Genomic DNA, 138,226 nt, shown 5'->3' with positions numbered 1-138,226 from the left:
TGTTCACCAACTGTTGATCACAGCGGGTTGCTAGCGATCAATAGCCCCGTTCTTTGCTTCATGGTCTTAGGAACAGCCGAGAGACAAAGTTATAGCAGACGGGGGCCTAACCTTGAATGTTTGATCAGGCGGCTTCTCACAATCTGACTGGTTGTATGTCATGCCTGGCAAAATGAACAGAGCAAGCTATAAAGTGTCCTGAGAAAAAATGCAGGTCCGACAATGGCACAATTGAGGTTGACTTAGTAAATAACAATTGTTGTGGTTAGAAATCTAACAGACTGCCAGCATTGAGCTGATGGATTTTTATTGAAAAGAATATTTGTGTGGCCTTGGGCATTGACCTGAATCATATCAGCAGTAGAAAAATTACAAATCTGCAAGTTCAGGCAGACAAAAGGCATATTGCCACACAGCCACTTGAGGTAATAACTTCTCAAGCATTGCCAAATGATTAGCTTAATGTTCACCTGGTTCTGTGGACAGTGGCCAGAGGATGGATATGAAAGCACCAGAGGCAGTGCAGGGGAGATTCTCTGCAACCTCTGCAAGACATGCCGGATCATCAACACGGATGCCATCATCTCACGTGAGAATACCATCCACCAGGTACACGGCACATACTCTTGCAACTCAGCCAACATTGTCTACCTGATACGCTGCAAGAAAGGATGTCCCGAGGCATGGTACATTGGGGAGACCATGCGGACACTACAACAACGGATGAATGAACACTGCGCGACAATCACCAGGCAAGACTGTTCGCTTCTTGTTGGTGAGCACTTCAGTGGTCATGGGCATTCGGCCTCTGATCTTCAGGTAAACGTTCTCCAAGGTGGCCTTCACGACATACGACAGCGCAGAGTTGCTGAGCAGAAACTGATAGCCAAGTTCCGCACGCATGAGGATGGCCTCAACTGGGATCTTGAGTTCATATTGCACTATCTGAAACCTCCATGACTTACCTGGGCTTGCAACATCTCACTTACTGGCTTGTCTGGGGACAATACACATCTCTTTAACCTATGCTTAACACTATCTCCACTCACATTGCCTGCACCTTTAAGCATTGATTAGCTGTAAAGACTCGCATTCTAATCAGTATTCTGTAAACTGCGTGTGCCTTTATATGCTCTGTTTGAGACCAGAACTCTCCACTCACCTGATAAAGGGGCAAACCCCGAAAGTTTGTGGGTTTACTATCAAACTTGTTGGACTTTAACTTGATGTTGTGACACTTCTTACTGTGTTTATCCCAGTCCAACACTGGCATCTCCACATCGTGTCTCATAGAAGACAGAAGTTGGTGGTGGAAGGAAAATTTTCAGACTGGAGGCCAGTTACCAGCGGTGTACCACAGGGGTCAGTGCTGGGTCCTCTGCTATTTGTGATTTTTATCAATGACTTAGAAGAGGGGGCTGAATGGTGGGTTAGTAAATTTGCTGACGACACTAAGATTGGTGGAGTAATGGATGAGGTGCAGGGCTCTTGCAGGCTGCAAAAAGACATTGATAGGATGCAGACCTGGGCCGAAAAGTGGCAGATGGAGTTTAACCCTGATAAGTGCGAGGTGATTCATTTTGGTAGGACAAACTAGAATGTGGATTACAGGGTCAATGGCAGGGTCCTGAGGAATAGAGAGATCTTGGGGTTCATGTCCACAGGTGTCTGAAGGTTGCCTCTCAAGTGGAAAGGCTTATAGTGTGCTAGCATTTATTAACAGGGAATTTGAGTTTAAGAGCCATGGGGTTATGCTGCAACTATACCGGACCTTGGTGAGACCACATTTGGAATATTGTGTTCAGTTCTGGTCACCTCATTATAAGAAGGACATAGAAGCATTGGAGAGAGTGCAGAGGAGATTTACCACAATGCTGCCTGGTTTGGAGGGTAGGTCTTAGGGAAAGGTTGAGGGAGCTGGGACTTTTCTCTTTAGAGCAGAGGAGGATGAGAGGCAACTTAATAGAGGTTTATAAGATGATGAGGGGGATAGATAGAATGGATGTGCAGAGACTATTTCCTCAGATGGATATAACTGTTACTAGGGGGCATAACTATAAGATTCATGATGGGAGATATAGGAGGGATGTCTAAGGTAGATTCTTTACTCAGAGAGTGATTGGGGTGTGGAATGCACTGCCTGCTGTGATAGGTGAATCAGACACTTTAGGAACTTTCAAGCGGCTATTGGATAGGCACATAGAGCACACCAGAATGATAGGGATTGGGATAGCTTCCTCTTGGGTTTGGACATAGCTCGCACAACATCGAGGGCTGAAGGGCCTGTTACTGTGCTGTACCGTTCTGTGTCTATGTCTAGCAGTAGCACCACCTCACAATCTGAACTCGATGTTATGTATTTTACAAATATCCTCAAGTGCCTTTTCAAACACTGACTGAAGAAGAATTAATGAGACATGGCCTGAGGTGAATTGCTCTTTTTTTTGCACAGTGAGTGAGTGTATAGGGTGATAAATCTCTAAATAAACCTCACTTTCTTCCTGGAGTTTTCCTTATCTGCTTGAAAAACAAGGAAGAACATATCATCAACTCTCACTTTTACAATCTAACCTATTTTTTTTAGTTTTCTTTCTATGCAAATTGTAGCTACAGAAAAATAACAGTCTGCATCCTAGATTCCAGTCCTAGCATTCCCCTTTGTCCAACTCCATCTCAGTCTTTACAGTCTGAGGCTCCAGTGGACCCAAAATTCCCAATAGATTCTGTTGGTCCCCCAACAAAATGCACACCGACAGAATATTTTGGTAAAAGACAGGGTACTAATGGATAACCCTCTCTGCAGACTCCATTGAGATTTCATGTTTTATTTCAAATTTATTCTTTTAAGGATGTGAGTATTATTAGTTAGACCAACATTTATTGCCCATCCTTAATTGCTCTTGAGAAGATGACGATGAGCTGTCTTCTTGAACCACTTCAAGCCGTGTGTCAATGCAGACTGAAATAGTGACCCCTACAAAGGCAATATGTGCGGTTAATGTGGGGAGGGCCTCGGGTTGAGCAAGTGGCCTGGCTGTTTAAGAACTAGGATTTTAAAAATGGAGATTTCCACCCTTATTCACGCTTAAGAGATAATAGTCAGAATTGAGATGGGTAGGAACAGATGAGGCTTGTGCAACTCCTAACACCCACTGGTGTCAGACATTTTGCCTGTTGTGGCACAAATGTGCAGAAATGGCATACATGCTCACAACAATATCCCCCGGAAACTTGTACCAACAGTGGGCAATGTTGGCCATTCCTGGTGAGGTCAGTATTAGTCACTTATCCCTAAGAAGGTGGTGGTGAGCTGCCTTTTTGAACTGCTGCAGTCTATTGGGTACACCCACCATGCTGTTATGGAGGGAGTTCAATGATTTTGACACAGCAACAATGAAGAGATGGCGATATGGTTCCCAGTCGGGATGGAATGTGCTTTGCAGGGGATTTTGCAGGTGGTCAGTTATGTTCTCATACACTTTTTGCTGTTGTCCTATGCGGTAAGGGCCGTAGATTTGGAAGGTGCTGTAAAAAGAACCTTGTTGAGTTGCTGCAGCATCCAGATGGTACACACTGTTTCCACTGTACATCAGTAAGAACAGGCAACAACACCTCCTCCATGATCATCTTCAACACCGGTGCCCCACAAGGCTGTGTGTTCTCAGCCCCTTACTATACATCTTATACACCTATGACTGTGTGGTCAAACTCCCCTCCAATTCGATGTTCAAGTTTGCTGACGACACCACCGTAGTGGGTCAGACCTCAAACAATGATGAGACAGAGTATAGGAATGAGATAGAGAATCTGATGAACTGGTGCAGTGACAATAATCTTTCCCTCAATGTCAACAGAACAAAGGATGTTGTCATCAACTTCAGGAAACATAAAGGAGTACATGCCGCTGTCGACATCAAAAGGGATGAAGTAGAAAGGGTTGAGACCTTCAAGTTTTTAGGTGTCCAGATCACCAACAACCTGTCCTGGTCTCCCTTGCCGACACTATAGTTAAGAAAGCCTGCCAACGCCTCTACTTTCTTAGAAGGGAGTTTGGCACGTCAGCTATGACTCTCACCAACTTTTACAGATGCACCATAGAAAGCTTTCTTTCTGGTTATATCACAGCTTGGTTTGGCTCCAAGATTCCTAGAAACTACATTGTGAATGTAGCCCAATCCATCACGCAAACCAGCCTCCCACTCATTGAGCCTGCCTACACTTCCCATGCCTCGACAAAGCAGCTAGCATAATTAAGGACCCCACGCACCTTGGACATTCCCTCTTCCATCTTCTTCTGTCGGGAAATAGATACAAAGTCTGAGGTTACCAATTGACTCAAGAACAGCTTCTTCTCTGCTGCCGTCAGACCTTTGAATGGACCTACCTTACATTAAGTTGATCTTTCTCAACACCCTGGCTATGACTGTAACTCAACATTCTGCACTCTCTCCTTTCCTTCTCTATGAATGTTATGCTTTATCTGTATAGAGCACAAAAAACCATACTTTTCACTGTATGCTAATACATGTGACAATAATAAATCAAATCAAAATCAAATCAAATTGGTGGTGGAGGGAGTGAATGTTTAAGGTGGTGAATTGGGTGCCAATCAAGTGGACTACTTCATTGTGGATGGTGTCAAACTTCTTGAGTGTTGTTGGAGCTGTACTCATCCTGGCAAGTGAGGAGCATTCCAACACACTCCTGATTTGCGCCTTGTAGATACTGGACAGGCTTTCAGAGTCAGGAGGTGAGTTAATCATTTCAGGATTCCTAGCCTCTGACCTGCTCTTGTTGCCAACGTATCTAAATGAATGGTCCAGTTCAGTTTCTGGTTAATGGTAATAGTGTTAATGATAAGACTGGGGAATTCAGCAATGGGAATACCATTGAATGTCAGGGGAAAATGTTTATGTTCTCTCTTGTTGGAAATTCCCATTGCTGGGTACTTGTGTGTTGTGTATGTAACTTGCCATTTATCATTTGAAGCCCAAGTGTTTTCCAGGTCTTGCTGCGTGCAGGAATGGAATGCTTCAGTACCTGAGCAGTCACAAATGGTGCTGAATATTGTGGAATCCTGAGCAAACACCCACACTTCTGGCCTTATTCTGGAAGGGAGGTCATCAATGAAACAGCTGAAGATGGTTGGGCCCACAACACGACGTTGAAGAACTCCTGCAATGATGTCTGGGAGCTGAGGTGATTGACCTCCAAACACCACAACCCATTTTCTTTTGTGCTTGGTATGACCCCAGCCAGTGGAGTATTTTCCTCTTGATTTCCATTGACTCCAGTTTTGATAGGGCTCCTTGATGCCAGACTTGGTCGAATGCTGCCTTGACATCAAGAACTCACAGTAACATTAGCTCTTTCGTGAAGGTTAGGGAGATTATTGGGGTAAATATGTGGGATTACAGGGATAGGATTGGGGTGGGGTGGGTGGGGGTGGGGTGGGGTGGGCGGTGGGCCTGGGTAAAATACTCTGTTGGAGAGTTGGTGTGGAATTGATGGGCCGAATGGCCTCCTTCTGCACTATTGGGATTCTATGATTTTCATGTTCCTGCTAAGACTGTAATGAGGTCTGGAGCTGAGTAGTCCTGGTGGAACCCAAAGTAAGCATTAGTGAACATGTTATTGCTTCTTGATAGCACTTTTGATGGAGCAATGATTGACCGAGTTGCATTTGCCCTGCCTTTTGTGGACAGAACATACCTTGGAAATTTTCCACATTGCTGGGTAGGTATCAGTGTTATAGCTGTACTAGAGCAGACTGTGTAGGGGCACAACTAGTTCTGTAGTACAAGTCTTCACTACTATTGCTAGAATATTGTCAGGGCCCATTGCCTTAGCAGTGGGCTTTCAGCCAGTTCTTGATACCATGGAAGGTGATGGAAATGGCTGAAGACTGATACTTGAGATGCTGGGGACTTCAGTAGGAGATCTAGATGGATCATCCACTCAGCACTTCTGGCTGGAGATGACTGCAAATGTGTCAGCCTTGTCTTTTGCACTGATGTGCTGGGCTCTTCCATCATTGAGGATGGGGATATTTGTGAAGCCTTCTCATCCTGTTAGTTATTTAATTTTCCACCACCATTCATAACTGGATATGGAAGGACTGACTGCAGAGCTTAGATCTGATCTGTTGGTTAGGGGATTGTTTAGCTCCCTCTGTCACTTGCTGCTTCCGCTGTTTAGTGTGCAATCCTGTGTTGTAGATCATCAAGTTAACACCTGACTTTTAGGTATGCCTGCTGTGGCTCCAAGCGTGCCCTCATTGAAACAGCTAACCCTAACCCTGACCTGATGCTGGTGGGAGAAAGGAGGATATGCTGGGCTGTGAGGTTACAGATTGTGTTTGAGTACAATTCTGCTGTTGATGATGGCCCACAGCACCTCCTAGATGCCTAGTTTTAAATGGCTAGATCTGTTCAAAACCTAACCCACTTACCCCCTGGTAATGCCACACAACACAATGGATAATATCCTCAATGTGAAGATGGAACTTCATCTCGCTAAAAACTGCCTGGTAGCTACTTCTACCAATGTTGTCATGGATAGATGCATCTGTGACAGGTAGTTCAGTGAGGACATGGTTAAGTAGCTTTTGCCTGCCTTGCTGCAAGGCAGCTCCCTATTGACTATATACAATTCTGCCACCATCTCTGGTGGGTCTATCATGTCAGTGAGCGTCTTCCTGGTCATGGAAGATACTCTTTTGGAGAATCAGTGCAGACTTGATGGGCCAAATGATCTCCATCCACACTGTAGGGATTCTATGGATACAGGAAGACTACGTAGTGGTGGATATTAAATTTCCTGCAGCCAGTTAGTGAAGAAGGAGACCAGATGTCAATCTTCACTTGATTTTAGATATATTCACAAAATGAACAATGAACTCTACTACCCACCACCAGTGTCAATAAGAGCCCCTTTTTAAGTGTATCTATATTTTTTTGGGTATCATTTGTACAAATTGTCATATATTTAAAAGGATTGCATGATTGCTTTAAGAGCTGATCACATGATTTGATAGTAATGTCAATAGGGTGTTGCCACGGGCTGTTGTTTTACTTTCAATTTGTACTCTGCAGTGCAGAGAACTTCTCTAAAACCACAGCTTTACTTTTTGTGTAAAGCCACAACCCTTAACTTAGTTAGGACTTTACACAAATAAACTAATGAATGAACAACACCTTAAAGGGGCACCGAAATAAAAAGTCAAAGCTTGAAAGGAAACTTAACAAAATTAATTAAAAATATTTCGGGGTCTGACAATACACTCCAGCCCCTGTAGCTGTGAAATGGCCTCAAGCACCATGTGCTCCTTCTCCAGGGACACTCAGATATGGACATAACCATGTCAGAGAGGCAAGCAATCAGCACAAATGAAGGTGTCTCTTTATACCCTTTTGAGTACATCAGTTAAACAAATTAACTAATTTACAGTCCCTTTAAGGACCATTCTAACAAAAGTTAAATTAAAACAGCAGAAACTTACCAAATTACATTGAAGTGACCCTCTCAAGGCTGATGATGCACTCCAGCTCCTGCAGTGTCCACTGGTCGCAAAAGGCCTCAAGTGTCCCAGTCCAAGGGCAAATGTCCTTTGTTGCACAATCTGCAGCGAAAGACAGAAGGAACTCATACAAAATAATGCTTGTGCCAGGAAATTTACTCATACCCTTCCCGCTTATTCTGCCCACTTTTACACCAAGGCAAACACACATGAGCATATGTCATGCTCAATCTGGTTTAACGACCCAACACTAGGTCTGGCCACACCATATCAAGTGCTATTAGGTCTCAGTTTGCCTGCCAAAAACCATCTATTTCAAAATCGTCCCCAAGATTGAAGGTAAACTCCTTAGCTTCTTTTGCCTAGATTACTGACCATCTCCATCTCCCTGTCCCCTCACCCTTATATTCAGGAAGTGCAAGGAACTGATTTTTTTTTGTTTCTAAAAACTGAAGCTATCTGTGAGCTGTTTATATTGTCTTCCCCTTGCCTACCAAGCTAAACGCAGCTACCTGCCTCCCTAAGACCTGAACTCACAGCTTTCTGCAATTTTCCTCCTGTCTTCCTACATGACCTTTCCGAACTTCACCTCGTGCATGGGACCTACCTCCAGCTCCCTTAATCATATTCCCACTGAACTGCTGACCACATAACTTTGCTTTCTACCCCCATGCGAGTTAATTTAGTAAATGGTTCTCATCCTGAGGTATTCTCCCTCTCTTTGGAACTCCTCTCATTGCCCCTTCCCCAAAAACCTATGGATAAAAGCAAATTATTGCAGATGCTGGAATCTGAAACCAAAAGAGAAAATGCTGGAAAATCTCAACATGTCAGGCAGCATCTGTAAGGAGAAAAAAGAGCTAATGTTTCGAGTCCAGATGACCCTTTGTCAAAACTGCTCCTCAAAAACCTACCTTTGACCACTCTCTCCTATTGCCAATCTCTAACCTTCCTTTCCTCGCCAACGTCCCCCTGACCAAATAAATCATAAACAACATTTTCTATGACTGTGTTTGTGGTGCACTATCCTTCCTCATCCACTTTGATACTTCTGCAGTTTTTCACACAGAAAGATTGCACCACTTGCTTCAGTTCCTCCTTTCTATTGTTCCATTTAATCACAAACTTACCGACCTAATCAGGACATTCCCAACAGTGGCTTGTCTTCCCATGCCTACACCGCCAACTCTGCCACCTCTTCCCACCCCTCAACAATGGCTTCCTCCTCTTCCTCATTAACATGGTGTCCCTTAAAATGGAGTCAGCTTCCATAGTCCAAAGATGTGTGGGTTAGGTTGGTAGGCCATGTTAAATTGACCCAAGTGTCAGAGGATTAGTAAATATGTGAGATTATGGAAATAGGGCCTGGGTGGGATTGTTGTTGGTACAGATTCAATGGGCCAAATGGCCTCCTTCTGCATTGTAGGGATTCTATGATTCTATGACTTTGACAGCCAGTTTTACCTTTCCGACACTTCACTGGACTCCTCCAGTGGCAAGCCATTCAGCTGCCATTCCTTTCCAGACCAGCCTTGATTTTCTGCAATTAAACATTGGAAGGGGCAAAACTGTCATCTCCAGCCTCACCGCAAACTTTACACACTTCATTCCAATGCTAAATCTGGGGTGGCACAGTGGTTTGCACTGCTGACTCATTGCGCCAGAGATCTGGGTTCAATTCTGGCCTTGGGTTACCGTCTGTGTGGAGTTTGCACATTCTCTTCGTGTCTGTATGGGTTTCCTCCGGGTGCTCCAATTACCTCCCTGTAATGTTGTAGCTCTTATGGCATTGTCAAGAGATATTTAAACTGAAGTGCTGACCTCAGGTTAGATCGATTAGCCATGGTATATGTACAGGATTATAGGAATAGGCAGGAGGTGGGCCTGTAAGATGCTCTTTCGGAGAGTTGATGCAGATTTAATGGTCTCCTTCATTATTGTAGAGATTCTATGGCTTCTATGCCTTCCCCTTCCATGTCCATTCTTCCAGTTGAACCAAGTTATTCACAACATCCTTGTTGACTCTGACCTGAGCATCTGACCCAGTATTCAATCAATCACAAAAAATGTACTTCCTCCTTACTCCATATATCACCCATCCTTGCCTGCTTGCCTTATCTCATTTGCTGCTGAAACCTCATCCATTCCTTTGCAGCTGTCAACTGCAGTAGACTGGGGAAACGCCAATACAGGGAGGCCAACCAGTGATGTAAAGATAATGGACTATTACGGAGAATTCCTTTTCGGGTATCCCAATCCTGTCTCAGTCTCTGACCTGGGAAACGGTGAGGCAAATCCAAAGCTTTGGCATCCAATTTAGTTACCTCACAACACAGACAAGCAACTCCAGTAAATCTTCGCCCAAGTTTAATCTACATTATGCAGGGCAGTGAAACAATATTCCTTTAGCTCGTCCCATCCATCCAGCGTCCTCTGCTGGTAACTTTCAGACTGCAATGAATTGCAAACTACATTATAACCTGATGGTGGTGCTGTCCACCTCTGTTATAGCATCCTCTGGCTTATTCCACCATAGTTGAGGAATGTTTACCATCCATATGAAGCAGCAGTATTCTGATAGACAATGACTTAGATCGTAGTTTTAAGGAGGTTAGCTAAAGTGTGGGATAGATCAGGGCGATTTCAAAATAGATTCACTGACTACTTCTTGCATTTCACCCACAGGATAAAACAATAAAAACGGGGAAATCAGAATACTGGTCTGAACTGTACTTCCAAATCTCACAATGGAACAACAGTAAAAATGGAGAAATAAAAATGTTGATCCAAGGTGTTTTTTTTCCTATTAAGAGGCTACAACTTTATGTTCTTCTGAGCAGACAAGGTGGTCACCCACCAGAAACCAGTGGAGTCCATCATAAATGTGCAGATAAAACTCTGACAGCCATCACTGGCACCTGAAAGTCATCTTAACTATGGCTCTGTGAAGAAAAACAACTACTGGTATTCATGTCTTTCCTTGTGGGACACTACTCCAAGCTCCAGCAGGGAAAATTTTGGCTTCTCTTTCTCTTGGCTTATCCCACTACCTCCTTTTTCCAAACCAATTGTGGCAGTCTACTGAAACCCCCTCCCCATGAGTCATCTGGCTGTCAAGGATTGCCCCAACAGCTTTGTCCTGCTGCCCAAAATCGGGAAAATGATAACAAAAATCTGAGTTCACATACCAACCGACTCAAGAACAACTTCTTTGCAGCTGCCATGAGACTTTTGAATGGCCTTATCTCACATTAAGTCCAAAGATGTGCAGGTTAAGTTGATTGACCATAGTAAATTGCCCTTTAGTGCCAGGGGAACTAGTGGGATAAATGCTTGGAGTTTTGGGGATAGGGCCTGAGTGGGATTGTGGGTGGTGCAGATTCAATGGGCCAAATGGCCTCCTTCTGCACTGTAGAGATTCTATAATTCTATTACTAAGTTGATCTTTCTGTCCACCCTAGCTATGACTGTAATATTAAGTTCTGCACCATCTACTTTCCTTACTTTGCACTATATGCTTTGCCTGTATAGCGTGCAAAAAACAATACTTTTCACAGTATGCTAATACATATGACAATAATAAATCAAATCAAATCAAAGTTGCATTCCAGTCTGCCCTCCTTCGAGCTGCCGTATCAGGAAAGAAAATGACCAGAGATCTGCAGGTGAGGCTTGGGTCTGATATCTCGTGCTGCTGTGGCCAGGTTCATTTCCCACCCACCCTGAGGGGCTACTAATTCAGGATAGAAAATGTTCACATTTGATAATAATGAACCAGCGCCTTCACCTTGTGAGAAGGGCCACATGTGTTGGAGGCTGTCGTGAAGGTCTCCAGTGGATCAGAAAAGCGTGACAGAGTGAAGGTGAGGAATTGCGACAAAGTGTGAATGAGTAACATGTGGCATTGAATGATGCCAGAATGAATGTCAGACAGTGACAGTAAGTACATGCAAATCCCTGTTCTTTATTGCCTCAATTGGGTTGATTTAATTGAGCTAACAGCATAATTAGGAAAAGCGTATCCACAAGCATGTGGTAGATGGAGCCGATGGAGGGGGAATGGTAAAGTGGATAATGAGATGATGGTCAGAGTGTTGGGTAGATGGGTAGAAGAATGGGCTAATTGTGGAACTCAGAGATAGTGGAGCAATGAAATCTTAATCCCAATTCTCACGATAAGCCTTCCACAATAATGTACCCGTGAAAAGAATAGCTAATGACTTGTACCAGAGCCATACCAGCACAGTTTTATTCTAAATCTTGCTCTTGTAGCTCTATCCCACAGCTGTAATAATAACCCTAATGTGGAGACAAAACTCTTATCCTGATTCTGACTCCAAACTACAATTTCAATCCTAATGCTAGTGTTACTCTAATTCTTCTCCCACTCCATTCCTATCCATCCATAAACCTAACGCACATGCTAATCCTCTCTCTATCTTCAACTGTAACCCAAACTTTAGCCCTTGTTCTAAAGCCAAGTTTCCCTTGCCATCTTATTTCATCTCCAGAAATCTCTAAGGAAAGCAAGCTCCACCGCCCGGAACAAACTTTCTCTAAAATATTGATTTTAGTCAACTTGGAAGTCAAGGATTATGGGAGTGGGCAGGAGAAGCGGGGCTGGGGGGGAGGTGGGGTGGGGGGGAGGTGGGGTGGGGGGGAGTGTTGGTTGAGGTCACAATCAGATCAGCTGTGATTATGTTGAATGCCAGAGCAGGTTCAAAGGGCCGAATGGCTGCAGCTATGGACAGGCTATGAAATAGCTTCTTGGTCAAACAGGGGGCTCTTCAGCGTAGCCGCTGCTTTCCTGCCCAACTTGGTTGCCATTAACATTAGGCTTACTGAGAGCACAAAGCGTACGTGGGTGCTTTTCAAATTTGACCTTCACTTGTAAATATTTCACATCACATTTGTTTCACTTGTGTGCACATCATCATGATTTGTTGAGACTAACTTAGTCAGAGGGCAAAATCTACTGGCCGCCTCATGGCCGGCATGCATTGATGGTTACAGAGGAGTAAGGGACACTTCTTTATTGTGGAAGAAACAACATTGTGTTTTTTTTTATCCACTCTTTATTGAAAGTTTAGGTTGGTGTCCAGTGTTGTACTCATTACTCTGTGGGCCATAGTTGAATTGCAGGCTCTGCTATGCATCATTGTGCCAGATCATTCTAACATGGATAATTGAAATATTGTCGGTGAACTTAAAGCCTCTACCAGCCAACACCCTGAGACTGGCATACATTTGGGTAGCACTGACCTCACCCTTTAAGTTCCTTATTTTCTTATCTTGAATGACTGGTCCCATCACCCTCCGCGCTCTTGTCCAGAACACTGGGCCCTCTCTACTTCATTCCTTCATGCTCCCAACCCCACCTGCTGTATTCCCTTGGATCACATTGCTATCTTCTATACCCCTGACTCCACCCTACAACCCCCTCACTACTGATCCACCCTTGCTGGCCCTGAGCTTCCATGCAAGTTGCCATTCTCTTGCTCTGCTCTGTTTTGCTGTAGCATTCAAGAAGGGAAATCTACTGACCACACACAAAACTGCACAAAGCCAACTGTTGGAATTCCACATTTAATATAATGAGCATTCATGGTATGTATGTGCAACAAATAGGAACTCAACACAGATCAGCATGAGACCCAGTCCACCACAAACATGTCACTGAATTAGTCCCTAAATTTGAACCAATTGTTGGGAAAATTTCAGCTTCCTCCTAATCAAGTCATCCTGCCCGTAATGTTTCCAGCCCTTGCAAGCCCCGTAAAATCCCTCCACTTTGCTTCATATCCCTTAACTAGCAATAATCCATCAACCTCAGATTAAAAGCACTATTATTATATATTTTATATATCTCAGATATGATGCTACTGTGCCTTTAAGAATTTATCAAAAATCACGTTCTCTGCAGATTGTAAGCTGTTTTTTTCATTGTAACACTGGCTGCCTGCAAGAAGTCCTTTTATTGCTACTTCAATGGTTTGAATGGGGTTTTGTTTATTTTTACTCTGGGCCTCAGGCAGTGTCTGAGATTTTATGACATTTTGAATTGTTAGGGGGAAGATTGATTGACAAGTCAAAGTCAGGTGGTTCCTCCATAGAGGAATCTAAGGATTCACTTCCAGTTTTGATTCAGAGTCAGAAGCTGTCCTAGTTTTCAAGTTGCAGGCAGGTTTTTTTCCTCTCCCCCTGGTATTATAGCTTCTGCTGGTTAGCTGGAAGCAGGTCTTTTTGCCTTCTTTCCGTCTCTTGCAATGGTTGCTGACTAAAGGTTAGAAGTTAGCAGTGGCATTATCCCTACCTCGAGGTTGGCTGGGAGTTACAAGATCTGGAAGTGAGAGTTTTAATTCTCCAGCCAAAAGGACTAAGTTCCAGAGTTTTAAAATGTCTCTACAATCACAAAATGTCTACAGTCATCCACATCCCTGCTTCTAGAAGCTTCTGTCAGTTTTCTTTGCACACCCAGGCTTAACCAGTCAAGCACATTGAGTAAAGACCAGTTAGCCGATTTATAATCAAACACAGTACAATTGATCACTACCTTAATTAATTGATCATCAATCATCATTTCTGCAAAAGACCTCCAAACTTCTGTCACCTTACGTGTGAAGAAATGTTTCCTGATGTTTCTCCTAAATGCCCTTACCTTGATTTTAAGATTTTGTTCATTTGTCCGAGACTTGTCCACCTGTGCAAAAAGCTTTTCTCGATCTACCTTATCAATTCCTTTCAAAATCCCCAGATTCTCAGTCAAATTACCTTCTATGTTCCAAGGAATACAAGTTTAGTTCATCTAAACATTCCTCCCAATCTAATCCTTGGAACTTTGGTTGCCAGTGTGAAGTGAGCTCACAGCTCCTCCTTTGAGAGTAGCCAAAGACTGTTTCATTTTCCTGCTCTCACATTTCACTCATAGATAGCCCCGGGTGTGCTTTGCACTTTTTTTTGCAAAAGTATACTGTATTCACGTAAAATCTAAAAGGCACATTACAAAACATTTGCAATTGTTCTAACAGTAAAGTTCGATGATTGTTACATTTTCTCCAGAGATCAAAATGTACTTTGAGGTGTTTCAGTTCCTTGATGAGAAAATTACATATATTTCAATATTTTATTAAAGAAAAATTCTTTACAAACTATATACACTGGTTATGTTGCACTCTAATGGTGCTTCAGTAAAGTTACACAGTTAGAAATATACAGAGAGTCCAAGAAGTTTTAACCGGTTACTAGCCCTCGGCCTTTCCCCATTGCGCCTTGAACCCAAGCGTGCATGCATCTCTCAGCATGTAGTCCTGGAACCCCCCCTATATTTTATCCAAGTAAAGGAAAAGAATTCAAAGATTTACATGGGCAACATTCCTGAGTACCTCTGATGCAGCCCCTAGTGACATTATGGTCATGGTTTCCAAACTCTGAATGTCCCAGAGACTGTGAGAAAGTCTCAGCTTTTTAAAAAATGCATCTATGGGACATGGGTGTTGCTGGCTGGCCAGCATTTATTGGCTTTGGAGGACAGTTGAGAGTCAACCACTTTGCTGTGGCTCTGAGTTACATGTAGGCCAAACCAGGTAAGAATGGCAGATTTCCTTTCCTAAAAGATATTAGTGACCAGATGGGTTTTTCTAACAATCATCAATGGCTTCATAATCATCAGTAGATTTTTACTTTCAGATTTTTTTTTAAGTTGAATTCAAATGCAGGATTCAAACCCAGGACCCCAGAACATTAGCTGAGCTTCTAGGATTAATAGATGAGCGATAAAACACTCAGCCATTGTTAATTCAGCTCCTGCCTTGCTTTTCCAGTGTCTTGCCTCTGCAGCCTGAAAAGTTGCCTACAGTGCCTCCTGCAGGCAACTTTTCACATCCTGCTTAGTGTTCAAAGAATGAGTGTATAAAAACATTATCTCCAGCTAATTAGTGATTCTGACCTAAGATATGTTTCCTCCTCTGAGCACTCTGGGTCAATCCTGAGTTTATATTCATAGGCGAGAGATAGAGAGAGATGGTTGCCCCCTTTCATTGAGTGGAGAAGATGACAACAACTATTCATTTCAGACAGTGCATCTTTTAAGTGATTTGTCTTCAACCGACTGTCTCCAGTAATTGCATTCCTGTTATGTATCCCATTAATACAGACAAGGTAGCATAGGCATTATGTACTGCACTAATTTGGGTGGCATGGTGGCAAAGCCCAAGATTTATCTTATTGACAGATGATCTACACGTATTTCAGTTGTTACATTCCCTGACACGAGGGGGAAATGCATCTTCTCGCAGTTAGTAATGAGAGTTGTGCTCACAGTGAGGTGTGGATCCTTTCTGTCTAATGGGCAATGCTCAGCAAGCATTGAACAAGGCCTTACACCTGGTCGTTCTAGGTAGCAATTTGGGAGTTCACCAGGAACAAGGCCGCAGATTGAAATTTGCTAAAATCTCATGGCTCAATTGGCCATCCCTCCTCTGCATAATGGAGAACACTTCTTAATCTCTTAAATTTGACCAACTGTGTTCTGTGCTCTTGTTACAGTATCATCTTGCCAATGATATGAAACATCAGTATATTCACAGCTATGAACCAATAAAGTGGGTTTATGTTTTGGACATGCCTGTGTTAATCAGCCTCCCAAACCTAAAGCAAACTAGAGAATAGTTTGGTCCAGATTTACTTGCTTGGGTGAGAGTTGTGCACCAGGAGATTATTGCTAGAATCATGTTGTTGTCTCACTTTCTATTCCTTCCGTAAATTTCAGAGGAGTGCTATTTGCTCTCAGATACCACTTATTTCAGTAGACATGAATTTTTGTTGGTACTGCTATTTTAGGATCCAAGCAATGATAAAGTGACCCTTAGTTTTAAAAGAATGTATTTGTTTTAGAAAGTTAGATATAGGTGGACTGATTAAAAACTCACACAATGGGACTGCAGGCAACCCTGGAGAATAATGGATGCTTTCGCACACAAGTGCTGGAGAGAACTGATGTTGAACTGCTCAAGGATGAGAAGAATCATCATTGAATGTGATATTAAGTCACATTCTGCAACACACTACTCCACACCATTCAAGAACACTTTAGAAAATGAAGCTATGGAACAGGGCAGCACAAATAACCATTAGGCCATAAGATACAGGAGGAAAATTAGGCCATTTGGCCATTGAGTCCGGTCTGCCATTTGATCATGGTTGACGTGATTCTCACACCCATTCGCCTGCCTTTTTCCCAAAACCTTTGATTCACTTACCAATCAAGAACCTAACTATATCTATCTTAACTATACTCAATTATCTGGTCTCCACAGCCTTCTGTAGCAATGAATCCACAGATTCACCCTCTCTAGGCTGAATAAATTTCTCCTCAACTTGATACTAAAGGGTCATCCCTTTACTCTGAGCTATGCCCTTGGATCCTAAGTTCTCCTCCTAATAGAAACATCTTCCCCACGGTCCACTCTATCCAGGCCTGTCAGTATTCTGTAGGTCTCAATGAGATTGGTTCATTAAAGGGAGGTGCGAACAATGTGGCATAGATAGAAACAATGATTCCAGCACAGGTTGTTGGAGTAGACACAATTCTGGGTTCTTGTAGGCAGCGTTCTTGTGCAAATGTTATTACACTCTTCTGTGAAATATGTTGGTGGAATCAGCAGCCTAGGATTGCACAGTTATGGTATGTGTACCTGGCAGAGATAAAAGGGTTATGACAGAAGCGTGAGGGCAATGTGGATATTGAAATTTTGCTCTGCGCACTGCTGGCATAAGCAGTTCTGGACACGAAAGGAGCAAAAAATTAAAGGTGTGACATCCAATTTGTGCTTTGTTTGAGTTTCCCACTAGGGCTGCACAGGGAGTGGGTGGAGGAAGCAGAGTCTTGCATTGGATTTTACATTGTTGGTGGAGAGGTCTTTCCAGTTTGCCATGTCACTGGTGCGAGCAATGTAATTGCTGAGCACCTATAGAGTCTGGAGCACAACACACATCTACAGTTTCTCAGTCACTTGTACACTTTACAAGCTGCCCTGTTGTGTCTTGGACATGTAACAGTAGGAAGCACAAAGATTTAAAACAACGAGTTTTATTTACAGTGTGTGATCTTTTACATGGCTGCTTTTTCTCTCTCTCTGTTTCCCGCGCTAGGTCCTATGACACCACTTCCGGTGAATAAATTAATAAAACAGAATTTCACGGGAGTTAACACAGATACATCTCTATTTTTTCCTCTCTCGAAGTTCCTTTGGATTAACTCTTTTGTTGGTTGGTTTCAATGTAAGTTTTCCTTTTGCATTCATCAAGATATTTTGACAGATCTGGGCAACATCAGGCTATGAATAGAACAAATATTTCCATTGGGAATTCCCATTTCCCTGAGAGAAGTGCAGGATGAAGAGGAATTCTTATAGCCAGGAACAGGGGCAGGTGTGACTGTATTGAGCTCGTGGTTGATTATCTCCTTCCATCCTATTTCCAAGGGCAGAACCTGCAAAACTCATGCTCTGAACTGGTCTTTTTGAAATTATAAAACATTGAAATGTAGAAAATAGAAGCAGGAGTAGACTATTCGGCACTTCAAGCCTGCTCCACCATTCATTTTGATCATGGATGATCATCAAATTCAATATCCTGATCTTGCCTTTCCCCCGATATCCCTTGCTCCCTTTAGCCCCAAGAGCTATATTTGATTTCTTCCTGAAATTACACAACATTATAGAAACAACTCCATATAAACTACTGATTTGCATTGTGTAATAATGTGACTATCTGTTTACAACAAGACCACTTTGCCTAACTGAAGGCTCCAATCACAACATCAATACAAGGGAACAGAGATGAGAGCAGAGCTGCAATTTTGGCCACTGTTATTTCAAATGAACTTCTGTCCCATTCATATCTGAAAATCAGAATGAAAAATCCACTCCAACTCTGATGAAAGAATTACAATAAAACCAGAGAAAGCCAAGTTGGCATAGGAGGGTAAAATTCTCAGAAAAGTGATTGCTATCCATGCTAGGATTTGCAAAAACAAACATACCACCAGGATACGGCATAGTGGTTAGCACTGCTGCATCACAGCACCAGGGACCTGGGTTCAATTCCTGCTTGGGCCACCGACTGTGCGGAGTTTGCATGTTCTCCTCGTGTTGGCATGGGTTTCCTCAGGGTGCTCCAGTTTCCTCCCACAGTCCAAAGATGGGTTAGGTGCATTGGCCATGCTAAATTGAACATAAGAACATAAGAAATAGGAGCAGGAGTAGGCCATCTAGCCCTTCGAGCCTGCCCCGCCATTCAATAAGATCATGGCTGATCTGCCGTGGCTCAGTTCCACATTCCCGCCCTCTCCTCAGAACCCTTAATCCCCTCGCTTATCAAAAACCCATCAACCCGCGTCTTAAAAATATTTAGCGAGGCAGCCTCCACCACTTCAACGGGCAGAGAATTCCAGAGATTCACCACCCTTTGAGTGAAGAAGTTCCTCCTCAACTCCGTTCTAAACCGCCCCCCCTTTATCTTGAGGCTGTGCCCCCTAGTCCTACTGTCTTTTTTGAGCGGGAAGAGTCTCTCCACCTCTATCCTATCCATCCCATTCATCATCTTATACGTCTCAATGAGATCTCCCCTCATTCTTCTAAACTCCAACAAGTACAAGCCTAGTTTATTCAGCCTCTCCTCATAGCTCAATCCCCTCAACTCCGGTATCAGCCTAGTAAACCTCCTCTGCACTCCCTCCAGGGCCAAAATATCCTTGCGCAGGTGCGGCGCCCAAAACTGCACACAGTACTCCAGCTGCGGCCTCACCAATGCCCTATACAGCTGCAGCAAGACCTCCCTACTTTTATACTCAATCCCCCTCGCTATGAAGGCCAGCATCCCATTCGCCTTCCTGACCACCTGCTGCACCTGCAGGCTGGGTTTTTGTGACTCATGCACAAGGACCCCGAGGTCCCTCTGCACCGTCGCCTGCTGCAGTTTTTCGCCACGTAAGTAATAGTCCTTCCTACCATTCTTCCTACCAAAGTGGACCACCTCACACTTGCCAACATTAAATTCCATTTGCCATTTCCTGGCCCATTCGCCCAGCCTATCTAGATCCTTCTGCAGACTCTCCACACCCCCGCACAATTTGCCTTTCCCCCAATCTTGGTGTCATCAGCAAATTTCGACACCCTGCACTCGGCTCCCTCCTCCAGATCATCTATATAAATGGTAAAAAGCTGAGGCCCCAGCACCGACCCCTGGGGCACCCCACTAGTCACCAACCGCCAATCCGAATAGCACCCATTGACCCCCACTCTCTGCCTCCTATTTGACAACCAATCCTCTATCCACGCTAACACCCTACCCCCAACTCCATGTCCCCTGACCTTCTGCAATAACCTCTTGTGAGGTACCTTGTCAAACGCCTTCTGAAAGTCCAGAAAGACCACATCCACCGGCTCTCCTCTATCCATTGCCCTAGACACATCCTCATAGAACTCCAGTAAATTTGTCAGACACGACTTCCCTTTAATGAAACCGTGTTGCGTCTGCCCTATCAAGCAATTCCCTTCAAGATGCCTCGCAATTTCCTCCTTAATGACGGATTCTAACATTTTACCTACCATAGACGTTAAACTAACCGGCCTATAATTCCCTGCCTTTTGCCTGGCACCCTTCTTAAACAACGGCGTAACATTAGCCGTTTTCCAATCTTCCGGCACTTCCCCGGAATCCAGCGACGTCTGGAAAATAACCACCAAGGCATCCACTATAACCTCCGCCATTTCTTTCAGAACCCTCGGATGCATTCCATCCGGTCCTGGGGACTTGTCCACAATCAGCCCCTCCAGTCTGTCGAGCACCACCTCTCTAGTAACAGTAATGTCATTAAGACCCTCCAGTCCTACCACCTTTCCATCGCTAACACCCGGCAAATTATTCACGTCCTCCTCCGTGAAGACAGAAACAAAAAAGTTATTCAAGACCTTAGCCATATCCCCATCCCCTACCACTAGGTCCCCTTTCTCATCCTCTAAAGGACCAACGTTCACCCTAGCCAGCCTCTTCCTTTTTATATATTTATAAAAACTCTTGCTATCCTTTTTTATATTAAGTGCTAGCCCAGCTTCATAGCTTCTCCTACCCTCCTTTATCAACTTCTTTGTCAATCTTTGTTGACATTTAAACCTTTCCCAATCCTCTTCTCGCCCACTGCTCTTAGCTACTCTAAATTCCTCCGCTTTTAATTTAACACTTTTCTTCACCTCCTTCGTTATCCACGGCTTATTACCTCTCCTCCTACTGTCCTTTTTGACCATCGGAATAAATTTCTGCTGAGCACCAAGAAAGATCTCCTTAAAGATCCTCCACTGCTCCTCAGCAGACCTACCTTCCAACGCGCTCCCCCAGTCCACATTCGCCAATTCTTCTCTCATCCTACCATACTCCCCTCTATTCAAACAAAGGACGCGTGTCCGGGAACCCACTTTCTCCTCCTCCATCTGCAACAGAAACTCCACCATGCAATGATCACTCTCTCCAAGAGGATCCTTCACCGCAAGGTCCCTAATTCTACCCGCCTCATTACATAGCACCAGATCCAAGATAGCTCGCTCCCTCGTCGGCTCCAACACACACTGTTCAAGGAAATTATCCCGGCAGCATTCCAAGAACTCCTCCTCGAGCCCACCTCGTCCAACATGGGTCGACCAATCAATATGCAGATTGAAATCTCCCATAACTACTGCCGTCCCATTCCTGCACGCCGCACTTATTTGCGCGTTAACAGCCCGCCCCACCTCCAGATCATTATTTGGGGGCCTATAAACGACACCCACCAGCGTCTTCCTCCCTTTGCTGTTCCTAATCTCCACCCACAACGATTCCACTTTCTGCTCTTTGGCTCCGATATCATCCCTTGCTACCACCTTGATACTATCCTTAATCAGCAGAGCTACGCCACCCCCTCTTTCCTCCTGCCTATCCTTCCTAAACACTTGATAGCCCTGTACATTCATCTCCCAGTCCCTGTCACCTTGCAGCCACGTCTCTGTAATGGCCACCAGATCGTATCCATTTGTGTCGATCTGCGCCACCAGCTCATCCACTTTATTCCGAATGCTTCGTGCATTCAGATAAAGCGCTTTCATCCCAGCCTTCACCTGGACCCTATTTGCCGTAACGCCGCCAATTGGGACATCCTCAGCCTCTTCCCTTACCTGTACCCTATCCTTAACTTTAGACCTCGTAGCGTCACCTACCCTCGCACCCTCCCCCCCGCAATTAGTTTAAAGCCCTGTCTACAGTCCTCTTTACTCGATTCGCCAACACTCTGGTCCCAGCACGGTTCAGACCAACCCCATCCCGCCCGAACAAGTCCCACCTACCCCAATACTGGTGCCAATGCCCCATAAATTCGAACCCATTCCTCCCACACCAATCCCTGAGCCACCCATTCACTTCCTTTATCCTGTCAACCCTACGCCCGTCTGCACTCAGTTCAGGCAGTAGCCCAGAGACGACCACCTTGTCGGTTCTACTTTTTAATTCCATTCCCAGCTTCTCATACTCCCTCCCCAGATCCTCAGTCCGCACTTTGCCTACGTCGCCGGCACCCACATGTACCACAACGACCGGATTCTCACCCTCCCACCCCAGGTTCCTCTGCAGCCCAGCTGCGACATCCTGTACCCGAGCACCAGGCAGACAACACACCCTTCTGTGCACTTTGTCATTGTGACAAAGGACAGTGTCAATACCCTTCACCCCACTATCCCCAATCACTACTACGTTCCTTTTCCCCTTCTCTTTGCCTATGTCCTGCTGCATCACTGTACCGTGTGCAGTTTGCTCACCAACCTCACCTGCCTCGTCCTCTTCCAGACTGGAAGCAAGAACCTCAAACCTGTTATGCAGATTAAGAGGCTGAGGCCTCCGCTCCTCACCCCCCTTCCTCCTCCCAGCAGCCCCCTTTTGTCCCTGACCCTTAGATTTAGCCAGTCTAGGGGGGGTGGATGTCACTTGCACCCCATTGACAATGGCACCCTCTCTCCCCCTGATGAGCCTCAGTGTCTGTAGCTCAGAGGCCAGCTCATCCACCTTGAGCTGGAGCTCCTCCAGCAACCTGCACTTACTACAGACATGGTCACTGGGAAGGACCCTGGGGTCCACCAGTTCCCACATCATACAGAAACCACACATCACATGCCCCTCCATTATTCACTGTAACTTTTTATGGGGAAAAAAATTTTTTTCCTTGTTTCCTGCTGTAGTAGTTTTGAAAAAAATTTTTTTCCTTGTTTTTTCAAACAAACTCACCTGGCCTTTTTCCTTCAAGCCCTTTTTGATATTAAGCCCTATTAACTCACTCTGCTGCCCACTCAGACGCTGCCCGCTGTCTACGCCAGGCCTCCTTTTAAATCTGGCGCTGATTTAAAGCAGGCTGGTCCACAAATGCCTTTTAACCACTCCCTCAGAATTCTTAAAGCAGTAAATACAATAAATAAATGCTTTAAACAGTTCTACAAAGAGTAAAGTGCTTTAAACTTATTTTAAACAGGTTTTTAACAGGTAAAATCTTAGCTCTCTCTCTCTGAAATTGCCCCTTAGTGTCAGGGAGACTAGCTAGGGTAAATGTATGGGGTTACGGGGATAAGGCCTGGGTGGGATTGTGGTTGTTGCAGACTCACTGGGCCAAATGGCCTCCTTCTGCATTGTAGGATTCTATACTTATACCAGCTGAAGAAACCAACGTTAGCTGATAACTGGGGAAAACTATTAACATTTGCCTGGACCCAACAACAAAAAAGATGTGAAAATATCAGTAAGTGGGAGCAATCCGATTGTAAGATCTGCCAGGAGTTAGAGTCATTCTGAATAAAATGATGTGGTGTTGAAGCAGAAAGCTGATGGATAAATCAATGCCAAATTTCTATGTAGCAATTAAATACAGTGGCTGGAATTTTACTGCATGCTGCCATGGGAATTGAAGTGGGTAAGGGCCAGAAGATGGAAAGGTCCACTGATCTCGGGCAGGATTCTATGGTTTCAGGATGAGCGAGATCAAAAAATCCCATTCAGTGCTTTTCCAATATTAGTAATCAAGTGTATTAAAGAAGGTTGTGTTGATATTCTTCCTCCAGTCAGAGCTGGGGGCAGATAGAAGACAGAAAAGACAAAGACAAAATACTACAGGTGCTGGAATCTGAAACAAAATAGAAAATGCTGGAAAATCTCAGCAACTCTGACAGCATCTGAAGAGAGAGAATAGAGGCAACAATTCAGAGCTCTGACAAAGGGTCATCCTGACCTGAAATGTTGGTGCTATTCTCTCTCCACAGCTGCTGTCAGACCTGCTGAGTTTCTCTAGCATTTTCTGTTTTTGTATAAGACAGAAAAGCCTAGCTGAAGTCAAAGACACGCCAAAATATGAAAGGTTGAGACTAATCTCTGGAGGTCACATCCTGAGGATGTCTATAAAGTCGATAAGGATTACAGTGGTACTCAAGCCATTGGGCCTGTTAAATGAAGTTGATTTCAGACCTTCCCTCAGGCGATCACTGTTTGAGTACCAAACAGAAGAACATTGGGCTTTAATAAGATACACCAATTCTTAGAAAAGAAAACCTGGGTTGAATATGAAAAATGATGACTATTTTAATTTAGTCACAGTTCTGGTTTTGTTTTGGTACAAATTCCTTTAAAACTTGTCATACTTTTCAACTGAGAGTTCTCAGGGATAATAATCATTATTTTTTATTTAATTAAACATGATGTTCTTCCACGTGAAACCTTCCAAGTTTCCACTTATCAAATTTAATTAGCAGCTGTGTAGGTAAACAGTTTTTTAAAGTTTATTTATTAGTGCTACAAGTAAGCTTACATTAACACTGCAATGAAATTATTGTGAAAATCCCCTAGTCGCCACACTCTGGCGCCTGTCTGGGTACATTGAGGGAGAATTTAGCATGGCCAACGCACCTAACCTGCGCATCCTTTGGACTGTAGGAGGAAATCGGAGCACCCAGAACAAACCCACGCAGACACAGGGAGAACGTGCAGACTCCACATAGACAGTGACCCAAGCTGGGAATTGAACCCAGGTCCCTGGCGCTGTGAGGCAGCAGTACTAACCACTGTGCCACCCAAATGTCTGGAGACTGGTAAGAACTATGGCATAGCACTGCCTGAGTATCTATCCAATACAATAAATCCCATTGAGCAAAAGACGCTGAGGTTTTTGCTCTGGTATACCTGAATGTGTTGTTTCCAGTTTACATCTGTTTTCCTGCAAGTATCTTATGAATGCATCACAGATCCTCTCTCAAATATTTCTTTTCGAGGCTGAGGATTTCTAATTTATCATGATGATTCCCAAAGTTCTTCCAGCAGACAATTATGATTGGTGTTGCTGGGGTCACTATTCAAAAATGAGTCGCTCATTTGAGTTAGAAATGAAGAAAAATCATTGCGGTCCAATCCTGTTTCAAAATTTTGAAAAGGAACTCTAGCAGCATGGTGGCATAGTGGTTAGCACTGCTGCCTCAGTGCGAGGGACCTGGGTTCAATTCCAGCCTTGGGTGACTGTCCATGTGGAGTTTGCACATCCTTCCCTTGTGTCTCCTCCCACATTCCAAAGATGTGCGAGTTAGGTGGATTATCCATGCTAAATTGCCCCTTAATGTCAGAGGATTATTAGGGTTAATACAGGGATAGGGCCTGGGTGGGATTGTTGTTGATGCAGGCTTGATGGGCCAAATGGCCTTCTTTGATTCTATCCTGCACTCTATCATTCATAATCAATCGCTTCAGTTGTGAAAATGAACCTTATTAAACCTGAGTTCCTCAACTGCCTCCTTGTAAAGTTTCTCATATTCACCACCAAATGTGTGAGATAATTTAATTAAATCTTTACTCCCCCTCTTCCAACATTGAGTTCATCCCCAAGTTATAGAGTTTCTGATTGAGTTAAGAATTTTTTTCATCCAGTTTTCTTATTTTTCTTGAAAACATCTTAGTCTTCCTTAAGCAGTTTTTCCTGCTGTAATAGTCCCCAGCATCCAGGTAGATTAGAGACCTAAATTCCTGTTATCTGTCTGATTGCCTTTCACTGCATCCTGTACATGGACAGACTGCTATCATTGTAATATGATGAACACGATCAATCCAAGACTTATGCTTGGCTGTACCAGGTAAGATTCTGTTTAACTTTTCTGATGATGTTTCAAGAACACTTGTACCCAGAGGGTCCTGCTGTATTTATTCTGCTGTGGATGATAATGGCCCAGATCTTCTGGTCTCTGGGTGGTTAGAGATGTTTGAGCCTCCCGGTTGCAGTTCAGTAAAAGAGACAGATTTTCTGTTTCTTCATAAATTACCTTTATTTCTTTGATCCAACTCCACATACAATTCTCCACCAACACCCCGTGCCACCTGTAGCCCCTTTGTATATCAGTGACTTCTATTGAAAAATTGACATCAAATTAGGACTTAATTGGGAGGTCTGTTAACCCATTCCGAAGTCTCCCCTTCCTTGGAGAAAAAAATATTTTGATGAATATCATTTCCAAAGAGAAACAGAAAACACAAAACACTATTTTCCCTTCCTCTTTTTGTTTTAAAAATACATTTCTTGAAGAGAAAAACATACATTCATAGAAAGATATGCCCTTCCTTAGTAATGCCCAAAAGTTTCTTCAAACCAGCCCCACTCCTAGTTACTATCGACCCATTTAATTTTTGATATTTCCTCTTAGCCAGCTTAAACCAAATGCTGGACAATGTCAATCCTCAACCTTTTCTTGTTTACATTTTTTGTGGAGTGCACATGTTCCCAAAGGGATTTACTGTTGATGTGACACTCAATGACTATTTTACCCAAATCCCTTAACCCCAGAATTTCTGTTAATATCTGGGGTATGTAAAAGGCCATACCCACTGCCTCTACAAGATTAGTGTCTCAGCAGCCAACGTGCTTTGGACAACTCACCTTATTTTCTTTGTATCCCACACCATTGGCAACATTTTCCCCGCAAATGGAATATTATAAAACCTCCCTTGCTTGAAAACATCACTCAAATTAGCATAGAATGAGTCACTATAAACTATGAGTTTCAGGTGCCCAAGATCACCTAAAAAATGGGAACCTCGAAACACTCCTGCATTTTTAGTTTGGTCAACATTTTTGCTTGTAATACATATAAACCATTTGGAGGAGAATTGTAGGTAGCCTGATTAGTAAGTTTGCAGCTCACCTGAGAAGGAGCTTTGAAAGCTTATGCTACCAATTAAACCTGTTGGCCTTTAACCTGGTGTTGTGAAACTACTTACTGTGTCTACCCCAGTCCAATGTTGGCAACTCCACATCATGACACAAAGATTGGGGGAACCTGTGGGTAGTGAGGAGGATTGACAGAGATACAGCAGGATATAGATAGGCTGGAGACTTGGGCAGACAAATTGCAGATGGAGTTTAATCTGGACAAATGCAAGGTGATGCATTTTGGAGGGTCTAATGCAAGAGGGAAGTATACAGTAAATGGCAGAACCCTTAGAAGCATTAACATACAGAGGGATCTAGACATTTGGTCCAGAGCTCCCTGAAAGTGGCAACACAAGTGGATAAGGTAGTCAAGAATGTATATGGCATGCCTGCCTTCATTGGTTAGGGGAAAGAGTATAAAAATTGGCAAGCTATGTTGCAGCTGTATAGAGCTTAAGTTAGGCCACATTTGGAATATTGCGTATAGTTCTGGTTGCCATGACTACCAGAAGAATATGGAGGCTTTGGAGAGGGTAAAGGAAAGGTTTACCAGGATATTGCCTGGTTTGAAAGGTATTAGCTATGAGAAAAGATTGGACGAAGTTGGTTTGTTTTCACTTGAATGTCAGAGGCTGAGGGGTAACCTGACAGAAGTTTACAAAATTATGAGAGGCAATGGATAGAATTGATAGAATCTTTTTCCCAGGGTAGAAATGTCAATTACTAAGGGACATAGGTTTAAGGCAAAAGGGGGAAGTTTAGAGGAGATGTGAGAGGTAGGCTTTTTTCCACAGACGGTGGTAAGCGCCTGGAATGTGCTGCTAGAGGAGGTGGTAGAAGCAAGTACAATAGCAACATTTAAGGGGCATCTTGACAGATACATTAATAGGCAGGGAATAGAGGAATATGAATTGCATAGAGCAAAAGATCTTTAGTTTAGAAAGGCATTATGTGTTGGTGTAGGCTTGGTGGGCCAAAGAGCCTGTTCCTGTGCTGTACTTTTTTTTGTCCCTTTGTAATCCATTCAAGAATTCCCATAAAACATTTAGCTTTCCTCAGTGAGGTGTAATTTGTTTTTTAACAGCAATCTGAATACTACTTCTGAGCCACCCACCTGGACCTGAAAATATAATTTTATATTCCACTGGGAATTCCTATTAAACAATGCTCCACTCAATTGAACATCAAGAGTGTTGTTCAGACCACAGAGATCACTGGATCCTTATGGGCAACTTTCTTGATGTCAGCAATGAGAATGTTCTTGCCTCACCATTAATCAGCAAAGCCAGGCCAATGTTCATGGGATCTCCTCATCCACAGGCCCACTATATCCCCAAGCTTCAGTATTTTTGACACTTTCATTGTCCTGTGTTGCACAGAGTAAAGTGTTAACATCAGGAATACCTGACACTGATGTAACTACTGGTGTGATGCCACATAGCTAAGAGACTGAGATCTGGTGGAAAGCTGAAGTATAAACTTGTTTAGAATACTGAGATATACCTTCATGTTTAAATGAACAAAAATAAAGGTTTTTATAAATAATGGTCTATGATTGCGTACTGGAGTGTGGCGACTGAGGGATTTTCACAGAAGCTTCATTGCGGTGTTAATATCAGCCTACTTGTGACAATAACAAATAATTAATAAATAAATAATATGAAGTGGCAAAAATTGAGCGCATCCATGGATTCATTCATAAATGACCTGTCGTGACTCACAGAGAATTGTGTCATGGAATGAATTAGTAAGTAATCATATAGTGGTTAGGGGTCTTAGTAATAGACTATCAGATCTTTTGCAAATGAAGGAAGATTTAGCTTTCACAACAAGTGTGTCAGACAGAACTTAGAAAGCAGGACATATCAGTTCTTCATGGGGATAGTGATATTTTCCATTCACTACTTTAGTCATCTGTTCCCGCTGCTACAATCGACATCTTCTCTCCTTTTAGTCCAAGAAAAGTGGACTTCGATATGTATGACGCACATTTGGTTCAGTTATTCATTATGGTTTCCTGGCAAAACCGTTCACTATTCCAGGAACATCCTGGAATACAAAAATAACTTGGTTTATTTTCTCTACTACCAGCAAGCTCCTTAAATCCCTCCCCCTCGCTCCTTCTGCCCTCATCTCTAACAATAAATATGAGGACTTCTGAAATTTCCTCCCTATTCTCTCCGCATCCCCATCTCTTTCTGTCTCCCTTCAGACCTCCTTAAAAGCTGCTCCTTATTCCAAGTTTTAAGTTACCTGTATTAATTTCTCTCCTTGGTTCAGCGTAATTTATTTGTTTGAATATCCTCCTGTGTAAAACCTTGAGAAATTATTTGCTATATTAGAAACTCTATAAATGCAAGTTGTTGGCACCTTTGAGAATCTTATATTATTAGTGCCCAGTGATTGAGATTGTGTGTATTAGTATTCAGTAATGAACATGTGTATATTGCTATTACTGTCCTATGATGAGACGGCATACATTATCTGTGCCTACCGATGTGAATATTGTTATATTAGTTTCAATGCCCAGTGATAACAGTGTGCATGCTATCAGTGTTCAGTGAGGAGAATTTATGTTTTATTATTAGTAAACAAATAATACAACTGTTTACTATCAGTTTTCTGAGATTCTGTACGTTATTATGAGCATTCCATGTCAGATGCTGAAATCTTTACGTTCTGTCTGCATCAGTTCTGGCAGTTTTTTGTGATGTTGTCACCAATGATGTTTTCCATTGAAAATTTGCATGGTTTCATGTTGATACAATACGGGCATCAACAAGTTAACTTAGCGTAAGTTCAGAGTGGCACGGTGGCACAATGGTTAGCACTGCTGCCCCACAAGTTGAAGGACTAGGGTTCAAATCCAACATTAAATGATTGTCTGTATGGAGTTTGCACATTCTCCCTATGTCTGCATGGGTTTCTTCTGGGTGCTCCAGTTTCTTTCCACACTCAAAGATGTGTAGGTTAGGTAGGTTAGCCATTGTAAATATGTGGGACTATAGCGCAGGGGAAAGGGCCCGAGTAAAATACTGAGTCAGAGCAGACTTGATGGGCCAAGTGGCCTCTTCTGCACTGTAGGGATTCTATGATTTTTACGTTGTGCCTCACGTTGCTGGAGGGCATAATTCTTGAGGAGCATCTTTTGTCTTGAGTTTGATATCTAGATGCGGTTTCTTCAGGACTTGTCTGTTACCCAGAGAATACTATTCATATATTTGTAAAAAATGTTATTTATGGATCTATGTGCATCATAGCTCTCTGCACAAAGCTGTGCTTCTGCTTCCCACCAGATCTCAGTCTCTTAGTCATAGTCACATCAGTATCAATGCTCTTGATGTTAACTTTTTATTCTCCATGAGTCTTTATCCTAATTATTTATATCCTTCTACATCTCTCCCCAAAGTCTCTGTGGTGCCTTGACCAATCTCCCAGATCTGGTCCTGATTTCATTTCAGAGTTGAATATAAGCTGCGCTTTCTTGTCTCTTAATATGAATGTCTTCCACTTGACTGCTTGTACAGTTTCTGGTCTTTAATCTTCATCCGATTTAAATACTGTGTCCAAGGTTTGTTGATTTCTTTCCCAATTATATCAAGGTTCTTTGGTTCCTTCTGAAATTTCCCTGATCTCGCTTGGTTATGGAGCTATATGAAGACATATTACTCATGTCTCTTCATGTTGGAGTTAGATCCGTAATCTCTCCCAGGGCAGTAGCGCTTTCAGCCTCGTGCTGTGTGCCAGAAATTAAAATTAGGAACTTGTTTGTCTCTTTATAAAAACAGAAAAGTCTGGATAAATCAGCAAGTCTGGCAGCATCTGTAGAGAGGGAAACAAAGTTAACTTTATTGAAATGTAAAGAATATATTTGGGGGTGAGAGAACTGAATAGAAAATCATAAAAGTCAGCGTCATGGACACAAGACAAAGCAACTGTTGATAGTGCCATTAGAGACTAAAGAGCATTAATGGTGGCAAATGTAAATGTGTCAATAGGAGAACAAAAGTTAGTACTCACTGAAAGCAAAACGGAACAACAGAAAATGGTAACCATTTGGAGGAAAAGTGCGGTGGTGTTCAGACAAACCAAATAACAGAAAACAAAAAGATGGAGGAGGAAGTTCACAGTCTAAAGTTTTGAACTCAATGTTGAATCCAGAAGGCTGTAACATGGCTAATCAGAAGATGAAGTGTTGTTCTTCTCATTTGCCTTGGGCATCATTGGACATTTCAGCAGGCCAAGGATGGACATGTGGCATGGGAGCAGGGTGCTGAGTTGAAATGGCAAGAAAGGTTGGGGTTATGCTTGTATGAATGGAGCGAAGGCGTTCAGCGGTCTCCTGCAACTTGCATTTAATCTTTCCAATGTAGAGGAGACCTCATTGGGAGCGGTATTCCAATTTGGAGGAGGTGCAAGTGAAATGCTGCATCACTTGGAAGGAGTGGTTGGGCCTTTGGATGTTAAGAAGGGATGAAGTAATGGGGCAGGTGTTTCACCTTCTATGATTGCATGGAAGGTGCTAATGAAAGGTGATAAAGGACTAGAGGCGAAGGAGGAGTGGACCAAGGTGCCACAGAGCGGCACCTGTGGAATGCTGATGGGGTCTTGCAGGAAAGATATGTTTCATGGTGGAGTTAGAGGAAAAGGTGGAGGATGATCCTTTAAATGTGGAGGCTGATGGGAGTGAAAAATGAGGAGAAGAAGAAGGACCCTCTCATGGTATTGGAAGGGAGGGGAACGGGTGAGGACAGAGGTGCAGGAGATGGATTGGACACAGCTTGTCAATCACAGTGGGAGAGCAACTTTGGTTGAGGAATAAGGCAGGTGTGCCCGAAGTGTTGTTTTCAAATGTGGCTTCATTGGAACAGACGCGACAGAGGGAGAGAAACTGGAAGAATGGAATGAGTTCCTCAGTGAGCAGGGTTGGAGGAGCTGTATCGAGGTAGCTGTGGAAGTAGGTGGGTTTGTGATGAATCTTGGTGGTCAGTCTATGACTAGAAATTGAGACAAGAAAGGCCAAGAAAGGAAAGGGATTTGCCCTGGAGGTCATTTGAAGATGGAAATTGGAAGGAACATTGATATATTATTCCAGTGTATCTAGCATTTTCTGTTTTTATTTCAGATTTCCAGCATCTGCAGTATTTTGCTTTTAGTTGACTGCCTCTTTATTGATCCTCACGCTTCCTAACTTTCCCAAGGTCAGCTGAAGTAATGTTAGGCTGTGGTTTGCTGTAGAGCTGGGAGTTGGATTCACAGCCATCTTCCCATCAGCGCTGATGGTGGGAACTTATTTTTTTTCAGAGATGATGTTGTCTGGGCAAGTTAATATTTTTGTTCTTTGTCGTTAATTCTTTGATTGTTTGAACTTTCTGCTTCCTATTGGACTGTGGACACCTAAGTAAATTAGATGAAGCCATATCCCTGTACAAAGTTGTAGAGCAGCTCATTAACAAAGTGAGGACCCTGATCTGACACCACAACAGTCAGGATGCCATGTGTTGTGAAGATACTTCTTGCTGATCTAATAACTGCCTTAGCAACGTACTATGCAGCCTATTCATTTTAAACTCTCTGGAGAAGCAGTCAATGATGATGAAAACTTTGCCTTTGAATGTAAATACAATCCCAGACACTACGCACTGGCAGCATGGTGGCACAGAGGTTAGCACTGCTGTCTCACAATGCCAGGGACCCGGGTTCATTTCCTGGCTTGATTCATTGTCTGTGTGGAGTTTTCACATTCTCCCCATGTCTGCATGGGTTTCCTCTGAGTGCTCCGGTTTCCTCCCACACATCAAAGATGTGCGGCTTAGGTTGTTTGGCCATGCTAGTGGCAGGGAGACTAGCTAGGGTAAATGCATGGGGTTATGGGGATAGGGTCTGAGTGGGAATGTGGTCAGTGCAGACTCGATGGGCCAAATGGTCTCCTTCTGCACTTTAGGGATTCTATGATTCTATGATTATCATGGTCTCAAATGAAAAGTGGAGCATGCCAATGGTTTACTTTGCTTTTGGTTATTCACTGCACATATAAGATAATTCACATTGTTGCCCGGGCAGCAAACAGTCTGCAGGGCTCTATTTATTTATTTACTATTGTCACAAGTAGGCTTACATTAAAACTGCAATGTAATCACTCTGAAAATCCCCAAGTTGCCACACTCCAGTGCCTGTTGGGGTGCACTGAAGGGAAATTTAGCATGGCCAGTGCACCAAATCAGCACATCTTTCAGAACGTGGGAGGAAAATGGAGCACCTGGTGGAAACCCACGCAAACATGGGGAGAGCATGCATATTCCGCACAGACAGTGACCCAAGTCGGGAATCAAACCCAGATCCCTGGCACTGTGAGGCAGCAGTGAAAACCAGTGTACCATCATGTCAACTTTGCTCAGCATTTTGCTATTTCTAACTGATCTTGATGGATTTTCTAGAGAATGTTGAGTTCAAGTATTTTAGGGACAATTAGTCAGTCACTAAATCTAAGAGCTCATTCATACTTGTGAGATGTTTTCTCTGTTCAAAGAATTAGTGAAATATTAGGTTGCTCAGTGAATACTGCACCCATCCATTCTCACAATACTCTTATTTTGATGCACTCATCACCCTGCTATTGTTCTTGCTTAATCATTTTAAAGTTCTTTTCCCTTACTCGTAACTTTTTGGTAATGAGCAAAGTAAACACTTCTATTTCCTCAATAACATTTAAATGTTCCAGTTTAACACATTGCACTGACTGACATTTGCTGTCATCTGGTCTTCCCTTGAATATACTCAGTAATTGAATCATATCTCACAAATTTCATCTAAAGTGTTGACATAAAGGTGGCATTTTTTGCAATTTCCTTTATCATAGAATCCCTACCATGAAGAAGGGGATAATTCAGTACATTGAGTCTGCACTGACTACCCAGCAGAGCATATTATCCAGGCCCCATCCCGGTGACATCACATATTTACCCTGCTAATCCTGCTAGCAAACATATCTTGGGACACTAAGGGCAACTTAGCATGGCTAATCCACCTAACCTGAACATCTCTGGACTTTAGATTAAGAAGAATAATCAAAGGTGAGTGGATGGTTTCAAGTTTAAACCTTAATGCCATGATTTAGTCATAAACTGACAGACCCATATGGCTGGTAATATTTCTTTTTTGTGTCCAGAAGCAAAATAAACTTGTATTCTTTGTTCATCTTTTTGAGCTAACAACACTGCACCCAGGCCTACAGATGCTGTTTCTGCACTGACAATACAATTGCTGGCAACTTTGGATCATAGTGCATTAGAATTCTAGTGGAATTAGGAGAGTTTTAATCTTGTCAAAAACATTTTACTGCTTCATATTCAAACAGAACTGTTGACCTTGTCTCAATAGCTGATATCTGCCAAGTTCAGTAGGAGTTGTCTAGTTGGTTGACCATCCCAGAAAATCTTAGTAATTCTGTGATATTTAAGGCTGTGAGCAACCCACATAAACACATACAAGCACGCAATGTTTATACAGTAGGCATTTACATTCCTAGCCAAATTAACAATTGTGGCTGGTACAGTGGCACAGTGGCCAGCTCTGCTGCCTCACAGTGCCAGGGACTTGGGTTCAATTCCCAGCCTAGGTCACTGCCTGTGTGGAGTTTGCATGCACTCCCTGTGCCTGCATAGGTTTCCTTTGGGTGCTCCGGTTTCCTCTCACATCCAAAAGATGTGCTGGTTACGTGCATTAGCCATGCTAAATTCTCCCTCAGTGTACCCAATCAGGTGCCGGAGTGTGGCGACTAAGGGATTTTCATAATAACTTCATTGCATGTTAATGTAAGCCTACTTGTGACACTAATAAATAAATTTAAACTTAAAGTTCCATGCTAAAGTGTAAAACAAGTGCAAGCTCACTATGTATCAGTTCTTTGCTGGTATCTGTTGCTGTGGCAGACTTTTCTCCATGGTGGGTTTGAGATTTCAGGAGTTGAAGCACCCATAAAACTGCAAATGCAGGAGAAAATTTATTTTTTAAAAACATTATCATCTTTTCCTGTAGTTGATGATATTTACACATGAGGAATGCTCTGATGAAAAATTCTCTATCTCTGTGCAGGATTTAAAACTGTATCACAGATTGGTTTTTAACTTGAAAGAAAAGAGAGGGAAACTGTTTTCCTCTCTTTGTTATTACTGCTTCATTGTTACATTTTCGGGACTACTGTTTTAGCTGCTTGTGTGCTATATTAAAACGGATTTCAAAAATGGTCTTACAGTCACATGACTTCCCTCACCACAATAGTTTCAGAAGAAATTTGCCCAGCTGATACCTGCATTGACCATGGCCATTGTTCCAAGGCCTATAATGTCCCAGCCATCAGCTTCCAAATGATTCATTATCCATCTTGATGAGATTAAAAAAAACACATTTCCATGTGGCTAATAACTTAGTATAGCTTCTGTGGCTGCTTGAGATTTAGCTTCTATGGCTGTCCCAAAGCACATTGGAGTCTGAATCATTAAGTGGTTTTAAGAAGGAAATAGATATATTTCCAATAGAAAAGGATTAAAGCGAAATGGAGAACAACTAGGGAAGTGGACTTAAGACCAGGAAGAGATCAGCCATGATCTGATTGAACGGCAGTGCAAGCTCAAACGGCTGAATTGCCTACTGCTCCTCCTAATTCTTATATTCCTTATAAAAATGTAAATATGAAGTGCAGTTTCCAGTAAATCCTTTTGAAATAGTTTGTGACATCAGCAGGTGTGGCATTTCATAGAAGGATATTGTGGCATGTCTGAATTGAAATTCACATTGCAGCTTTCCAGAAACTAGTCAACTTGTGACATCAGATTTCAGGTGACTCGTGGCAGCCATCTTAAGTCAAGGTATTTTCTTGTTTTTAAAATGTCCTTATAAACAATGCAAGATATGTATGATCAGATGATGCAATTAGAGATTAATACCACTCATGCACAAGTCACATAATCATGAAAAAAACCCCGGTTATATCACATCTGGAGTACCGTGAGCAAAGAACAAAGAACAAAAAAAACTACAGCACAGGAGCAAGCCTTCACCGACCATGCTGCCTGACTTAACTAAAACTGTCCATGCTTCTGGGGGTCATATCCCTCTATTCCCATCTCATTCATGTACTTAACAAGATGCCCCTTAAAAGCCACTACCGTATCCGCTTTTACTACCTCCCCCGGCAACGAGTTCCAGGCACCCACCAGTTTCTACCAGCAGTTTTGGCATTACACCTTAGGGAGGATATGTTGGCTTTGGAGAGAGAACCAGAATGATACTTGGACTCCAAGAGTTAAGTTACAGGGGCAGATTACACAAACTCAAATTATATTCCCTGAAATTAGAAATTTAATGGTGATTTAATTAAATTTTTGATGATATTAAGAGGAACAAATAAGATAGATACAAGAAAATAATTTTCATTGGTTGGGGAGTCCAGGATTAGTGGATACAACAAATAATAAAAAGAAACAAATTAGTGCCAGGCATTTCAAGGATAAATCAGGAAACCACTTTTGCAGCAAAGGATGGTAAAAATTTGGAATTTTTTTGTGCAAACAACAACTGGTGCTTAATCAATTGTTAATTTCAAATATAGGATTGATAGATTTTTGTTTCCCAAAGGTATGAAGGGAAATCGGAGCAAAGGCAGAATTTTAGTATTAGGTCACAGATCAGTCATAATCTCATTGGATGGTGGAACAGGCTAAATGTCCTGTTGCTGTTCCTATATTCTGGTAAGCAACCAGGATGGGAGAGAGTTAGACTTTTAGTGGAGACAAGGATATCATAGTAGGAACTGAACTGATCAATAACATCCTGAATTATGTTATTCATGCTCTCATGACTGGGTGAAAATAATAAACATACCCATCACAGGACATTGTCAATATACCTTTTCATAATTGTTAAGGACCAGGTCAGAAACTCCAAGGTATATTTTAAAATTAGCTTAAACCCCAATTTTTATATTTGATTTTGAAATTAGGGTGAGCATAAGGTGTTTCCCTAAGGTATTGTTCAAGTAACCCACTAGGAAGCTTTTATCAAAACAAACTTTATTTAAGAATACAGTTAGAATATAACAAAAAGAATTAGCACAACTTTTACCACTTAAAAAACTTAAACATGACAAAATATAATGCTTAACAGCTAGCAATCTCTATTGTTCCAATTTAGCAGTATCCCCTTATAGACATAAATCCCTCTTTAGAATCAGTTAGTACAGAAATCAAAGATGTTTACATGGATACTAGATTTCTTGCCTTTTAACACCTCTGGAGAGTGTTCCAGACAGATACTTGTCTGCTAATTCTCAAGAGGAAACTTCCAGAGAAAGCTTCACCCCAATAGTTGAATCTCAGAGGAAAGGGCTTATTTCTTGTCAGATTCCAGTCTCCATTTCAGACAGAGCAAGACATATAGAGCAAGTGGCCTTTCTCTAAAGATCTCAAAATACAGACTACTTTTGAGTTCTCTGTCAAAGCCTAGCTCCACCCAGTCACCCAATTTTATCTGTCAATCAATCTAATCAAGCCCTACTGTGCATTATCAGAGGAGAAAACACAAAAAATCCCTGCATTAGTTCAGATTAATGCAAACATTGTAACAATTAAGGTCAATTATGCTATTGCAGCATTAATACTGTGCTGCTGGATCCAAATAAAATGGTTGAGTACACAGAGCAGATCCTGCACACAAAACATGATTAAAATACATTTCTTAAAGGCATGGTATTGTCACATAAATGAAGAGTGAATAATATCCATACATACTGATACTCAAAACTCCAGCACTGGACACTGCTGATAAATAACCAATAGTACTTGTAGCATAATTTGTCCATTGTACAGGTAGTGCTGAGGTGCTTGGCCCTGTTGCATACAGTTGGATGTAGATTTTCACTTTGTGACAAAGTGCAAATTGTATGTTAGCGAATCGGCAGTCCTTTTCTCCCCACCCCTCTCTCTCGAAAAGAAGAAAGATGTGAAACAGGCTGTTGTTTCACAGTATGGAAGCCAAAACCCATCCCATTTCTGATACCAACACAATCTGTAAATCTGGGACATGGACATCCTAGATCCATCAGCAACAGGAATAGAGACTCCAGGGTAATTCCCTTCTGAAATGGTGGCAGTGGGGAATCTAGAATGTTTTGGCAGAACTGATAAACTCGTCCCCCTAGAAATTTACTCAGGAAACACTTCTGCAGTGAAGGAGAGCAGTAGTTTGGAATACTTCTGTGCGAACAGCAACTGATGCTTAATTAATTGTTAATTCCAAATCTGAGGTTGATAAATAAAGGTACAGAGGGATATGGGGCAAAGGCAGGCTTTTGGCATCAGGTCACAGATCAGGGGATTTTCAGTAACTTCATTGCAGTGTTAATGCAAACCTACTTGTGACGCTAATAAATAAACTTTAAAAGTCACAATCTCACTGGATGGAACAGGTTAAAAAGCCTGGTGCTGTCTTATATTCTGATGAATGTCCAGGGTTTTGACTTTTTATTTTGATTTATTATTGTCACATGCATTAACATACAGTGAAAAGTATTGTTTCTTGCATGCTATACATACAAAGCATACCCTTCATAGAGAATGAAACCAGAGAGTGCAGAATGTAGTGTTACAGTCATAGCTAGGGTGTAGAGAAAGATCAACTTCATGCGAGGCAGGTCCATTCAAAAGTTTGATGGCAGCAGGGAAGAAGCTGTTCTTGAGTCGGTTGGTATGTGTCCTCAGACTTTTGTATCTTGATGAAAAAAGGTGGAAGAGAAAATGTCCAGGGTGTGTGGGGTCCTTAATAATGTTGGCTGTTTTGCTGAGGCAGCGGGAAGTATAGACAGAGTCAATGGATGGGAGGCTGGTTTGTGTGATGGATTGGGCTACATTCAGGACCTTTTATAGTTTCTTGTGGTCTTGGGCAGAGCAGGAATCACACCAAGCTGGGGTGGGGAGAGTTAGTGTTTTGGTGGAGACAAGGGTATCATTAGATGGGGTTAATTGCTTGACTGAACAGATCAATAGTGTCCCAAATAACGTTATTCACACTCTCACAACTGGGTGAAAATGAAAAGTACATCAGTCGAGGGGCTTTCTCTCAGAGGGATCACCCGCATTTTCTAATCCTGAGTCGCTTGCACTGTAAACTGTAACATTTTCTATCCTGAGGCTGCAGTTACAGGTCTGGACTATGAAGAATTCCTGAACACCGTTGGGAACTGTCCTGACTTCAGGAAGCGGGAAGGTCACGCCAATGGGAATTAGTACATCTTACATATAATGTAAGAAATACTCGAATTGATTGTGTGCCTGTGTTTAAAGCTCTCAAACCCTAAGCAAGAAATAATGTATCGAAGGGGGTGGGGGGTGCCCTTACTTGAGCTCCTCCTGCTGGAACTCCCAAAGCCAGAACTGTTCCCTCTCTCCCTCCTTCTCTGTCTCTCTCTCTCCCTCCCTCTCTCTCGACTGCCTGCTCGCTGCTGCCAAGTTCTCTACCCAGGACACAACCGAGGGAGAGAGAGAGAAAAAAAGTAGACAAGTCCTTCCAACTCTGGGAGTGTGTGAAAATAATTTACTGCGAGAGAATGAAGGAGCGACCTCGGAGCAAGGTTACTGGCAGCCCCGGGGAAACTGGGGCAGGAGAGTAACTCAAAGAAACAAGGAGAAAATCAGTCATAACGGGATTGGAGTTGGAAAAGTTTTTTTGTTATAAAAAAGAACATTTTCAAGAATGGGTGAATATGTGCGAGTGGAAAGGGTGGTGTTTTGAAGATCACAGCTTTCCCAATCCCTGATATACATTCACTGGATGTGGATTTTTGACCTTTTTGTTCCTCTTGATTTGGGATTGAAGTTTTGGAGGATGCTCCCACAGTCTGCACTCTGCCGGATGACAAGGGGCTGAGCCCCGGGATCTGCTGAGACTGGATTGATTGGATGGCTTGAAGGCTGCTTCGCTCTGGAAGATGCCAAGGCGGGCTGTCTGCACAATGGATCCGAGCTTGGGCTGCTGCTTCTGGGCTGCTCTGCTGGCTCTGGCGGCTCTGAACCGAGGCCAGGAGCTCAGTCCTAGCGGCAGGAATGTGTGCAAGACGCAGGGGTAAGGAATTGGGAATTGGCGTGGAGGGAGGGGGTAGTTGAAGTGGGGAATCCTGAGACCCTCCCAAGTCCCCCCTGTGTGGATGCAGGCGGATATAATGGGACATCTTCAGCTGAAAATGTCACCTGGAGACCTGTGACCTGTCAGTCCCAACTCCTAAAATAAGCGATTTGCTTCAGTGCTTAATTTCTGCCTAGTATAAAGTGCCCCCCCCATACCCTGAACTCAAAATAAACATTTGCTTCCTTCTAAAAAAAACACATTTAGAGATGGAAGTTTCCAACAGTTTCTGTGCCTCTCGCCTAAATAATTTGTTCTACATTTTCATCGTTCAATCATTGCCTCAAACAGCAATTGTAAAAATGTCCTGGCAGAATCAGAGCGGGGAATGGGATCAGGAGTCGGCTCCCTCTCTATGCCACCACCCCCGCTCCCCATTCCCTCCAGTCTGAATCTCCTAATGTTATTTCAGACAGAAAGCAATTATTATTGCAATGACTGGAAACCACTGGGAATGGGGTGTGGTCTGTAAACTGCTAAAAGAACTGGGCAAGTTCTAAAACTTATGGGAAAGAAGTTTTAATGTTCTGTTTAATTCAGCTTTGTTGAGTCGGAGCACTTTAACAGAGAAAATAAAGATTTATTCTGACACGCGCGCGCAAGTACTATCCATAGATACAATGATCAGACTTTTTACATCTCATTTTTCTCTCTCCCAGGAGCTCTCCTGAAGTTGGGTGTTGCCCTGGGTGGAAACAGCAAGGCAATGAATGCCCAATTGGTCAGTAATGGTAGTCACCTCTTACTCCGATTATTAATAATTTCATGTGCCTTATGCCAGCCTGATCTCCTCCCCGTTTCTCTCTCTCTCTTTCTCCCCTTGCAGCTCTCTGTCAGGGAAACTTCACCTGCAAGGCAAATGAAATCTGTGTCAGACCCAACGAATGCCGCTGTAGGCATGGATACTTCGGAGCCAACTGTGAGACTAGTGAGTACAATCTTACGTATCAGCAAAATGGTAACTTCCTAGAGTTATTCTTACGTACCCTGCTCAATAAACATCTTGTACAGCTAAGCAGTCAGGTGACGCTTATGGTAAAACCGGTTGAATTAGCATCACTGGCTAGTTGTCAAATGGGAAATTAGGCCCCTGCTGAATAAGCAACCACTCCATACAACTACACACTGAGCGACCCTTACCCTGTTGACTAAACCATAATTTTGTGCAGTTATATTTTGAGTGAACCTTAACCCTCTGAATAAATAAACACTGCATACGTTACAGTGAGTGATCCTTACCATGTTGAATGAATTGTAATTTAGTTACACAGATACCCTGAATCAATGGTGATTTTGTACAACATTCTTACCTTTCTGAATCAATAAAATCTTTGTATAATTTTGTGTGCAGCTCAGAGATCTGTACATGAGTTTACTGCTCCTTTGATTGATGTGATCTAGGTACAAATTTCGTTAGCTTGCTTCCCTTTCTATTTATTTAATTATCTACATGAATGTTTTAGCAATCTCAATGTACCAATTTTCAATTTGTGGGTTGTACTCTGAAATATTAATGACATTCTGGAGTATTAAAATCAATTTACTGGAATGCAGGGAACATTTTTAAAAAAATTCTCACTCTGTATTTTAACATGCTACGTTCAGAAGGTGAGGTGAGTGGTTCGTTTTCAGTCACCTCTGATACTAATCTCCACAAACTTGTGAAGATGCTTGAAACTGTACCCTGTTTATGGTGAGACAGCGATTCTTTACAAGCACGGTGGCACATTGGTAGCACTGCTGCCTCAGAGTGCCAGAGACCTGGGTTCAATTCCCAGCTTGGGTTACTGTCTGTGTGGAGTTTGCACGTTCTCTCCGTATCTGCATGGGTTTCCTCCAGGTGCTCCGGTTTCCTCCCACAATCTGAAAGATGAGTTGGTTAGGTGCATTGGCCATGCTAAGTTTCCCCTCAGTGTACCCGAACAAGTGCTGGAATGCAGCGACTAGGGGATTTTCAAAGTCACTTCATTGCAGTATTAATGTAAGCCTACTTGTGACATTAATAAATATTTCAAAAAAATAGTAGCTTGGCTGAAGACGGGAGCATACCTCACGTCTAAAATGAGAGTCTGCTATTTCCCAGACAGGTGTGGTTCAGCTTCAATATCTATATCCTCACCGCAAGTCGAGGCATCAGACACTACAATAGAGTATAACACTTAAGTGGAAGAGCCCAATAAACTGAATAGTGATTTGACAGCAGCATAACGTCAGGCTCCATCATGTTTTCTCAGGAATTTTACTTTCCATTTATAATTAACCCCACAGACTCCGTTTTGTACCCAGTGTGTTTTCAGTTGCTATCATCTCATCCGCAGCTAACCCATTCATCTCAATTATCCAGCTGTGCATACGGCTGACTTTCCACCAGTGCCAATCTGTTGGTCCACATGGTTAAATTCACCCTGAGGAGCAGTTTAACCATGCCACGTTCGCACTGCGAAATGACCAGCTTCTACACTGAACTCACTGTGCTACATGAATGTCTTGTGGGAGGAGCAGCAGTTTGGATCGCAGAGGAGGCATCTGTGTACTTACCATACCTGTAATTTTGTACAGTTGCACAGTGAGTTAGCCTGGCCCCACTGAAAAAACAGTAATTTTGTATTGTTACACCATGGGTGATCCTTGCCTGCTGCTAGCAATTTACTGTTATTTTCACAGAGCACTGAAACAAGTAGCATAGCTGGGAAGGAGGGTACAGCCAATAGTTTTCAGGAGGATTTATATCCAACATGGGATTGGGTAGATAAATTGCAGTCGTATTTAATAGCTATAAAAGTAATGTATTATACACTGGAAATGAAAAACAGAAATTGTCTAATGAAGGCCTTGAGTAGAGAAAGACTGGAAAAAACATCACTTTTAAAAAAATGAGCAGGAGTGGGGTGATTTTCCAGGCCCGCTGCATTGAGTAGCACAGCGAGCCGGGAATTGTCATTGGGTGGACGAGAACAGGAATCGCGACCGGCTGGGCTTTTTTTTTCCCATGTAATCAGCCTCATGTAGGGAAACAACGCAAGGTTGATTACAAGATGGAAATACTTATTTGCATCTCTTAAGTGAGCCCAGGGCGCAATGGTTTCTGATCCTGCCGGTGGAGGTCCATATCAGCGAGGATCATGTGTGGTCCCCAGCAACAGAGACCAGGCTTGATGGTGTCATTTGTGGTAGTAGAGGTCAGTAAGGCCCCTCCAGGAGGTTGTGTGCAAGAGGGAAGTGCCTCTTGGGCACTACTAGCCTGGCACCCTGGTAGTGTCCAGTGAGCACCAGGCAGGGCCAAGGGGTGGGGCCTGAGGGGGTGGGGTCAGATAGGGCAGAGCCAGACTAGGTAGGGTGGGGTTGGGAGGAAGTAGGATTGGAGGGAAGGATGCACTTTGCATGGGGGTCTGGGGCAGGTGAGTAGTGATGGGGCCAGCAATCGGAAGCTGGATCTGGCCATCAGGAGGCTGGCCATAGGAGGGGGTTAGATGGAAGAAGAGGTCAGGACCAATCAGTGATTGGGGAGGGAAGGGTTTGGGACTGGCGTTCAAGGTGTGGTTCAGGACCAGCAATTTTCCTATTTCGGCTTCCCTAATTCGGCTTGCCCCATCACTCCCACTCATTTATCCCACTACCCTCCTCCACCCCCACCCTGGAGGGTAGTGTGGTATGGTTCAGGGCCAGTGATGTCATGGGGGAGTGGTGTGGGGAGCAGCCTTGGCCAACAATCTGAAGGCCAGTGATGTCCAGGCAGGGAGGTGTGTGTTTACCAATCCCCCAGTATATTGGGAGATCGGCGCATGTGCACTGATCTCCGCAACCCCCCCAAAACATAAATCCTCTGTGTTGCACAGAGTGCAGGAAATTCATTCTATTAAGTTTGTCCAAAAAACAGGCGGGAAAACAAAAGTTTTGTTTTCCTGTCAGTTGGGCATTTTAGTCGTTTTTTTTTAGGAAAATTGACCCGCAAAGTACAAAATGGAAATTTAGGGAACAATAAGAAATATAAGAATAGAACTAGAAACTGGAGTAGGCCATAGGGTCTCTCGTACCTGGTCTGCTGTTAACTAAGATTATGGCTGAAATTCTATGTCAGCTTCCTTATCTGCCCTATCTTCATATGACTCTCTGAGGTGGAGAATTCATAAAGTTACAAGTGAAGAAATTTTCCCTCATCTCAGCTGTAAATGTCCCACCTCTTTAGCTTGAGACTATGATCTTTGGTTCTAAACTCTCCAGCCAGGAAAAACATCTTCCAACATTTATCCTTGTCAAGCCCACTGGGCATTTATACAATTGACTGAGAACACCTCTCATTCTTCTAAACTCAGGAAAATATAGGTCCACTCTATTAAGTTGCCTTTCATAGGATAATCCTCTCGTTTGATATGTTGCACCCACACTTTTTTTATACATTTGTGGGAATGGGCATTCCTAATTGCCTGAGGGCAGTTGACTGTCAACCACATTGCTGTGTCTCTGGAGTCACATGTCGGCCAGACCAGATAAGGATGGTAGGTTTCCTTCCCTAAAAGACATTAGTGAACCAGATGTGTTTTTCTGACAATTGACAATAGTTTCATGGTCATCAGTGGATTCTTAATTCCCATTATTTTTTATTAAATTCAAATTCCATCATTGGCCTGGGAGGATTTGAATCCAGATATCCAGAACATTAGCTGAATTTTTGTATTAATAATCTAGTGATAATATCACTCAGCCATCACCTCCCCTGTATATTTATCCTTCAGTGTGGAAACAAAAACATGGTATCACTGGTGCAGTCTCATCAAAACCCCATATATTCAGTGCAAAACATTCTTATTCTTATACTCCAACTCAGTTGCACCAAAGGCTAACATAACATTTGCCTTCCTTATTGTTTGCTGTCCATTCATGTTAACTTTCTATGTTTTGTGGATGTGCAGGTCACTCTGAATACAAATATTTGCTGTTGTCTTCCAACTTGCAAAAAAATCTTGCTTTTCTATTCTTTCTATCAAAGTGGATAATTTAGCACTTTCCCACATTATACATATTTCCCACCATTTTGCACCACCATTTAACCAGGCTATATCCCTTTGCAACCTCTTTGTGTCCTCCTCACAGCCTACTTTGCTACTTATCTCTACAACAGTAAATTGCTAGCAGCAGGCAAGAACCACCCATTGTGTATCAATGCAAACTTACTGTTTATTTAGTGGGGCCAGGCTAACTCACTGTGCAACTGTACAAAATAACAGGTATGGTAAACGTATACTGTTTATTATAATAGCAAAATTGTACGCAATGTTCCAAGTGCGACCCTGCCGGTGCATTACAAAACCTTAGCACAATAGATCAGTTAGAAACTTGGGTGGAGAGATGGCAGATGGAGTTTAATCTGGACAAATGTGAGGTAATACATTTTGGAAGTTTTAATACAGATAGGAAATAAAAAGTAAATGGCACAACCCTTAAGGGTATTGATAGGCAAAAGGATCTGGGTCAACAGGTACACAGGTCACTGAAAGTGACAATGCAGGTGGAGAAAGTAGTCAAGAAGGCATACGGCATGCTTGTCTTCATCGGCTGGAGTATTGAGTTTAAAAATTGGCAAGTCATGTTGCAGCTTCATAGAACCTTAGTTAGGTCGCACTTGGAATATAGTGTTCAATTCTGGTCTCCACACTGCCAGAAAGATGTGGAGGTTTTGGAGAGGGTACAGAAAAGATTTACCAGGATGTTGCCTGGAATGGAGGGCATTAGTTATGAGGAGAAATTTTGTTTGTTCTCACTGGAACAAAGGAGGTTGAAGGGAGATCTGATAGAAGTCTACAAGATTATGAGAGGCATGGACAGAGTGGATAGTCAGAAGCTTTTTCTCAGGGTGGAAGAGGCAATTACTAGAGGCCACAGGTTTAAGGTGCGAGGGGCAAGGTTTAAAGGAGATGTACGGGGCAGATTTTTTACACAGGAGGTGGTGGGTGCATGGAACCCGTTGCTGGGAGAGGTAGTGGAAACTGATACAGTTGTGGCTTTTAAGGGGCGCCTTGACAAATATATGAGGAGGATAGGAATTGAGGGACATGGTCCCTGGAAGGGTAGGGGGTTTTAGTTAAGGCAGACAGCATGGTCGGTGCAGGCTTTGAGGGCCAAAGGGCCTGTTCCTGTGCTGTAGCTTTCTTTGCTCTTTGTTTTTAAATTAAGCACAAGCAGACCTAACCTTAACATGCTTATTTGGCTACTTGGCAAGGCTATTTGGGAACAGAATGAGGAAACACTTTATTGCAGGAAGGGTTGTAGAAATCTTGAACTCACATCCCAAAAGCCTGCGGATGTTAAGATAATTGCAGCACTTGGGACAGAGTTTGATAAGATTATGATTCGGTCATACAGGCATAGGTAATAGATTTGAGACGCAGTACAGTCATGATCTAACTGAAAGGTGGGACAGGCTCAAAAGGCTGAATGGTTTATTATTCTTCTTCATATTTCTATAGTTAGCAGATTTCAAAAAGTATATACATGTATTAAAAGCAACACAGAGGCGAGCAGCAAAATTAAATCTCAAGTACAATGGGAAATGTGATTGAGGAACAGTAGGGAGCTGGCTCAGCACAATCAGGAGTTCTCTTATATCAGGAACTAATTGGCCTGGGAAAGGTGAACTTAGATTCTTGCCATTAGCAGATGATTCAGACCTGTAGGAGTAGGAAACATTATTTAAATTAAAAAAAACTAAAATCACATCATGGTGGATATTTCTTTACCGAAGTATAATAAACATTTAGATTAATGGAACATCTACCAACAATTTATGTTATAATGGTTTCTTTAATGGTGGTTGTTGGCTCTTAAATGCCCTCAGTTCAAGGACATTTAAGGATGGACAATGAATGCTGACCCACATTCCAGAAATGAATGTTTAAAAAATGCAGTGAAAAATGCATTTACAGGCAGGAGTATTATCAAATTAAATCTGACATGAACCACTTAAAGGCTATTTTAGAACAAATGACTAAATCCTTCATCAAAGACAATGATTTAGCAAATGCCTGAAAGGAGCAGAGTGAGGTAGAGAAGGCAGAGAGGGAGTCCTGGAGCTTCCATTGCTGAAAGCATGGCCAAAACTGAATTAAAATAGAGGATGTGTGAGAGGCTAGAATTGCAGGAGTATGCACATCTTGTAGGATTTTAGGTTACAGAAGTAGGGAGGGCTGAAGCCAGGGAGGGATTTAAAAATGTGGGTAAGAATTTTAAAATCAAGGTAATGGAGTGGAAAAGGTTTTCAAAATCCAGTTAGATGTCATCATGGGAGAATTTGAGTAGCAAAACATGAGCTTTAATTTGCTAAATGGCCTCTTTGTGCCCTCAATTTTTCTTTGCGTTTGTACAGTGAGTGTCAAACTGCAGCTGCTTGTAAAACAACATGCAGATAAACACTGAGCACAGCTGGGAAGTTATTCCTTAAGAGCTGCCTAAGCAGTGATCTTTTCTCTTTTCAGAATGTCCTGAACGGTTCTGGGGCCCGGACTGCAAGGAGATGTGTCTGTGCCACCCGAACGGGCGCTGCGCCGATGCGACTGGCAAGTGTACCTGTAACCCGAACCGCTGGGGGCCAAGATGCAACAGACTTTGCCCGTGCCAATACGGCAAATGTGACCAGGATACCGGGAAGTGTAAATGTGAACCGCGCCGGTGGGGTACCACCTGTTCAAACATCTGTTACTGCAGCTCGAACTCTCAGTGCGACCCCAAAACGGGCAAGTGCATCTGCCAGGCCGGCTGGTGGGGGCGTAGCTGCCACAATCAGTGCTCCTGTAACGGCTCGCCGTGTGACCAGCTGACTGGGAGGTGTCAATGTAAGGAGAAATTCTGGGGGCCGAGATGTGAGCGCTGTCTGTGTTTGCACGGGAAATGTAACCCTGCGGACGGATCATGCTCATGTTATTCTGGATACCGAGGAAGGTACTGCAGAGAGACGTGTCCAGCTGGATACTTTGGCATTGGATGTAAAAAGAGGTAAGCTTTTCAGAATTATCCATTAATTTGGCCAATTAACACCTTGAAGCTAATTATTATGGTTAAGAGTCTCACATGAGAGAGCCAAGAAGTTTTATTGGCTTCTTATGGAGTGTCTGTACATACACGGAGGGCCCCACTTCAATTACCAAAGCAGAGAGAAGTTAGGCACAGGTTATCATTGGACAAAGCTCAAGTTTTCCTAAGTGCGTGTTTGGGTAAGGTTGGAGTTAACCAACAGCGATAACTTAAATTATATTTATACAGCACCGTTAAGAGGGTGGCATGATGGTGCACAGTGGTTAGCACTGCTGCATCACACTGCCAGGGACCTGGGTTTGATTCCCACTTGGGTCACTGTGTGGAGTCTGCACGTTCTCCCTGTGCCTGTGTGGGTTTCCTCCTGGTGATCAGATTTCTTCCCACAGTCTGAAAGACGTACTGGTTAGGTGCATTGGCTATGCTAAATTCACCCTCAGTGTACCCAAACAGGTGCCAGAGTGTAGCAACCTGGGGATTTTCACAGTAACTTCATTGCAGCGTTAATGTAAGCCTACAAAATGAAATAAAACTGTAAAGGTAATAAAACATCTTCCTAGTGCTTCAGAGTGTTAGGGTACCAGATCAGAAACTCCAAGGTATTTTATGAAACCAGGCTAGACCCCAACAATTTTCTATTTTGGCATTAGTGTGAGGATAGGCTGTTTCACTCCAGAATTGATTGCACTGACAAACCAGGGAGCTTTTATCAAAACAAAGTTATTTAACAATACGGTGAAGCTACAACAAATACATTACTTTAACATTTAACAATTGAACAGTACTTGACAAGATACAAGTCTTATCTGCTAACTTATCACAAATTCAAGTAATAAAGCACCCTTTTTAAAATTAGTCAGCAAAACACAGGAATATTTGCTGTGACTTAGGTTACCAGTCCTGGTGTCCTCAAAAACGTCTTATCAGAGAGAGAGAGAGAGAATGACACTACTTACCTCTGGCAGTCCAGGCGGCAACTATCTGTATTTTAAAATGAAACTGAAACTAGTCTGTTCCCGCAAGCATAGTGCCTTCCATTAAGCACATGACTCTGTCCCTGTCAATCAACTTAATCAAAGCTCACATGACTGCATACCTAGTCTAAAATCCCAGGAGAACCTAAATAAAAGAAAGGTCCATTAACTCCACAAAGTAACACATTCCGTAACTAAAATCAGTTATTATCCTACATTCTTAGCATCTGCTGCAGGTTTATCAGACAAATCAACTCTTGTAACAAAACATTGCCTTTTAAAGCAGCACTAAAATATTTCAAAATAGCACAGTATCATCACAACAGGAGCATTGTAAAGCAAATTATGACACCAAGTCATATAAGGTGTTGAGGCTGATGATTCAAAGCTTTCTGAAAGAGGTAGGGTTTCAGCAGTGTCTTAAAGAAGGTGGATAGATGATATAGGAGTGTTAGCGATGGAAAGATGGTAGGACAGGAGGGTCTCAATGACATTATTGTTACTAGAGAGGCGGTGCTCTACAGACTGGAGGGACTGATTGTGGACAAGTCCCCAGGACTGGATGGAATGCATCCAAGGGTTCTGAAAGAAATGGCGGAGGTGATAGTGGATGCCTTGGTGGTTATTTTCCAAACGTCGCTGGATTCCGGGGAAGTGCCGGAAGATTGGAAAATGGCTAATGTTACGCCATTGTTTAAGAAGGGTGGCAGGCAAAAGGCGGGGAATTATAGGCCGGTTAGTTTAACGTCTGTTGTAGGTAAGATGTTAGAATCCGTCATCAGGGAGGAAATAGCGAGGCATCTTGAGGGGAATTGCTTGATAGAGCAGACGCAGCATGGTTTTGTTAAGGGGAAGTCGTGTCTGACAAATTTATTGGAGTTCTATGAGGATGTGTCTAGGGCGGTGGGTAGAGGAGAGCCGGTGGATGTGGTCTTCCTTGATTTTCAGAAGGCATTTGACAAGGTACCTCACAAGAGGCTATTGCAGAAGGTAAGGGGGCATGGAGTTGGGGGTAGGGTGTTAGCGTGGATAGAGGATTGGCTGTCAAATAGGAGGCAGAGAGTGGGGGTCAATGGGTGCTATTCGGATTGGCGGTTGGTGACTAGTGGAGTGCCCCAGGGGTCGGTGCTGGGGCCTCAGCTATTTACCATTTATATAGATGACCTGGAGGAGGGAACCGAGTGTATGGTGTCGAAATTTGCTGATGACACCAAGATTGGTGGATCGGCAAATTGTGCGGAGGGTATGGAGAGTCTGCAGAAGGATCTAGATAGGCTGGGCGAATGGGCCAGGAAATGGCAAATGGAATTTAATGTTGGCAAGTACAAGGTGGTCCGCTTTGGTAGGAATAATGGTAGAAGGACTATTACTTACGTGGCGAAAAACTGCAGCAGGCGACGGTGCAGAGGGACCGCGGGGTCCTTGTGCATGAGTCGCAAAAACCCAGCCTGCAGGTGCAGCAGGTGGTCAGGAAGGTGAATGGGATGCTGGCCTTCATAGCGAGGGGGATTGAATATAAAAGTAGGGAGGTCTTGCTGCAGCTGTATCGGGCACTGGTGAGGCCGCAGCTGGAGTACTGTGTGCAGTTTTGGTCGCCACACTTACGCAAGGATATTTTGGCCTTGGAGGGAGTGCAGAGGAGGTTTACTAGGCTGATGCCGGAGTTGAGGGAGTTGAGCTATGAGGAGAGGCTGAATAAACTAGGCTTGTACTCGTTAGAGTTTAGAAGAATGAGGGGAGATCTCATTGAGACGTATAAGATGATGAATGGGATGGATAGGATAGAGGTGGAGAGACTCTTCCCGTTCAGAAAGGACAGTAGGACTAGGGGGCACAGCCTCAAGATAAAGGGGGGGGCGGGTTAGAACGGAGTTGAGGAGGAACTTCTTCACTCAAAGGGTGGTGAATCTCTGGAATTCTCTGCCCGTTGAAGTGGTGGAGGCTGCCTCGCTAAATATTTTTAAGACGCGGGTTGATGGGTTTTTGATAAGAGAGGGGATTAAGGGTTATGGGGAGAGGGCGGGAAAGTGGAACTGAGCCACGACAGATCAGCCATGATCTTATTGAATGGCGGGGCAGGCTTGAAGGGCTAGATGGCCTACTCCTGCTCCTATTTCTTATGTTCTTATGTTCTTATGTTCTTAATTCCAAATGTGAGGCCGAGGCAACTGAAGGCATGCCCCCCATCAATGGTGCAGTGATTTAAATCGGGAATGCACAAAAGGCTAGAACTGGAGGAGCATAGATAGAAGAACATAAGAACAAAATAACTAGGGCAGGAGTAGGCCACCTAGCCCTTCAAGCCTCCTCCGCCATTCAATAAGATCATGGCTGATCTTTTTTGTGGACTTAGCTCCACTTAACCGTCTGCTCACCATAACTCTTAATTCCTTTACTGTTCAAAAATCTACCTGTCCTTGCCTTAAAAACATGCAATGAGGTAGTCTTAACTACTTCACTGAGCAGGGAGTTCCACAGATTCACAACCCTTTGGATGAACAAGTTCCTCGGAGACTTGTAAAGCTGGAAGAAATTACTGAGGTGGGGAGATGCAAATTCATGGGGGGATTTGAAAATGAATTTTAAAATCAAGATGTTGCATGACCAGCAGGCAATGTCGGTCAGTGAGAACCGCAGCGATGGGGGGGAAGGGACTTGGTGAGAGTTATCGCATGGGCAGCAGAGTTTTGGATGACCTCAAGTTTATGTAGAGTGGAATTTGGAGACCAGCCAGACATGTTTTGGACTAGTCAAGTCTGGAGGTAATGCCAACATAAATTAAGGTTTCAGCAGTAGCTGAGACAAGAGGAGGGTGAAGTAGCATGATATTACTGAGGCAGTCTGAGTAATGGCTTAAATATGAAGTCAGAAGCTCATCACATAAGAACATAAGAACATAAGAAATAGGAGCAGGAGTAGGCCATCCAGCCCTTCGAGCCTGCCCCGCCATTCAATAAGGTCATGGCTGATCTGTCGCTGCTCAGTTCCACTTTCCCGCTTTCTCCCCATAACCCTTAATCCCCTCTCTTATCAAAAACCCATCAACCCGCGTCTTAAAAATATTTAGCGAGGCAGCCTCCACCACTTCAACGGGCAGAGAATTCCAGAGATTCACCACCCTTTGAGTGAAGAAGTTCCTCCTCAACTCCGTTCTAAACCGCCCCCCTTTTATCTTGAGGCTGTGCCCCCTAGTCCTACTGTCTTTTTTGAGCGGGAAGAGTCTCTCCACCTCTATCCTATCCATCCCATTCATCATCTTATAAGTCTCAATGAGATCTCCCCTCATTCTTCTAAACTCTAACGAGTACAAGCCCAGTTTATTCAGCCTGTCCTCATAGCTCAACCCCCTCAACTCCGGTATCAGCCTAGCAAACCTCCTCTGCACTCCCTCCAAGGCCAAAATATTTTTGCGCAGGTGCGGCGCCCAAAACTGCACACAGTACTCCAGCTGCGGCCTCACCAATGCCCTATTCAGCTGCAGCAAGACCTCCCTACTTTTATATTCAATCCCCCTCGCTATGAAGGCCATGTTTGAAAGTGTCGCCAAAGTTGCTGCAGACTGGTTTAATCTGAATTGGCAGGGGGTTGGAACAAGGGTCACAGTAGGATCAATAGAATCATAGAATCCTACAGTGCAGAAGGAGGCCATTCGGCCCATCAAGTCTGCACCAACCACAATCTCACCCTAGCCCTATCCCCATAACTCCATGCATTTACTCTAGTTAGTTCCCCTGACCTAGGAGGCAACTTTTCATGGCCAATCCACCTAACCTATCTTTGGCCTGTGGGAGGAAACCTGAGCACCTAGAAGAAACCCACATAGACATGAGGAGAATATGCAAATTCCAGACAGACAGTGATCCAAGCCGCGAATCGAACCCAGTCCTTGGTGCTGTGAGGTAGCAGTGTTAACTGCTATGCCACCATGAATAGCGTCAATCTTCCCAATACTTAATTGAAGGAAATCTCTGCTCATCCAGAACTGGATATCAGATAGCAGTTTGTTAATTTACCAATAATAGAGTGTTTTTTTTTATCTATTCCTTCCTGGAATGTTACGTCTGTATTGTTGTCATCTCTAATTTCCCTTGAACTGAGTGGCTTGCTGGATCATTTTAGGGGGCAATTAAGAGTCAACCACATTGCTGTGAGCCTGGAGTCATCTAGGCCAGACCAGGTAAGAATAGTAGATTTCCTTCCCTAAAGGACATTGGTAAACTAAATGGATATTTGTGATAATCAGTGATTTAGCTTTGTGGTCACTATTACTGAGTAGGTAGTCTCACAATACCAGGTTAAAGTCCAACAATACAGTGCCTCACTTAATGAAGAAGGAGCACTCTGAAAGCTTGTGCTATCAAATAAATCTGTTGGGCTTTAACCTGGTGCAGTGAGACTACTTACTGTGCCTATCCCAGTCCAACGCCAGCAACTCCACATCATGACTATTACTCAGGCAAGCTTTATATTCCACATTTTATGAATTGAATTTAAATTCCACATGGTAGGATTTGAACCCCTGCTATGGTAGGATTTGAATGCCTGTCCCTGAAGAATTAGTGTGGGCCTAAATAGGTAAGAATAGAACTAGCTGGCTGCGGTAGAAATCCGATGGACATCAGGGGATTGGCATTGGTTACATGTTGGGTGTAATCAATGATGTTGAAGGCTACATAGGTTGAGGAGATGGGAAGAGAAGGTTTACCTTTAGCAGAGTCACATAGGCAAGGTTTGCATTGCATGTCTAAGTCGTGCTGATCATCTACCTATGTCAACACGACTTTCCTGCACTATCCCTTTACCCCTTGATGCCACTGAATACCGAATACCTGAGATTCCACAGCCACACGACCATAGAACTCCACAGTACAGTAGGAGGCCACTCAGCCCATCAATGCTGCACCAACTCTCCGGAAGAATATCTTAGCCCAGCCCAGTACCATCTGTCCCCCCATCCCCCATCCCTGTAAATCACACATTTACCATGGCTAATCCATCTACTCTACACATCTTTTGGACACTAAGGGGCAATGTAGCAGAAGCCAATCGACCTAACCTGCACATCTTTGGATTGTGGGATGAAACCATAGCACCCGGAGGAAACCCACGCAGGTGCAGAGAGAATGTGCAAACTCCACATAGATAGTTACCCAAGGCAGGAATGTAACCTGGGTCCCTGGTGCTATGAGGCAGCAGTACTAACTAGTGTGCTACTGTGGAGCCATATGAAGTAGATAGTTTCAAAGATTCACCTTCTTCTGAGTAAAGAAATTCCTCCTCATCTCAATCCTAAATGGTTTGCCTCTTATTCTGAGAGTGTGTCTCCTGGTTCTGGACTCAGCAGTTAGGTTGAGTTCTCTCCACATCTACTCTGCCACACCCTATATGGGTTTTGTAAGTTTCAATAAGATCACCTTTCAGTTTTCGAAACTGGAGAATATAAGCCTATTTTCATTAATCGCCTCATTATACAAACCCACCATCCTAGGATGGAAGGCTTGTGAACCACCATTACGGTATTTCCAGAGCAAGCATATCCTTCTTTAGATAAGGAGACCAAAACTATGCTAATACCTCAGGCGCCATCTCACCGAAGCTCCATATAATTGTAGCAAGACTTCCTCACTGTTGTACTCAAATCCCTATGTGATGAAGGCCAATATATCATTTGCCTTCCTAATTTCTTCCTGCACCAGTCTGCTAGCTTTTAGTGATTCATTAACAAGGACACCCAAGTCTTTTTGGACATCAATACTTCTCAATCTCTCTTCATTTGAGAAACATTCTGCCTTTTTAGTTTTCTCGTCAAAGCTGATAACTTTAACTTATTCACATTATTTTCCATCTGCCATGTCCTTGCCTGTTTACCTAGCCTGTCCAAATTCCTTGCATCCTCTTCACAATTCATATGTCCTAGTTTTGTTATCAGCAAATTAGGGAACATTCGATTTAGTCTCCAAATCCAAATCATTTATATAGATTGTGAACATCTAGGACCCAATCACTGATCCTTGAGGTACCCAGTGAGTCACAGCTAGTCATCTTGAGAATGATCCATTTATTCCTACTCTTTGCTTTCTGTCTGTGAACAAATTTTAAATCCATGTCAGTACATTACCCCCAATCCCATGTGTTCTAATTTTGTTATCTAACTTCCTGTGTAAGACCCTATCAAAAGACTTCTGAAAATCTAAATACACTACATCCACAGGTTGTCCTTTATCTGTACCAGAATAACTTCCACAAAAAGCTCAAACAGAGTTTGGAAAATATAATGCCCCTTTCATAAATCCATGTTGACTTTGCCAATCATATTATTTTCCAAGTGTCTAGTTATCACAACCTTTATAATAAATTCTAATATTTTCCCAATATTGATGACAAACTAGCAGGTCCATAGTTGTCTGTTTTCTTTCGCCCACCCTTCTTAAATAGTGGGGTTACAGTTGCTACTTTCCGTCTGTAGGAACCTTTCCAGAATCTTTAGAATTTTGAAAGATAACCACTGGTGGTTGCCTTTGCTTCATGGTGGCACAGCGTTACAGTGTTAGTACTGCTGTCGCACAGCACAGGGGACCCGGGTTCAATTTCTGCCTGAGTCATTGTGCGGAGTCCATAGGTTCTCCCTGTGTCTGCGTGGGTTTCCTCCAGGTGCTCCAGTTTCCTCCCACAGTCCGAAAGATATGCTGGTTAGGTACATTGGCCATGCTAAATTTTCCCTCAGTGTATCTGAACAGGTACCGGAGTGTGGCGACTAGGGGATTTTCACAATAACTTCATTGCAGTGTTAATGTAAGCTTACTTGTGACACTAATAAACTTTATCTTATTTATTTAATTTTGCTTACTAGTTTCTGTTACTAGTTTTGCTTTCCTCCAATCAAGCTCCCACTTACTCTCCATGCTCCTGTCAATCCAGTTAAACCCACCCCAACAACACCAGCAAGTCTCTCTGTGATAATGTTAGTCTCAGTCCTGCTAAAATGCAACCCACTTGCTCCAGAACGAGCCTCAATGCCTCAGAAATCTGATGCCCTCCCTCCTACAGCAGGTCTCCAGCCATGTATTCAGTTGTTCGATCCTCCTTTTCTTATTCGTGGCACTCTGAATAATCTCAGGTTTACTGACTTTGCGGTCCTGTTATTTAATTTCTTTCCTAACTCCATGATTTTAGGATCTCATCACTCTTCCCACCTATGTCATTTGTATCAATATGTACCGTGACCTCTGGCTGTTTACAGTCCCTTAGAAGATTGTCTGGCAGCCTGGCATCAGGGAGATAACATTTGATCTTGGAGTCATGTCAATGGCAACTTCCTTTAACTAATGAATCCACTATCACCATTGCTCATCCACTCATCTTTGTCCCCTTCTACATAGCTGAACCACCTGAGCTGCCATAGATTTGACTCTAGCTCCTCTAAGGAACCATCACTCTCAACAGTATCCAAAATGGACAACTGGTTAAGAAGCACAAACAATTAAGAGGATTACTGGACTACCTGCCTGGTTCTCTTAGATTGCCTGGCACTTATACGTTCCCCTTCTGCGAGCATGTTCCTAAACTGCAGTAAGACTACCTCCCTTAATGTGCTATCCACATAATTCTCTGCCTTGCGGTTACACCATAGTGATTCCAGACACTGCTTGAATTTCGAAGCCCAACTATCAAGCTTCATGCAGCTACCGCGACTTCTAGCAGATGTGTTTGCCTAGAGCACATTGTGGGTAGGACTTCACGGTGTCACACATCTCCAGACCATAAAATCCTGCCCCCGATTCCTTTGGCGGGCGGGGTGGTAAAATTCTGACCTGTGCATCCATGAATTCCCACATGCAACAGGACACACATTCAGTTCAGCTAAGCTGTCCTGCCGTGCCTTCCGTTTTAGAAATTACTCAGCCATCAACATTACTCACCAATAATGGCCCAGGCAGTAAATTAACAAGCCAGCAAGGAAGATAAGTCAGTCCTAATCTCTTTTCATTGCGAAATCATCTTGAGCCAACCCGAACCAAGGAGGCCTGTTTCCCAGCATTCCTTGCCCATCTAACCACTAGAAAAATCCAAACTTAGCTTTTTTATTTTGTGAAATGGATAGCAGATACAGAAACTCCTGAGAAGCATGGAGAGCAACACAGCTCATCATCAAAGAAGTGCAGATATGCACAACAGCTCCCATATATTTGTAGTCACAGACACATAATATTATGTATTATTAATTTTGGGTGATGTAAAGTAGGTGTTACAGAATTGGTTCCCCACCATTCCCTATCCAGACATCTTTTCCATTGAAGTTACAGGCAGGGAAATTCCTACGAGGCTTATGTTGATCCATCAATTTGATATTTCCCATTCTACATCAGTGTCCAAGTTTCAAATGACCCCTATTACAGGAGAGACAGTCAGGCTCACTTACACAGACTGGCCAACATCCCTTCTTTCCCCAACCAAAATCTGTCACTCATGAGTAAAGTTTTATCACAACTCCCACTAATTGACAATGAGTGATAACAGCAAGTCTGTGTGTTGAAATTGCAGCTCACGAGCAATGTGTAGTGGAAAATAAAGTCAGTAGCGCACCCCGTTTAAAAAAAAATGCAGTGCAATTCTGGTAGAACACATGCTGACTGCAGTGTACATCTGCAAAATGAACTATCCTCTTGAATGAATAGCATTGTCCTCTCTTGTGTCAGGTCTGAGAACCCACTTGGCTGAAGTGTTTCTGCTAAAACCATCAATAGCAAGCAGTTTTTGTTTTGGTCATGTAGGTTTAATGGAGATATTTGTCTGTGAATCATATCATAGGAGTTTAAACAAAGATAATGGGGCAATTGTCTCTTGTTTGGAAATGGGGTTCAGAACCTGCGACCCATTCCAGCTAATGTACAGGTCACCAGATGCAAGCTTCATTATCTCAGAATCCTATGTTGTCAGTAAGATGTTAATGACATTTTAAGTACTGATGGATGGTGTGTACTTTGGGTTTAGTCCCACCCACTGGGTGTCGAGTGGCCTGACCTGTATCCTGAAAGGGACTGCTGAAGACAGGGCCAAAACAATACTTTAAAAAATAGTTTTAGAATCATTTTTGTCAAGTTAATTTGTGCATTAATGCTCCACCACTCCCCACCAAAAATACGGTTCCGAACATCTTGGGAAGTTGATGATTACGTTAAAAATGAGTGATTATGTAATGGCACTCAGAAAATCACGGGACAGATGCAGATGGGGAATGGCATTCCCCTCATCCTCCCCTACCCCATTCATCTGGAACCAGTCCCACTCTATCACAGCACACTGTTAAATTATTCCACTGCTTTCAAAAAAAAAAATCTCCTTTACCCGAAACTCTATTCCATCTGTATAAATAGGCTCTTTCTGGTTTCAATGTTAATTGAATCTTTTGCCAGTTTGACCCATATCCTTTTGACCGTACTGTCATGATTTAACTTGAAGCAGTGTTCTAGATAAAATGTAGGTGACAGTATACTAATTTGTTACACATTATACATGTGTCTATATGATTGTATATGAAAATATATAATCATTCCTATGTAAAAAGTTAAGCTCTGGTGGCTTAGCTAAAAGCGCAACCACACTGTGGATGAAATTCTCCCATCTGACACTGCAGTTGGCAAGAGAGAAAATTTCACGGACTATCTGTTGAACTGGGATGGGACTTTCCGATCTTGGAATGTGCGTAGCCAGAGAATCCTGTCCGTAGTGTCATTATGAAGCAGTTCCGCTCGGAGAGTGGACCCAAAGTGAGGCTCTCACATTAGTGAAGTAGAGGGCCGCACAGTGGCACAGTGTTAATACTGTTGCCTCACAGCGCCAGGGACCTGGGTTGAATCCCGGCTTTGGGTGACTGCATGTGTGGAGTTTGCACATTCTCCCCGTCTTCGCGTGGGTTTCGTCAGAGTGCTCCGGTTTCCCTCCACGCTCCAAAGATGTGCGAGTTAGGTTGATTGGCCATGCTAAATTGACCCTTAATATAAGGGAGGTTAGGAAGGTAAATAACTAGGGTTGTGGGGATGGAGACTGGATGAGATTGTTGTTGGTGCAGGCTCGATGGGCCGAATGGTCTCCATCTGTACTGTGGAGTAAATCTCCTGGTTGGTTGAGTAACAAATTGGACCGAACACTCCTGCTCTTCTGTGAAGTAATCTTTATGTGACCGTTCACACTCATCCGAGAGGGCAGACTGTGTTTTGATATAATGTCTCATCTGAACAATCTGACAATGCAGCGTTTCCCCAATACTGCACTTGGGCATACCATCCTGCTCATCTCTGGAGTGGGGTTGATTAACTCATCATGTTATGGGGTAAATTTTCCAGTCCCGCCCACCGTGGGAATCGTCACGAGCTGAACAGAAGATTTGACAGACCATTTAAAGGACAATTAAGAACATAAGAACATAAGAAATAGGAGCAGGAGTAGGCCATCTAGCCCTTCGAGCCTGCCCCGCCATTCAATAAGATCATGGCTGATCTGAAGTGGCTCAGTTCCACTTTCCCACTTTCTCCCCATAACCCTTAATCCCCTTGCCTACCAAAAACCTACCTACCCGCATCTTAAATATATTTAGTGAGGTAGCCTCCACCACTTCAACGGGCAGAGAATTCCAGAGATTCACCACCCTTTGAGTGAAGAAGTTCCTCCTCAACTCTGTTCTAAACCGCCCCCCCTTATCTTGAGGCTGTGCCCTCTAGTCCTGCTGTCCTTTCTGAGCGGGAAGAACCTCTCCACCTCTACCTTATCCATCCCTTTCATCATCTTATACGTCTCAATGAGATCCCCCCTCATCCTTCTAAACTCTAACGAGTACAAGCCCAGTCTATTCAGCCTCTCCTCATAGCTCAACCCCCTCAACTCCGGTATCAGCCTAGTGAACCTCCTCTGCACTCCCTCCAAGGCCAAAATATCCTTACGCAAGTGCGGCGACCAAAACTGCACACAGTACTCCAGCTGCGGCCTCACCAGTGCCCTGTACAGTTGCAGCAAGACCTCCCTACTGTTATATTCAATCCCCCTCACTATGAAGGCCAGCATCCCATTTGCCTTCCTGACCACCTGTTGCACCTGCAGGCTGGGTTTTTGCGACTCATGCACAAGGACCCCGAGGTCCCTCTGCACCGTAGCATGCTGCAGCTTTTTGCCCGGTAATTAGTAGTCCTTCCTACTATTATTCCTACCAAAATTGATGGTCTTAGGACAGATGTGACTAGAAAATTCTGCTCAATGAGCCAGAGCTGGTTTGATTTGATTTATTATTGTCGCTTGTATTAGAATATAGTGAAATTGTTTCTTGCATTTGTACAGACAAGGCATACCATTCATAGAGAAGGAAAGGAGAGAGTGCAGAATATAGTGTTACAGTCATAGCTAGGGTGTAGAGAAGGTTCAACTTAGTGCAACGCAGGTCCATTCAAAAGCCTGATGGCAACAGGAAAGAAATTGTTCTTGAGACGGTTGGTACGTGACCTCAGACTTCTGTATTTTTTTCCCAACAGAAGAAGTTGGAAGAGGGGATGTCTCGGGTGTGTGGGGTCCTTGATTATGCTGGCTTCTTTTCTGAGGCAGCAGTAACTGTAGACAGAGTCCATGGATGGGAGGTTGGTTTGCGTGATGGACTGGGCTTCATTTATGACCCTTTGTCATAAGAATGAGATTGCTCCCAACTGAACCACAGTAACTGATGCCTGAAGGATTGCCTGAAAGGGGCAGATGGAGAAAAATTGAATAAGAGAATTGTTCACCAGTACATTTCCTGTCAGGCATACACATATACATATATATATATAAATAAAACCTGAAGAATATACACTCTTTAGTGCCTCATTGCTGAAATGGTCAGGGGAATACTGCAAAAATGCTGGTTAAATGAAAGGAATGTGGGCTGCTGCTGGTTGTCGGGATTCTGTTACTGAAATAAGAAGGTGGGGTTCAACTCCCTGCGCAGGTTCACAAAAATATAACATGATTCAGTGAGCTTCAGTACCGTTCTCCTTATTCCATTTTCTGTTGGCATTGCTGGTCAGCTGAAGTCTAAAAATCCCACTAATTCGATGGAATGAGAAACCTCCTGAACACAATGTGGAGCCATAGCGTAAATAGGGTTTGTTAAGATTGCTTTTGGTATTTCTGAGTGAAACTATAAACACATTCCTTTGGAGTATGTTTACAATGTCATCTCCGTGGGAACTGAGGCCCTTTATTGCAGTGGTGGGCTGTTTCTCAATAAGATGCACTGAAAGGTATAAGTGAGGGTTATTTATTCTCTTTGTTATTCTCTGCTTGTCTGTCACACATGTAGTGTCAGGCATCCTTCAGAACAGGTAAAGGGAAGACGCAGTGTGAAGTTGGGGGGCGGAGGGGGAGAGAGTCAGGATCGGTACGCAATGTGGGAAGCAAGTTATGTTAGTCGGAGTGTGGGCGTTTTTCTGGCTTGCAGACGGAGGAGATGAGAGGATGCAAAGTTACTGCCAAGATTGTGCACTTGAAATGTGACAAGCATATCTCGCTAGCTCTGGATACAGGCATTTATAATGGATAATGTTATCAAAAGAAGTGAGAACAGTGGGTAAGGTTTAGCTGCTAGGAAATATACACATAGGAATTTTAACATTTTACAGATTTTTTTCAGTTAGGCGATGGTTTAAAGATGCACTAATTACCACGGACATCCTCTGAGATGTGGAGCTTACCCCAGCACCATGTCACATTCTAACAGAAGTGAGTTGCTGCTCTCTGTAATGGCCACTGGAACTGGGACATTTCCAGAAGAGGAGAGAAATTCAGAGATGGGCTAAACTTTGGTGCTGTCTTCATGGGTTGATGGAGATACAGGAATGGTCCCATATCCCCATCATTCAAATGGAGATTAAAACATGACACTGGGAGCAAACAACTAACTTAAAGTGATGAGAAAATACAAGCAGCCAAATCTGATAGTCCAGCATGGAAGTGTGCATCGCTCTGTACTACACTGGCTAAAAAGGTTCTGGGTTCGAACCTCGCCTCTGCTAGATTAGCTGAATCTGGCTGTTTTGGCGATTGGGGACACATGTAATTGGCTTCATCACCCTGAACTAAGGTAGGGAATGTGGGCCCGGATTTGTGCTTCCACGCCACTGTGACTTCCTGGCGGAAAGTGCGTTAGTGTGGACATAGAATCATAGAATCCTCTCAGTGCAGAAAGAGGTCATTGGGCTCATCGAGTCTGCATCGACAACAATCTCTCCCAGGCCCTATCCCCATAACCCCTCCATGTACTTACCCTGCTTAAGTCCCTGTAAGGGGTAAGTTGGCATGGTCAATCAACCTAGCCCGCACATCTTTGGACTGTGGGAGGAAAACAGGACACTCTGAGGAAACCCAAGCAGACACGAGGAGAGCATTCAGATTCCACACAGAGAATCACCCAAGACCAAAATTGAACCCAGTCCCCAATGCCATGAAGCAGCAGCACTGACCATCGTGCCGTCCAACAACAGGGTTAAAAATTAGGCTTAATTGTAATGCCCTCCACTGTTGAATAGCAGTGTTTCAAAGTCACATGTGAAGGTAGAAGTGGGCTGCTGCCACCAGGGCTACAGAAAGGATAGTCTCCCTTCAGGAAAGGATAGAAGAAAATTGCGAAAGAAAACAATACCATTAAGTTAGCTTAGTTTATATGAACCATTAGTACTAGGGGTAAGAGTTCATCTTTGGATTGTTTTGGTTATGGGTTCAGACAGTCACATAAAAGACTCAAACTTGAATGATCCTGCACAATTTCCAAAAAAAAAAGGTTGACAGAGTTCCCGGGGTGAGAGTAGGAGCAGGCTGAGGCCACACGGCCATGAAAATACATATAAAAATAACATGTGGAACTTCTCAAACAGGATCCCGGAATAAGGCAGAGAAAGATGTAAAACAATCTGGAACACAGTCTAGACAACAGGAAGGCCAGATCAAAACACGCAGCAAGCAGCAGTTTGTGGGCAGGCGGACAGAATATTAATCAGAGGAGGCAAGGCTTTGTATACTCTCTCTCTCCCTCTCCCACACTCCCAGCCACACTTTGTAGACACTGCTACCACAGGTAGGCAGCTTGGGAATCGTTATGGGACAATGCAAGGTAACTGATTCTGATCGCTGTGAAACGCTGGGGGGAGCTCAATATAACATGCAGAAATTTAATGCCACTTGCCTGATTCCCACTAGATTAACTCACATTCCAAAGTGTGCGTGTGTTACACACAATCATGCCCCTTTCGTTATTTTTTTTGCCTGCACGTGCTGGATGGAATTGTCAAGAGATAAACATGATCTACAGCTATTAACTCAGGGATCCAAGTTATGAGGAACAGCTCGAGGGTCTTGTTGATATTATAAAATAGAAAACTTAACTTCTCGGTTCTGAGAGGAACAAGTGATGTAGGTGAAAGTGAGGAAATGATTTTGAACAGCAAGCCCAGTGAAGAAGGTTTTTGGCATGCTGGCCTTCAGTTAGGGTATTGAGTATGGAAGTTGGGAAGTTATGTTGCAGTTGTACAGGACGTTGATGAGGCCATTAATAACTTGAGGAAGCAGGCTGGAAGTTTAAAACACAATGACCAATGCTGAAAGCTTTTTTTTTCTTGAGCTTTATTTATTTATGGGATGTAGGCTGGCTAGAACACTAGTTCATAGAATCATAGAATCATAGGATCTACAGCATAGAGACAGGCCCATTGACCCAAACTGGTCTATGCTGAGCAAAATGCCCATCTAAGCTAATCCTGTTTGCCTGCATTTGGCCCATATCCCTCTCAAACTTTCCTATCAATGTACCTGTCCAAATGCCTTTTAAATGTTGACAATGTCCCTGCCTCAATCACTTCCTCTGGCAGCTCATTCCACATACGTACAACCCTCTGTGTAAAAAAGTTGCTCCTTGGATTCCTGATAATTCTTTCCCCTCTTAACTTAAACCTAGGTGCTCTATTTCTCGATTCCCCAACTCTGGGAAAAAGACTGAGTACGTTCACCTTATCCATGCCTCTCATGGTCTTATACACCTCTTTGAGATCACCCCCCAGTCTCATACACTCCAAAGAAAAAGTCCTAGCCTGTCCAATCTCTCCCTATAACTCAGTCTCTTGAGTCCTGCCAATATCCATGTCAATCTCTTTTCCATTCTCTCTATTTAATAACACATTTTCTATAGCAAGGTGACCAAAACTGAACACAATACTCCAGGTGTAGCCTCGCCAACATCCTGTACAGCTGCAACATAATTTCCCAACTTCTATACTCAGTGCCCTGACAGATGAACGTCAGCATGCCAAAAGCCTTCTTCACTGCCCTATCTATCTGAACTCCAAGGACCTCAATGTGTTTTGTCATCCAGGGCTGCCTACTCCCACCAGCCTTGTCCTTCGCCCAAACAGGAACAGATAGACCATATAGATTCTAGCTATTTCACTTTTAAAGGCCTTCCACTTGCCAAAGGTTGCTTTGCCCACAAACAAGCTACTCCAATTAACCCTAGCAAGCTCCTGTCTAACTCCATCAAAATTCGCCTTGACCCAATTTAGAACTTGCACCTGTGGGCAGTTCTGTCCCTTTCCATAACGGTTTTAAGATTAATAGAACTGTGTTCATTGGTCCCAAAGCGGCCCCCCACTGTCACCTCAGTCACTTGCTCTGTCCTATTTCCTAAGAGTAGGTCAAGTTTTGCCCTTTCCCGAGTAGGAACCTTCACATACTGCCTGAGGAAGCTTTACTGAACACACTTAACAATTCCACTCCATCTAAACCCTTAACACTATGGCAGTCCCAGTCTATGTTAGGAAAATTAAAATCTCCTACTATAACAACCCTATTAGCCTTGCAAGTCTCCCATCTTTCTACACATTTGTTCTTCTAATTCCCATTGGCTATTTGGGGGCCTTTAGTACAACTCAACTGGGCCACCATCCCCGTCTTAATTCTTAGTTCCACCCATAAAGCCTTGCTGGATGATCCTTCAGTTATTTAATCTCTGACTACTGCTATGATGCTCCACTTAATCAAGAATGCAACTCCCCCTCCTCTCTTTCCTCCGCCTTTGTCCTACCTAAAGTACCTGTATCCTGGAACTTTAAGCTGTCAGTCCTGTCCCTCCCTTAGCCATGCTTTACTTATGGCCATAATATCCCAGTGCCACATATCTATCCATGCCCTGAGTTCATCAGTCTTACTTTTAGCCCGCTTGCATTGAAATAGATGCAATTTAATCCAGCAGGTTTTCCCCACTCCCTGTCATGCTCTTGCCCATCATGTCTATTCAGCTTGCCAATGGTGAGTTATGCATCTCCTTTCAGTCTCTCATTTGCTTCCCTGCTGCTGAGGATCCCACCCCCCGCCAATCTGGTTTAAACTCTCCCTTGTCGCACTAGCAAATCTGCTCTGGAGTATATTGGCGCACCCCCCCCACCCCCCCACCCCCTCCAGTTCAGATGCAACCCATCCCTCTTAAACAGATCTCCTGTGCCCCAGAAAAGACCCCAATGATCTAAGAATCTGAATCCCTGCCCCCTTCACCAATTCTTTAGCCATGCAGCAGAATAACACAATGTCACAAAATAACATGAAGTTATTGCCCATCCATAATTGCCATTGAGAAGGTAGTTGTGAACTGCCTTCTTGAGTCCATGTGGTGGAGGCACACCCATAGTGCTGTTAAGGAGGAGTTCCAGAACTTTGATGCAGTGACAGTGAAGGAACAACGATATGTTTCCAAGTCTGGATGCTGATTAGCTTGTAGGAGAACTTCCAGGTGATGGTGTTCCCATGTGTCTGCTGTCCTTCTCCTTCTGGATGGTAGTGGTCGTGGGTTTGGAAGGTGCTGTCTAAGAAGCCTTGGTGAGTTCCTGCAGTGCATCTTGCAGATGTACACACTGCTGCCGCAATTCATTGGTAGTGGAGGGGCTGAATGTTTGGGATGGAGTGCCAATCGAGCAGGCTGCTTTCTCCTGGAAAATGTCAAGCTTTTTGAGTGTTGCGGGATTCCTAACCTCTGACCTGCTCTTGTAGACGCAAGACACATTATATGGCTAACCCAGTAAAGTTTTTGGTCAATGGTAACCCCCAGATTTTAATAGTAGGGGATTCAGTGATGGTAATGCTCCTGAAGGTCAAGGGGCGATGGTTAGATTATCTCTTGTTGGAGATGGTCATTGCCTGGCACTTGTGTTGTGGGAATATTACTTGCCACTTTAACTTAAGTTTATTTATTAGTCACAAGTAGGCTTACATTTACACTGCAATTAAGTTATAGTGAAAATCCCCTGATCACCACACTCCGGTGTCTGTTCGGGTACACTGAGGGAGAATTAGCATGGCTGACATACCTAACCAGCATGCCTTTCAAATGGGAGCACCTGGAGGAAACCCACGCAGACACAGGGAGAATGTGGGGACTCCATACAGACCACAACCCAAGCCAGAAATCGAGCCCGGGTCCCTGGCGCTGTGAGGTAGCAGTGCTATCCACTGTGCCACCGTGTCACCCCTGTCAGCCCAAGGCTGGATATTGTCCAGGCCTTGCTGCATTTGGACATGGATTGCTTCAGTGTCTGAGGAGCTGTGAATGATGCTAAGCAATCATCAATAATCATATATACTTCTGACCTAATGATGGAGGGAAGGTCATTGATGAAACAGCTGAAGATAGTTGGGCTGAGGATATTATCCTGAGGAACTCCTGAAACAACTTCCTGGAACTGAGACCTCCAACAATCACAACCATCTTCTCTTATGCGAGGTATGACTCTACCCAGTGGTGAATTTTCCCCTTGATTCCCTTTGACTCTAGTTTTACTGGGTCTCTTTGATATCGTTCTTGGTTAAATGTTGCTGTGACTTTCAACTCTCCACTGGCATTCAGTTCTTTTGTCGATGTTTGGACCAAGGCTGTAACGAGGTCAGGAGTTGACTGATCCTAGTGGAATCCATACAGAGCATCGGGGGATTATTGTTAGTTGGATTAGCCATGGTAAATACTTAAGGATAGCAGGGTAGTGTGGTTAAGGTGCTTTTTTTGGAGAGTCATTGCAGAATCTATGAACCAAATGGCCTCCTTGTGCACTGTTGGGATTGTATGTGCCACTTGATAACACTGTTGATGACCCCTTCCATCAGTTTATTGATGATCGAGAATAGACTGACAGGATGGAAATTAGCTGTTTTGGATTTGTCCTGCTTTTTGTGCGCAGAACATTCCTGAGATTCCACATTGTTGGGCAGATGCCAGCATTGTAGATGTACTGGAACTGCTTAGCTGGAAGTGTAGTAAGTCCTGGAGCAAAAGTCTTCATTACTATTGTCAAGCTTATAGATGTTGTGGTATCCAGGGCCTTCTTGATATCATTTGGATTGATATATATATAATGAAGTGAATCATCAAGGTTTCTCTGATAGAATCATAGAATTCCTGCAGTCAGAAGGAAGTCATTTGGCTCATTGAGTCTGTACCAATCACAATCTCACCCAGGCCCTATCTTCATGACCCCATGCATTTACCCTAGCTAGACCTACTGATGCAAAGTGGCAATTTAGCATGGCCAATCCACCTAACCCACACATTTTTGGACTGTAGGAGGAAACTGGAGCACCCAGAGGAAACCCATGCAGGCACAGGGAGAATGTGCAACCTCCACACAGGCAAACACCCAAGCAAGGAATCAAACGTGGGTCCCCAGCATTGTGAGGCAGCAGTGCTAACCACTGTGCCACCGTGATAGCCCCTCACAAAAGGGGACAACGAAGGAAGTCCAGTGGAATATGACCAATCTCCTTTACTCATTTCAGCTCTGTATAAGAAAGGGCCTGTTTAAAGTGCATGATCAAGTAAGTGGGAGCACAAGCAGTGAGAGAGAGCACATTATGAGTGAGATACAATCCTAGTGAATATATTTGGGAATTTGGATCAAAATAGCAATTTAACTGATTTTAAGTAACTGAGTAATAAAGATAGCTGACTGAGTGACAGGTGACTGTCAATCACCTGAAACCTGAAATTTAAACTGAGTCCCTGGCGCTGTGAGGCAGCAGTGTCAACCACTGTGCCACCATGCTGCCCAGTCCCCTGAGCTTGATAGATTGCATTCAAGGATATTAAAAGAAGCAGCTATAGAGATAATAGATGCATTGGTAGTAATCTTCCATGAATCCTTAACTTCTGGAAAAGTCCCAGAGGACTGAAAAACTCCCATGTAATACTTTTAGTTAAAAAGGGAGGGAGACAAAAACAGGCAATTATAGGCCGGTTAGCGTAACATCTGTCATTGGGAAAATGTTGGATGTAATAGCAGAACATTTATAAATAATATAATTAGAGTTAGCATGACTTCATGAAGGGGAAATCACCCCTGACAAATTTACTATAATTATTTGAGTTGGGAATGAGCAGGATAGATGATGGGAAACAGTAGATGTAATATACTTGAATTTCCAAAAAGCGTTCGATAAGGCACGGTTAACCAATAAAATAAAAAAAGTTTTAAAGTTCATTTATTAGTCACAAGTAGTCTTACATTAACACTGCAGTGAAGTCACTGTGAAAATCCCCTAGTTGCCACACTCTGGTGTCTGTTCAGCTACATTGAGGGAGAATTTGACATGGCCAATTCACCTAACCTGCACATCTTTGGAGTGTAAGAGGAAACTGGAGCACAGTAAAAAATCCACACAGACACTGGGAGAATGTGCAAACTCCACACCAACAGTGACGCAAGCCAGGAATCAAACCCAAGTCCCTAGCACTGTGAGGTAGCAGTGCTAACTGTTCTGATGAACAGTCAACTGGACTCGAAATGTTGGCTATGTTCTCTCCTCACAGATGCTGACAGACCTGCTAAGATTTTCCAGCATTTTCTGTTTTGTACACAAGACAATAGTTAGACTATATCTGGAATGTTGTGAATAGTTTTGATCCTTTATCTAAGTAAAGATATTACTGGCATTGGAGGCAATTCAGAGAAGGTTCACTTGGTTGATCTGAGGTATGAAGGGATTTTCTTATGAGGAGACACTGAATGTATTTGGCCTGTACTCATTGGATTTTAGATGAATGAGAGGCATATAGGATTCTCAGGGGTTTGACAGGGTAGATGCTGAGAGGTTGTGTCCCTTTGCATGACATGTGTAGGACCAGAGGGCACAATCGTAGGGTAAGGGATCACCCACTTATGACCAAGATGAGGAGGAATTTCTTCTCAGAGAGGATAATAAATCTTTACAACAAAGAACAAAGAACAAAATCAGCCCGGGAAACAGGCCCTTCGGCCCAACGAGCCCACGCCGCCATCTCAACACCACCAGTCCCCCTCTCCACCCACGACCCCTGTCTAATGTTTTATGGCCATCCAGATCGAGGGAAACCGATTTAGGGACAATTTATTCCTGCCAATCAGCCTAACAGCACATCTTTGGGGTGTGGGAGGAAACTGGAGCACCCGGAGAAAACCCACGCAAACACGGGGACAATGCGCAAACTCCCACAGACATCGGCCCAAATCCATGTGTCTGCACAGCAATCAGCGATAGTCACTGAGCTGTCGTCTTGCCCAGTATCTTGTCCAGTTTAGGCACACTAACGACATGAAGCACTAGGCCAATCTCGAACAACCAAGAGCAGCCCCAGTACGACCCATCGCGTGTACGTCCCTCGTTGGACACAAGGTGGACCGACTTAAAACCTGTGAATGAAAAGAGAAAAAAAACTGTAGAGGACTATAAAGGCTGGGTCGTTCAGTGTGTTCAAGGCTGAAATAGACAGATTTTTAATTTGTAAGGGAATTAACAATTATGGGGAGAAGTCAGGAAAGCGAAATTGAGGATTATCACATCCCATCAGTCATTTTACCTTTGAATGGCAGAGTAGACTTGATGGGCTAAATGGCCTACTCCTATGTCATATGGAATTAAGTTCCTTGGGTAGGAGGTGGCCTCTCTGTGGGAGGTGGCATCTCTGTGGGAAGTGGCATTTCTTCGAGAGGTGGTGTCAGAGATGGTGTTGCTCTAGATGTTGGTGTGGCCACCATTGACAATCATGCCCTTATGGTTTCTGTGGGAATGCTTATGGAGTGCTGGTAATTTTGGCTTGAATTGGCATTGCTATGGATGCTGGGGCTGATCCTGATGCTTGATGCCAGTATTCCTCTTAATGTTGGAACCATTATTCAGTGTTTGTAGAATCACAGAACCATATGACACAGAAGGCAACCATGTGTCTCTATGTGCCTTTGTCAGCTCCTTTAAACCTCCAATTACTCCAGCTCCCCTGCTCTTTCTCCATATGCTCTGGTCATTTCTGCTTTTCAAGTATTTATCCTATTTCCTTTAGAGGAATCTGCTTTTCCCACACTTTCAAGTCCAGCATTCCAGATCAGAAGAACCTACTACATAAATTAGTTCTTCTCATCCACCGCACCCCACTGAGTGCACCCATTGAGTTTTTTTTCCCAATCATCTTAAATCTGTGCCCTTCGGTTCCTGACCTTCCTGCCAGTGCTAGTATCAAACCTTTAAGACATTTATCAAATCCCAGCCAACCCCACCCCATCTCCCAAACTCCCTTTAATCTTCTTGACTGTGTGGGGAACAATCCTAATTTCTCCAGCCCAAACAATTGATGCCCCCCACGTCTCTGCCCCCTACATATCCTAGTTGGCCACTTCTGCACCCTCTGCAAGGCCTTGACATCCTCTCTAAAAAGTCAGGCTCCCAGAATTGGATACAATATTCTAGTTAACAGTTAGGTCACAAATGATCTCATTGAATGGCTGAACAGGCTCAAGGGGCTAAATGGGCGACTGTTGTTTTTATACGGCCTTAATTTTTCACCCATTAGGCATGTGCGCCCTGCAGATCCAGAAGCTAGTGCAAAGCAGGTTTCTGGTCGCAGTTGGTTAGGGGACGTGATTTTGTTCTGGCTGCCCAGTTAACTGGCAGTCGGTGTGAAACATGCGCTGGGAAAGGCTCAGTGGTGCCAGGGAGGACAGGAAGAGGATGGGTACTGCGACAAAGGAGGGTGTGGGCTGACGCTACTCAAGGGCACCCTCAGGGGGACGGTGACAGCTGAGTGGGATGATCACTAGAATATTAATCCGGAAACTCAGCTAATATTTTGGGGACCAGTGTTCGAACCCACTGTGGCAGATGGTGGAATTTGAATTCAATAAAAAATATCTGGAATTAGTAGTTTACTGGTGACCATGAAACCATTGTCAATTGTCGGAAAAACCCATCTGGTTCACTAATGTCCTTTAGGGAAGAAAATCTTCCTTACTTGATCTAGCCTACATGTGATTCCAGAACCACAGCAATGTGGTTGACTCTCAACTACCTTTCAAGGGCAACTAGGGATGGGCAATAAATGCTGGCCAACTAGCGACGCCCATGTCCTATGAATGAATAAAGTCACTGCAAAGCATCTTAAGGAGCTGCAAACTATCCAAAACGAATCCTGATGGAAAAGAAAAATGTGTCTCGGCAACATATTCAAACACAACTTCAGTTCCCAGACACCTTTTTAAATTTGATTTTAGCCCTGACCGTTCATCCTGGATCAAGGTTGCAGCGAGAATGTAAAAGCCATTAAAATAGATAAGCCAATTAGGTAATTGCTTTCAATTAGCCCCTTAACTGGCTAAATTGCCAGGCTGATTGTTGGCAGGCGCGCATCCAACTCTCATGCTAACCGAAATGTCATGTGAGTGTGTGATGACGTCAGGCTAAGCACACAACGTCTTCTTGTGTGATTTCACAAGCTTCCAGGTTGGCCGCGTGCCTGCCCGATCAACGTAAATTCGAAGCCTGTGGGGAGAATTTTCCAGTTGCGCCCAGCCTGAGACTGCAAGTTTCCATCCAAGGTCAACAGACCTTTAAATGGTCCATCAAATTCTCGTCCCGCCCACCGCTGGAATTGTCATGAGTGACTCCGGAAAATTTCCCCCTTGCTTCTAACTTCAAAAGTAAGGATGTTATGCTTCAGTTAGACAGGACATTGGAGAGACCACATCTCGAATACTGAGCGGGATTTTCCGCGCAACCAGCCGCAATGGAAATGGTCCACCATTGACAGGTGGCGGGACCTTCTGACCTCACCATTGTCGATGGGGTTTCCCATTGAATGCGCCCCTCACCGCTGTGAAACCTGTGGCAGGAGTGTGCCATTGGCGGGACTGGAAGATTCTGTCAGAGTGAAGCACTGTAAAGTTCCAGCAATTGCACACAATTCAGGCTTCCTTTTGATTTGGTTTGAGTTATTATTGTCACATGTATTGGAATACAGTGAAAAGTATTGTTTCTTGCGTGCTATACAGACAAAGGATACCATTCATAGGGTACATAGGGGAGAGGGAAAGGAGAAGGTGCAGAATGTAGTGTTACAATCATAGCTAGGGTGCGGAGAAAGATCATCTTAATAAAGGGTAGGTCCATTCAATAATCTGGTGGCAGCAGGGAAGAAGCTGTTCTTGAGTCAGACTTCTGTATCTTTTTCCCGACAGAAGAAGATGGAAGAGAGTATGCCTGGAGTGCGTGGGATCCTTGATTTTGCTGGCTGCTTTTCCGAAGCAGCAGGAAGTGTAGTTGGAATCAATGGTTGGGATGCTGGTTGCGTGATGGATGGACCATGGTGTAAATGCATTAGAGGAGGTTTATTTGATTTATAGTTGGAATGAGTGGGTTGTTTTATGAGGAAAGTTTGGACAGACTGGGCTTGTTTTAGCATTTAGTGAGGGGTGAAGTATGTAAGATCCTGAACAATGTTGACAAGGTGGACATTAGGATGTTTCCTCTTGTGGGTGAGTCCAGAGCAAAGGGGCGCTGTTTTAAAATTAGGGCTCGCCCTTTAAGGACAAGAGATGAGGAGAATTTTTTCTGAGGTTATCTGACTTTGGAACTCTCTGCCTCAGAAGGTAGTGGAGGCGGGGTCACTGAATATTTTTAAGGCGTAGATGGATAGACTCTTGTTAGGCAAGGGAATCGAAGGTTAATGGGGCTAGGTGACAATGTGGATTTCAAAGCACAAGGAGACCAGCCATGATCTACTGAATGGTGGAGCAGGTTTGAGGGACTAAGTGGCTGACTCCTGCTTCTTTGTATGTCCTCACACCCCTGTGTCCTCCTCATTTTGGGTGATTTCTATTTGCTTTCACCTCAGTTGATCACATGAAAGGAATACATTGACAGAATAAACATCAGAATTTGTAAATTCTCACCCACTTTTAGTTTCTGAATGTGTTTGGCCTGATTCTATTACTGACCTGCATTCTCATCAGTGTGAATTGTGACAGAAAGATTGCAGTGATTGAACAGAAAACAGTGTAAAATTCAGGCTATGAAATCAGCAGAAAATTAATACTTTGGAGCTGGGAAATAGTTCAGGATGTCCCTGTCTGTCCGTCTTCACACATTCCTGCTTCCATTCAATCCACCCACTCTTCAATATCCTCATCCCCCACCAAGCTGACAAAGGAGCAGGGAAGGGCTTACTTTTCGATGATTGTGTTACACAGTGTGATGGTGAGCTGGTCCTGATCAGCAGTATGCATGTGTAGACACGTAGGCTCCGGATGATCATCATGTGGAGAGGCTTGGCAGAAATCGAAATCTCAGTCCGACCTGGAACTCCTTTCTACAGAGCTGTCCAGATTCAACATCAATGTGGTCAATTCAGCATGTGCTAAAATATTCTGAAAGGTTCGTTGTCAGGCTATAATGCATCAAGTGAATTGAGACATCTGCTGTATTATGTTCTAAAGTATTGCATGTTTTGAAAGAAAGACGTGCATTTATATAATGTCTTTCATGCCCAGCAGATGTCTCAAAACACCTTCCAGACAATGAAGAAACTTCTGAACTGTAGTCATCATTGCAACATAGGAAATATGGCAGCCAATTTACACACAGCAAGCTCCTACTAACAGCACAGTGACGAGAATGAAATCATCTGTTTTTGTGATGTTGGTTGAGGGATAAACATTGATCAGGTCACCAGGGATTAGGTCTCTGCCCTTTGAGATTGTGCACTGGGATCTTTTACGTCAATGTGTGAGAGCAATCGGGATCCTGGTTTAACATCTTGTCTGAAAGGTGGCACCTCTGACAGTATAGCACTCTCTCAATACTTAGTACTTATGCACCAGTCCGAGAGTGGGTCTGGAGCACGCAACCTACTAAGTCAAGAGACGAGCGTGCTACCAATCTAGCTGTTTCTTACATTTATGTGCCTGGATATGTTGGTCTGTATTCTACCATAGGTTTTGGGGCACTGGTATCAGGATGGTGTGAGTCCCGAGTCTACCTGGAAGGTTGGAGAGCTTCTGATGCTCCCAGTCCAGTCAGTTGTTCAGCAGCCCTGAAACCACAGTAGTGCTACCAGAAGAGGGAGTGAGGAGGAGGCTGCGCTGCTGAGGCAGTTCAGAGGCATTGGAGACATAGATGGACAAACAGGAAGACCCCATCGATCTCAGGGCAAACCACACTAGTGTTGGGGCTGCACTGGTGTGGGGAAGGTGGGATTGGATGGTGCCACCATGGGATAAATTCAGTCAGCTCAGTAAAATGGCCTCCTTAGGATTTGCAATTATGCAAATTGGCTTGTACTTCTCGGGAGTGGGCGGCTGATCCGCCTCGTAGCCTGCCTCTGCGAAACATTCCGAGTGGGGGCACTGTATCGGAGATCCAATGGACTGCATCTTAAAATGGGTCCTTGCCATTTAACAGGCTCCCCCACCCACTCCCACACCTGTTCCTACCACTTGGGGACCATCATTCTGTTCAATAATACTTGGTAATTCTGGGATATGTAACATTGGAACCTGGTAAATCTCTATATATTGCTCTCTCTCTCTTTCTATATTGCTGTGTTATATATAGAAAAGAGCAATATATAGAGGTATTGCTCTATGTATGTAGGATAGAAGGTATCCTAGTATGGATGCTTCTGGTGAATTTGAGGCACTGTGTCAATGGAATGTCTTTAGCTGAGCCGCAAAACCTGACTCCATTAGCAACATCGCAGCTGATGTTACAGAAGCCAGAGAAGCTGAACTTGGTGGCCAGAATGCTTCCGAAAACCTCTATGGCAGTCTGTAAGGTACAGGGTGACTGACATGGTGCAAACACAGACAGATCATGTGTGTGATAGAAGAATTCAGAGCGGGCAGTCTCTTCAGTTGATTTGATGCACGTTCAGACAGGCCCAGTTAACACCCTCTCCTATTCACTCATAAATGAACATGTGCCCCACCCCACCACTCCCCTCCCTGTTCCACCTCAATTACACTATTTAAAGATCAGGTCAGACATCTAACTGGCAGGTGAGTTGCTTTTGGTTTACTTATGTCCTGACAAAGTTTGTGGAAGTGTTGTGTCCTCGCAGGAACATCGGTGAATTTGGTGTCAGTAATGTTGTTGCACCCTGACAGAGAAGTCAGTGTTGTTTACTGCCTATTACAGAAAGTCTGTTTAAGTTATGTGGCTTTTGATTGCAGTCCCTCTTGGGATTGCAACACGACAGGGACATCGAGGCTAGGCTGCAGAGGGGGAGGGATGTATGTGGGATCAGAAAGGGAAGGATTCTCAAGGCAATACGCACCTACCAAGGGTTATCAGGATGTACTTCCTCTACCTTTGCCTTGGCCAGATATAATGTGGTAAAGGTAATTGTAATACCTACAATTCACCAAGGAGGTGACTGAACTGTGCCGCCACCATCAATAGAACCTGCAGGTGTACAGCAGAACAAGGATGGTGCTTTCATTCTCATAAAGGCTACTGTTGCTCTCAACAAGCTGAGAGAGTGACCACTAGATGCTGAATCAGCTAGTTCCACACAAGCACTCATAACATTGGCCGTCCAGGCAGCATCCGAGTTTGGCCTGCACAAAGCCCTGCACCATGTTGGAAGCAAACTCCTTCATGCTCCTTGACAGTGGCAAGAATCTGTCGGGCAATCTCATCAGCGTTCTCCTGTATAATGCCTATCAGAGTGTGCATCTGAGCTCCCTGCATCAGTGACCTTGTGCCCTAGGGGAACGGACACAAACTGCCTTTTCACTCCCTAACCTAACTGCACCCAACCAACAAGCAGATCCCCACTCTCCATTAGCCTTTATGATTTGCATAGAACCAGTATCCGAGATGAGTGTCAGGTCAAGTGATGGTGCAGAGATCTGCAGTACTTGTCTTTCATCCTCATGAGTTTACAGTGGTTAGTCAGGTAGCCGCTCCTGGATCAGGAGTTGGGTCAAGAAAAGCCAGTGTGGGGTGGAAAGCAAGAGGTCACACCACCTGGAGCTTGCAGATGGTTAGCAGGATGAGAGGTGAGCTGGGATTTGGAAAGGGCTTTATAGCAGGAATATGCTATCACCCTGAATGCAATCGGCGGCCTGCATGATACTGAGCACCTCCTTCAGCAGGCTCAGGTGAAGCAGACGTGTCTGCCCTCACTCGTCCTGCTCTGTTCCCTCCTGTTATGCACCACTTGTTCTACAAAAGAGAGGAAAGAATATTAAGTTTAAAGTTTGTTATTTATTAGTCACAAGTAGACTTACAGTAACACTGCAATGAAGTTACTGTGAAAATCCCCTAGCCGCCACACTCCAGCACCTGTTTGGGTACACTGAGGGAGAAGTTAGCACAGGCAATGCATCTAACCAGCATGTCTTTCAGACTGTGGAAGGAAACCAGAGCACCTGGAGGAAACCCACGCAGACACGGGGAGAACATGCAAACTCCACACAAACAGTGATCCAAACCGGGAATTGAACTCAGGACCCTGGCACTGTGACGCAACAGTGCTAACCACTGTGCCACCATGCCACCCATTAGCAAGTATGTTGCAATGTGTCTGGGTGATAAACCCTCAGTGGCTGAATAGCTGCAGATACGTGGAAGCTACAAGTCATCAGTATGAGGTTGGCGACATTGGTGTATGTGTAAGAGTGAGGTGAAATCCTGCTAAGCCGTGCAGCTATGCGAAAACAAAATGAAAGCGGTGGCGTACTTGAACAAATCACCCATGCACTCCAAATAAAAATGTTGGAGGAACTTCTGAATATTAGGGATAGTGCTGATGGATGTATGATGCGTTGAGTGGTGTGACAGGTTGGTGGTGCGGTGGATAGGAGGTAACCTGTGAAAATGCATCCACTGACCTTGACCACTTGTGTGAGGCCATTGAGTGTTTTGCGCCCCAGGGTAGGTGTTTGGAAATCAAAGTCCCTGGTCACCTGCTTCCATTCCCCTCTCAGGGTTTGCCTTGAGGACCTCCCAGTGCCTTATTGCCTCCTTCCCCGCTTTGCACCTGCTGTACCGATGCCTCCAGCCAGCACCACGTTGGGAATCCTCTCTCTAATCTGCTGCCTTAGCTGCTGTGCTTCTGTCCAGACACCTGTGCCTGAAAACAGGAACGATCCATTTTTCGGAGTATTGAATGTTTGTTGTATTTGAGGTATTGATGTATCGTTTCAGTATATTATTACACTGGTTCTCTCTGTGTTGAATTCGCCTTGTCATTAATTCCCAAGAGTAGCAGTTCCAGTGTGTTTCTAATTTGAGGCTAAATGCTGTGTTTTGTGCATTTGACAGAGGGGGAGCGGAGAAAAGATGATGCCAAGTTTCAATTATTACTTATGGGAAAATGTGTTTTTTTCCGTTCCCAAGTGCACCCAATTCCAGACAACTACATGGGTGGGTTTCCCAGTCTGAATGGGTGACTAGCTTCGATGCTGCGGTCGAGAATTAGGGATGTATGCTTAGCACAATCCCCAATGCCAAGAAATCCAACATAAATAGCAGTTAGCCGAAGCCTCTTCCATAAGTATGCTTGCTTTCCCTTTCCCTATGTCTCCAATCTGTTGAAAACAAAATATTTTTCACGGAATAGAATCACAGAATCCCTACAGTGCATTCGAGTCTGCACCAACAACAATCCCACCCAGGCCTTACCCACATATTTACCCTGCTAATCCCTCGAATATACACACCCCAGGATACTGAGGAGCATGATCAAACCATCTAACCTGCGCGTCTTAGGACTATGGGGGGAAACAGGAGCACCCAGAGGAAACCCACGCAGACACGGGGAGAGCATACAAACTCCGCACAGACAGTGACCTAAACTGGGAATCAAACCCAGGTCTCTGGAGCTGTGAGGCAGCAGTGCTAACCACTGTGCCACTGTGTCACCCAATGCTTTCTCTCATTCTTCTTTGAAGTTCCTTATTTCTCTAAGTCATTCCTGTATCCTATAATCTACAAACTTTGAAATCTTGACCTGTTGTCACCTTATCTCTCTATTCCTTGATCAACCTTATCTTTTTTTTTCCTGTGTTGATCTTTATGATGTTTTGCACTATGAACATTGACCCTTCACTAAAGGCATTCAAACCAAAAAGATGTCTCAGGCTCTGACTTGTATTTGACTGGTAGGATTAGCTGACCATAATAAGATCATAAAAGATAGGAACAGGAGAAGGCTATTCGGCGCCTTGAGCCTGCTGCACTATAGGATCATGGCTGATTCAACATCTACTTTCCAGCTCCTTCCCCATAACCCATTCCCTTATTGATCAATAATCTCAGCCTCAAATGTACACAAGGGCTCTGGCTCTAGAAATGTCTGGAGCAAGGAGTTCCAAAGACTCACAACCTTCTGATAGAAGAATTTCTTCCTTATTTTAGTCTTAAATTGATGCTCCTTTAACCTGAGACACTGTCCTCTGGCCTAAGACTCTTCCATGAGAGGAAACATCCTTTCATCATTTACTCTGTTGAGCCCCTTAAGAATCATATATGTTTCAATTAAATCACCTTTCAGTCCTTTAAATTCCAATGAGTAGAGCCCAACCTGTTTAAACTTTCCTCATAAGACAACCCCTTCAAACTGGGGATCATCCTAGTGAACCTTCTCTAAACTGCCTCCAATGAAATAATATTATTTTTTAAATAAGGGAACCAAACAGTATTCCAAATGTTGTCTCACCATTTGCGGGAGGAAAAATGGTTTTGTGAAGGGGAGGTCGTGCCTCACTAACTTGATCAAGTTTTTCGAGGAAGTGACAAAGATGATTGATGAGGGTAAGACAGTGGATGTTATCTACATGGACCTTTGACAAGGTCCCTCAATGCAGACTGGTGCAGACAGTGAAGTTGCTTTGAATCAAAGGTGAGCTGGCAAGGTGGATATAGAACTGGCTCGATATTAGAAGACTGATCAAAGCCATTGATCCGGATCTTCAGAGTACCCTCTGTGCCCTCATCCTACATGCTCCCCGCATTGGAAATCTCTACTGCCTCCGAAAGATACAAAAGGCAAACTCACCTAGCCATCCCATCATATCGGGCAATGGGACCCTGTGCGAGAACCTCTCCGGCTACGTTGAGGGCATCCGAAAACCCATTGTAAAAAGAACTTCCAGCTTTTGTCATGACACCATGGACTTCCTACAGAAACTCAGAACACATGGAGCAGTCGAACCAGGAGCATTCCTAGTCACAATGGATGTCTCGGCACTCTACACCAGCATCATCCACGACAATTGCATTGCTGCAACTGCCTCAGTACTCAACACCGACAACTGCCAGTCTCCAGATGCAATTTTACAACAATCCGCTATATCCTGGACCACAATGTCTTCACCCTCAACAACTAGATCTTCATCCAGACACATAGAACAGCCATGGGGACCAAATTCGCACTTCAGTACGCCAACATCTTCATGCACAGGTTTGAACAAGACCTCTTCACCGCACAGGACCTTCAACTGATGCTGTACACTAGATACATCGATGACATTTTCTTCCTTTGGACTCATGGAGAACAATCACTGAAACAAATGTATGATGACATCGACAAGTTCTATCCCACCATCAGACTCACCATGGACTACTCTCTGGAATTGGTTGCATTCTTGGACACACACATCTCCATTAAGGATGGTCACCTCAGTACTTCACTATACCGCAAGTCCACGGATAACCTCACAATGTTCCAGTTCTCCAGCTTCCGCCCTAAACACGTTAAAGAAGCCATCCCCGATGGACAAGCCTTCCGTATACACAGGATCTGCCCTGATGAGAAGGATCGCAACAGACACCTCTAGATGCTGGAAGATGCCATCATTAGAACAGGATATGGCGCTCGACTCATCAATCAACAGTTCCGATGGGCCACAACGAAAAACCGCACTGACCTCCTCAGAAGACAAACACCGGACACAGTGGACAAAATACCCTTCATCGACCAGTACTTCCCCGGAGTGGAGAAGCTATGACACCTTCTCTGGAGCGTTCAACATGTCATTGGTGAAGATGAACATCTCGCCAAGGCCATCCCCACACCCCCACTTCTTGCCTTCAAACAACCACACAACCTCAAACAGACCATTGTCCTCAGCAAACTACCCAGCCTTCAGGAGAACAGTGACCACGACACCACACAACCTTGCCACAGCAACCTCTGCAAGACATGCCGGATCATCGACACGGATGCCATCATCTCACTTGAGAACACCATTCACCAGGTACACGGTACATACTCTTGAAACTCGGCCAACGTTGTCTACCTGATACGCTGCAGGAAAGGATGTCCCGAGGCATGGTACATTGGGAAGACCATGCAGACGCTATGACAATGGATGAATGAACATCGCTCGACAATCACCAGGCAAGACTGTTAAGATTGTTCTGTTCCTGGTTGGGGAACACTTCAGCAGTCACGGGCATTCGGCCTCTGATCTTTGGGTAAGCCTTCTCCAAGGCGGCCTTCACGACACATGACAATGCAAAGTCGCTAAGCAGAGACTTGATAGCTAAGTTCCGCACACATGAGGACGGCCTCAATCGGAATCTTGGGACCATGTCACACTATCTGTAACCCTCACGATGCTCATGACTTGCCTGGGCTTACAAAATCTCACTAGCTGTCCTGGCTGGAGACAATACACACCTCTTTAACCTGTGCTTAACCCTCTCTCCACTCACATTGTCTGTACCTTCAAGACTTGATTACCTATTAATTCTCGCATTCCAACCATTACTTTGTAAATTGAGTTTGTGTCTTTATGTTTGTGAACAGAAGTCCTACTTACCCGACAAAGGAGCAGCGCTTCAAAAGCTGGTGGCTTTTGCTACCAAATTAATCTGTTGGACTTTAACCTGGTGTTGTGAGACTTCTTACTCAATCATAAAAGACAGAGGGTAGCAGTGGAAGGGTGCATTTCTGAATGGAGGGCTATGACAAGTGCTGTTCCTCAGGGATCAGTGCTGCGACCTTTGCTGTTTGTGATATATGTAAATGATTTGGAGGAAAATGTCACTAGTTTGATAATTAAGTTTGCAGACAACACTAAGGTTGGTGGATTTGCAGATAGTGATGAGGACCATCACAGGATACAGCAGGACATAGATCAGTTGGAGACTTGGACGGAAAGATGGCAGATGGAGTTTAATCCGGACAAGTGTGAGGCAATGCATTTTGGAAGGTCTAATACAGATAGGAAATATATAGTAAATAGCAGAATCCTTAAGAGTATTGATAGGCAAAGGGATTTGGGTGTACAGGTATTTAGGTCACTGGAAGTGGCAACGCAGTTGAAGAAGGTAGTCAAGAAGGCACGCAGCATGCTTGTCTTCATTGGCTGGGGCACTGAGTTTAAAAATTGTCATGTCATGTTGCAGTTTTATAGAACTTTAGTTAGGCCACACTTGGAATATAGTGTTCAATTCTGGTCACCACACTAGCAGAAGGATGTGGAGGCTTTGGAGAGGGTACAGAAAAGATTGACCAGGATGTTGCCTGGTTTGGAGGGCATTAGCTATGAAGAAAGATTGGAGAAACTTGGTTTGTTCTCACTGGAACGGTAGAGGTTGAGGGGTAACCTGATAGAAGTCTACAAGATTATGAGAGGACTGGACAGAATGGATATTCAAGAGCTTTTTCCCTGAGTGGAACAGTCAATTACGAGAGGGCACAGGTTTAAGGTGCGAGGGGCAAGGTTTAAAGGAGATGTACAAGGCCACTTTTTTACATAGAGAGTGGCGGGTGCCTGGAAGTCGCTGCCAGAGGAGATACGATATTGACAAATACATGAGTAGGATGGAAATAGAGGGATATGGTCCCCGCAGGGGAGGGGATTTTAATTCAGTCGGGCAGCATGTTCGATGTAGGCTTGGAGGGCCGAAAGGCTTATTTCTGTGCTGTAATTTTCTTTGCTCTTTGTTCTTACCTTGTGCAGTTGCTGCAAGACTTTCCAACTCTTATACTCTAAGCTCCTTGAAATAAGGGCCAACATTCCATCAGCCGTCCTGATTACCTGCTGCACCAGTGTGCTAGCTTCCTGTGTTTTGTGCACAAACATTCCCAAGTCCCTTTGAGCTGCAGCTTTCTGCAATTTTTCTCCATTAAGACAACACTCTGTTCTTTTGTTCTCCCTTCCAAAATTAACAACTTCACATTTTCCCACATGATTCTCCATTTGCCAACTTTTTGCCCACTTAACCTATCAATATCTCTTTGTAAACTGTCTGTTTCCCTCTTGCAATTTGCCTTCCCACTTGTTTTGGTGTCATCTGCAAATTTGGCTGCAGTACATTCGATTCCTCTCTCGAGAATCTGATCACTTTTTTTTCATTGCGGTGGAGAACGCACCCTCGCATAGAGTTGGCGAAACTCATCCAGTCTGTAGTTCCATGTGGCTTTGGACTAGCCTGAGTCCAGCTGGAAAAGATTTGTAGTTACACAGAAAATGTGTTCATCAACAATATTCCATTGTTGGGTGGTGTATTGGGAGCTTTATCCTGAATCTATTTCTCTGTGTGCTTTACCGGAAAGTGTGCAGTGAAACCATGTAGATGGTGCTTCTTTTTGTATCTAACATCATCCATACCTTGTATGAGAGGATTTCATGTTAACATGCAAAGGCAAATTGATTCTATATTTAACTTATTTTATAACTGACTCATGATAGAGGTTTTGGCTGTGGGGACGGTATATGTGTATGACAAATTCCTATATTCATGGGATCATAAAGAAAAAGCTTTACTGTGTATCTAGCCCATGGTGCAAGTGTGTGATGATCGTCATACAAGGGTGTTTCACCTGCATCGAAATTTGCTGTGCCTAACCATTGGTTACAAGATGTGTCCATGCTGTCGTCGGAGAGTTTTACACAACGTATTCACATATTTGATGTTGAGTTGAGATGCTCACTGTTCAGGAAGGAAGAGATCTGAGAGCTTGAGAGCTTAATTGTACAGCTACTGATTAGCTTCCTTTGGGGAGAGGTAAGTGGGGTCTCTTTAGGGTTGAATTGTCACAGGGATGCAGGACGGATTCAAACTCAATACTCTACTGAAGACTTGGTAACCAATACTTAGAGTCAAGTGGGTCCATGGTATTCCAAGATGCAATCTGTTTGTCTCATTGGGATCTAAAAGTGTAGACATTTTATTTACTTATTAGTGTCACAAGTAGGCTGATGTTAACACTGTGAAGCTACTGTGAGAATGCCCTAGATGCCACACTCTGGTGCCTGTTTGGGTACACTGAGGAAAAATTTAGCATGTCCAATGCACGTAACCAGCACAGTCTTTCAGACTTGGGTTCTTCTTAGTTAGTTCCAGATAACCCTGCAATCCAGTGATGTAACAGGTAGCGATGGAACAACCACTGGAGTGTGGTATCAGAGACTGCCCAGTGGCAACATGGTTAAAATTAATTGATGGGATTTAATTACAATATTAATATTGATGATTTTAAACTCTGGTGCAAAGCAGATACACAAATTTTAAAACGAATTGGAGCAGAAGTAATAAAACAACATTGTGTAAGAGAGACTGGAAATTGAAAATACTGGCTCCAGGGTATAGTCCTCCTTACTTATGTTAACAGGAAAGAGTGACAGATTTCCTACATGGAAGGAAAAAGGGGTTGAAAATAGACGCATGGAAAAGACTATTTTAGAAAATGCTTTAACCCCCTTAAAATAAGCTGTCTGCTGTCTATATTAAAATAGCATATGCCTAAAGATCATTAAGCACTCATCCATTCATGACACTAAGACATTTTTAGGCTATGTAGATTTTAAACAACCTTGTTTTATTTAATAAATCTAAATGTATCCTTATTCTGTGACATTAGGTGTGGCCAGTGCAAGAATCTTCAACCCTGTATGATCGCTGATGGTCGATGTTTAGCCTGCGAGCCTGGATGGAATGGAACCAGATGCGATAAAACATGCTCTGCTGGTTTCTACGGGGAAGGGTGCGGAGATCAATGTCCGCGTTGCAAAGATGGACACACTTGTAACCACATCGATGGGAGATGCCTGCACTGCAATCCAGGATGGCTAGGAGCTCAGTAAGGGCTTGCTTTGACTATTGATTGTTATCGTGCTGAGGGTAGTGAGGGAATATCTTGTCATCTTTACATCCCACCAGTTTTCTCTGCCATTTCGTTTCTCTGGAGGGAAGTGACTAATTGCTAGAGTATGGTTCCATCTGATCACCGCATCGTTAACCATTCATCAGGATTGAGTTAAAACAGCCATGTGTTCCCATGCTATTCGAGGATAGGTCATTCAAAACATCTATTTATATAGAGACCACTGGAGTTTGATTATAAATCAGGAGCCCTCAGTAAATTTCCCCTCTCTAAACCAAGTGCATGGAATTCAATCATAGCATACCATGAACAGAACTCAACTTAAATGTAGACGGCGTACAAAATCTAGAAACCCTGTTGGCTTATGGATGAATTCTATGAGCTAATGGGAAGCTAGCTTTCATGAGATATCACTTCAACAGATACAGAAGACTCTAGCATACTCTAAAACAAGTGGAAGGATGCTTGAAGCTAATTTATCTCATTGAAAATCTCTACATTCTGACTCTCAATTTATCCAAAATCCTGCTGCTCATTTTTTATTGCACACTGACATCTGCTCATTTATTCGAAAGTCTATGTCCCTTAGCCCAAAGTATCATTTTCAAAATCCTCTTCCTTGTTCACAAATTCCTCTGTGCCCTCAGGTCATTCACTTCAATGGTCTCCTCCAACTCTACAGTCATCCTACACTGTGCACTCTTCTGATCTTAGCTAGAACCTGTCCTGGCTCCCCTTCAATCCAGCACTGGCAGCAGAATCTTCAGCCCTTCTGCCCTTGAAATCTGAAATTCTTTTCCAAAAATCATTCCATTGCACCCTATTTCTCATGTTCAAAAACTTCTTTGAAGCCTATTGCTTTGACGGTGTCTGAAGATGCCTCCCATTACTCTACTCTGCATTACCACTTAGTGCTACTCTTCTTTAGCTTAGTTTATTTATAAATGTCACAAGTAGGCTCACGCTAACACTGCAATAAAGTTACTGTGAAAACCTCCTAGTTGCCAAACTCCAGCGTTTGTTCGGGTACACTGAGGGAGAATTTAGCATGGCCAATGCATTTAATGCACCAATGCATCTAACCAGCAAGTCTTTCAGACTGTGGGAGGAAACCAGAGCACCCAGAGGAAACCTGCACAGCCATGGAGAGAATGTGCAGACTCCACGCAGACAGTGACCCAAACCAGGAATCGAACTTTGGTCCCTGGTGCTGTGAGGCAGCAGTGCTAACCACTGTGCCATGTGTTGCCCCATTATCTCCCCTTTCCCAAAGTAAAATGCCTTAAGATGTTTTACAGTGATAAAGGTACCATAGAATCACAGGTTGTGCCCCCAGAACTGTAGGCTTACCTAAAATGTAAGTTTGCATTACCTACTGTCATATTGTAGCACCTTTGCAGGATTACATATATATTGAAATCAAGTCACTAGATGTAATACAAATCAGATAGTAATTAAAAGAATTATTTGTTGGTAATGGTGTATATTTTGGTGGCTAATGCTGTCTACCATAACTAATCGATCATTAACAGAGTACTTTGCGTACCAATTATTGCAGTTTCTTGTTTCAATAATGTTTTCTTTCCTTTTGTAATAGGTGTGACTTAAAATGCCAAAATGGTACCTATGGTGAGAATTGTAACTCGGTCTGCACAGATTGCATCAATGGGTTCTGTCATTTTGCCACCGGGGAATGTGTCTGCAACAAAGGATTTCATGGCCCCTTGTAAGTATTGGAGAACAGACGGCTGTATTCCATAATGATGCATTGTGAGCTCGATGATGTTTAACCACATAAATTATAAACAGGTGGTCCATACAAACATTTGAATTCTTGGCATTCCTCCATGAGATGCTAACACCTGAATGTTCAATGCTGTTTTAGAGAACATGTTAACGGATTGTACATTAATCCATTGGTGTCCCAGGACTTGAACTGCAGATGAGCAAAATCATAGGCTGGAATTTTTAAAGCTCAGTAGATCAGTTAGCCTCTGTGGGGAGAAAAACAGCGTTAACATTTCATTAATGAAGAAGCATATTGGACTTGAAACGTTAACTCGAAGGAGCAGTGCAGAGCACCGAGAGAGCGACATGGAGGGTTGAGTGTGCACTGTGGATTGTCAAGGGAGCAGTGGGGAGGCTCAAGGAAGCAGTGTGGAGGATCGAGGGAGTAGTGCGGAGGATCGAGGGAGTAGTGCGGAGATGTGAGGAAGCAATGCGGAGTATCAGGGGAATAGCGCGAAGTGTTGGGTATAATGCAGGACGTCGAGGGAGCAGTGAGAGCGTCGACGGAGCAGTGCAGAAATTCAAGGGAGCAATACAGAGCCCTGAGACAGCAGTGCAGAGCATGGAGGAAACAGTTTGGAGAGTGGGAGAGGGTGCAGTGCAGAGAGTGGGGAAGATCACTGTGCAGAGAGTGGGGAAGATCACTGTGCAGAGAGTGGGGAAGATCACTGTGCAGAGAGTGGGGAAGATCACTGTGCAGAGAGTGGGGAAGATCACTGTGCAGAGAGTGGGGGACAGCGCAGTGCGGAGAGTGGGGGAGGGCACAGTACGGAGAGTGGAGAGGCGCAGTTAGGAGACTGGTGGAGGTTAGCAACTCTAGTGAGAAGGAGGAATGTTACCACTCTAGTCGTCAGAGGCCTGCAGTAGTGAAATGCGGCCAGTTACCCTCCAGGCATTGGAAACAATTTAACCCAATACCGTCAAGAGAGAATGAAGAGAAATATTGCATTTAATTTAAGCTGAAATGAAAGTTGTGAGATTGATGTGCCATGGCTGTAAGATTGTGGCTGCCCTGTGCCTTAACGTGACAATAAACACTAAATTTGGTCAGTGAGTAGATCGCAGATTTGCAGATATTTGAGACAACCGGACAAGAATTGTCCACACTGAATAATATTAGCTTTCAAGACACTTGGGTACACATGCTATAGATGACTGGGTTGGGAGTAAAGTACTTCCAGATGTTAGCCTGCTGGTTGCAGAAATGAAAGGTTTAATTCAGCTTTCACTGAGGACTAGTAGTTGAAACAGCAGCAAGTCAAAAATCAACAACCATTTAAATAACTTCAGAATATGAGGCCAGATGGCGTTTTTCAGATATGACTCCAATTGTTTTTTTTAGATCTTGACTGTTCTTTCTATGTATCTTTGCATCATTGGTTACTGTACTTTTTCTTGGCTTGTGCAACCTTTTCTGGGTCCTGCATTCATTTTCAAGCATGCCTTATCTCCACCAATGCCTTGACAGTCCAGAGGAAATGTTTGTGTAGCCCAGTGAAAGCTGCTCCTCCGTCTAGAGTTCAGACATCCCTGTATCTCTCAAAGGTATCAATAGTTGGACCAGGTCTCCAAATGGCTGATGGGACCCACCTTGGGACTTCAGGCTCCTTAATTCCCAAAGAGAGGGTTTCATTAAAAAAAATCACGTAGGAAACATGTTGGCACTGTGGTTAGCACTGCTGCCTCATAGCACCGGGGGGGCTGGGTTCAATTCCGGACTCGGGTCACTGACTGTGACTGTGTAGAGCTTGTATACTCTCCCCGTGTCTGCGTGGGTTTCCTCCCACAGTCCAAAGATGTGTAGGTAAGGTTGAATGGCCATGCTAAATTGCCCCTTAGTGTCAGTGGAACCAGCAAGGTAAATACATGGGGTTACAGGGATTGGGCCCAGATGGGATTGTTGTCGGTGCAGGTGTGATGGGCCGAATGGCCTCCTTCTGCAGTGTATTGACTCTATGATTTATGTGGGAAGTGGTGCTGGTGTTTCTAAGGAGGGATCCATCTTACCAATTTTTTCCTTATTCAGAAGTCTTTAGTTAGACTTGCCAGCAAATACAGCATGCCGCACACCCTCGCATTGCAGGTAGCTACCATGGAAATGAACATTAAGGAGCTTCCTTCTGGCCCTAGTTCACCAGCATGAACACCAAAGACCCCTGGGGGTAATTGTACAGTGCTGTCAGACTTGTGGCCTGTGTCACTGAGATATGGAAAAATTAAAAGTGCACAAAGAGGCAGTGCAGTGATGCAGAATGGAAGCTTTGAAACCATAGCTCCAAGTGAAACCCACTCTCAATTCAGTACACGGTTCAGAAACCTTTCTCGCACAATAACTCCTTCTGTCTCTTTCCTGGATAGCAAGAAACCTAAGCAGAAGCCGTCTTGTTCATTAGATCCATCTGTGTGGTTACGACTTGTAGGTCACTTCAGAGCTACAGGAAGAGCCTGCATGCAATAGGCTGCGTGAACAGTGAGTCTTTCCTGGGATATTGGCAGGACGTGCTCGCTTCCTGTAGTAAATGCGGATCTTATTTAATGGCTGCTGTGTACAATCACAGAATGACAATATGTTTTATATAGCTTCAGGTTAGCTCAGAGATCCAGTGTGTTGGAGCTAAGGAAGTGACTGCCGATCATTTCCTGACCATGAGCCTCTGGGATAGATGTGTGCAGGGTTCATGGGGGTCAGAGTGGGCTGATATTTAAAGCAGTGTGATTTTGTTTGCTCTCTGTCTCGCTCTTTGGCAGGAAGTGCAGCTGGAGTTTCTCCACTGCCAATATTTCCCCTCCAGATCCCTAATCCCCCCCCACCCCCTTAATCTGGCCCCAACGTTTACACAGACAATGGACTAAACCAAGGTCCATTGTGAAGTATCGTGGAGATGACTAAGGCAGGCCTATTTCTCGGAAATGTCCCTGCTTTTCTCCCCAGTATGTTCACTACTGCAGGGGTGTGGTTACACAGGTGGCAGCCACCCTCTGGCACCTCATTTAGGCAGTACCAGTCTTCTTGAGAACACTGACAATGAAGTTCTTTTGCTTATTCAGAAATGAAGGCTATCACAACCAACCTTGATGTCCAGTCGGCACGGTGACACAATGGTTAGCAGTGCCAGGTGACCTGGGTTTGATTCCTGGCTTGGGACACTGTCTGTGCAGAATTCTACCCATGTCTGCAAGAGTTTCCTCCAGACACTGGGGTTTCCTCTCACAATCCGAAAGACGTGCTGGTTAGGTGCACTGGCCATGCTAAACTCTCCCTCGGTGTACCCGAACAGGTGTCAGCGTGTGGTGACTGGGGTATTTTCACTGCAATGTCAGTGTAAGCCTACTTGTGACACTAATGAATAAACAAACTTATCATCTCAGGTCCACACTGTGCTTCCTCATAGGCTTCACGGGATAGTCATCGGGAGAGGAACCTTTTTGGCTAATTTCACCCCCACCCCGCCCCCATTGCCCTCCAGCCCATGCATGACACCATTGACTCATTGCACCACACCAACTGCTACTCACACTGAGATTGGGATTTATCAAGGCTGGAGCCTGGGATTTTCTAGATCATTATGGCTCATCTATTCACTGGAAAAAGTGGCTGCAATATCAAGGGATCCTGCTGAGATTTTAATGACAGTTTTTCTTTTATATTGAGGAGATTAATGGAAAACCACATGTGAATGTTTCTGTGACCATTCCTTTCACTGAGTCAGATCCAGTTTGGGTTTACTGTGTTGGAACAGCCGATGAGATCTTCCCATGATTATTTTGTTGGATTAAGATCCATTTCTCTCAAGAACTGCCATGTCTTACTTCCTCCTGCAAAGTCCACTCCAGAATCATGTTGAAGAATAAAAGCAATCCTAGACTATTTATTTTCTCATGGCCAACCGAACCTTGTATTCCTCTATCTCAGCCGTCCTTCCTAAATACTACATCCATGGAGCACATGGACTTCCTCATCTTTAGGATGAAGGTCATCTGTACAGTTGCCTCAGCTGCTTCCTCCCATCCCAACATCTCTTCAACACCCATGCACTCTAGTTCTGACTTTCTCGTTCTACTTTCCTTCCACCTGCCCTTATTAAGCTTAACTTGTCCATAGGACATACATTCAAATAACCCCAATGTTCCAGTGAAAACCAACAAAACTGAAGGAACAGCACCTTAGTTTCTGATTAAGCGCTTTACAGCGTCCTGGACTTAACATTTAGTTCAACAATTTCAGAGCATCAGTTCACCCCCTCCAGTTGCACTCCACTTCCATTTCTTTTTTTAATTTATTTTTTTCCTTACGAATCCATAATTATTATTTGTTATTACTTTATATTATTATTACTTTTCATTTCTTCCATCATTTTGTTTATCCAATTCTTAACGTCTCACTTTCTATCTTGTTTCCCCACCCTGCTAGGACCATCTGCCACATGTCTCAGGTTGTCCCACATCTTTGTTCTGCCAGTTACACATTTCGATCTCTTAATGGACATTAATAGCACCATCCTTAGTCTTTATTACCAAATCCCTTTTTGTCTATGACACCTTTGTCAATTACACCTCCTCCCACCCACCCCCATTCACTTTTTCAGTATAAATCTTGTCCTATATTCTTTGTTTTGACTTCTGACAAAGGGCCATCTAGACGTGAAAATTTAGCACTATTTGCTCTCCAGAGGCGCTGTCCGACCTGCTGAGATTTTCCAGCATTTGTGTTCTCTCCCCATCTCATGTGACCTCTGATCACTCGATTTCCATTCTGGCAGTCTGTTAGCTGATATTTAAAGCCACTCCCTCATCCACTGCTTCACAAAATAAAGAAAATTCAACCTATCTTTTTCATTCATTCTTGGGCATGGCCAACATTTACTGCCCAGCACTGATTGACGTCAAGCATGTAGTAGTGAGCTATCTACGACTGAGTGGTTTGCTGGGTCATTTAAGAGAGCTGTTAAGAGTCAACCACATTGCTATGGGACTGGAGTCATGTGTAGGCCAGCTGATTTTCTCACCAGAAGAACATCAGTGAACCAGATGGGATTTTGGACATTGTGGTAGGTTATTAATCAGACTGCCATTTTATCCCAGATTTGTTTAATTAATTGAATTTACATTCTCCCAGATGCCATGATAAGATTTGAACTCGTGTCTCCAGACCTTTCATCCAGGGTCTTGGATTACTAGTCCAGTAACATTATCACTTTGCCACAATCGACAATCTGTCTTCTCCAATGACTGCTTATCTTTAACTTCCCTTATCTCACGAAGGTCCCTGAATGTGTCATCCCTTATCAGAGCTTGTCCATCTGTTCTACAATAATACTCTAATCACAGTTCAACACTCCTCAAAGCACCAAGATAATCCTCACCAATGTGTTAATTTTGTGATACATTATCTATCAACATCCTTCTCCAATTTTCCACACCTTCCCTTGGCCAAATCATTGACTTCCCTGTGATATTGAGCTGTGTGGCATTGTGTGGATTCACTGTTACCTTTCCAAATGCACTGAATGCATCACAAGTAATGGCTTATCTCCTCTCCCGTGCACAGTGACCTCCAAGGTCCCAGGAGAGTTTAACCTTGGCTCTTTTTCATTGTGACATTGTCAATGGACAGTTGGTTAACTTCGCCTTGTGCACTGACATTCTGATCTACTGTTCCACTATTTCTATTGGATCTTTGATTACCTTTGCTTTGTCAGATTCACAACTTTCCACAGCTCCATCTCAGGAAGACTGAAGCGTTATCTCTTCTCCTACTGAGCTTTGATATTAATTTTTCTCCCTGCGCGGCTGGATATCCTAAAATTCAAAAAGGCCATTTGCAATGTTGGTATATTGAGCTTTAAATCTCACATCTTGCTCATCACCAAGACTACTTGCTTACATAATTCACATCATGCATACATACAATTCCCACAGTGCAGAGGAAGGCCATTCCACCCATCAGGACTGCACAACTCTTCAACATAAGGCTCTTTGACAGAAGTTTAAGTTAATTTTAAGTGTCACAAGTAGGCTTACATTAACACCACAATGAAGTTACTGTGAAAATCCCCTAGTCACCACACTCTGGCGCCTGTTTGGGTACACTGAAGGAGAATTTAGCATGGCCAATGCACTTATCCAGCACATCTTTTGGACAGTGGGAGGAAACCGGAGGAAACCCATGCAGACACGGGGAGAATGTGCAGACTCCGCACAGACAGTGAGTGACCCAAGCCGGGAGTCAAACCTGGATTCCTAGCGCTGTGTGGTGGCAGTGCTAACCACTGCGCCGCCGGAGTTGTTGTGACAGAAACTATTGACTCCTCACCCTATCCCCGTTATCATTCTTATCGATCTAATCTGCACATCCTGGGACACTAAGGGACAATTTAGCATAGCCTATCCACCTAACCTCAACATCTCTGGACAATATGTCCTACCTCTATTCATACCTCAGCACCTCCAATGCTGAAATCGTTGGCACGTGTTTATCAGCTCTATTCATTGCTGACCTCCCACCTTGGCACAATACATTAAAAATCCTTCAACCAAGTTTCAAGTCATCCCTCATTAATAATCTTCCTATTTCTGCCTCCATGTCTACTTGTGAACTGCCTCAGACCATTTCACAAACGTTAACTGCCTTCTGAGAAATGCCGCGCTGTTGGATGGGCAGTCAGGAGTTAACCGGCAAGAATAAAATAAAGCTTGCATTTCTCCATCGGCTCAGCACATTTCTCAAATTCTCAAAGTGCTTCCTCCACAGAGGGAAAAGAGAAAGGAAAAGATGGCAAATGCTGGAAATCTAAAACAAATGAAAAGTAGGAGCAGCTAGACTAAGACCAAACTAAGAAACAGTCTGGTTGTCTTAAAAATCCAACAGGTTCACTATTGTCCTTTACAGACGGAAACCTACTCCTCATATCTGGTCCAACCTTTAAGTGACTCCAGACCCACACCAATATAGTTTACTCTTAAATACCCTCCGCTTCGGCCTAGCAAGCTACTTTGTTGCATCAAGAGGAAGGAAATCAAGAGGAAGACCTACTATTACTTTCTCAGGGTAGTAAGGATTTAGCAATTAATACATTCTTGACGGCGAGAATTGATTGAAATAAGAGTCCACTTCCAAAGTCTTCAGTCCAAAGATGCGCATGTTAGGTGGATTGGCCATACTAAATTGCCCCTTGGTGTCAGGGGGATTAGCTAGGGTAAATACATGGAGTTATGGGGATAGGGCCTGGGTAGGATTGTGTTCAGTGCAAATTCGATGGGACGAAAGGCCTCCTTTTGCATTGTAGGAGACTGTGAGAAGACTGAATATTTTGAACACTGCTGAAGGAGGATTATATGTCAACCTCTATTCTACATTTCTCATTGTTGAGTCTGACTGACATGCTGGAAATTTTTAACTTTTTTTCTTAAACATTTAAGGGATTCAATTTGCCCAAGACTGGAGTGACATCTGCCACTTACCCAGTTGCTGATAGAATACCAGCAGTGAGAAGGTGTCAGTCAGCCAGTCACCTCATTCTCCCTGCCATTCCAGCTAATCCCTTCTGCCTCCCAGCCCGCTCCTGAGATCCAGTCTGACTTGCTGAGTATTCTTTTTACACTATTTCAAATAGAGACTCAATAAGCTGCCAACATTTACCCAGCCCAAAGCCATACAGAAGCTTGACATTTATAAAGTGTTGCCAGCACACATAAAAATTCACATATGCACAAACCATTATTGCTAGCAGAGCAGTCAAAAAGCAAATCTTTGTTTTCAATTTTCAGTCATTAAAAATAGTTAACAGCCATCCCTGATGGTGGAGTGTAGTTCTCAAAATCTGACAGGCAGTCATTTTTCTCCTTGGCTTGTGTGCGGTTTAAAGTTTATTTGTTAGTTCACAAGTAGGCTTACGTTAACACTGCAGTGAAGTTACTGTGAAAATCCCCTACTCGCCACACTCCGGCACCTCTTCGGGTGCACTGAAGGAGAATTTCACGTGGCCAATGCACCTAACCATCACGTCTTTCGGACTGTGGGAGGAAACTCACGCTGATCAGGGAGAACATGCAGACACCTCGCAGACAGTGACCCAAGCCAGGAATCAAACCCGGGTCCCTTTGATGAGTTTGTATGTGAATATATATTTTTTTTTGAGAGAAGGAGCGGGGGATGTTCCTGCCGTACTTTAAGTCATTAGGTACCCATTGATGCTGGGCAGCCAGATAATTTTCATTAAATCTAATTTTGCCCAACTCAGCACGACATGAACATTGTGGACATAAGCAAATGGTCCAGAACTATACAAAGTTTCAGTGAAGCCTTTGCCACTCTCACCTACAATAGACCCCTGCACGGGGCTGATGGACTACTCCGTGGGTGATGGACATGTTGCTATCTGCACCATACACGCATCTGTCTGTGAGTTAACAACAGCGTAGTAAGTGGCTGCACTGTACCATCGCTGAACAGTCAGCTTAGATTATGTGTTGAAATCCTTAAATGGGAGTGAGCCCATGACCTTCTGTCACAGAGGGGAGAGTATTATCAGTGAACTAAGCTGACACTTAACCTTGTCAGAATGCAGGCCTGAATGCATCAGTGTGACATAGTTCCTTCTCCAACACCCGCATCGCTCCAAGTGAGACTGACAATTTATTGCTGAATGAGACATAGTTGAATGTTGCTGAATTGTGGTGTTTCATGTGGTTTCGCTTAACATTGGAGCCACAAACAGTGCCTGCTATGTTAGAACTGGCTCGCTCTCAGGTCTGTAGGTATATGTTAGAAAGTGCTGTACTGTGGAGTTGCTGTGCCAGCATATTAGTCAACTCCAAGTCTCTTGTGGAGGGAGGGCGGAGGGAAGGAAGGAATGGGGGCAGGGTAAACGCTGTGCTCATGTGTCTAATTTAGCTTTGGCATGAGAGACCTGTCTGAGCCTTCAAAGAGATGTCGGCCGGATGTTGCGCTATACAATCCAGCTGGAACATTGCCTGAATCTGGCCACTTCCTGCTCTGCTCCTGCATTCTGAGCAATGATTTTCTTTTGTGGGAGTTGGGGTGGTGGGGGTGGGGGGGGGGGGGGGGGGGGGGAGGGGGGGGGGTGTTTGGCGGGGACGGGGGGGATGGTGGAGGAGATAGTGGTGGGGTGGAGTGTGCTGGATGGAGAGGGTTGGGGTGGGGGGGAGTGGAGGAGAGGGGGGAGTGCTTTGGAGAAAGGATTCTGTGTTTAACAGCCACAGACTGAAACACAAATTCCATCGCAGGGCCTTGTGGTCAGGGGCCAGTTATGTGGGGATTTGCGAAATGCAAAATGGAAACATTTTCTAAACTCCCGAGGAAAGAAAATCCCTCTTGACAGGAATTTGTTTTGACATTTTTAACATTATAAGGATCTGCAGGCTTGGAACGCAAATTCTACTCCCCCCCACCTCCCCCCAGTAACCCCTCGCCATCTCTCCCTTTTTAGCCACATCCTCGAGGTTTCTGCACTCCACGGCTTCTGAGGAAATTAGGCTGTCAGCCCGGTGAACGGAATGATCCCACAGCAGCCCTTCATATAACAATTGGCTACAAAGAACGATTGTGAGGCGTTCACAGTTAGCAGCTGCTGTTGGGCACAGAGCAGAGAGTTATTTGGAGAATTCCTCGGAAAGTGTCCAGGTTTCCTTCTGACTTTGCCAAAGAGTGTCCAGGTACAGCCAAATACACAGGGACCCTATAAAACCGCTGCCGCTTGGGAAGTTCATTTTGCAGTGGCAGAAGGTTCTGCAGGACGTTTGTGGGAGTGAAGGTTGGGAATGGGGTGACTGGCAGGACCGGCCATTAGAGAGGCCTATGTTCAGACTGTGTCGGGGTACATCAGAATTACCAGGCCAAAGTGAGAGAGACAAAAGTGGGAGAGAGGGCGGCTGAGTTTACAATACCAATCTGAGAGCTACTTCCTGTAAACGAGTAGTTTAAGTTTATTTATTAGTGTCACAAGTAGGCTTACATTAACACTGCAATGAAGTTACTGTGAAAATCCCCAAGTTGCCACACTCCGGCGCCTGTTTGGGTACACTGAGGGTGAATTTAGCATGGCCAATGCACCTAACCAGCACTTCTTTCATACTGTAGGAGAAAACCAGAGCACCCGGAGGAAACCCACGCAGACACAGGGAGAATGTCAAAACTCCACACAGACAGTGACCCAAGGCCAGGAGCTGAACCCTGGTCCCTGGCGCTGTGAGGCAGCAGTGTTAACCACTGTGCCACCCCAAGTTAGGGTTTATTTTAGATTTGGGGGGAGGGTGATTCTTGACTTTGTGGGATGGTGTAAAAATGGCTGCTCACTCATTTGCAACCAAGTTAACTTTCCATGGAAATAAACATGGCGAGAGATGTAACATTGCTGTCAAGTCATTATTATAATAACTTCAAAAGCGACTTTTGGCTTCAAGTTATAAAGGGTTGATTACCAATATACAGACAAACAGGGTCTGACAGAATTGAACAAACATCTACTCTCCACTCTTCCCGCTGAGGTTTCTCACCAACCCAGGACACACGCTGTTGTACCAATTGGCTTGACTTCCTGCTCTGCCTCTCCATTGGATCTGGCCCGATCACTTGGACCATCAAGGCCCCTTAAAGGGGTCACGCTACCAGACTGCTTCCCCCCTAACTCCTGAGTTTCACTATGTGGGAAACAAAAACAAAAGGCTCGAAGGGCTAGATGGCCTACTCCTGCTCCTATTTTCTTATGTTCTTATGTTCTTATGTAATATCATTAAACAATAGCATGTTTGTTACAGCAAGACATCAGCAAAACTCCAGGAATATCTCAACACAAGTTCAGCCAGTCAGGAGACTTCCAGGCCCTGGAAGAATGTTTCTGTTCTGTGCTATACTCTTCTGGAAGTGATGAATCTGGGCAGATGTTTGCATGTTGATGTCAAGATCCTCCTCAGTAGCTACTGTCTCCTCAGCTACAGAAACTGCTGGATGTTCTGGATTCATATTTACAACAAGGGTCTCTGTATCAGCAACTAATGAACCCAACTCTACTGCAGGGGTCCCGTATCAGGCCCAGCTTTCTTCCTCAAATGATCCGCATGTCTTTTTACACAATAATCCTGTATTTCTACAGCAGAGGAGGCCAGTCCTGATCTTTCCAATTTTTCTAGTCCCCCCTATTGGGTCTGCTGCAAAATTTCCAGCCAGAACTAAATCCGTGACTTGGAAAACTCTTGTCTTTTTTCCCTCGAGTCATGATTTTCTTTCTGGGAGGCTTGTCTAGCTTCCACTCTCTCCACCAAATCTGGGAATATCATATCCAACTGTGTCCGTAAGTGACATCCCATTAGTAGCTTGCCTTGCGCGACCCCGTCGTCACATTTGGTGTGGCATCATATGACAGCGAGAAACTTGACAGATGTAAAGCCAGTCAACTTATTTCTTCATTGAAGATTTGAACGTTTGTACAGCTCATTCTATTAATCCGTTGGAGGTGGCTGATAAGGTGCTGACCTGACATGGCGAGTACCATTTGATTTGGTAAATTCCGAAACTCCTCCGCTATAAATGATGTGCCAATGGCTGACACTAAAATCTGTAGGATGCCATGGATGGCAAAAATCTGCCTCAATTTGTCAATGGTAGCACTGGCCTTTGTAGACTTCATCAATTGGACATCCATTTAGAATGCACATCAACTAAGATGAGAAATATATGCCCCATATAAAAGTAGGGAGGTCTTGCTGCAGCTGTATAGGGCATTGGTGAGGCCGCAGCTGGAGTACTGTGTGCAGTTTCGGGCGCCGCACCTGCGCAAGGATATTTTGGCCCTGGAGGGAGTGCAGAGGAGGTTTACTAGGCTGATACCGGAGTTGAGGGGATTGAGCTATGAGGAGAGGCTGAATAAACTAGGCTTGTACTCGTTAGAGTTTAGAAGAATGAGGGGAGATCTCATTGAGACGTATAAGATGATGAATGGGATGGATAGGGTAGAGGTGGAGAGACTCTTCCCGCTCAAAAAAGACAGTAGGACTAGGGGGCACAGCCTCAAGATAAAGGGGAGGCGGTTTAGAACGGAGTTGAGGAGGAACTTCTTCACTCAAAGGGTGGTGAATCTCTGGAATTCTCTGCCCGTTGAAGTGGTGGAGGCTGCCTCGCTAAATATTTTTAAGAAGCGGGTTGACGGGTTCTTGATAAGAGAGGGGATTAAGGGTTATGGGGAGAGGGCGGGAAAGTGGAACTGAGCCACGACAGATCAGCCATGATCTTATTGAATGGCGGGGCAGGCTCGAAGGGCTAGATGGCCTACTCCTGCTCCTATTTCTTATGTTCTTATGTTCTTATGAACAGCCCTGCAAAATCTATTCTTGCCTGTGGCCTAAGGGTGCATATTCATCGGTGGTCGCAATGCCTGTTGGGCTTTACAATGAGGACAATGGCTGACCATTCTTACAAATTTTTAATCAATGTCCAATCACCAAACATAACTTTGGGAAGATGCTTTCATCCTGCTTTGCCCTGGATGTGCGCCTGTAATTCCTGTAATAAAAAGTCATCGTATTTGGGGTGGCACTATCACACAAACTCTCGACAATAACACACTGTCCTCACCATTATCTCTATTCTTCTCTTCTGGTAAGGTTTAAGTAGCTCTGACTTATCACATTGTCATCCTTGCATCACCCTCTTAACTTGTGATGGCACTAGGTCTCTTTTGGTCCAAGTTATTATGTGTTTAGCTGAGACTGGTAAAGTTTGTATCAGGTGCAGTGCCAGCACTATTTCTTGTGGTACCACTGATGAACATACTGTCTGTGGCAGAGGGAGTGCATCTGAGTGCATCTGCATTTGATACTTGAGTCCCTGAGCAAGGCTGGAATGAATAACTGTACACTGCTAGCAATAGAGTCCATCTCTGTACCTTGCCAGAGGCAACTGGTGACACTGGTTTATCCTCTTGCAATAAACCCAACGACAATCTCTGATCTGATACCATTGTGAAATGTCTTCCATAGATGAAACTCTTCACTGCATAAATTATCATTAAACTTTCTTTGTTAGTCTGGGAATACGTTTTTCCCACATTTGATAATGTTCTCGACACAAAGGCAATTGGCCTCTCTACTCCATCAGGCATCCTGATAGGATAAAACTGTCCTCACTCCGTATGGGGATGCATCACAGAGTAACTACGAATGGTTTGCTTGGATCAAAATTTTCAAGCAATGCCAATGATTGCGGGGTCTGCTTTACTTCGGTAAAGGCTTCTTTTTGTCCATCTCCAATCTCTAAAACTGATGCTTTTTCAAAAGCTGGTGAAATGGGGCTAAAATTATAGAAACATTTTGTAAGAATCAACCATTAAAAAAAATCACCATTCTTAGGAATGATTTTAAATTTGATACATTTTTTGGCTGTGAAATATCCTTAATGGCTTTAGCTACATCCTCCAAAGGATGTAAGCCTTTAGTGTCTAACCTGAAACCTGAATATGAAACTCCACCTGCCTGGAAAGTGCATTTCTCTCATTCCAAATGGATACCCACTTTTTTAATAGAAGCAAATTACTGCGGATGCTGGAATCTGAAACCAAAAGAGAAAACGCTGGAAAATCTCAGCAGGTCTGGCAGCATCTGTGAGGAAAGAAAAGAGCTGATGTTTCGAGTCCAGATGGATCAGTACAGTTCATCTTGATGATCGGGACAATGGTGCAGCCCATTCAGAAAATTGTACAGGCTTCATAACACCTAAATCTTTCAATCTCCTGAAGTTGACTTCAACCTTATGATGAAGTGCATAGGACTTTGGGCAGCCCTGAAAACAACATTGGTGTTGCATCGGGATTCAGATAAATTTTGGCTTTCACTCTCCTCTATTCACCCTAGCTACTTTTGGAAAATCTCGGAATATTTACATAGCAACTCCTGAAAATCTCCATCCTGTAGGTTTAATATTTCAAACCAATTTAATTTTATCTGCTTTACTCAATCTTGACCGATTAGACAAGGTCTGTGACCTCCAATTACTAGAACAGATGGATGCACTGTTTGGTTCGTGTAGAATATTGTAACTGTTGCTCTTCAATGTCTCTCTCTCTCTCTCTATATATATATATATATATATATGAACAATATGGCTCCTGACTCTCTCAATCTCAATGGTTGGAGACCTTTTTGAAGGTAACAAAATGCTTGCTCCGCTAATACTGTGGTTATGGCTCCTGTGGTGGCAGTCTATTTTAAATGGCCTGCTGTTTACCATCAAGGCTTCCTCTATAGGGAATTCTCAGTGCTGTGTTAACCCTCTCAGTCTGGCCACAACACCAGAAAGCGTCTCCTCAGGCTCCAGTACTGCTGAATGAAAGTTATACCTCAATAAAATGACCGAGGGGTCGGGGTTAAATTATTTTTGACCAATTCAACTATCTGATTTGTGTTTGCGTGGGGCAGTGTTAGACTTCTCACTAGGTTGTAAGCTTGTGAATCACAGACTACAATGGTGTCATATTTTATTTTTCCTCTGATGTGATCTCATTAGCTACAAAGAAATAACACAGCCTTTCTATGTATTATTCCCAGTTTTCACTTTTGGGTCAAACGGTTCAATTTTTCCAATTAAAGACATTTTTATGAGTGCATGCACCTTGTTCCTTCAGTTTGGATGCTTGCTCCCCTTCCCCTCTAGCTGCACACTGCGATCCCCTTGTAACTAATGGAAGCTTATCTTCATCACCAGTGTCATAACTTTGAAGGTTTCACATTATAAAGCATTTACTGCCAACAATATTTATGTATATATACAAATAAGGATTTCATAGAAATGTAGTACACATTTACTCTCCTCCTCCCTGGCTCCAGCTGAGGTCCCTCCCTGATCAAGGATATGTGCCCATTCAGCCAACTGGTATAGCTTCCCGCTCTGCCTCTCCATTGGGCCTGGCCTGATCATGTGGCCCTCAGTGATCGCCTCCTTAAAGATATCACGCTACCAGTTATCACCTGTAACTAGACAAGATTTACTCCCACAGTATGTCTGACAGCATGTTCCAAGAGCCATTCGATACCATCCAGCTTTTTGGCTGTCAACCTAAGGGCATTGAAACAACCCAGCAAGTTCACCTTCTCCTCTCCATCCTGTGGTCAGTCGGTTCTAATTGTAGCATTTGGGATAAGAAGTTAACTTTCTTATAGAACAAAATAACCTATTGAATTTGCAGATATTAGGACAGCAATGTGGAAAAACCCATCCATTTGGGGAGAGTGAAGTAAATGTGGCACTGGTTCTGCAGAAACACAGACAGAAAGGAAAGTGATTCTTTTAAGTGTGGTCGACCCTATGCTCTTGCTGAGAGGTTGCAGCTTAAAGATTTTAACAATTCTCCTGTTTCTCAAACCCATTTTCCCCTTTCTTTTTGCAGCTGCAACATGAGCTGTCCCTCGGGACACTACGGAGCCAACTGTGCCCACCCCTGCCCCTGTATCGAGGCGGACTGTGACCCTGTCCATGGCACCTGCATTCTGGGTAAGTGAATGCAGCCTCAGTGAGTTTCATCAAGATGTTAGGAGGAAATAGTTTGTTTTTCAGCAAAGCCACAGCAATGCTGCACGTCTCCTGCACGGGGAGAGGGACTGCAGCATCTGTGAAGCATTCTAATTGCTAACTCATTCAAACTTGAGATCAGATATTTTATCCTGGCTTGAAGAATTTCAGAGCTATTGCTTCAATTGTAAAAAATCGTTTCTGTAAGGAGTTACAAATGTCAGTATTTTGTCTTTATATCGCAATCAAATTGGTGTTTAATATCAACACCTCGAACAAGATTTCAGCCATTTGCGAGACAAAGTCAGTTTGCTCATCGGTAGCATGTACTATGGAACAAACTGGAAATAAAAATATATTTTGCATCCCACTGACACAGTTAATACACAGTCACTACTCCTGATATAGTCAGTACACAGTCACTCAGACACTGCTGTTCCTGCTACAATCAGCACACAGTCACTCAGACACTGCTGTTCCTGATACAGTCAGCGCACAGTCACTCAGACACCGCTGTTCCTGATACAATCAGTACACAGTCACTCAGACCCCGCTCCTCCAGCACACAGTCACTCACTGTCTGCTCCTCTTGATATAGTCAATGGACAGTCAGTCAGACTCTGGCCCTTCAGTACACAATAATTCAGTGTCTGTTCCTCCTGATACAGTCTGTACACAGTCGCTCAGACCTGGCCTTCCAGGACACAAGTCACTCAGTGTCTATTCCTCCTGATACAGTGCCTTGATTTTTTCCCTTGCCTTTTCCTCTGCATTTTCGTAAGCTGTAGCTTCTTAACAGTCTTACCAGGTTGAAATGATCTAATTCAACATTGGGAATATTCCTGGTCTGTATAACTTGACAACTGACTGACCTCTGCTGAGCGGGTCTTCTATTAATTTCAGGACACAGTCAGACAGAAGAGACAAGGGGCGCCTTCGAAAGCTTATGTTGTGCCAGAAATGACTGGACAAAGTTCTCACGATTATAGCTGGGTTAAACTGAACCGAGTGCTACTGTATTGCGTGCCAGTCACAAACTGAATTGAATGCGGCACAGTGGTTAGCACTGCTGCCTCACAGCGCCAGGGACCCGGGTGTGATTCCCGGCTTGGGTCACTGTCTGTGTGGAGCCTGCACGTTCTCCCTGTGTCTGTGTGGGTTTCCTCCAGATGCTCCAGTTATCCTCCACACTCCAAAGATGTGTAGGTTAGGTTGATTGGCCATGGTAAATTGCCCCTTAGTGTCAGGAGAATAGCAGGGTAAATGCATGGGGTTATGGGGATAAGGCCTGGATGGGATTGTGGTCGGTGCAGACTTGATGGGCTGAATGGCCTCCTTCTACATTGTAGGATTCTATGACTCTACATGCCTATCTCCCAGAACAAAACTGTGGCAGATAAATAAGCATCCGGATCTTTCGATTCTCAATTCTTCCAACATGGAAATTCTACTGTGAACTGGTTAAGAGGCAAGTGGGCTGTCCCATTATTGGAGGAATTGTGAATGAAGCTGAATACTGGAGTGTTATCAGCACACAGTCCCACCCTTGATCAAGTGATAGAGGGAGAGTCATTGTTGAAAATGGCTGGGCTGAGGTTGCTGTCCTAAGGAATCATGCCATCACAACAGATTTTGTGAATGAAGCTTTTGTCTGAGGTTTTAACCCAGTTTGGATACAGTGGGATCTGTGTCTTAGACACATGAGAGTCCTGCCAGATTCTATATTTATCTGACCAGATGACCAAGTGGAATAACTCACTGATAACAAGACTGCGAGTCTCTTCTGATTCTGAGCAGATTGTTGGATAAGTATTGCTCTGTCCTGACACATGGACCCATAACTTCCTGAGTCCCCCAGTGATGCACAAGGGGAACTCTCTTTGAAGTCCCAGGTTACCCAGGAATTGTCCTGAAATGCTAACTTCCCAATTGCGCTGGACTGGATACCATATGACAGAAGCAACTTAAATCGCTAACTTCAGATAGTTCTGCCAGTTTCACCTTGATAGTTAATCTGAAAGAATTGGAAGGAGAAAAAAAATGACTTCTAAATCCAGCGTAACTATTTAAACACCCAGATGCAACCTTTTTCAGGACACTCCCCACACACATGACACCCCCCCCACCCCCCCGCCAACCCCCCACACCCCAGTGGAGCAGCAGATCCCCCACACCACCACAACATCTCCCGGCCTGACCCAAACTCCCCCTTCCCCTCCTTCCTCCCACCACCACAACCAAACTCCCAGTCCAGTCCAACCCATTCCCCTCCCTCCCAGTCCGACCTGACCTGACTTCCACCTCCCAGCTCTGCAGCCCCCTCCCCAGGCCATGGTATTTTGCACTGAGATTTCTTGGAAAGACCGTAGCATTTTCATCTTTCATCGGACCCTAACACTCAATGTCAGGAGTTCATTCTCAGTCTTCACTCAGATGGGGCTGGCCCACTAAATATTCATGGATGCAAGATCTTCAGGGAAGGAAAGAAAATGGGAATGGTGGCAATATTAATTGAGGAGGATATTGCAGTGCTGGAAAGAGAGGATGTCTCAGAGGGGTCAAGGATAGGATCTAGCTGGTTAGCCCTAAGAAACAATAGAGGTATCATTACACTACTGGGTGTATTCTATAGGCTAACAACTTGTGGAAAGATATAAAGGAAGACATTTTCAAGGGATTCACAGAGGTGCTGAGGACTAATAATGGGGGACTTTAACTATCTCAGTAGAGACTAGACTAGTAATAGTGTAAAAGGTAGAGAGTTTATGAATATGTTTAGAAGAGTGGGTGGCACAGTGATTAGCATAGCACCAGGGATCTGGGCTCGATTCCGGGCTTGTGTCACTGTGCGGAGTCTGCACGTTCTCCCTGTGTCTGCATGGATTTCCTTTGGGTGCTCCTGTTTATAGAACATAGAACACTACAGCACAAACAGGCCCTTCGGCCCACGAGTTGCGCCGATCACATCAACACCTATCTATAACCCCCAATCCCATAAAACCCCATATACTCATCCAGAAGTCTTTTAAAAGACCCCAGCAAGTTCGCCTCCACCACCACTGACGGCAGCCGATTCCATTCACTCACCACCCTCTGAGTGAAAAACTTACCCCTAACATCACTTCTGTACTTGCCTCCCCGCACCTTCAATCTGTGTCCTCTCGTAGCGACCATTTCAACCCGGGGAAATAGCCTCTGAGAATCCACCCTATCTATTCCTCTCAACATTTTATAAACCTCTATCAGGTCGCCTCTCAACCTACGTCTCTCCAGGGAAAAGAGACCCAGTTCCCTCAACCTAACTTCATAAGGCATGCCTCCCAGTCCAGGCAACATCCTTGTAAATCTCCTCTGTACCCTTTCAATAGCTTCCACGTCTTTCCTATAGTGAGGCGACCAGAACTGCGCACAATACTCCAAATGAGGCCTGACAAGGGTCTTATAAAGTTGCAGCATTACCTCCCGACTCCTAAACTCAATCCCTCGATTAATGAAGGCCAGTACACCATACGCCTTCTTGACCACCTCTTCCACCTGCGAGGCCAATTTAAGAGTCCTGTGGACCCGGACCCCAAGATCCTTCTGCTCCTCAACACTACCAAGACTCCTGCCCTTGATAGTGTACTCGTTCATCCCGTTGGTTCTGCCAAAATGGACGACTACGCATTTATCCGCGTTGAAGTCCATCTGCCACTTCTCCGCCCAGTCCTGCATCCTATTTATGTCCTGCTGCAACTTTTGCCATCCTTCCAGACCATCCACAACACCACCGACCTTCGTGTCATCAGCGAACTTACTTACCCATCCTTCCACTTCCTCATCCAGGTCATTTATGAAAATGACAAACAGCAAGGGTCCTAGAACAGATCCCTGGGGCACTCCACTGGTGACTGACCTCCATTCAGAAAAAGACCCATCCACAACCACTCTCTGCCTTCTGCAGGCAAGCCAGTTCTGGATCCACAAGGCCAAAGGCCCTTGGATCCCATGCCCTCTCACCTTCTCAAGAAGTCTTGCATGGGGGACCTTATCAAACGCCTTGCTGAAGTCCATGTACACCACGTCCACGGCACTTCCTTCGTCAATGCGTTCAGTCACATTATCAAAGTCACATTATTAATGTTCAGTCACATTATTTCCTCAAACAGTCTGAAAGATATACTGGTTAGGTGAATTGGCCATGCTAAAGTTTCCCTCAGTGTACCCAAATAGACACTGGAGCGATGGCCACCAGGGGATTTTCATAGTGACTTCATTGCAGTGTTAATGTAAGCCTACTTGCGACTAATAACTAAACTTTAGTTCTTTCCATCAGCATGTTTCTAGCCCAGTGAACAAAGGGTAACTGCTCAATCTGGATCCAGGGAAGGGGGACAATGAAAATAGTGTTCTGAAGTTTGGTTCAGCTGTGGAAAAGAGCAATAAAAAGAAACAGTGAACTGTGATGACAAGTCCAGTGGGGTTAGAATCGACCTGGCTCAATGTAATAACTCCGGTTCAGCAGCTAGGCAAATAACAATTGTAACGTTTGTTTACATACGAGTGTAACAGAGGTTTTGCAGCCAAGTGCTGCCACTCAGCTTCCAGAATCAAATCTGTGAGGCAAGCTCAGACTTACTAGAGTGACCTCTCACCCTGGACCTTGACCTGGGTCATGTGACCCTCTCTGCAGTAGGGCCCTTAAAGGGGACAAATACCACATCCCTCCCGCTCCCCCCCCCCAAGTCTTTTATACAATTAAAATAAGTAATTAATTAGCCCCCAACAATTAGAAAATTTAACATATGAATCAGTCATCATGACTCTTCCAGGTGGTTTCCGATTTCTAATGGAGCAGTGTAATTCCCCTGTCGGGGATGCTCCCACTGGGGTATTTTCTGCAGTAACTTCTATACCAGGTATTTCCTCATTACTGGTATCTCAACTTCATTGGTTTCCATGGGAATGACGGACTTGCCTGTCACAGATTGACTTAGTACTTCAGTCAACACCAATTCCTGTTGGCAATATGGTTTCAGCTGGCAGCACTGGTTGCTGGGACAACTCGCGTGCTCGTAAATGGTCTACACGTTTCCGGATGATTCTTCTTTGTACGTTCACTTCATAAGACAAAGATCCTGCTTTTGATAAAACAACTTCTGGAACCCAATTCGAGCTGCTTCCAAAATTTCTGGCATTCACAGTTTCATCCACTGAAAAACCACCCGACTGATTTGCCTGAATCATAACTTTTCTTATGATTGTACTAACCGACTTCTACCCTCCCTGGCAAATTTGGAAACAATAGGCTTAATCTGATCCTAAGACACTGGCCCATCAATAATGCTGCTGGAAGCACTCTTGTAGTAGAGTGTGGAATGGTTCTATAGAGATTCTGGTCTCTGGGGTCACCTCTGACTGCTTCTTAAAGCTCACCTTGAAGATTTGGATTGCTTATTTAGCCAGGCCATTGAATGCTGGGTGATAAGGTGCAGTCCTGATTTTTTTAATCTTTCATGTGGCCATCACTGGCTGGGCCAGCATTTATTGCCCTTCCTTGAGGGCATTTAAGAGTCAACCACATTGCTGTGGATATGGAGTCGCATATAGGCCAGAGCAGGTAAGGATGGCAGATTTCCTTCCCTAAAGGGCATTAGTGAACCAGATGGGTTTTTTACGTCAATTGACAATGGTTTCTTGGTTATCATTAGACTTTTAATTCCAGATTTCTATTGAATCGAAATTTCACCATCTGCCACAGTAGGTTTCGAACCCAGGTCCCCAGGTCTCTGGATTACTCCCGTACAGTGACAATGCCACTGTCTCCTGTTAAGGAACAGATCAGAAACTCAAAGATATATTCTGAAGTTAGACAAGACCTCAACTATTTGTTATTTTTGGCATTAATGTGAGGATAAGATGTTTCACTCTAGGTGTGATTCTGTTGACAAACTATGAAGCTTTTATTAAAACAAACTTTATTTAACAATGCAGTTTAACTATAACAAATGAATTGGTTTAACATTTAAACAATACTTAAACATGTAAAAATACATTTCTTAACTGTTAATCTATCTCTATTCGTCCCAATTCAAGCAATACTCCTCTTACAGATGTAAAACCCCTCTTCAAAAACAGCAAACAATGCAGGAGTATGTATTCTTAACAATCCTAGAGCTTTTTGAACACCTCTAGAGAGAGAGAGATCTTTTCAGAGAGAGCCACCTCTTTTAAACAGCTCCAGTTAGCTCCTGATTTTTAAAAAAATGAAACCAAAACACAGTCTTTTCTGCAAGCCTAACTCTGCCCATTAATCATATGACTCTGTCAATCAACCTAATCAAAGTCCTTCTCAAGAGAAAACTAAGTAAACAAAAATGCATTAACACTGTTTAGACAACATTAGCTAAATTCAGTCATAATCTTACATTCACAACTTTAGAGCTACCTGCTGACCAGGCAAAATGGTGCCATATAAAACCGCTGAAATTCAAATATACCCTTACAAGAAACAGATAAAAATACAGTTCTTAAAGGCACCGTATCATTGCGCTCCCTACATTCCATTCATGGAGATGAAATTTTGAAATTCAGCAAATGTGAGGGCCAATGGCAGCGCAGGCTCGTTGGGCCGAAGGGCCTGTTTCCCAGGCTGTTTTGTTCTTTGTTCTTTGTTCATACCATTTTCCAACATGGGTTGAAAAACACTGATGCAATTTCTCAACTGTAGCATGTAATGTCAAAGACGTAATTTCAACAACTTCCACCAATTTGAATGGACATCGACCTGGAACAAAAACATTGTGCCCAAAAGTGGCCCAACATAATCAACATGGACTCATACCCATAGCTGGCCAGGCCGTTTCCACAGCTGCAGTGGGGTCATGGCAGGCAACCTTTGTTGCAATTGGCACTGTTCACAATGCTTCACTAGATTCTCAATGTTAGTGTTAATGCCAGGCCACCAAATATAATTCCCAACGAGCATCTTCGTCTTGGATATACCTGGATGGAACTATGTAATTCAGCCAAAAGCAATTCCCTTCCTGGCACAGGAACGACTACTCTTGCTCCCCCAAGCATGACGCAATCTTCCCAACTTAATTCATCCCTTCATATATAATATGATTTCATCTCTTCAGAAGCTGGCTCTTTGGCCCAACCTGTTTGTATCTTGTGCCTTACTTTGGCCACCAGCAGATCCCTGCTAGTCTAATACTTGTTTTGCTGCACTGAAACTGGCAACATGTTTCAGAAATTCAATGCCAAAATAATTTCATGTGGCCAATAATATCGACAAATTCGATAAAAACTGCCCACAATATCTCACCATTCCTAAGAATGCCTTGAGTTGAAATGTATTTCTGAGGACTGGCACCTCTTTTATTTTCTGACATAATTTTCCAAGGGGTATAATCCTTGTGCATCTACACAGTATCCTCAGTTGCCTACATTAGTGGCTTGAAAAGTATATTTCTCCTTGCGGTGAACCTCTTGAGTACCTCTTCTAAGTTAGCTAAGTGCTCAGCTTCTGTCGATCCAGTTATCAAAACATTACCAGATATGCTACAACATGTGGAAGCACTTGCAACAAACTCTCCATTGTTCTCTGGAAAACAGCGCATGCCGATGGCATACCAAAGAGTCAGCATATATACTGAAACAAAGCCTTTTATGTGTTAATCCCAACATAACCTCAGGAAGCATTGCCTAACTCAAGTTGCTAATAGGCGTGGCTCACATCCAACTTTGTATAGGATTGACTTCAGGCCAGCTTTGCATACAAGTCTTCAGAATTGGCTACTTAGCTAACTTGGCAGCCTGATTAATTATTAAATTGTAGTCCCTGTACAGATGCGGACGATCTTGTCAGGCTTTACCGTGGGGACTATGGGTGCTGCCCACTTCATGAATTAAACTGGCTGAATGGTACCTAGTTGTTCCAGTCTTTTCAATTCTAAGTCCAGCTCTTCTCACAAGGCATATGGATTTGCCATGAGAAAATGAGGGTTGCCTCTGGATCTGCATCGATCTTTGCCTGGACCCCCTTTATTTTACGCAAATCATGACAAAAGTCACTCTCACACCTCTTCAGTTACTCAGACAGTCCCCCTTCCCACACTTGGAACATCTCCATCCAATTTAACTTGATTTCCTTGAGCCAATCACAACTCAGAAGATTTGATCCCTGGCCTCACGCAATGATTTCTGGGAGCTGGGCTGGATGCAGCTGATAGCTCACGGGTACTGTGGTAGTACACCTATCATGATGGTTTCTCCTGTGTACGTTGTCAGTTTTGCTGCTATACCCTTAAAACCCAATGGCTGGGCTCCCTAATGCAAGTAGTAAAATGTGTGTTCTCCTATCGTTGTGATAAAGAGGAGACATTATAAAGGCTGGCTCTATCTTCTATCTTTAAGGGATTACCGTTTACCAAAAGCATCACAATTAGTGTCCAAAGATGTGCAGGTTAGGTAGATTGGCCATGCTAAATTGTCCCATTGTGTGAGGGGATTAGCATGGTATTTGGCCTGGATTGGATTGTTGTCAGTGCAGGCTCGATGGACCAAATGGCCTCCTTCTGCACTGTAGGAATTCCATTCTATTCTATTATGGAGGTCAGGTCGGAGGGAAAGCAGATTGGGTCAGGCCGGGTTGGGGTCGTGCTTGAGCAGTGAAGGGGCCGGGTTGGTGGGGGGAGGGGGAAACGACAACTAGGGTGAAGTGCAGCCGGGTTGGGTCAGAAGCAGTTTGGTATGGGGTCAGATCGGGATATTGGAGGTTAGGATTTGGTCGGGTTGGGGTCGATAGCAGGTCAGGGGAAATGAGGCCTAGTTGGGGGTATGAGGGGCGGGTCAAGATGGGATTGTGGGGTTTAGGTTGGGTTGGAGATGTGGAGTTCAGTAAGATAGTCAGGTTGAGTCGGAGGTGGGAGTTGGGTGAGGTTCAGAGGGGTTGGGTCAGGAGCAGATTAGGGTCAGTTTGAGGTGTTGCAGGATGGGTTGCTGGGGGGGTGTGGGCGAGGGGCATGTTAGGTCTGGTTGAAGGGGGTTGGTGTCCATCAGATTGAGTTAGGGTTGGGGATTTGGGTGGATTAGTCAGGGGATGGGGCCACATCTTGTCAGGGGTGGGGAGGGGAGTCAGACTGGAATAATACTGCAGGGGGGAGGTGTTTAGCGGTCGTGGGTGGGGTGGGGGGAGGACGACATGGATGTGGGAGTCCCCTGTAGGGTCAGGAGTGTCAGGGGAGTTTTGTGTGGGCTTCGATCTAGTTATTTAAAATAGTAACGGTGAAATTAGAAGTGGTTTTATTTCTTCTAATTCTTCCAGAGTGACTATCAGTGTAACACTGGCAGAACCAACCAAAGTTAACAATTAAAATTGCTTTGTCAGATGGTTTCTAGTGCAGTGTAATTCCAGGGGATGTTAACGCTTCTGGATAATTACTATGCAAATGCTTATGTGGGAGCTTCAAGGAGAGATTTCCACGTGCATCTTTGGATATCCTCCCAAATCTGATGCTGGACTGACAGGACATTACAGACCAGTGTGTGTCATAGGTTTCAGGTTAATAATGCAATTGAGCACAAGGCTGAATTGAGAAAGTTCAGAAGAATAATGAAAAAATAACTCAAAGAAGCAAAGAAGAAAGTGTGAGAAGGGACTGGCAGATAACATGAAAGGAAATCCAAAGGTTTCCTATAGTCATATAAATGGTAAATAGTTTGTAAAAGGAGTGGGGATAGAGATCTAAAAGGGGACTTACACAGAGGTAGAGGGCTGATGTTCTAACTGACTATTTGGCATCTGTCTTTACTAAGGGAAAAACTGTTGTGAAAGACATAAAGAGGAAGTAATTGAGATACTAGTTGGGCAAAAATTTGATAAAGAGGAGACATTATAAAGGCTGGCTCTACTTAACAGTTGATAAGCCACCAGGACTTGACAAAAACATCCAAGATACTGGCGGAAGTAAGGGTGGATATTTATGGAACTGGTCATAAATATTCAATCCTCTTTAGAAACTGGGGTAGTGCCAGAAGGCTCTAGAATTGCAAATGTTTTAGCCTAGTTCAAAAAAGAGTGCAAGGATAATCCCAGCAACTACAGGTCAACCTCTGTAATGGGAACATTTATCGAATAGATAATTCAGGGCAATATTAACAGTTACGAAGACAGATGTGATTAATTGAGCAAAACCAACATGGTTTGTTAAAGGCAGATCATGTTTAACTACATTAATTGAGTTTTTTGACTTGGAACAAAAAGGACAGTGGCAGTGTAGATAACAATTTGGCTGAATGACAGGAAACAGAATGACAGCATCTAATGGTGAACAGTTGTTTTTTTTTGAACTACAGGAAGGTATGTTTTGGGATTCCCCAGAGCTCAGTATTGGGGCCACCACTTCCTTTGATCTGTATAAAAGCCCGAGACTTTGGTGTGGAGGTCACAATTTCAAAATTTGCAGATCGCTGTGAAACTCTGATACACGTTATCATCTGATATTATAGAAACTCAGTGGGACCTTCTGATCCCCTCACATCCTTCGGTGTAACATGAGGATACACCCCATGTTCCTCATTGTAACACTTCCAAAATGTTCCTGATCGTAACATTTCAATAGGGTGACACGGTGACACAGTGGTTAGCACTGCTGCCTCACGGTGCCAAGGACCTGGATTCAATTCCAGCCTCGGGTGACAGTGTGGAGTTTGCAAATTCTCCCTGTGTCTGCGTGGGTTTCCCCTGGGGCTTCAGTTTCCTCCCACATTCCAAAGATGTACGGGTTAGGTTGATTGGCCATGTTAAATTGACCCTTAGTGTTAGGGGGATTAGGAGGGTAAATATGTGGGGTTATGGGGATAGGACAGTACCTGGTGGGATTGTTGTTGATGGGCCAAATGGCCTCCTTCTTCACTATAGATTCTATGAACCTCAGTGGAACCTTCTGATCTACTGACATCCTACATTGTAACATGGGGATACACCCCATATTCCTCATTGTAACACTTGATTGTAACATTTCAATATATCCCTTATTGTAAAACTCCTAATATACCTCACATTCCTTTCCATAACACTCCAATATACCCAGCACTAACACAATGATATACCCGTTATTATGCATTATTATGCATTATACCTGTTCAGTAACACTCCCAATATAGCTCACATCCCTCACTGTAATGTTCAGATAAACCTTTTGCTGCCACACTCCAATATACTTTGCACTCCTCTCTGTAACACTTCGATAATCCCCCTCATAGCTGTATTATGATATCTCCTACTCATCTGACTCAATGGGATTATGGTATGTGGGATTATGTTGGTTGCGGGCTGCTAACCTTTGCTTCCTCTTTATATACAGGCTCCAATGGGAGAGTAGGTGTCATCGCGGCTGGAGCTCTGGTTTTGTTTCTTGTGCTCCTGCTTCTGCTGTTCTTGTGTTGTTACTGCCTCTGTCATAAGAAGAATCGGCAGAATGAGTGAGTATTCCACCACATGGAGTTTTAGTCTCAACCAATCATACCTGGAACAACTGAAAGCTCTGAACTAATTGCAATAAACATTTTTCAAAAGGACATTGGGAAATTGGGTTGGCATGGTGGCACAGTGATTAGCACCGCTATCTCATGGAGCCAGGGACCTAGGTTCGATTCCTGGCTTGGGTCACTTTCTGTGTGGAGTTTGCACATTTTCCCTGGGTCTGCATGGGTTTCCTCTGGGTGCTCTGATTCCCTCCAAAAGTGTGCCATTGGCCATACTAAATTGGCCCTAGTGTCAGGGGGATTAGCAGGGTAAATGTGTGGGGTTTTGGGAATAGGGCCTGGGTGGGATGGACTCGATGGGCTGATTGCCTCCTATATTGTAGGGATTCTATGATTCTATGAAATGCAAAGAATCAGTTTGTTTTGACTTAACACCTCTGTACTGGGGATGGAACCCAATGCAGATTAAAGAGATAGATGTCATCTTTGTCTGTTGCCTCACAAGGTCCAATGAGAAATCTCCATATTGTCAGTTCTTGTTTGTTGCAATGAAGGTGAACTGTCCTTTCTCACAGTGCTCCAGGGTCACTCACTCTGAAACACTCTTGGTCACATGTACTGAAGGCTGAGTCATGTCACATCATATTGGTTCCTTTCATACTTGTAAATAGGAGTGTATGAAGTGGTAACCAACTACTCCCTGTAGGTGTAACTGTGTTAACTTAATTAACGCTGTCTCTTGTGAATGTATGCAGATTGATTGAATCAGTGTTGTTCCTTGTTAACTGGGTTAACCTATTCAGTACAGCCTCTGTGGGTATGGCTAGTGGAGAGTTTAACTCATTTGCATTGTCCTGTTCAGGTTCACCAATTCCTCCTGCTGTATATTGGTATGAGTGAAGAAACAGATTTGTCCCCCAAAAGATTGAAGGTTAAAACACCTGATAGAGTCAGTACATGCCTCCTGTATGTGTGAGCAGGTTAACACTCAGGTTAACACATATGTTTCCTGTGGGTATGGGTAGTTAACTCACTTGGTACATTGCCCCCTTGGAGGGAGTGGGTTAACTCAGCACAGTGCCCTCTGTGAGGGAGTGGGTTAACTCAGCACACTGCCCTCTGTGAGGGAGTGGGTTAACTCAGCACAGTGCCCCCTTGGAGGGAGTGGGTTAATTCAGCACAGTGCCCTCTGTGAGGGAGTGGGTTAACTCAGCACAGTGCTCTCTGTGAGGGAGTGGGTTAACTCAGCACAGTGCCCTCTGTGAGGGAGTGGGTTAACTTAGCACAGTGCTCTCTGTGAGGGAGTGGGTTAACTTAGCACAGTGCTCTCTGTGAGGGAGTGGGTTAACTCAGCACAGTGCCCTCTGTGAGGGAGTGGGTTAACTCAGCACAGTGCTCTCTGTGAGGGAGTGGGTTAACTCAGCACAGTGCCCTCTGTGAGGGAGTGGGTTAACTTAGCACAGTGCTCTCTGTGAGGGAGTGGGTTAACTTAGCACAGTGCTCTCTGTGAGGGAGTGGGTTAACTCAGCACAGTGCCCTCTGTGAGGGAGTGGGTTAACTCAGCACACTGCCCTCTGTGAGGGAGTGGGTTAACTCAGCACAGTGCTCTCTGTGAGGGAGTGGGTTAACTCAGCACAGTGCCCTCTGTGAGGGAGTGGCTTAACTCAGCACATTGCCCTCTGTGAGGGAGTGGGTTAACTCAGCACAGTGCCCTCTGTGAGGGAGTGGGTTAACTCAGCACAGTGCCCTCTGTGAGGGAGTGGGTTAACTCAGCACACTGCCCTCTGTGAGGGAGTGGGTTAACTCAGCACACTGCCCTCTGTGAGGGAGTGGGTTAACTCAGCACAGTGCTCTCTGTGAGGGAGTGGGTTAACTCAGCACACTGCCCTCTGTGAGGGAGTGGGTTAACTCAGCACAGTGCCCTCTGTGAGGGAGTGGGTTAACTCAGCACAGTGCCCTCTGTGAGGGAGTGGGTTAACTCAGCACAGTGCCCTCTGTGAGGGAGTGGGTTAACTCAGCACAGTGCCCTCTGTGAGGGAGTGGGTTAACTCAGCACAGTGCTCTCTGTGAGGGAGTGGGTTAACTCAGCACAGTGCCCTCTGTGAGGGAGTGGGTTTACTCAGCACACTGCCCTCTGTGAGGGAGTGGGTTAACTCAGCACAGTGCTCTCTGTGAGGGAGTGGGTTAACTCAGCACAGTGCCCTCTGTGAGGGAGTGGGTTAACTCAGCACAGTGCCCTCTGTGAGGGAGTGGGTTAACTCAGCACAGTGCTCTCTGTGAGGGAGTGGGTTAACTCAGCACAGTGCCCTCTGTGAGGGAGTGGGTTAACTCAGCACAGTGCCCTCTGTGAGGGAGTGGGTTAACTCAGCACACTGCCCTCTGTGAGGGAGTGGGTTAACTCAGCACAGTGCCCTCTGTGAGGGAGTGGGTTAACTCAGCACAGTGCCCTCTGTGAGGGAGTGGGTTAACTCAGCACACTGCCCTCTGTGAGGGAGTGGGTTAACTCAGCACAGTGCCCTCTGTGAGGGAGTGGGTTAACTCAGCACACTGCCCTCTGTGAGGGAGTGGGTTAACTTAGCACAGTGCTCTCTGTGAGGGAGTGGGTTAACTCAGCACAGTGCCCTCTGTGAGGGAGTGGGTTAACTCAGCACATTGCCCTCTGTGAGGGATAGGTTAATTCACTCAAAATTGTGCAGTGTAGGTGAAAGTGGGTTATCTCAGCACTAACACTGAGTAAAGGAAGTAATTTGGCCTAACTTAGCTCACCTTTCCAATAAGTTTCACAGTTGACCAAACTGTGGCCTGCAAACCACATGTGGGCATTTAGACATAAGAGTGCACTCCCACTGATTTCCACCCCTGCTGAATTTAAAATCCTGCCTGATGTTTTTTTGTGGGTGCAGTGAAGCTTCAAAATGACCATGGGAAATAGCTGGCTTCATGGAACAGCAGGCAGCAGCACTGTGGAGCTTCCTGCTGGTCTGACAAAGGGCTGTATGGGTCAAGCGATCAACACCATTTTTGAGCAGGTCCTCTGGTTACCCAAATTGAACCTCTTTTTGCTAAGATATAACTGGACTGGGATGAGAAAAAACTGAGACTGGGAACAACAGCTACTGGAAAGTCTCATCTGAAAGTAGAGAACACACACGCTCATAGTGGCTAACATGGTTAGGTCAAAGTGAGGCAAAAGGTACTCTTGATCTGCCTCAATTGTGTTTGCCACCATGTGGATTGTGTGGAAAGGAAGCCTGGAAGGCAAGAAGGCAAAAAGCTAAGGTTTTTTTTGAAAAAACCATATATACACACGAACAGCTGCAAATTTGTCACAGGTTAACACCAATAAACCCTTCAAACTTTGTGAATGACACTGGCAAAATCAAGTTGTGAGAAACGGAAGGATGAAGAAAACTAACATTTGAAACAAAATGAAGGAAGATTTTATATTCACTGTTAAAGGTGGGAAATTTTGGTTTCTCACTCACAACAAAGCTAGAAGCGTCAATGTGAAATGAAACACAGAAATCTTTCTTTGGAATATCCCCCCAAGTCAGAACTGTGGAGAAATGAGCTAACCAGGTTAAGATCTTGCCTAAATAGTCAGCAGATTCTACTTTCAGCCAGGAGGCTGCCTCAAAACTGAACATAGCAACATTAGTGTTGCTGTGTCGTGGAATATCATAGGTACTAAGCCTTCATTCTTTGATGGGGAATTTGTAAGTAAGAATGTTGCTGCAATTTTAGATCTAAAAAACACAAAACTTGAGTGACTAATAACAAGTACTCTAATTTCGCGCTACACTGCAGACAAGTGTATTTCCCAGATCAGTGGTGATGTCAATGATTGCACATTGGCAGAATGCAGAAATAAATTGCAAGGACTATGGTGCAAGTTTGATGACTTGATTGAGATCCTGCTTTACTTTTCTTGTGAACCCATTCACGTTTGACAGGATCAACAATTGGCTGTCAATGCTCTAACCCTTAGTTACAGAAACAGGAGGGTCAGGGTTTAAAGATGCTGCATTAATCCAAATCTACAATGGAGTTCCAAAAGTTTGTACTGGAAGTCAAGAATCCTCAACTCAAGAAGACTAATGTGTGACTTCTTTCAATTTTTGATCCAACATACTGCCATGAATCACTGCATTCTGTGACCTTGTTCCTTATAATTCAATACCTGACAAGCTCCTTCAGACTATCTTGGCAACATATTTCAGCCAGATTTTCAAAGATTTGTATCCAGGATGGAGAATCGTGAGGCCTCTACCCCTAGCAGTGATTAGCTTTGTCAACCAGTAGGACCTTACTGAAGACCTAATAAAAATGTGTGTCTTAAGTTTGCCTGTGTCTCACGGCTCTTGAATGTCTGAAGTCAGGTGGCTCTAAGATTCAGAACGTTTGGCCAGCCCTGCAATAAGCTCGTCTTCCCCCATCATCCACAGCAGATTTCCACACTCTGGGTCTGACCACAAATGTCACATTGGTTCTTCTGGTCTTGTAGTATCCAATGCTGTCAGACCTATCCCATACAATGAACTGTCTCCATGTTGATGTGATGTAACTAAATAAGTCCTCCTCCCTTGGCTCCCTAACACCTATCTCACTGTGGAATTTTATTTAGACACTTTGAAGTTGAAGCATTGCTAATGGTCAATGCTGAGTTGTTCACATCCCGAGGAGAAACTTGGAACAACGATCCTCAACTGTGTTTACAATTTGTATGGTATGAGGAGAGGTATTGATCTAGAAAATAATGTTCCCGACTTTTTGTGATGATTTTAATAAAATTGTTAATTTTGTTAACAAAATTTCTTTTGTTAAGAAATAGAAGGAAAAAACAGTAAAGTAAACTAGAAGGACACTTCGCTAACTTTATTCAATATTCCTACTTTAAACAATTCCAAACAGTCTAAACTACCTTCAGAATGGACTCTCTGTAATCTGTTCCATAACGTTGTATAGATTTTAAGATCTATAAAAATCCAGTAACTTTTACCACAAAATGCTTTTACATTTCTTGGTGTTGCTTCTGAGGTAAACCAGCAGTTAGCTTTTCAAATAAGGCTTCCTTTACACACACTGCTTGCTGGGAGGTAAACAGCTCTTGGCTGAGATCTTAAAAAAAAACTCCCTTGCACGGATTTCAGTAAATCCTTACATACATTTTCCCTCATCTGACCTCATTTCTTTAGAACTGCACTCTCCCAGTCTTAATTAGCATAATCTCTCTGTTTTCACTTTCAGAGTTTAAAAGAAAAGTAAATTCCCTTCACCCACCTTTCCTATAACACCTTCACACATTGCATCTCTTCCTTTGAATCCTAAAGAACCTGTTCAAACCTGTCAGATTACAGAGAGTCTGCTCTGAAGGTAGTTTAGACTGTTTGAAACTGTTTAGAGTACAGAAACTGTGTAACGTTAGTTAAATGTACTTCTGGTTTACTTTATTAATTTTTTCTTCTCTTAATAAAATTTACTTTATTAAGATCATCACAAAGAGTTGGGGACATCATGCTGTCAGACTTATCTCATGATGTGGAGATGCCAGCGTTGGACTGAGGTAAACACAGTAAGAAGTCTCACAACACCAGGTTAAAGTCCAACAGGTTTATTTGGTAGTAAACGCCACGAGCTTTTGGAGCGCTGCTTCATCAGGTGAACTCACCTGACGAAGCAGCAGTGCTCCGAAAGCTCGTGGCGTTTATTACTAAATAAACCAGTTGGACTTTAACCTGGTGTTGTGAGATTTCTTACCAGACTTATCTCGTACAGTGAACTGCCTTCATGTTGATCTGATATAACTAAGTAAGTCCTCCTCTCTTGGCTCCCCACCACAACAATCTATATCCATTCCTTCTAAATTGCCTTGGGTAAACATCTGTCTGCAATATTTCTAGGCTTATTTAAATATCAAATGCCCCAGTTCTAGTTACACAGTCACTCTGTACCTGCCTGAATTATCTTCCTCACATGTTCCCACAGTTTACAATATATAATCAGAACATTACCAGCAGAAAATACTCCAATTTCTTGCACTTCATAGAATCAGAGAACCCTACACTGCAGAAAGAGGCCCTTCAGCCCATCAAGTCTGCAGCGAACACAATCCCACCCAGGCCCTACCCCCATATTCCTACATATTCTACCCTCTAACCTACGCATCCCTAGACACTAAGGGGCAATTTCTTAGCGTAGCCAATCAACCTAACCCGCACATCTTTGGACTTCCTTGATATTTTTTCATGACAAAGTGATATATTAGAACATAGAACATAGAACATTACAGCGCAGAACAGGCCCTTCGGCCCACGATGTTGCGCCGACCAGTTAAAAAACAATGACCCTCTAACCTAAACCAAACCCTTGCCATCCATATTAGAATGCAAATTTGTCTAACTTTGTGGAATCTTCTTTAGTGAGTGAGGCCATAGGTCCATGCAAGATGTGATCATGCCCAATTTACAGAGTAGCATTTGTGATCATTCTACTTGGAACTGTCAAAATGCTGTTAGTGCCCATCACAATTTTTAGCTACTTAAAACCATTCAGCTCATATTAAATGTACTGTTCCATGTTGGAAATGTACTTTGGTACGGAGTCAACAATCAAACACATTCATACAACAGGAAGGTTTAAGGCGAGAAGGCAAGAACAGGCTTTTCATTAAACTTATTGAACTGTCTGGTTGTCAAATGTTAACTTAACACATGCAGCATTTAATCAGCCACCGTACGAATTTGGCCTATCTCACATTCGAGAGACACCCTGCACATTATTTTTCCCTATCACTAACATGCAGCATTGTCTCAGTGGATAATCTGTGCTAACGGTATAAGGGCCGCATGGTGACACAGTGGTTAGTACTGCTGCCTCACAGCACCAAAGATCTGCTTCCCAGCTTGCATCACTGTCTGTGCAGAGTCTGCACGCTCTCCCCGTGTCTGCATGAGTTTCCTCTGGGTGCTCCAGTTTCTTCCCACATTCTGAAAGACGTGCTGATTAGGTGCATTGACTGTGCTAAAAACTTCCTCAGTGTACCAGAACAGGCGCCGAAGTGTGATGACTAGGGGATTATCACAATAACTTTATTGCAGTGTTAACGTAAGCCTACTTGTAACACTAACAAATAAACTTTGAACTTTACCCCTTTCATTATTAAAGATAAGTGAATTTGACTGGGTTCTCACACAAATAAACAGAAAGCATTATGTCAAACTGACCTACTTACTGAGTTTCAGAGTTTGGTAAGACCCATTGAAGATGCAGCAACTGTTTGGAATGCTCAACAACACAAAGACCGTGTGGACAAATGCAAAAGAGTTGAGAAATTAACACCAAAACTGATCCTAGGTGACACCAACCAAAGCACCTCAGATACATGCAAATTACAGAATATGTGTTTCCTTGTTGGAAGCTGGAAAAAGCTCACTTTGGATTCTGCTTGAAGACTCTTTAAACCCAGCTCCCATTGCCATCATCACTTGCTGCAATCACACAAAAGTAAATGTGCGGTGGAACCAGGGAGAATAACATCATTCCACACATAAGATATAGAATGAATAGCCGATGAGATATCTTATGAAATGATTGCAAATTCAATGAACTCAGCCTGACAACATATGATCCATGGACAAGATGCCGAGTGTAATAGAGTTTTTATTTCAATTCCATAAATTAAAGATAACTGCATTTTGCAACATGCTGTACTTGTGCACTGAAATGATCATGATTATGCAATCCTTTTTATTATTTTATATTTTACTTGAATGATTGCATGTAATGATGGCATGAATGATGGTTACTTGTTTTATCTGTATTGTCATCACAATTCAAGGCTTGCCACCATGATGAATTCTCAATAAACCAATTATCTATCTGTCTGCCTACCTCTATCTATTTATCTATCAAGTTACGCTCACTAATGAATTTACACCGTGTTGTAAATTTTGACTTTGAGCAATAGAATGAAGTGGGCACTTGCAGATCCTCCAACCTATTTTCCACCTGTCCTGAATTTTATTACCATTAACTTCCTGCCTTTGTCTCTCCACTACCGCACGTACATGGTGACCCAGTAGTCGCAATATACCACTAAAGAAGATCCATGAATTCTTAAAGGTTCATCGTCTTCATTAATATCATTAGCAACAGCAGATTCATACAATAAGCGGTGTCATAATTTGAGACGTAACTTTGAGACTTCTGTCACTGTAGGATCCTCTCTGAGGTTAGCAGCAATGAGGCACCGTCCACCTAACATTCCTCATTTTACCTTACACCAGTTCCAATCAAGCCATCGCGGTCAGAGGAAAGCAGGCAAGGAGACGTTTGCGTGGCACCTTCAGCCAGATCAGCACCAAGTTACCCAGAATTCCTATCAAACGCCAGAAATTCCCAAAGGTCGTGGGTGAGTACCAATTCTTCCTCAACTTTGAAAAATGTTAAATTTACGCAAATTGATATTTTGTAAGAGAAGAAAAAAGAAATTCTGGAAAGCGTAAGTAAAAACAAAAGAATCTTAGGAGGGCATAGAATAATTAGCATTTGAATGAGAACGGATGGATTAATGTGAAATAGATGGACATTTCTTGGAGGCTTGATTAAGGATCCGTGTCTGTAATGTTCAGCTCTTCTGCCTTTTTCAAATGCTGACCAACTAACCGAACATTCAATGTTTTCTGAAAACAATGAAGAGGATTGGGTGGCATGGTGGCACAGTGGTTAGCACTGCTGCCTAGCAGGGCCAGGGATCAGGTTTGATTCCAGCCTTGGGTGCTTGTGTGAAGTTTGCACGTTCTCCCCACGTCTGCATGGGTTTCCTCCGGGTGCTCCGTTTCCTCACACAGTCCATGGTGCAGGTTAGGTGGATTGCTCATGCCAAATTACCCCATAGTGTCACAAGATGTTCAGGTTAGTGGGGGTTAGCGGGCTGAACACTCAGAGTTCCGGGGCTAGGGCCTGGGTAAGATGCTCTGTCGGAGAGTCGGTGCAGACTCAATGGGCCGAATGGCCTCCTTCTGCACTGTAGGGATTCCGGTGTGGTGTCCTTTGAATAACATTTATAAAGAGCAGGCTTGCACATGAGGAATTAATCTCTCTTTGTTATTTCAGTGAAGAAACTTCTCAGGAAAGTGAGATTTTTTTCTTAACAGAATTAATTTGCCTCTTGCTTCTTTCCAGAGGCTCTTATATCACTCCAAAGGAATGTTTTAATCCCGAAGCATTTTTATTTTGGCTAGTTTCTGTGCTCCACGTGTTCTGATTGTGTTGTCTAAACCTCTACACCTGCATAGTTATTCCCATCTCCACACTTTATTCCCACTGCAATCAATTTACCTCATGATATTGCATTCAGACCAGGAGCTGCCCATCTAATGGAAAAAGCAAAGATCGGCTCGACATCCAGTACATTTTTCAGACCTGGTTCCAGGTCTAAGCAGCCTGTTTCCTGTTACACAGCACAAGATTATTCTATTGGAGGCTGCCATGTAAAATATTTAAACCTTAAACCCTCCTAGGAATTGAATTGAAATAAAATATTCTTATGGCTTTCTCTAAACATTTGAAACTGCATATTATGCAAATCAGAATGTGGTAACAGTAGACATTGTCCCAACCTAGGTGTTGACCCTGCATGTGGATTCTCTTTATATTAGCCACAATCCTCCTCAACAACAGTGACATGCAGATTAATAGTGCCTTTGATGTTGCAAGTCTTTATTTCTCAGTGGGTATTCATTGGCCACCATAGTTCAGTATGATTTAAATGGTGCCAGGTGCATAAATTTCATCATGGGCCCTTGTGCCCATGCAACCAGGGCACATGGACTTGTCTCCAGGCAGACTTTGTCTGAGGTCTCATGTCCCTCAACATTCGAATAAAAGTCAAGTACTGTGGATGTTGGAATCTAGAACAATGCTGGAAAAACTCAGCAGATCTGGCAGCATTTGTGGAGAAAAAATAGAGTTAACATTTGCGTCCGTCTGACTGTTAACTCATACAGGCTCAAAATATTAACTCCATTTTCTTTCCCACAGATGATGTCAAACCTGCTGAGTATTTTTCCAGCATTTTCAGTTTAAGTCCCTCCACACTACTCCCTTTGCCTTGAATTAAAGGAGACAGTTTAAAACATAACCATCTTATAAGGCCTCATGTTTGTGACAATATTTAGTTTTACAACGTGCCTTTGCATCTGGAGAGGTTACTTTAATTAGTCTCCTCATCATACCATGAATGGATACACTTAGCAGGAACTCCTGTGCTTATTCAGTCAACCTTGGGGCATGGCCAGTTTTGTGAGTGGAACTGGCTTTATTTGAGCCTTTTATGGAGATTTTGCCAATTGTGGGCAAATTACAACCTGCGTAAAGTAGTGAAAATACCCGGCATTGTATTTAAAGATGTTATATGGCAGTAAGTTGTTTGTTTTAATATTAGTATAAAAACTTGTCTACATCGTGACTTAGGCTAGAACTGCCAAACTGATCTTTTTAATAACAAATGGATGAGTGAAAAGAAACAATGGGCAGGGTGTAATCAACCTAATGTGGGGTTTCACCCATCGGTTGGTGAATCATTAGGAAATCCCTGTCAGTGGTAAGGGGAAAGCCCAACCATATTAAGTGAATTTCAGACACAGAAGTGACATTGTCTGGGCCTTCTCCAAGATACGGGGGCCTGAAGGCATATGTCCTGCCTACCAATCAGAGGCCGGCAGCTCCTCTTTGCACCGGGAGTATTGGCAGTGCAATGCATCCACTAGAGGCCAAGGAATGTCACACCAAAGGCCAGTGGGGGCAAGACCGTGGGGCAGGGCTTATGGATAGTACGGTGGCACAGTGGTTAGCGTAGCACGAGGGACCAGGGTTGGATTCTACCCTTGGGTGACTGTCTGTGTGGAGCATGCATGTTCTCCCCATGTCTGCGTGGGTTTCCTCCAGGTATTCCAGTTCCCTCTCACAGTCCAAAGAGGTCCAGGTTAGGTGGATTGACCAGGCTAAATTAACGTCCCAAGTTGTATAGGTAAGATGGATTAGGGGTTACGGAGATCGGGTGAACAGCTGGGGTGGGGGGGGTTGGTGAGGGGGGCGGTGGTGGGGTGGTTATGTGTGGGCCTAAGATACTGGGTCACTGTGGACTCAATGGACCCAATGGCCTCCTTCTGCACTGTAGAGATTCTATGAGAGAGAGGGTAAGATGGCTTTCAGGGGCCGCTCCCTTCCCAATTCCAAATCCATTAGTTGGGCATGGCGTTGGACAAGTTTTACTGGGTGGCCCTCGAGAGGCACTGGAAAGCTGTGCAGCTCCCATTTGATCCCTGAGCCATCACTTCATTGTGGTGGACTCCGGGTCATGGAATCACAAATGGGCTCAGGAATAATGAGCATCAGTTGTCTCAATAATGACGCTGGCTGGGTATCCCATATAACGTGAGGGGCTGTGTTAAATTTCACTCACTCGGTGACACTTTAATATATAGTAATTACAAGTTCCCTGATTATTATGTGACAATTTGTTTAGCTGATAATTTCAGATGGAATGCTCCTACCTTTGAACATAGCAGCCTACTAAATATTTGTTAAAATAATTGGGAAAAACAGACTGAGATATATATCTATTAATCTCAAAAGGAACTGTCAATCAAACATGTATATTAAAAAGACCCACAAGATGTTTATATTTGTATCCTTATTGCATTTCAACCAGAGAATAATGTCTCTTTGGGCCCGATTTTACCATTTTCCTTCTAAGTACTGAATCTGGGCGCAATTCAGATCCAACTTGGGAATCTGCTTTCAGACGTCGCCATTAGCACTTGGCCTGAAAAAAAAATCACAAGTCTGAATCGAGCTGTGGGTGGAGCTTAGCGCACTCGAAACGATTGGAGCTCTGAACTGCGTATGCACAGTTAGAAAAAAATTTGAAAATTGCGCCACTGTCACATCGCTCCCGGGCCACAAAAAGCAGATAAAGCAGCCCGGGAATGATGGTTTCCACAGACATCACCCCAGCCCTTCAAAATCACTGTGCCCCTTATCCATCCCCCCCTCCCCCCGCTACCCAGATTGATCACAACCCTTTCCCCCTTCACCCCCATCGATTGCCCACAGAGTGGCAGCTGGCCCCCTTGCCATCCCTGCCCCATCCCCACCCCCAGAGAATGATCGGGCCTACCCCCTCCTTCCAGAGAAGATTTGGGCCTCCCCCCCAGCCCCATCAGTCAACAAATGGGCCTCCTTCCTCCCTTACCCCCATCCACCAGAGATACATCTGACCTGTCTCTCCCCAACCCCCACCAGACAATGATCTGATCAACCTCCTCCCCCCCCACTCCTCTGCCTCCCTTTGCTCTCCCCATCCCCCAAACCAGAGAGCGATCTGTCCTCCCCTCCCCCCCATCCACCAGAGATACATCTCACCCACCTCCTCCTCCCTCTCCGGCAATCTTGCCTCCCTCTGCCCTCCCACCCCCACCCCAAAACTAAAGAGCAATCTGTCCTCTCTCCCCCCCAATCCACCAGAAATACATCTGACCCGCCTTTTCCTCCCCCCCCACCAGAAAACGATCAGACCTCTCTTCTCCCGTCCCCTCCACCAGAGAATGATCTGGCCTGCCTCCCCCGTTACCCCCCAACAGAGAATGACCTGGCCCATCTCACTCCTTCCCTCCCACCAACGATCTGAGTCAGAGAGCATTGCAAGTTCTGAACTCAACTCTTCAGAAGCTGGAGCACCCGAAACAGACCTTTGGTCGGGCATGTCTGTTTTGTACCGAACACGGTAGCAAAGGGGGAAATGCTGATAAAGTTGGGTGGGCAGTTCATTAATTCAATTTAAATGCACGCCGTCAGACGTGAATCAGATCACGGCTATTTTTGAGCCTTGGTAAAGCAGGCATCTGCATGGGCGCGGATCACGTTAATGGCCTCACGCCCAACTTTACCACGTTCGAGCGCAACACAGTGGTAAAATGGGGCCCTTTGTGTATCAAAATAAGATGGCAAAGCTGACAGCAATAAAATAAGCCAACAGTGATGTTTGTTACACTCATATCTCTTTCTCTGTTGGCCTATTTTCAAGTGTTAGGCTGGAACAGAAGGACAAGCAATCTACCAGAATTTATTAGACTTTAGCAGTCATTTTGAGAGTTCTATGTCTCCTCAAGTAATACAGGCAGTGTTGAGTGAAAACTCATAAACAATGGACAAAATTACTCTACTTTTGTCACAGACCCAACAATGACTTGTATTTATATAATGACTTTAACATAGAAAAATGTTCCTAGGCACATAACAGGCATGCTCCTAGGCACATAACAGTCAAAGGGGTTGATACTAGAAAGGCTGATCAAAAGTTTGTTCACTGACATACTGACAGCAAAAAAAGGCTAAATTTTGATCAACTGATCTATACTGGCAGTTGCACATTACATGAGCCTCTTCCTCACCCCCTTTATCTAACACTCTCAGCCTATTGAGAGATGGTTTTATGGATGATGTTAAAGGAGAAGAGAGTGGAGGGAGACAGAGTAACCCAAACAGGACTGGTCTTCATCTATGTAATCCTGAAACTGGTCCTCACCAACTTAGTATCCAATATTTCAGGGAATCCTCAGCCTAATACTAGCTGGGTCTCTAGCATTGACTTTATTCATGTGTCTAGCCCATCATTAGTCATTCTGAAGCTCCTGTTAGTCTGTACTAAAAGCGAGTCAGTGCTTGGCTTCATCTCAGCAGCCTGGCAGCCTGCCTGAAATATTATTTTCTTTCCTCCATCGGTTGCTGTGTATTAAAGAGGTAGATGTGGAGGCCACGATTAGCACAGATCTACCATAATCACCCACAGCTGCTACTGCAGCTAATGAAATAACCACATCAAAGCTGAACATCACTAAAAACACAAAGGTTAGGAATTCTTCACATGTTCCTGAGGCATCACCATGGTATTACATTCATGTTAGTAAACAGTTTAGTTAGCATCCCGCTACTTCACAATGCGAAACGCCTTTCAGTTAGTCAGCATGAGGATGGCACGAAGTACATAAGGCTCTGCAGGAACTAAAGACTGGAAAGGTCGAGGCGAAGGATGGTGGAATCCATCCTACTCAGACATTCATGCTGTCAAAGAGATCATTTTTGTGTTTTTTTAATGTGGAGCAGGAGCAATCATTAAACCCAGTGCTGATGTCAAATCATATGTCAACAAAATGTAACCCTTAGTTGAGAGGCATTATTCGTCGCAGGATGGAGTGTCAGGAATAGCACTCACAGATACATCACAATCAAAATAGGAGATAAAAGTCCCATTTGATATTCGTGGAGCAATAGGTCTTTATAATAATATAGTGCAGCCTCTGTGTCACTATTGAACTCCTGGATGTTCATTTCACAAAGCCAGTTGGTGAAGGATGGTACTGCAGCCAATCTTCATGCAGTCGTACATTTATTTACAGAGTGGAACATTACAAGCATGCATCTCCTAATGAAACCATGCCTCAGTTTCATGTGTCTTTTTATATGTGCATCAGTGGAACCCCAAAAAATGCCCTTCCCCTGAATATAATGGAACATATTTAATTAACACAAGATAATAGCCTGTGTAACTGCGCAACGTTCCGTGGGCAATATGATCATCAAAGTTCACAAAATATGAATAAGCGTGGATAAATTGGACAAACCAGGGACATAAGCCAAAAAGGGAAGGGCAAAGAATATATTTTTAAAATGGATCTTAGGAACAACATCAAACAAAGTGTGTGAAATATTTGGAAAAATCCTCTGGACAGGATAGTTGGAGTTAAAATATTTGGAATGTTTTTAATGAGGTAGGGTTTAGTTCTGCCTGTTATTAAATGAGTCAATGTACCACGCTTGAGGCTATCAAGTTGCAGATACATCACTGAATGGCAAATGGGTGAATGTGACATGTTTCTTGAGTCTGAATACACCCATTCCCTTCGCTAATCCTGTACTACTACTTTCAGTGGCCCACCATGACATGGAAAACACCTTGAATTGCAGCTACATTGAACCACCATCTATGATGGATCAGCCATCACCATCCTGGTCTTCCCATGGCTCCTTCTCCTCTTTTGATACAGCAGATGATGGTCCTGTGTACTGCGTACCTCATGAAGGTGAGTCCAGATGTCAATGGCTGCATCTAGTCTTACAATTCCAGTTTATATTTGTCCTTCTCTACTTCTAAAGTAATCAGCTGTGCACTTGAATGAATTCACATAATTATAGAATGATTATATATACAAGGCAGCCACTCAGCCTGTCATATCTGTGCTGGCCCTCTGAAGGAGCAGTTCATTTGGTGCAACTGCCTTTTCTCTATAGCCCTGCAAATGTTTCCAATTCCCTCTTGAACGTCTTGATTGAACCTGCCTCCACCACAGTCTCAAGCAGTGTGTTCCAGATCTTAACCACTTACTGTGTGTGATAAATTCTTTCCTCGTGTTGCCATTGCTTCTTTAGCAAGTTACTGATCCTTCCACCAATGGGGACAATTTTTTCTTATCTATTCTGTCTGGACTCCACATGATTTTTGTACACTTCTATAAGATCTCCTTTCAACCTTCAAGAAGAACCAACCCAACTTGTCCAATCTGTGAAGTTTCTCACCCTAGGAAAACATTCCCAAGAATCTGTCTGCATCCTTTCTAGTGCTTCCACATCATTCTCAAAGTGTGGCATCCAGAACTGGATCCAATACTCCAGTTGAGGCCGAACTGGAAATTGCCCACCCTGCCATTACAGCACGTGGTTGAAGGTCCTAGCGCCATAACTAAATATCTCCTGCACCCCTTTTGAAATTGTATCCTATGTTTTATGTTGTCTCTCTGTGTGATCTTCACATTACACTGACTTCTGATATCTCTTCACACCTCGACATTACATTTCATCTGCCACTTGTCAATCCATTCCATAAGCCTATCTCGAAATCATTTTGAAGTCATTCTACACTACCCGCCCCATAGTTCACAACACAAGTTTCATATCATTTGTAAACTTTGAAATCCTGAATACTCTTTCAACCTTCCCTGGACAGTCTCTAAAACGTGTCCCCCTCCTCACCCCTGCAATCTTTAACATTTGCCCTCTGGCCGTCCCACCCCCATTTTACCCCTCCTCACTGGTCGCGCCTCCTGTGCCCAGCCTTCATGTAGCTTCTGCTACAGGCTCCTGATATGTAACAATGATGGTTTTAAAAGGAAGACAAAAGATGCGTCTCGTGACCTTCAGGATGTGGATGAAGTGAAACTTGTCAGATGACCCCACTTATATACAGTGGCAAAACAAAACATTCTGAGTGAGTTAGCCTTTTTGATGAGCATCATGAGATGCTAATGAATGTAAATGGAGCCCCCCAACATTGCTTGTTGGGAAACTTAACCCACCTTTAACCCGCCTTGAAAGTCGGAGAATAACATTCCGAACTGTTTTCCCACCATTGGGAAACTGATTTTTTGCCTCATGCCATATTCATTGGCCCTGCCTATCACTATTCTGCTGCTGAACAGGAGTGGATGATTCATTATTAGTTTATTTATATTGTTACAAATAGGTTTATATTTTCACTGAAATGAAATTACTGTGAAAAATCCCCTAATCGCCACACTCTGGCACCTGTTCGGGTACATTGAGGGAGAATTTAGCATGGCCAATGCAGCCAACCAGCACATCTTTTGAACTATGGGAGGAAACCGGAGCACCCGGAGGAAACCCATGCAGACACAGGGAGAATGTGCAAACTCCGCCCATCAGTGACCTAAGCCAGGAATTGAACCCAGGTTCCTGGAGCTGTGAGGCAGCAGTGCTAACCACTGTGCCACCATTCCTCAGCTGGGAATGTCACACTTCCCGTGGCAGGTTCTCCAGTGGTGGAGGCAACTCGCCATTGGCTACTGGCGGGCCCACTGAAGTCTTTCTGTTGCTCGCCAGCTATGCCACCAAGGAACTAGGTGCAAAAGGTCACCTTCAGTGAGATGGGACAATCCCATGGCGGGAAAATTCTGCCCTATGTCTCTATTGATAAAGTTCCAAATGGCGTCTGCTCCATAAACCATGCTCTCAACTTATCCTGCCACCTTCAGTACTTTTGCAGTATATACTCAGATTCCTCTGCTCCTGCATCCCTTTTGGAACTGTAGCCTATGTTTTATGTTGTCTCTCTGTGTGATCTCCCCATCACGCTGACTTTTGATATCACTTCACACACCTCGACATTACATTTCACCTGAACTTGTCCATTCCACAAACCTTTCTCTAAATCATTTTGAAGTCATTCTACTCTATCCACCCCATAGTTCACAACACTTCCAAGTTTGACTATTAATCCAGAAAGTAACTAATGTTCTGGGGATCCAGGTTCAAATCCCATCATAGCAGATGGTGGAATTTGAATTCAATAAAAAATATCTGGAATTAAGAATCTACTGATGACCATGAAACCATTGTCAGAAAAGTTCACCTGATTTACTAATGTCCTTTAGGGAGAGAAATCTGCCAAGCTTACTTGGTCTGGCTGAGATGTGACTTCAGAACCATAATTGACTCTCAATTGCCCTCCAAAGGCAACTAGGGATAGGCAATAAATGCTGACTAGCCAGCAATGTCCATATCCCATGAATGAATTAAAAAAGGATACAAATTTGATAAGACAGATGTTAATTTAGCACCTAAGCTATGCTTCCTGCTACCATGCCATAGTCTTCTTTTTGGTCCCTAACTGGCCCCATTCTTCCTGCTATTTTTTATTATTTATACGTCTGTGGAACACATTTCAATTTCCTTCTTTGTTGCTGCCGTTCCCTTTTCATATTATTTCTTCCCTTCTCTTATTTGCTTTTCCAATTCATTTCTGAACCTTCAGTATTCAGCCTGATTCTCAATTGTATTATCCACTTGACATCGACCATAAGCACATTTTTTTTCTGCTTCATCTGAATTTCAATCTCTTTTATCATCCAGGGAGCTCTGGATTTGTGGCTACTACCTTTCCCTTTGCAGGAGTGTACACTCTGTACACAAACTGTCTTCTTTTCAAATCCTGGTCATTATTCCATTACCATATTGTTGTTCACCTTTGATTCCAATTTATCTGGCCCACATCCCTTCCTCCATTGAGGTTGGATTCCCCTGTTTAATTATTCTTATTCTGCATTACACTTGTCTTTTATCATTGCCAATGTAAACCTGATTATGCAATAATCACAATCCCCTCAATGTTCCCTGACTGCTATTTGATCCAGCTGGTCCACCTCAACCCCCACTGGGACAACAAAGTTCCTTATTATCAATTGAACTAAGAGTCAGTGGTCACCATTACTTATCTTTTTTTATTGGTAGCCTTCAGTACTTCATTTCTAATCAAAAAAGCCAATTCAAATTAAATCCAATCATGATCCCTACATGAGGGATAAGCAAGATCCAAGCTGACAAGACAAGACATTGCATCCCATCTTGGGCTCAATCAAACAAGATCCACGCTGATAGGATGAGCCATTGCATCCCCTTCCAGGCTTAATCTAATGCCTCATCTTAGCCAGAAGGCCGAGATAGCTTTGAAATATTGCATCAGGTAAAGCCTTGGTTTAACCTCATTGGCTGCCCTGAGAATTTACTATATCCTAGCCTTGGCAAACTTCCATCATAGGTGTCAATACACCCCCAAGACCAATGAGATAGTCTCATCCTGGGAGATCAACCTGCCTGATCATTGACTCTCCCCTGCCAGGTACTTATCATGGGGAGTTGGGATTACTTACTGTCACTCACATCCTCATTACAAATTGAGTAGCAAATGAGTAATCTTGTTGCCAACTGAATGGATAATAATGGGGCTTTTGTCTGATTAGATGGAGGTCCACACATCTCTTTCATATTTCCTTTGCAAAATGAGGAATTTGAACCAACATTTTATGGCGGTTAGGGCTGTTTGAAGATTGTTAGTCATTATTCAGAAGCTGACCCCATTGAGGTTGCATTTCCACCATTTAACTATTCTTATTCTGGATTGTCCTCTTTTATCATCAATCTAAACCTGATGACACAATGATCACAATCCCCTAAATGTTCCCCTACTGATATTTGATCCAACTTGTCTACCTGTTCTTGGTTGGTGGCACAGCAGTTAATGCGGCTGCCTCACAGCGCCAGGGACCCAGGTTTGAGTCTCAGCTTGAATCACTGTCTGTGTGGAGTTTGCATGTTCTCCCCGTATCTGTGTGGGTTTCCTCCCACAGTCTGAAAGCATGCTGGTTAGGGGTGCATTGACCCGAACAGAGTATGGCGACTTGGGGAATTTCACAATAACTTCATTGCAGTGTTAATGTTAGCCTTATTTGTGATTAATAAATAAACTTTACAACTTTAACTTTATTTAACTTCCATTGCTAGCAATAATTCTGATTCTTTGGTGTCTTGCTGTGTAGTGACTGGATTCTACAGCACTGTGTTGTTGACTGCAAATGTCCTCACACTGAGGTTTGATTTTACAGAGAGTGTCCTGGAGAACAGTGTCCGTGAGAGGGTGAACCTGGTGGAAAAGCTAGCACCTCCAATCAGTGAAGAGGATGCCGGGGAGTACACGTGCCTGAAAGGTGACCCCAACGATACGCTGCTGCTCAAGTTATCTGACAGCGAAGCCTCGAGTAATGGCTCAGGTTCAACCAGCGGGGCTGTGTATGCAAAGGTAGCACGACTGTCCAAGCAGTCCAAAGACAGCGACATCAGCGTGAACACCAACAGCAGCAAAAATACCAACACGAGTGGCAAGCATCCTTCACCCGAGAGGATCAAGCCTCCCCCACCTGACCCTTCAACCAAGCCCAAACTGTCTTGGATTCATGGCAAGTTCAACAACAGCCAATCAAGTGCTTCATCTGCCACAAGGTCACCATCACTGGACAAAGCGGCCAATCAAGTAGACAGCCAGCATGGGACAAGCAGTAGCAGAAGGAGGAATCTAAGCGAGTCCTCTGCTGGGATTTACGGCAGGTCGGATGAGAAGAGGAGCTCCACAGAGGTAAAGCTGAGACACAAAGACAAAGGACCCAACCGGGCAAGGGAGCAAACCGTGAATGACATGAATTATGGAAGCAAAATGCAGAAAACCAAAGCCAGCGCTGAACAAATGCAAAATCTCAATGGTGCTGTCCAAAATGCTTTGAAAAGAATTGGTACTTTGCCTGATGATAAGAAGGGCGTGGAAGGAAAAGAATCACCAAGAGGCCCACCACATGCAAAGGGTAGGCCAGAGGTCATTCACCATCAGCTACCCTCAGAGACAGCTACCATGTTGGCTCAACTCAAAGAAAAGACTCAGAATAAGTCAGAGGTTAGCATGAGGCAAAATGGGCTGATTTCACCTCAGCAGCAGAGGGAAAAGCCCACGCCACCGCAGAAAGCAAAACGCTCATTTGGCGCAAATAACCAGAAGTTAAATAAAGCTGTCATTCCAACATCGACTAATCTTCAAAAAATGATAACTCCCTCTCCCGAGCACCAGGAAATGACGGCAGCCAACGACAGGAACTCAACTCTGGAGGACAACAGGCAAAGCTATAGCTACCAGGAGCAGGATGGGATGAACTGTACTCAGGCCAGACAGGAAACAGGTGACCAGACACCCAAAAGGACACCAATCAAAAAACCACCAAGGAAGCGCAGCAAGGAGGCAACGTTAGACTCGCATCCTAAAACGGCTGTGCTGCCACCTCAGGTGATGGCCTTTAAGGAGTCATAACCAAAAAAATGTCTTCTGCCTCTGTTCACCTCATTAACATTCCACCCCCCTGCACCAAAAACCAAAATACAAATGGGCAGAAAGGCACTTATAAATCTCTTGTAGAACCAAGGAACTGCACGGCCACTATTCTGGCTCGGAGCTGCAACCCATCCGCCAAACATGGAGCACAATAGAAGTGATCGACTCTGTAACGTAATATATTCGTACGTGTTTCTTACCTTCACTTATGTCTTCCTGATGGCTCAACATGACCAAATGTGCCAGAGTGCATTAAATGTTGGATTGGTACTGCCTTGATGGAAGACTAAAAGCAATGCCTTCTTTCCCCTGACCTTGCAAATGCCTGGGGCTGATGATCATTCATGGTACAAGAGCGTCGGGCATTTCCATTAAGCCTAGAGGTAGAAAGAAACATATGGACTGTGGAATCCAAGTTTTGCGTGACGTTATATCTTTTCATAAATTTGCATAAGCAAAGCTTTCTCTCAAAAAGGAAAACATCAGTTCCTTGCCCTTTTCTGTCATTTTATTCAGTATTGAACTGCTGGCTTTTTGTATTTTATTCTTTTTCAGTTCTATTGATGTCTTTGTGACTGAGTAAAGGACCAAAGATGCCACCTTTGTGCCTCATTAAAATGTGTGTAACTAGCTCAGTGCTGCACAAAACTCCACTTAGGCAGCTTCCTGTGAAACATGGTCCAGAGTGCAGCAGCAGCTGGAGGAGGAGGGAGCTTAACAATCAACTATCATGGCAGTGATGGACCCAATTTTGGCAGGAAATGGTGTTTGAACTAATTTGGAGTGGGGGAGATAGGTCCTGGAAAGCAGGGCCTAGGGACCAGAGTTGGTTGGCGCACCAAGAGTCAGTTTAGTTTATAAAGTTCATTTGTGTTAACAGAACACTGGAGCACAGAGACTGGAGTCTACAGTGAGGTAGTCAGCAGCCACAGTACAAGTGTATTAGCATTCTGCGGCACCTTGCAACCATAGTTTTAGCTTCTTGAGTGCTTTTGGTGTATTTACAGTGTTGCATACTATGTCAGATGCTAAGCAAGAGCCTGCCAGTTCGTCATCTTTGAATAACTGGCAGGGAAAAGCTTTAACTCAAGCACAAACGAAAGACACTGGAAAATCTCAGCAGGTCTGACAGTGCCTGTGGAGAGAGAATAGAGCTAATGTTTCGAAACTGGATCCAGACGTTAGCTGTATTCTATTTCTACAGATGCTGTCAGACTTGCTGTGATTCTCCAGCATTTTCTGTTTTTGTTTCAGATTCCAGCATCCGCAGTAATTTGCTTTTATGTAAGAGCTTTAACTCGCTTGGGTTACTGTGCGGCTACCAGCACTCTGGGACTCCTGACTCCCTGGCGCGCTGTGTCCCAGCTGCTTTCCATATACAATCATTTTTTTGTAAAATATTTTTTTATTTCAAGTTTTATTAAAAATTTCAAACAAAAGGAATAAAACATTTTCTTTCTTCAGCCATCTGCTGCTTCTTTTTCTTTATTCTCTGGACTCAGTGATTGGGTGAAGGTGATTGTGTACAATATAAAATGTCAAGGACATGACTCCAAAGATTTGGAGGGTCAGGCTGGGCTTTGGGTGGGCGAAATGACAGGAAGGAACTGCGATGGCATCTTTTCAGTAAGTATATTGAGAAATGAGCCCCCAGTATGTCACTGTTCATTGCATTGTATTTTTTCTTTATTCATTTATGGAACATGGGCATGACTGGCTGGCCAGCATTTATTGCCCTTCCCTAGTTGCTCTTGTTTGAGTTCAAGTTTATTTATTAGTGTTACAAGTAGGCTTATAGTAACACTGCAATGAAATTACTGTGAAAATCCCCTAGTCGCCACACTTTGATGCCTGTTAGGGTACACTGAGGGAGAATTTAGCATGGCCAATGCACCTAATCAGCACGTCTTTCAGACTGTGGGAGGAAACTAGAGCACCCGGAGGAAACCCATGCAAGCAAAGGGAGAACGTGCAGATTCCGCAAAGATAGTGACCCAAGCCGGGTCCCTGTGAGGCAGCACTGCTAACCACTTTGCCACCATGCCACCCCATTCAGAGGGCAGTCAAGAGTCAATCACGTCACTGAGGCTCTGAAGTCACACGTAGGCCAGACCAGGTAAGGACGGCAGATTTCCTTCCCTAAAATACATTAATGAACAAGATGAGTTTTTCCAACAATAGATTAAGGTCATCAATAGATTCTTAATTCCTGATATTTTTAAATTCAAATTCTACTATCTTGTACGGCAGGATTTGAACCCAGGTCCTCAGAACATTAGTTGGATTTCTGGAATAATAATGTAATGATTAATACTACTTGGTCATCGCTTTCCCAAAATATGCCACTTCAAAAGGATGTCATGTTTTGAGGCAGGGGTTCACTTGGAGTGCTTGGAACGGTTTGAACTAATGTCGAGGGATTCAGAAAATCTGGATCTGTATTCAGTTTGTTGCACTCATTGTTACATCAAAGCACATATGTTGTGTGCTCTTCCTCTCTCACAGAAAAAAAAACATACTTAATGGAGCAACAGTTCGTGAATGCTTTCCTATTGCCGTGGGTTTGAGATGAGGGATGGTTCACTAGTTTACAACACTCAGCCCAGGCTACAAAACCAGCCATAGAAAGTAGTTGAGGCCATAATGTTGTGTGATCTCAGCACTTGCCACTCTCATTCCTGGGAACCTGGAGTCACGCAGGCTCTCATTGCAGCATTCAGAAATGCAACATTGAATTGTCATAAGCTGAGCTTGCCAATTCCACACAGACAGTTGCCCAATGCCAGAATTGAACCTGGATTCCTGGTGGTGTGAGGAAGCAGTGCTAACCACAATGCCACTGTGCCGCCCTGTCCTGTTCCTGTCACACTTTGTTCTGATCTCAGTGTGGTTTCACTTCCAATTATGTTGCAGCTGCAGCAGAATTACAAATGCCTTTCCTTGTGTCCTGATGGGTATAATCCATGATGTAGTGACAAAACTGCAATAAATTACCACATTTGGTTTTGTGAAGAATTATATAGAAGCTATGGGACAAGAACAGGACAGCACCATGGAACCAGGTTTAATTCCAGCCTTGGGCCACTGTGTGGAGTCTGTACATTCTCCCGGTGTTTGTGTGAGTTTCCTCTGGGTGCTCGGTTTCCTCCTACTATCCAAAGATGTGTGGGTTAGGTTGATTGGCCGTGCTAAATTTCCCCTTAGTGTCAGGAGGACTAGCAGGTTAAATACGTAGGGTTACAGGGATAGGGCCTGGGTGGGATTGTTGTTGATGCAGGCTCAATGGGCTGAATGGCCTCCTTCTGCACTGCAAGGATTTTATTATTCTTCTATGAGGAACTGGACATTTGGCCCACTTAGTATCTTCCATGCTCTCACTGAGCCACCTCCCACCCTACGTCATCTGACAAACAGCAAATCCTTCCATTTTTTTCTCCTATCTACTTACCGAGCTTTCCTGTAACCAATATTGTGGTGAACCTGAGATATTAGCTCAGCGGGATGAACGCTTTCCTATTTTAACTTTCCATGCATGATTTCCCATGCAACCAAAGTGAAGTCCAAAGTTAGGTTTTACTATATTTTAGCTTTCCTGCAGGTCACAGATATCGGCTAGTCTTGCCGTGGATAAACCCCCACCTCACAACCAGGAACCTGCCTGCTCTCCCACACCCAACCCCTTCTGAGGGAAGAGAAATCTACCTGGGGCTGTCGGGGGTGGGGGAGCGGGATGAAGGGCTTGAATTCCCATCAAGCTGATATGAAAATAGCATCTTCTACAGGCGGCATGGTAACTCAATGGTTAGCACTGTTGCTTCACAGCTCCAGGGTCCTGGGTTCGATTCCTGGCTCAGGTCACTGTCTGTGTGGAGATTGCACATTCTCCTCGTGACTGCGTGGCTTTCCTCTGGGTACTCTGGTTTCCTCCCACTGTCCAAAGATGTGTGGGTTAGGTTGATTGGCCATGTTAAGAAATTGCCCCTTAGTGTCCAGGGATGCGTCGGTTAGAGGGATGAGTGGGTATAATATGTAAAGGATATGAGGGTAGGGCCTGGGTGGGATTGTGTTCAGTGCAGACTCGATAGGCTGAAGGGCCTCTTTCTGCACTGTAGGGTTCTATGGTATAGGCAACTGCTCAGATCTGACACAGAATTATGTTGGGTAATTACAATGCAAATTCTAAAACAGGCCCTTACCACAGCCATGCCTTCTTTCAGCACTTAGTCATTGCTCAGAGAGGCCACAAAGATAGCTCGTGTGGAAAGTAGAAAGTTCACATGAAGCAGCTCAGAGTTGGCTTTAATAGACTAATAC

General features: G+C 43.9%; 1 protein-coding gene across 1 annotated transcript; it reads left to right on the top strand.

The window, feature by feature from the left end:
- Window positions 1-39,206: 39,206 nt before the first annotated feature.
- On the top strand, window positions 39,207-135,375 carry scarf2 (scavenger receptor class F, member 2). Its single transcript, XM_080208206.1, has 11 exons — window positions 39,207-39,881; window positions 40,601-40,662; window positions 40,768-40,869; window positions 47,411-47,927; window positions 84,111-84,329; window positions 85,951-86,079; window positions 101,537-101,640; window positions 113,010-113,127; window positions 121,416-121,540; window positions 128,121-128,273; window positions 132,645-135,375. The coding sequence occupies exons 1-11, from the start codon at window positions 39,748-39,750 to the stop codon at window positions 133,889-133,891; spliced, it is 2,910 nt and encodes a 969-aa protein (XP_080064332.1). The 5' UTR covers window positions 39,207-39,747; the 3' UTR covers window positions 133,892-135,375.
- The last annotated feature ends 2,851 nt before the right edge of the window (window positions 135,376-138,226 follow it).

The sequence above is a fragment of the Carcharhinus amblyrhynchos genome, chromosome 20 (genome assembly GCF_965287045.1).
Source record: "Carcharhinus amblyrhynchos chromosome 20, sCarAmb.v2.hapA, whole genome shotgun sequence".
In the NCBI taxonomy this organism is placed as follows: domain Eukaryota; kingdom Metazoa; phylum Chordata; class Chondrichthyes; order Carcharhiniformes; family Carcharhinidae; genus Carcharhinus; species Carcharhinus amblyrhynchos.
Note: the sequence above shows the minus strand (reverse complement) of the source record. Positions and strands in the feature narration are given on the sequence as shown.

Excerpts from the sequence above, each read along its gene's own strand:
- scarf2 (XM_080208206.1), top strand. The coding sequence starts at position 39,748 with ATGCCAAGGCGGGCTGTCTGCACAATGGATCCGAGCTTGGGCTGCTGC. Across the intron at positions 40,870-47,410 it reads CGGAGCCAACTGTGAGACTA|AATGTCCTGAACGGTTCTGG; the intron begins GTGAGTACAATC and ends TTCTCTTTTCAG. Across the intron at positions 84,330-85,950 it reads CCAGGATGGCTAGGAGCTCA|GTGTGACTTAAAATGCCAAA; the intron begins GTAAGGGCTTGC and ends CTTTTGTAATAG.